Source organism: Mytilus galloprovincialis, chromosome 1 (assembly GCF_965363235.1).
Source record: "Mytilus galloprovincialis chromosome 1, xbMytGall1.hap1.1, whole genome shotgun sequence".
Lineage (NCBI taxonomy): Eukaryota > Metazoa > Mollusca > Bivalvia > Mytilida > Mytilidae > Mytilus > Mytilus galloprovincialis.
This window is the reverse complement of record NC_134838.1, coordinates 34,862,077-34,963,668: the sequence shown is the minus strand read 5'-3', so window position 1 is coordinate 34,963,668 and position 101,592 is coordinate 34,862,077. Positions and strand designations below refer to the sequence as shown.

At 33.1% G+C, this 101,592-nt stretch overlaps 6 protein-coding genes across 8 annotated transcripts in view; 5 read left to right on the top strand and 1 right to left on the bottom strand.

Annotated features, from left to right (window-relative positions):
- The first annotated feature begins 14,779 nt into the window (after positions 1 to 14,779).
- On the top strand, positions 14,780 to 24,738 carry LOC143046871 (uncharacterized). The gene is made up of 10 exons (XM_076219933.1): positions 14,780 to 15,261; positions 16,288 to 16,370; positions 17,280 to 17,375; positions 18,538 to 19,294; positions 19,692 to 19,900; positions 20,436 to 20,642; positions 21,947 to 22,510; positions 23,109 to 23,280; positions 24,036 to 24,155; positions 24,533 to 24,738. Exons 1-10 carry the CDS (start codon positions 14,904 to 14,906, stop codon positions 24,736 to 24,738), a joined length of 2,772 nt encoding a protein of 923 aa, XP_076076048.1. The 5' UTR covers positions 14,780 to 14,903.
- A 4,388-nt stretch (positions 24,739 to 29,126) lies between these two features.
- On the bottom strand, positions 29,127 to 55,083 carry LOC143072589 (ornithine decarboxylase-like). The gene is made up of 12 exons (XM_076247598.1): positions 54,909 to 55,083; positions 49,092 to 49,226; positions 47,408 to 47,562; positions 44,735 to 44,825; positions 43,831 to 43,907; positions 42,948 to 43,120; positions 41,563 to 41,700; positions 35,582 to 35,747; positions 34,863 to 35,019; positions 32,556 to 32,686; positions 31,907 to 32,118; positions 29,127 to 29,761 (listed from the first exon to the last, which is right to left on the bottom strand). The coding sequence occupies exons 3-12, from the start codon at positions 47,507 to 47,509 to the stop codon at positions 29,605 to 29,607; spliced, it is 1,404 nt and encodes a 467-aa protein (XP_076103713.1). The 5' UTR covers positions 47,510 to 47,562; positions 49,092 to 49,226; positions 54,909 to 55,083; the 3' UTR covers positions 29,127 to 29,604.
- On the top strand, positions 55,024 to 73,378 carry LOC143072595 (regucalcin-like). Of its 3 annotated transcripts, none has more exons than XM_076247612.1 (6): positions 55,024 to 55,161; positions 65,373 to 65,537; positions 66,029 to 66,208; positions 66,606 to 66,821; positions 71,939 to 72,082; positions 72,800 to 73,378. In XM_076247612.1, the coding sequence occupies exons 2-6, from the start codon at positions 65,381 to 65,383 to the stop codon at positions 73,003 to 73,005; spliced, it is 903 nt and encodes a 300-aa protein (XP_076103727.1). In that variant the 5' UTR covers positions 55,024 to 55,161; positions 65,373 to 65,380; the 3' UTR covers positions 73,006 to 73,378. The 3 variants fall into 3 exon arrangements, with proteins under 3 accessions (XP_076103727.1, XP_076103746.1, XP_076103738.1); XM_076247631.1 differs by lacking the exon at positions 55,024 to 55,161 and adding an exon at positions 55,441 to 55,660; XM_076247623.1 differs by lacking the exon at positions 55,024 to 55,161 and adding an exon at positions 64,285 to 64,382.
- Positions 73,379 to 76,516: 3,138 nt separating this feature from the next.
- Positions 76,517 to 84,661, top strand: LOC143045828 (regucalcin-like). The gene is made up of 5 exons (XM_076218617.1): positions 76,517 to 76,654; positions 81,750 to 81,924; positions 82,436 to 82,615; positions 83,137 to 83,352; positions 84,435 to 84,661. The coding sequence occupies exons 2-5, from the start codon at positions 81,768 to 81,770 to the stop codon at positions 84,659 to 84,661; spliced, it is 780 nt and encodes a 259-aa protein (XP_076074732.1). The 5' UTR covers positions 76,517 to 76,654; positions 81,750 to 81,767.
- A 2,596-nt stretch (positions 84,662 to 87,257) lies between these two features.
- Positions 87,258 to 96,206, top strand: LOC143072580 (regucalcin-like). The gene is made up of 8 exons (XM_076247590.1): positions 87,258 to 87,390; positions 88,729 to 88,903; positions 89,384 to 89,563; positions 90,140 to 90,355; positions 90,632 to 90,772; positions 91,193 to 91,382; positions 93,866 to 93,947; positions 96,012 to 96,206. The coding sequence occupies exons 2-7, from the start codon at positions 88,747 to 88,749 to the stop codon at positions 93,927 to 93,929; spliced, it is 948 nt and encodes a 315-aa protein (XP_076103705.1). The 5' UTR covers positions 87,258 to 87,390; positions 88,729 to 88,746; the 3' UTR covers positions 93,930 to 93,947; positions 96,012 to 96,206.
- Positions 96,207 to 100,139: 3,933 nt separating this feature from the next.
- Positions 100,140 to 101,592, top strand: part of LOC143072570 (E3 ubiquitin-protein ligase TRIM45-like) — a 2,205-nt gene continuing 752 nt past the window's right edge. Inside the window, exon 1 of the mRNA XM_076247580.1 lies at positions 100,140 to 101,592. This exon is cut by the window's right edge and continues 752 nt beyond it. Coding sequence (XP_076103695.1) covers positions 100,177 to 101,592 — 1,416 coding nt within the window. The 5' untranslated portion in view covers positions 100,140 to 100,176.

Below are 101,592 nucleotides of genomic sequence, written 5' to 3'. Positions count from 1 at the left end.
TGCAATAAGTCACCTATACCTGTCTATGTACATGATGTATATAAGAAGATGTGGTATGAGTGCCAATGAGACAACTCTCCATCCAAGTCACAATTTATAAAAGTAAACTATTATAAGTCAAAGTACGGTCTTCAACACAGAGCCTTGGCTCACATCGAACAGCAAGCTATAAAGGGCCCAACAAATTACAAGTGTAAAACCGTTCAAACGGGAAAATCAACGTCTAATTTATATAAAAACGAGACACAAGAAACACTTGTGAACGACAACTACTGAAGATCAGATTCCTGACATACATTGTAGGTCTTACTTAGGAAAGGTGTAAACAATTATACACTTAACGATCGCCTTATTTTTTAATTATAAAAAAAAATCACATTAACTGATCACAAATTCGTAAAAGAAAATTTAAAAAATTGTAATGCCCAATACTCTAATGACAAACTTGACACAGCATGTACACAAGTCTATAAAACCAAAGACTTTCGGAACAAGAAAATTGCACCTTTTCTAAAATCAAACTTTTTTGCCAAAATTCTCAAATAAAGAAGTTTATTAAATCATCATTCATGTTAACAAAACAAAACCACTTTTGATAGGATCTATTTTCTAGTATACAATTGAATTTATCTAGGCATTGATTGTTGTCTTTGACTTATTAGACCCCTTTTCAACGTGAAAAAGTTGATATTTGCAGTCTTTGTTAATTGAGTCCTACTTGCAATTTGTTTGTTTTATTCACACATTGTTGTCAATAATATGAAATTGTATGCGACTGTCAATAAGTGCGAGGTTAGCTAGCTATAAAAAAATGGTTTAATCCACCATTTTCTCCATAAGAAAATACCTGTACATAGGCGGATCCAGGGGGTGTCCTGCACCCCCACCCTTTCGTGGGAAAAATTTGGTTGATTATATAGCTATAGGGAATCACTGAAGCATGACTGGAGCCCCTCTTTAGGTCAGTCAGCGGGCCCCCCTTATGAAAAGTTTTGGATCCGCTACTGCTGTAGCCAGGAATATGCCAGTTGTTTTCCATTTGTTCGAACGATTTTAATGATTGTCATTTGAAAATATATTAACGACAGAAATCACAATTTTTGAATAATAACAGCATTGATATTTACATATATGGTCTCGCGTAAGGGAGTTTACATGTCATGCAGATCAAAATCTCAATTTTTGACTTTAACATTTAAATAAATGATTTCCATTCAACTTGTGTTAAACTTTCAAGTACTTGCACATTATAAATAGACAAATTACAACAAAATAAACTTATAAACAGTCGGAAATTTGGAGAAAAAAAGTTTAATGGCAAAAAATGTAGTGTTTCTGCAACAAGAGATACGTAATTTTGTAACATACTAATTAAGGTCTGGAGCTGTGGTGACAGTAACGGCTAGTAGTTCTTTGTTAATTTATGTATCATTGTCACTTTTCTTTAGTTTTTTGTTGTTGCCTGTTCTGACATCGGACTCTGACTTCTTTTAAACTTAGTTTTACTGTGCGTTTTGCTACATGTGTTTTTTTAAATCTAAATTGGTTAGAGGTAAAGGGGAGGGTTGAGATCTAAAAAAAAAATATTTAATCCCGTCGCATTTCCTGTCCCAACTCGCCTCTGGCCTTTGTTAGTCTTGTATGTTTTTGATTTTAGTTCTTTTATATGTTTTGGAGTTAAGTATGACGTCTATTTTCACTGAACTAGTACACATTTTTATTTAGGAGCCAGCTGAGAATAATTGGTGGCCTTTAGCTATTTTCTGCTCTTTGGACGGGTTGTTGTCTCTTCGACCTATTCCCCATTTCCATTCCCAATTTTATTATGTTTAAAAAGTTAGTTGAATCCTACATTCTATAAATAACAGACATGGATAAAGAATATTAAAAATATATTGGACAAGATACCGGATTTTCAAACTTATTGTATGTGCAAAATACAGACCTCACCAAACGATTACCAAAAAGTATCAAACTTAGATTAATTGACCAGTTTAAACAAATTTGGAATTCAGCTATTCAGAACACATCAAAATACATTACTGATAGGCTCTTTAAGGAAAATTTTTAATTTGAGAATTATTTCAACATCATAAATGAGATATATATACACTTTGTAAATTCCGAACATCGAATTATTCACTGCCAATAGAAATGGGGAGATGGCATAACATCGACAGAAGTGATAGAAAATGTTCAATATGTACGAAAAGAGATATCGGAGACGAATGTGACTATATTTTTGTTTGCCCGGCTTTACAAAATGAAAGAAGAAGATTTATGCCACATGAACTAATACCCAGACACAACATTATCAAATTTAACACATTGTTTAATCCAAAACAACCAAAGACACTAATATAAGAAACCTCTGCAAATTTTTTTATACGATGTATTAATAGTAGGCTCACTCCTGCTTAACAACCATAATTTATTTATCATACTTATACACAAAAAGTATTTCTTTATACAATTTTAGCTTTCCCATTTGACTGTATAAGTATATATATATATTCTTTTCATAATGATATGTTATCTTATCCGAAATTTTATGCAGTTTTAACGCATTTTTATTTTTGTTATTATGTATATTATTTTTTTAACTTCTCTGTAACCTTTGTACTTTGTACATGGTTATATGAGAATAAACTATCTGGTAACAACATTGTGAACCACAATGCAACAAGAGCTTGCTTTACTACAGAAATAGCTGATTTGCCACGACATTAATTTTGGACCTTGTTCGGGTTCCTATGCAAAAAATCCAAGAAAATCGCGCAAAAGTTCTTCTATTTAGTTGAAAATATGTCTTAAAAATTGTACATGAATATATCAAAGATCATCACTTGAAAAGGGAACCACTTTTTTCATGATAAGCTGCTGGTGTAATATATGCTTTAAAAAATTCTTGTTTAACTTTTTCATCTAGTGCGAATATAAACACATTCATGATTGGAAGATGTAGAAATAGAAGCATGTTCTTTATCCTAAAAACGGATTCCAATTATTATTAAATAACAGTTTTAATTTGTTGTCTTCTTTAAGGATGTACTTAGGTGAGGTTTAGGAATTTGTGTCAAATGTCGGACTCCTTGGTGTTTTTCCATACAATACAATGTAAAATATTTTGCCCCATAACACCCATTTATTTTTTTCATATAAGACTTAAATGAAAGGTCATTTACCAAAATTTTAGAAGATTCTTGATTTTCTTTCCTTTGTTTCGAGACCCAAATAAAACCAATGCAAATATAAGGTAAAAGTACGAGTCAGCCTTTTCTCGCCATATTTCAAATCTCAAATATCTCGAAAAGGAGGTCCATGACCTATCAATATGTTTAGCTTATCTTTATCCTTAATTGATGCTCTCCCAGTTTATAGTGTCAATTTTAATTTCTTAATTTCTTAATTTTTACCTAACCTCACCTTAACTCGAATAATTCAAGCCCTTTCCGTGTCCGACTTTCTCCCACACGTAGCCTTCGTAGATCAGCGGAATATAACGCCTGAATTATTCGGGTTAACCTCACCTAAGTACATCCTTAATACACATTTCTATTTTGTTGCAAGCTGCCAGTATCTGTTTTACAGTTATGCTTTCGTTTAAGGTTTTTTTGGTTAATCCGTTTTATTTTGTGCTGAAACATGTTTTAAGTTTTACTCTTAACCAGGTTATTGGTTGAATTCAACCTCAAACATGTTGAAAGAAAATAAAACACGCCTATATTTGACTGAGAACTATAATAAATATAGATTTTAAAGTATACCAAATGTATGAGTGTGTAATGCTAGTCATAATTTAGTAATACGTCTTGACAATTTATATAAGAAAATACAGGTTTTAATATTTGAAGTGTAATTATACCCACTTACTGTCAAATGTTTTTTTTTTTATTATACACTAATATAGTTTTAAATACATTAAATACATTTTAATACTCAATTTTTATTTCAAGGGTTTCTCTTTCTGAGTGCTTTCTGTTTCATAATTTTGACAAAGCCAGTGGCGGATCCAGGGGGGCGTAGAGGGCAGGGCGTACGCCCCCTTTTTTGCTTGGACTTTTTTTTTTTTTTTTTTGTAAATAGATTTATAAGACTAGACTTCGTGAACTTTGCCATTTCCCATGTATTTAATTTTTATGAGACAATTCTTTACATATAAAGATTTTTTTCGCCAGTATTTACTAATTATGTCAAAAGTGAAATTGCAAAATACTGAACTCCGAGGAAAATTCAAAACGGAAAGTCCCTAATCAAATGGCAAATTCAAATGATAAAACACATCAAACGAATGGACAACAACTGTCATATTCCTGACTTGGTACAGGCATTTTCAAATGTAGAAAATGATGGATTAAACCTGGTTTTATAGTGCTAAACCTCTCACTTATATGACAGTCGCATCACAGTAGAGTGATTCGGTATGGTTGAGTTAACCAGCTAGTTCGTAGAAAAAACGTCACTCAGTCATTTTTAAATTAAAGTTACAGGAACACATTTGCAGTTCTGAGCATGAAAAATCATGACACCTTCAAAGCGACAAAGGAGTAAACAAGAATGTATTATCTTCTATTTCACAATTCAACCAAACAGAAAGTTATACTCTATTATACTCTCATGAAAAAAAGTTGCACATTAATATTAGTTACCTACGAAATAATATTTAGCCCCAAACGCCCGCGCTTTTCTTAAAATAACATAGCTGAATAATTATCCCCAGTCAGTATAAGCTCTGGATAGATGTTTTGTTCGGTAAAACATATCAACCAAACATTTGTATGAAAATTGCTTGTTTGTCTTTTTTATAACTCATGTCGCTCGCATTGTAAAATTCATCGAATACCGCGGCGTGTATCTTGTTTACAACAAGAAATCTGTGAGTTTATGTTAACTTAACATACAACAAACGAGAATTTTCCATGTCTATTTTTTACTGACAAGTCCCACATCAAATATATCAGTTCATAGCTTTTGACCCATACTTTCATTTTATGATAGAGAATTTATGGGGAGAATACAACATCAAAAATGTCTAACCCTCACACTTAACAGCAACTATAAAATATACATGCCCCACGTTACGAACCGTTTAAAAAGTGCATTTTACACTTATTCTATGTTTTTTAGCCCAAAAAAGGTCCCAAAATTTTTTCGCCTCGCTCCGCTCAGCGAATTGAAAAACGCTTCGCCTCCCCCTTTGCAAAAACCTGGATCCGCCCCGGAAAGCCACTGATATGCAGAGGTTTTTAGTCTTCAATTTTATATAGCTTCAATCAATTACAAAATCTATCAATTATAAATAGCCTTGCAATTACATTATCTATATATGCCTCTCTCCTAATTTAGCCGTCAATTAGAACTGAAATATATTAACTCCCAGATTAAATGATAATCGAATCATATCAGATTTGATAAGTTAATCCCGGAAAACATCAGGGTGTGGTATGGTCACGCGTGGCTATACTATCTATGGTTCCTCTATCATCGAAATGTTACAGTGGAATAACTGTAATTTGTAGAATACTTTGGTTTTTATTAAGCTCATGTAGTCATTGATCTATTAAGTACACGGGGAGGGAGGTCTCTTCCTATATATGAAGGTATATACATATGTACCGCTGGAATTGGTCCCTTTTTTGTTACGTCAAATATATCAATAGGGTGCAATTTTACCAAGGAAATATATCAACAGATAGTGATTGACCAATTGTGACATATCAATGGGTAATCATTTTTCAGTTTATTGTACAACGATCTCCACTCACGAATTTCACAAACTCTTTGTCAAATCAGATTTCAACATCTGCAGAAACTTATTATTTACCCACTAGAGTTTAGTAAGAAAAACGGTCACATAGTCGAACCTTTTGCAAATATATGAATGGGTTATGATTTCGCTGTGAAATATATGTATAGGTAGGGATATCACAAGTTTTCAATTTATGAAGGGGAGGGTTGTATCCCAGGTGCACACCTGAACATCTGTAACCAAAATCCCATGTTGAGACTAATTGAGGCGGGAATGATTTTGTCTGTTTGTTGATTCTTCTTAAGCATTATATAAAAAAAATTAAGCCTTTTTGAATACTCTACTCTGTTTATAGGTCGCTGTGATACGCTGTGTTCCAATTTTGATGAGAGAAAGAAAAAAGCTTCCTTCAAACGATAATCAAATAAAAGATATTTCGAGCCTTCGAAAATTGCGACAAATATCACCCTGTTTTTGGCACGGCTACAGCAAACACTCACGGTGGAAGGTATCGTGTGAAGTATGAGATCAAGTATAAAGTTTAAAGTTCTTTATTTTCCAATTAAGGGCCCCTGACGGGACATAATGACAACAATACACAATATATAAAGTATATGTCTAGTCGGGTAAAATGAGGTGCCTCATAAAAGAATAATTTGCACCTTAAATTTTTATTTAAGCAGTCTGGAAAGACAGAAAAACGAATTTCAAAATAAAAGTAATACAACATACTAACAAATATAATATAGAATAAACAGATAAAGGATTAAGCAGATGAACAGATGCCAAATAGAAATAACTATCAAGATCAAAAGAGTAATTTGTGTCCGACATGTATTTGTAAATTTTGTCAAAACTGTCACAGAGAATAAATAATCAAACGAATAAGACTAAATGGAATTCGATCCTTTGTCCAAGATTATGACACTGAATCCATGCAAAACACTTATGCCTGTAGGAGTAGGTCTGGTAAGGACCGATTTTGGCCTCAAATTTCAGATTCATCTGACGAAAGATTTTGCCCACTTTTTAAACACTTAATTAAGTGTCTATTTCATTTAAATCAATTAGTTTATGTGAAAGATTTTAACTGATTTAGTCATTAAAACGATCCGATTCAAGCTCAAACATTAAAAAACTACCAATTATGCCCAAAAAGTCACATTTCAGATGGGTTTTGTCAAAAATGAAAGTCTCAGATGAAAGTGGCCGCATCCGTTTTCATCCTCAACCTTTATATATGTTATGTATTATCATCAAATACAACTTACATTTCAATATTAAGGATGAATACGAATGCGGCCACTTTCGTCAGTTTTACACGAAAACCGTCTAAAATTTAACGAAAATGCTAGAATTGTGAAGATTTCAGTAATTCAGCATGACTTAATAGTGTTATTATCCGATATATGTGCATTGTATTGACAAAACCAGCCTATATTTATGTAGCAAAAGCATTCTACTTATATAATAGTTCTTGAAAAACTGGTCATTATCGTGATATATGGACTGCCCACAGGACAGTGGTATTGACTAAGATAGTGATAATGACTGAGCCGAAGGCGAGGTCATTATCTCTGTCGCAGTCAATACCAATGCCCTACGGGCAGTCCGTGTATCACGATAATGACCAGTTTTTCAAGAACTATTATGTTTATTTCATTGAGAAACCATGTTTTGGAAAATTCTCATAAATTCAAAATGCCTACAGCGAACTCGAGTAGTTGTTCGATTTCTATGGCAAAGAGTGAAGACCAGTCGTAGTAATACTGCCATTCATTTTAGTGCAATTTTTCAGTATATAAATACTTATTAATCAAGTTATCTTAAATTTTATAATTAACGAAAACATATAAAAAACAATTCAACAACTTAAATATAATCATATATAAAAAACAGGAACATGTTTTATAAAAGGTACACCTCTCTAAAAAGAGAAACCACGCCCTACCGGTCATTAACAGAGAAATCAGACGGAAACCACGCCCCAACTGTCATTATCAGACGGAAACCACGCCCCACCGGTCATTATCATGTAAAAGTTCGTTAACGACCGGTTTTCTGGTCCGTTTTTTTCTGTTAATGACCAAGAAATTGTATATTTAAATATACAATTCCTTGTAATGACCGATGGAATTTATTACTGAAGAATAATGAATCTCATGTGACCCCTTTTAATCCAATAAGAGAATCTTATTCTCAACCGATATCAAATAAAGTCCAATAAATAACTAAAAGTTTACATTTTAACAATTTTGTAAAACTGCTATATTTTGGGCCAAGAGGGGGTCTTACTGGACCTAGTCCTGTACGACAAAGTCCAGAATAATAAAATATGAAATAAAATAAATGCAAAACATAGAAATACATTGAAACAATTAATTTATTGTTTAAAAAATAATTTTACAGTACAAATAGTCCCAGTCAGGATTCTACTTCGTCAAAATTGTCTCCCCATTAGGCCAGTTGATTTTCACAATCGTAGAAAAGGAAGCCATTGTAGGGATGACGCGTTGCCGATTTTGCTCTTGAAAACCGATAAATTTATCCGCATAGCACCATTACGATCCTTATATATGTCAGTTGTATTTTAAAAGACAAATACATCTACTGGCGAATGAGCATCAGTTAACGATCTTGTCTGCATAAAGCCATTGTATCAACTTAAAACTATTGTCTAATCGGTTGTCAGGTCGAATTTTTGAAAATTCGTAAACATTTAAAAAAAAATTCTAATTAAATATTTCGTGGAAGGGCAAACTAGATTTTTTTAGTGGTTGAAGACTATAAACCTTAGTAATCGCACACAAAAAACTATTTTTTTTTTCAAAGATATGCATTTTCATCATCCCACTTGAAAGACTGTCGTCAAAAGTTCTTTTATTAAAAAAAAAAACAAAAGATATGCATTTTCATCATCTAACTTGAAAGACTGTCGTCAAGTTCTTCTAACTTGAAAGACTGTCGTCAAGTTCTTTTGGTAAAAAAAAAACTATTCGAACACACCTACTCTGTTTTTATGATGCATTAATAGGTATTTCAATTGACCCATATATTTCATCTTTTAGTACTGTGATTTTTAGCTCACCTGGCCCAAAGGGCCAAGTGAGCTTTTCTCATCACTTTGCGTCCGGCGTCCGTCGTCGTCGTCCGTCGTCGTCGTCCTGCGTCCGGCGTTAACTTTTACAAAAATCTTCTCCTCTGAAACTACCAGGCCAAATTAAACCAAACTTGGCCACAATCATCATTGGGGTATCTAGTTTAAAAATTGTGTCCGGTGACCCGGTCAACCAACCAAGATGGCCGCCATGGCTAAAAATAGAACATAGGGGTAAAATTCAGTTTTTGGCTTATAACTCAAAAAACAAAGCATTTAGAGCAATTCTGACATGGGGTAAAATTGTTTATCAGGTCAAGATCTATCTGCCCTGAAAATTTCAGATGAATCGAACAACTTGTTGTTGGGTTGCTACCCCTTAATTGGTCATTTTAAGGAAATTTTGCTGTTTTTGGTTATTATCTTGAATAATATTATAGATAGAGATAAACTGTAAACAGCAATAATGTTCAGCAAAATAAGATTTACAAATAAGTCAACATGACCGAAATGGTCAAATGACCCCTTTAGGAGTTATTGCCCTTTATAGTCAATTTTCAACCATTTTTCATAAATCTTAGTAATCTTTTACAAAAATCTTCTCCTCTGAAACTACTGGGCCAAATTAAACCAAATTTGGCCACAATCATCATTGGGGTATCTAGTTTTAAAATTGTGTCAGGTGACCCGGTCAACCAACCAAGATGGCCGCCATGGCTAAAAATAGAACATAGGGGTAAAATGCAGTTTTTGGCTTATGACTCAAAAACAAAAGCATTAAGAGCAAAACTGGCATGGAGTTAAATTGTTTATCAGGTCAAGATCTATCTGCCCTGAAAATTTCAGACGAATTGATAGTCAATTTTTAACAATTTTCATAAAATTTGTCAATTTTTACTAACACTTTCAACTGAAACTACTGGGCCAATCATTATAGATGGGGATATATGTACGCAGCAAGAATGTTCAGTAAAGTTAGATCTACAAACACATCACCATCACCAAAACACAATTTTGTCACGAATCCATCTGCGTCCTTTGTTGAATATTCACATATACCAAGGTGAGCGACACAGGCTCTTTAGAGCCTCTAGTTTTTATATTATAAAGTCAACCTGTAGCTTTAATATATAAAATTGACAGAATCTGAAGCGAGATGATGTATCAAATATATTCTTGCTTTGTACGTTTTCAAGACAAAATATTCAACTCAAACACGCTCTAACATAAAAAGGTGCACTCGATTTTCTGTTTTCGATACAATAGTTACCCGTTTTTTAGAATTTTTTTCTTGAGTCAAATAATGGAAGGGCAGACACGAAAATTACTTAACTAATAGATCAATATAATATAATATTCTCCGTCCGTAGTAATTTTTTCAAAAAAATCGGAGGTTATGCATTTTCTACATCCAACTTGATAGATACCCATGTCGTCGACTTGATATCTAATTGTTCTATGTAATAGATAAATTGAAATCTTATGCAAATGGTGTTTTTAAAATTGAACGCTTCGTAATTGAGAAGAAAATTGTCATTTCATTTGTTTCTATTAATTTTTATTTTTTTTGTTACTATAGTAAACATTACAGTAAGCATTTGTCGCCTTCTCTAACACAGAGCTTCGTTTCTTTTGTTCTGTTTCAGCCGGGTTTGCGCCTGGTCCGGTCATACATATGTAAGGTACATTCATATATCTGATTGACAGGTAAAAAGTATCCTAACCATGCTTGAAGTGTTTGCCGCTGGATGTTTAGCAGGCGCTAAAAAATCAAGCAATATATTTGGTTTGTTGGATGAAAACTTGTCACTGAAAAGCCCGCGTACCAATATATACGATTGTAAAAAATATATTATGCAATGCAGCCGTAAATGTTCATATAGTAACATGCAGACAAAGGTCGCCATATAAAAAAAGAAGATGTGGTATGGTTGCAAATGAGACAACTCTCCACAAGAGACCAAAATGACACACAAATTAACAACTATAGGTCACCGTACGGCCTTCACTGCCATATATTACAGACCTAATAAACTTATATAAAAGAACACACTTATCTCTTTCACGTTTGTCTTAATTTATTCCAAATTTTTAACAGAGAAAATCGTGTACATGGAACAGGGTGATTAATTACATATCCTTTTTTTTGGCCGATCAATGCATTTGAATGGGGACATATAGTTGGATCCCCCTTTGTCCTGGATCCACCCACCCCCTTTTTAACTGAATGGCTGGATCCGCCTCTGGATGTCGAAATCTGCAAGTATTGTAGGAGGTGGTAACACGGGGTGCTAATTTGTGCATTTCCCGCTTATTTTTATTCTTATTTCCAACTTTTCCAAGCTCTTACGTTTTTCAACCCTTATATTCCATATCCTCAGGCACTTGTCTCAGAAAAAAAATCTTATATACTTTATATTAAGGTATATAGGATTTTTCTTTCTGAGACAAGTGTCTGTGTCCATATCCCCTCTTTTTTACACCTTAGATATCGCACTCCCATCTACCTAGAAAATCCAGTATAAACTGTATGATATCTTCCCAGAAAATCTAGTCTTCCTGAACTGTTTATCTATCCAGAAAATCTAGTATTCATAAACTGTATGATGTCTACCCAGAAAATCTAGTCTTTCTTAACTGTATGATATCTACCCAGAAAATCTAGTATTCATAAAGTGTATGATATCTACCAAGAAAAATCTAGTGTTCCTAAACTATATGATATCTACCTAGAAAATCAATTCTTTCTAAACTATGATATCTACAAGAAAATGTCGTATGCATAAACTGTATGATATCTACCAAGAAAATGTCGTCTATCTAAACTGTATATGTACCCAGAAGATCAAGTCTTCCTAAACTGTTTGATATCTCGAGAATCTAGTCTCTCTAAACTGTGATATCTTTCCAGAAAATCTGGTCTTCCTAAAATGTGATATCTTTCCAGAAAATCTCGTCTTCCTAAAACGTATAACAACCAAGAAGATCAAGTCTTTCTAAACTATGAAATCTACTCAGAAAATCTATTATTCCTAACTGTATGATATATACCCTTAGGATGTAGTCTACCTAAACTATGATTTCTTCACAGAAAATGTAATTTTTCTTACCTTATAAGATGTAATAATGTATGATACCTCTCTAGAAGATTTATTTCCGTCTGCATAAACTGTATTATACATACACAGAGGATTTTCGTCATCCTCAACTATAATATCTACTCAGTTTTCGTCTTCCTTAATTATATGATATCTATCAAGAAGATAGCATGTCTAAACTGTATGATATTACAGCCTAAATTATATGATATCTGTACTGAGGAAAAGTGTTTCCTAAACTGTATATAATTAAGTTGTATGATATTTCCCCAGAACTGTATTTTATCTACCCAGAGAATCTTGTCTTCCTAAACTGGATGGTATCTACACAAGTTTTCGTCATCCTAAATTGTATATCTAAATAGAAGATTTTGTCTTCCTAAACTGTATGGATTCTACCTAGATGTTCTATAGGATATGTAACCAGATATCGTCTTCCTAAACTTAATATCTGCCCAGAAGATTTCGTCGTCCTTAAATGTATGATTTCTACCTACATATTATTTTTATAACCTATTTATATGATGTAGCTGTACGATATCTTCCCAGAAGATCTCGTCTTTCTAAAATTCATGGTATCTATTCAGAAGATTTCCTCTTCCTCAACTGTGTGATATCTTTCCAAAAGATATTGTATTTCTCAACTGTATGATATTTACTTAGATTTCATCTTTCTTAACCAACTGTATGATTTTTATATCGAAGCCATCTTCTTTCTGAACTATCTGATCTACCTAAAACAAGTAATCTTCCTAACTGTATATGATGTAGTTCCTAGACAATAGTAACCTCATAACTGTACAATATCTACCCACAAGATGTCGTCTTCCCAACTGTGTGAGAACTACCCAGAAGATGTCATTTTCCAAAACTATATATGATGTATCTGTATATCTACCCTGAATTAAAATGACGACTTAATTCTTTGTAATAGTATAATTTTGGTATTATTTTCTGAAAACCTGAGTTTTTGTTGTCTATTATCTACAATTTGGAGGGTTAAATACCTTTTATCCGTACTAATGGTTATTCTAAATTTCTAAATTGTTCATGCAACCTTGGTTTTTCACATGGATCTAGATTTCAAGGTGTGCTGTGACCTAGAGTTGCTATTTATATATTATCAAGATGCTTGATTTCTTGATTGACAATATATCTATTATACTATGAGACGGTTTTGAAACAAACAATCAGCATTCCCAAGGGAACCAAATGGGCTCCTCTTCTTGTCAACTTGTACATTTATTCATATGAAACAAGACTTCATAGGAAGAATGAATAAAATGCTCTGCTGAGCACATCCTGATACGACTGCAGAGGTTGAACCCTGAACAGTTGGGCCAAATTTGGACACAATATTCAAGCTTGATAGTCAGATACTGTCTGAATTTGGATTGTTATCTTTTTGAGATAATATAGGTTTCTGACACACGCAAAAAATCAAGATCTTACAAATCTATTGTGCAATACTGTGCAATTAAAGATTTTTTCTTTAAACTTTATAAAAATTTTGAATACAAAAAATTGGAACCCCCCAAAACTTTTGAATCCCCCTTGGAGCAATTACCCCACACTTGATCCCTGCCTTTCCTTTGTAGTATGGAACCTTGTAGTACAATTTCAGAGAGATCCATACACTTAAACACAAGTTCTTATCTGGAAACTAGATATATGCTCGTTTTTGGCCCCTGATTCCTGCATGAATGGTGCAATAACCCCCAAACTCAATTCCAGCCTTCTTTTTGTGACATGGAACCTTGTGGTACAATGTCAGATGGATTCATACTCTAACATAAGTGATTGTCCAGAAACTACAAAAATGCTTGTTTTTGGCCCCTTTTTGAATCTAATTCCTGAACTGTTGGCACCATAACCCCTTAAATGAATCCAAACCTTCTACTTGTGGTATTAAACATTGTGGAACAATTTCAGAGCAATTGAAATACTTATACACAAGTTATTATCCTGAGTAGAAAAATGCTTGTTTTGGGCCACTAATTCCTAAACGGTTTGGACCATCATCCCCAAAATCAATATCAACTTTCCTTTTGTGGTATTGAACCTTCTTATTTACCTTTATAGAGATCCATTCATGTAAACTAAAGTTATTGTCCGGAAACCAATGTGTCTTCGAACGACGCATACGACGACATCATACCATTATACAAATCCCAAAATTTTTTTGCGGTCGTATAAAAGAAGCTAGCATTATCTTTAAACTTCATGTCATAATTCAAAGTTTCGGGACTACCATCTATCTTATACTTATTTACAGAACTATATTTACAAATAGATTAATATCAATTCTCTGTAAATATAAAAATGAGCTGGCCATGACATGATACAGAATTCCACCAAATTTCGCCTCAATACATTTAATGTCTTAATTTTCAAAGAAAAAATATTTACCACTCCATAATCATAATGTGTCACCCTGTTGTTGCCATGGAAACATGACTTTTCAGGTAAAAATAAAGGTAATTAAAATATTGTTAAATTTTTGTTTGAAGACTGCTTAATGTCATGAAAAATGTTCTCCAAGCTTATTTTAATGTTTTCAAAAGTTTTGATAGGCCAATATGCAGATTTATCAAGGTTTTCTACATTTTAAAGAATTTAGTGGTTCTACAGTGTTCTATAGATCCTTAAAATCTGTAGATGTTTTCATTCCTTTCCACACTGATTTCAAAGTACTATCTGACCTAAATATAATCTATATTATATAAATAACCAAGTAAACTTGTAAATTGAATGGGATATTCAAGCATGTCCTTAAAAAAGTATTAAGAAAATCTTCATTATTCATGATTGATAATATAGAGTTATCTCCCCTGGTAGAACTCTTCTGATCTAAAGCACACATGTACACAGGAAGTATACACAAATGGGAGAAACTTTGCAGACGATATCAGTGATCAACAGTCAGTGTTAAAACAATAGTTATGGTCTGTAAATAACCATGTCCTTCTGTAGCTTTAAAAGCTCACAGATATGTGAATGTGTAGGTGAAAATTCCCCACTGACTTCTTTGTCATCAGAATTGCAGTCCATTGTTCTTAATACTGAGGCTGGTCTACTGCCAAGTGATATTACACAGAAGTTTCAAGTGTGCAGTGAACATTTTCACAGGTTTTTGAATAAAAACAAAGCAGGTTGCAAATCAAAGATATGTGGAATACCTGATATAATTTCCTCTCACAACAAAGACAACAAAATATATGGAGGATGGTATGGGGTAAAGGCAGACAGAAATGTATCTTTGGAAAAAGTGAAAGAGATTCATGCTAGAACAGGAATCATAGTTCCAGTTGGAACTCGTAAGTAAAATAATTAAAATGATTTCTTTTTTTATAATTTAGTATCATAATTTGTTATTTATATTTATTAACCAGCATGGGGATAACATCAAAAGTTCAATGTAGGATAAAAAACTTAATTCACATAGTGTTTTTTTTCACTGACCCCCACCCCCCCTCTTAACTTGATTTGGGCAAAATTGATTGAACAATAGGGATATATATGTAAAAATTGATTTTAGATATACTAAATTTGCAGAAGTTTACCCCCCTCCACATAAAAAACCTACAAAGCAGGCGCGGATCCAGAAAAAGGGGGGGGTCCAGGGGTTGGAACCCTTTTTCTTTTGACAATCAATGCATTTGAATGGGGACATGTAATTGGAACCCCCCTTTGTCCTGGGTTTGGAACCCCCCCTTTTAAAATGGCTGGAACCGACCCTGCAAAGGGTATTTGATTTAAGTTTTTTCTAAATTATATGAAAAGGGTAGGGAAACAGAACCCCAGCGGCACCCCCTATCAATTAAGTATTGAAGTGGACCCCAACCCACCTCCCAGGCAATACTGGACCATTATAAATTAAATCAAAATGTCTTTTATTTCCAAAATAAGAGACCTATTATTAAATTTACAAGGAACAGTCAGGATATTGTATAAATAGCTGAAATCTTTCAGTTTCGAAAGTTATTAAAGAAGGAAAAACACCTTTAAATTGCATGATTTTATCCATTTCTTTCCCCTACCCAAAATATTACCGATGTTTGAAGAAAGTAAACAAGAAACAGAATTTCTCTCCAAAAACATGTAGCTTAACCTGTCAACAACAAAGGTACAGAATAAGTTCAGCAAAAACTGACAGGTTTTATTTCGAAATATTTAAATTTGTCACAATCAGTAGTGTACTATAAACTTAATAAGGAATTTATAAGAATCCATTTCTCCTAAATTCATTTTTTTTCTCTTATGGGACAAACATCTATTTAATTTGCATATACTAAAAATGTATCTTTATTTATAAAAAAAATAATTTGAACTGTATGTTTCAGCAATATGTCCAAGATGCAGAAAGACCCTTTATTGTGGGCAATCCACTTCATGTAGCGTGGCTGAAATTTGTGCAAATACAAATGTAAGTTATAATGTTAGTACATGCTATTATTTTATTCAGAGTCAATGTACATGTATGTATGGTATCTCTATCTGTTAATGGGCTTAATTGTATCAGTCCGACTGTCATACATGTCATATAAAGGGGTATATCAAACATCATGATACATTAAAATAGTTTACCCCTAGCACTGAAAGTCTGAATACCAAAATAATTTATAATGATTCTCCCAATTTATTTTTATTAAAAAGATATTAAAATATTTGTTGAATATTAAATTAAAGTTAAACAAAAATTTGGTTGGGTTAATTTTTCTATCAATTTTGAACTGAGAAAAATGACAGATACAGGCGAATTTTGTTAGAAGATCTGACAGTGAATTTTTATTCAATGCAACATACATGTACATGTAGGTGTTGTGTTTCTATTGACATTCAGTATACTTCAGCATTTTTAATATATATATTGAGAAAAAAAAAATATACTTCAAGTTTTATGTGTGTTATTTTAAAGTGCATACATGTAGTACATGTAGTATTAATTTCTTCTACAGTTCATAGTTTTATTGAAAACTTGAACTATGTACAAATTACAATCAATATTAGTGCAATAAGCAACGGCAGAATATTAACATTATTATTATTGAATATGTGGGTTCATTCAGTACTTTAAAACCTCTAGTCATATATATATTGCATATATATCATTATGCAAATTGTGTTATCCCATTTTTTCAGTACAAATAAACTCATCAAAATGTTTTGTTGAATTTGCACATGAGGGTTGAACACATACATGACATATGATGGAACAAAAACAAACGTAAAATTAACAGAGTCCTGATAGCCTGTTAATGGATAAGCTTACTGTGGTTTATGTTTTTAAAGACTCAGTTATCATCTGATATAAGTAAACATTTTATTTATGCAGTGTTTGATGAACAGTGACAACCTTGGTGATACATGTAGCTATCAATATGAAGAACAGTATAATCTCAGACCTCATCGACTTAATAGTGGATATAATGTAAGTATCATTGAAAATTTCATTTATATCAAAATTTGCAGTATTAAAGCTAGATACGATAAAGTAGGCCCACTCACAGCCTTACGCTGGTTGGGTCCACGTTAATGGAATGACATCATGTTTTCAATAAATGATGTTTGAATTGATTCTATTGAATAGGAAGTTATATAAAAAATTGTCTATATGTTGAATGTTACTCTGAATTTATTTTGCTACATAACGAGACCACAGACCGTATCTTAGCCCTATACAACAAGATGAAGCATCTCCTTTTCGTCATGACTAAAGACTAAAAGATTTCAAGAACTTTCAATGTACTAACTGCATATTTGATAATTTGGTTCATTTGAGATCACTCTGATCGTAAAGGCTGTTTATTCAATCTGACTTTTGTTCCTGGCACATTTAAGAAATGACTGTAATATTTTGTCTGTCTTTGAAGAAATAACATAAAAAATTTGGTGCACACTGAATAACACGTGTGGCAGGTTATTTAACAGTGTGCACCAAATTTTTCTGTTATTTGAATAGACAGAAAAAAATATTACAGTCATTTCTTATAATTTAATTCTAAATTCCATTCAGATTCCATTTTAAACATTGAAAACCATGAAAAAACGTTGATGACGTCACGGTCAAATGACTAAATTATGTCTATAGGCTCATAACAAAATTATGCCAGCCAATCAGAAGACACTTTACATCCAAAATTAAATTATTGTGCAATGTAGAGGATATATATGGAAATGTGGGTTCTGTTTGCCTGAATTTGTAAGCACTCAAGAATTTTTATTTCTTAACTGATTGACTTTAAACTTACAAACAAGCGTTTAAGTGAAAATCTCTTGGCCAAGTTCAAATTTGGGAAATTCCTATTTTATAGGGGTTATTGCCCTTTGATTGTTTTTTTTTAATGAATTTCATTTGTAAACATTCTAGCTTTTTTATTTGTTAATTAATTGACTTCCAATTTATATACAAGCTTCATAGTAAGAAAAGCATGCATTTGTTATTTCAGCAGTAATTTTTCAAATCCCATTAAACACATGACATGTTAAATAAATATAGCATTAAAATTATTTTGTCTGTATTAATCAAAGGCACACATTTAATAAAATTTGTGAATTTTTATTCATATTTTTAAAATAACATTTATTTTCAGTTTGCTGTACATGCTTCCACATCATCAAGTCAGGAAACAACCAGTTATGTTGAAACTGAAAGTTACTGCAATACTGATAGTCAGGGTACAGAAGCATCTGTTATCAGAATTGATAGACTTGGAAAATTCAATGAATTCTTGGAAACATGTGACATAAGCCCTGTAAAGTGTCTAACTGAATCTTTAGAGAAGTCAAGTGAGAGAACAAAAAGAAGATATTTATCAAAAGCTAATACTTGTATAACTGCTCTACTGAACACTATTTGTCCTGATGATTCTGAGTTCATCAAAAAATCTCTTTTTGGAGAGCAAGAAAATGACAAAAATAAAACCACAAGCTCTTTGTTGGATGCTATTGTCAGCTCATACATGGTTGCAAACACCTCAACGTTGAGGAGACAGTTATTATCAATAGCAACAAATGATTACAGTTTTGCAGAAGTCAGTGCCAGTATACCAGGATTATCTCACTACAAGTTTTATTCTGCTAAGAAACATGCACAAAATATTGGTTTAGGTGTTCCTGCACAAACATCAAAGATTCCTCGTTCAAAAATAAATGATGGACAGCTTGACCATTTTTTAGACTTCATTACTTCAAACCACTTGATCAAAGATTTACCAATTGGAGAAAAAACATTACAGCTTTCAACTGGAGAACTCATTCAAACACCAAATGTAATCAGAAGTATTGCCCCTGCAACAATCATCAGGCAGTATGCACAGCTCTGTGAGGATGAAAACATTCAGCGTTTAGGTATTTATTTCATTTGGATTACAATTCTGCATTAACAGTTTGAATTTTATGAATTTAGTATGTTTGCTGATGACGTCTGCCATTTCGTTAACAAAATTTAAGGTTTTCTGGCTAATCCCATTTCATTGGATTACCTTAAAATATAATGTCCAAAAACATTTTATTTTTAACCGCCCTTTTTGGTGGTAGCATGCTCGCCTTGGGGTGGCATGTCTTCCTGTAGACTGTTACCTTGTGTGGTAGCATTAAGTTAAAGATCAGGTTCAGCTTGTCCGACTAGTACAAAGCAGGCTTCATTTCATATTTATGTTCATTACATACATACACTTCATGTGAAATAATGTCAAAGATTGGTGTTCTTTTTTTTCTTCTTAAACTATTTTAATTCCATTTGCAGGCACAAGTACTATGTACAAGATTTTGACCGACTGCAGTGCTTCAGTCAGACAGTCTATGGAGGGTCTTGACTACTATATTTCTGAGGGAAGTCGAGCATTTACAGATCTCACAGAAACTGTAGAACAGTTAGATTTAACCTTGGATGAAAAGAAGAAAACACTGGATAATTTGGTGGTAGCAAAGCATTACCTAAAAACAGATTATAAGGTTTTTATTAGTTTTTATATTCCCTTTTTCATACGACTTCAAAATATTTTGTGGTTGTACATTGTTATAAGGTTATGGGTCTGTTATCCATCCATAAAAATTATGGTTTTGTGTCTAATTTGGGTAATTAATAGAGCCTTATGAAATGTTTACACATTTTATTGGCATATTACTTTGGTTATATGCCAAGGTCTGATATAGTACTTTTGTCCCCCTCCCCCTCAATACAAAGTTTTTGGGGGTGTATAGGAATATGACTTTCAAAGCAACCATTATCAGGGCCTTTTATAGCTGACTATATGCGGTATGGGCTTTGCTCATTGTTGAAGGCCGTATGGTGACCTATAATTGTTAATGTTTGTGTCATTTTGGTCTTTTGTGGATAGTTGTCTCATTGGCAATCATACCACATCTTCTTTTTTATATTATTCTTTATATTTATATATATAGAGAGAGAAAGGGTATATATATATATATATACATATATCTTTTAAGAAACCAATTCAAAGATTGAATCAACTAATTTTTTTTTCAGCTACATGTAAATACATCATCATCCATAGCAGACCATTGTTGTTCGTATGCTTTGAGTGAAGAAAAAGGACCCTTCTGCCAAAAATGTGATAACCATTCACATACTGATGAATGCCAACAGTGTAGTTTTGTTGATGAAACACTATCTTTTATTTCAAAGAGTGCAATTGAAAGACACTGGGATAATCCTGAAGCTGTGCTCTTTAAGGTATTTTTAAATTCTGGTAAAATGTTATGTCCTATAGATATATGAAGATGTGGTGTGAGTGCCAATGAGACAACTCTCCATCCAAATAACAATTTAAAAAGTAAACCATTATAGGTTAAAGTACGGCCTTCAACACGGAGCCTTGGCTCACACCGAACAACAAGCTATAAAGGGCCCCAAAATTACTAGTGTAAAACCATTCAAACGGGAAAACCAACGGTCTAATCTATATAAACAAAACGAGAAACGAGAAACACGTATATTACATAAACAAACGACAACTACTGTACATCAGATTCCTGACTTAGGACAGGTGCAAACATTTGCAGCGGGATTAAACGTTTTAATGGATCCAAACCTTCTCCCTTTTTCTGAAACAATAGCATAACATCACAACATAGGAAAACATATGATAAAATATCAACTTCTTCATTACTAAGTTACTGTGTGACTAATACAGATGTGAGACAACATCTTATCAAATTTTATTCCTCATGATAGTTTTTGGTTTTAGTGTAGATAGATCCAATCTTTTCTCAAGTACTAAATATAGAAAAAAGTTACATGTATGCGACTTGGTATAGGAGATGCAGCACCGCAAGTCTGAGACCATCCTTCCAAAACATGTAAATTTGACCTACATTACACATTTCTCTGGTTTTTAGATCACCTGGCCTAAAGGACGAAGTGAGCCTTTTTTCATTATTTGGCGTCCTGTGTCCGTGGTCCGCAAACGTTTACAAAAATCTGTTCCAAAACTACTGAGCCAAATTAAATCACACTTGGTCACAATCATCATTGGGTATCTAGTATAGAAATTGTGTCCAATGACCCAGCCCACCAACCAAGCTGACCAACTTAGCAAAAAAAAGTACATAAGGTGTAAAATGCAGTTTTTGGCTAGTATATATATCTGAGACCAAAGCATTTAGAGCAAATTTGATATTAGTAAAATTATTCATTAAGTAAAGATCTAACCGCCCTGAAATTTTTAGACAAATCAGGCAACCAGTTGAATTGGTAATTTTAAGAAAATTTTGCATTTTTTTGTTATTATCATCACCAAAACAAAATTTGATCATGAATTCTACATTTCTATTCTCCTCTATATTATGTGTCCTTTGTTTAATATGCTACTTGCACACAGGCCAAGGATGAGCGACAGGCTCTTTAGAGCCTCTACTGTAAATTCTAGATATAATTGTGAGAATGAGGTGAATATGAACTTGAACATAAGCACAAGTGTTATTGTATTTTGTTCTTATAAATTTACAAAAACAAGTTCAAAATTGTTTTTGTTTTAGGTTGAAAAAGCAATAGCTGATATCTATGAATGGAAGAGTCATATCCTTCGATCAAAAAATCAAGAAAAGGCAAGACAAGCTGTTGTGAACTGTCTTGGGGAAAATGAGGCTTTCATGGTAGCTGACTGGGCCATGAAATTTTTACCGCGAAAGTTTAGAGAGGGCCAGACAGATTGGTTTGGAAAGAGAGGCATTAATTGGCACATCACTGTTACTATGTTAAAATCAGAGGGAAGTGTGAAATTTCTTACACATGTGCATATATTTGAACAACCAACCCCTCAAGATGCAGCTACAACTGGAGCTATTCTTGTCGATGTGGTTCAAAATATTCCATCTGTCAAAAAGGTCAACATATGGTCAGATAATGCCGGTTGCTACAAAAGTACATTGACCATTGCTACTTTACATCAAGAGCTAGACAAGAAAATAAAATCCTACAATTTTTGTGAGGCTCAGGATGGGAAGGGCGCATGTGACAGGAAGGCATCCCATATCAAGTCGGCTATAAAAAGATATGTAAACGAGGGCAATAATGTGACAACTGCACACCAAATGAAACTGGTACGTTAATTATAGTAATGAGTTTAAGAATATTTGATATGCAATTAAAGTCAAAGTATAACCCTAGAAAGCTTGAATGAGGTCTGTCAGTCCAGCAAACCAGCTTTCCACACGTTTCATGCTTGAAGATATTGGTTTGATATTTGGTATATAGTATAACCATGACAAGTTACAGTCTGATGATTTTTTTTGCAGAGTTATTGTCCTTGGACTTGTAAAATTCACTCAAAATGTATTTAACCTATCAAGTGCATGCCAAATTCTAATGCAATTATTTTGTATCAATGGATCTGATTGGATGACAGTTAGCGTAAAATTCTCTATCTCCTTGTCTGTAACTTAGAAAGCCGACATTTTGAATTGCTGAATGTATTGACATGTAATTTCTGCTATAATAAGCAAAACAAAACCTCACATGTTGCACCTCAAAATCTTCTGTTTATAAAATTTTATTACATTCTGAAGCTGCACAGAAGCCAGAAAACGCCTGGTGTTTATGTTTGACGTCGGAAGCATACATATGATGTCACCTAGTGTAGGGACCAAAGAAGATAACTTCTTTTCGCGAAATTTTATTTCTTTTATTATTTTTTTTCAGGCAATTGATTCGCAACAAAGAGGCCAGTACATGGTGAAAGTGATAAGTCCTGTTATTAATGCTGATGATGATAAGGTCTCACTTAGAAGTATTCCATTGATTTCTATGCTCCATAATTTTAAGTTTACTGATAATGGATTGCAAGTTTGGAGAGCTTATGATATTGGTCAAGGTAATATAATTTTATGATTTACTTATCAGCTCAACTGTAGCTTGAAGAGCCATTTTATTCACTTTGGATATCAATGTTAACATTTCTCAAGAATATTTCATTACTCCAGAGAATGGAAGAAAGTTTCCTTCTATTATGATTTTCAACTGTATCAATTTCTGCTACCCACATAATTGTTTCTAGATAAATAGTTTAAGTGAACGACAATATGTTGCCTCTCATAATGTTATTTTGTTAATCAATAATGGTACCTCTATCTTGTTACACAATGTGATATCTCTTAACCAAATTGACAAAATCATAACTAAAATGGCTTGCATAGATAATAAAGGGAAGAAATAATGTCTATTTTTGATACTACAGGTGACCAGTTAAAAAAAAAAAACCTAGGGGTTATGTCATTTGACCTTCAGCATGTATCTGTTATAAATTCACAACTAAAGAAATTTTGCTCTATACATGAATCTTCATGTTTCATACAATATTCCGTTGTAATTGACAGTCCTAAAAATCAACCCAACAATATTAGATCTGTAAATTTGCTTTCAGAATTTTTTTGTTCTTCCCTCACTGGGATTTGAACCCATACTACTGAGATATCGTGACACCAAATCGCCTGCACTGTAGCTGTCCTGCTTGACCACACGACCACCTGAGCTATATGTACTTCAGTATATTGATATTAGCAGCAAATAAAAGATCCCTTTTGATTAATTTATATAAAATAATTTATTTGCTTATATTTTGCATTTTAGGAAAGTTGATATCATGGAACAGCATTATTGATAAGAAAATTCCTGTGATACAGCTTTTTGTTCATCATGATTGGTCGTATACCCAGTTTGCTACCGTGGGTTCAGTAGTTGTTGACAGAGGTAGTTATGTTTTATTGAAAAAACTGTGTATATGTAACAATTTGTGTTTCTTTGTGAAATTATTTCAAAAGATACAATATAAAAAAGTTTTAACATATAAATTCATGATACAGAATCCTTGTACATACATGACAAAAAAAAACAAATAAAAAGTGTTTTTATTATTGTTTTTGTAATAAAGTTAGGCCTTCAACATGGAACAAAAGCTCACACCTTCACAACCATTTAATGGCACAACACTTACAAGGTCACGTATAGACAACTTTTATGTTATATTATGATGGATTTTTTTATATATTTTGCATGATGTCTTTCCATGAAAATTATGATTTGTTTAGTATAACAAAACACTTAATTTTCTATTAATGTTTTTGTAGAGGATGATGATGGTGATGATGATGAGGAGGATGATAATGAAGATGAAGATACACAAAATGAGAGTAATGATGAAGATAAAATTACAGAGCCAGTTCCTAAGAAGAGACGGACAATATCAAAAATCTTTACTTGTCCTGAGGAAGGATGTACACGTTCTTTTAAACATTCATCTTCACTAGATCAACACATCATGGTGGGGAACTAATGTGAAGGAAGAAAAACTTAGCCTGGCAGATAGAACAAAGGTTTTATATGCTCAGAAGTTGGAAGATGGGAATTTAGGAGTGTCATTTACCAAACAATCTGACAACAACAACAATGCTGCTACTGACAAACTAAACAAAGGATGGGCATTAAAAGTGAACAAACCAAAAACCATTTTTACATTAGACCAAAAGGCTTACTTGCATGAAAAATTTATGATTGGGAAAACAACTGGAAGAAAAGAGGACCCATCAAAAGTAGCTGAGGAGATGCGATATGTCTTAAAAAATGGAGAAAACAGGTTCACTAGATCTCAATATCTAACCTCACAACAAATAGCTAGCTATTTCTCAAGACTTGTGCAAAAAGAAAAGAAGATCGATGAAACAGATTTAATAGCTGCAACTGCAGACAGTAAATGTTCTGTTTTGAAAAGGAAGGTTTTGAAAGAATGTTCTCTATAATTTAGATTAAGATGTTTATCAGTGAAATATCTGTATTTTATTAGTCTTTTTAAAATACTTGTTTGTTTTAATATTTATATTAACTGTAAATTCAAAAAGTAATGAATGTATTTATTATTGCAAATCTCTGACCAGTGACAAACTTTTTTGTATAGGAAAATCGCCACTAAAAATGTCAATGCCAATTTAGGTTATTGCAAACCTGATTCTTACATTTTTCACATTTTTCGCATTAATAAAAACATTACAATAATTTTTTAATTTTCAGTATACCTTTTATAACACCTATGCATAAAAACACAACCCTGATCATGACATTTTCCCTGATTTTTGGCAGGGAAAGGGCACTGAAAGATAAAAAAAACTATTAACCCGAAAATTTATATATTTTTTCTCCCCACTACCACAAATTTAATGGAGAGACATATTGTTTTGGCTTATTTGTCTGTCCGTCTCACAGTTTATCAGTGCAACTCCTGTTGAACTAAAGAACTGAATTTTATGATGAAACTTGGTATGTAGTTGTGCATGTTAACAGGAAATTTTGATCAGCTAAATTTGTTGAAGTTATGCCCTTTTGAACTTACTTTACCTCTGAAACTACTAAACGGAAGGAGACATGTTTTTAGACGAAGACAAACTTTAATTGAAGTTATGTTTGTCAGTCCCTGATGAATCCAGATGATAACTTGAGAACCAATCAAAAAATGTGTAACAATCTTAACACAGTGTTTTAATCCTATAAACAACAGATCAAGTTCAGTTTTCATCTAAATCCAACAAAAAGTTTTATGATTTATGCTATTTTTAAGTTTTGCATCTGACCCCCCCCCCCCCCTCCCCCTTTTTTGGAAGGGTCCAGATGACAAATTGAAAACAGATAAACCTTTAATTTAAAACTTTACACAGTGTTTCAGTACTAAAAAACAAAAGTCTCCTTCAATTTTCATTTAAATTGAACAAAAAATGTGAGAATTATGCTATTTTCAAGTTTTCAAGTTTTGCACCCCCTTCTCCCCCACCCCCACCCTTTTAAAAGTTTCTTAATGAAAACCTAAAAAAAAATAATTAACCTTTATAAAATGTGGCTGAGTATCATTATTTTTGTTGATTGTTTAGTGAAATATTTTGCCAAGAGACAATATATTGCAATTTGAAATGAACTACCATTTCCATGGAAATATGCATATTTTGCAATTTTTTGTCATTTTTTAGGATTTATGTACAGAAAGGTCTTGAAATTTCCCACAATTTTTTTGGGGGGTTTAAATCCAACTATATATCATCTACATATATTACCATTAGTTTAATTTCAAATCAGTGTGCAAAGGTAAAAAAAATCTATTCAAAATAGGCTCCCAAAGGGAATTTTCTTGATTTGGTAAAATGCCAAAATTTGTATATATAAAGTGCCGTTTTGAATTATGCAAAATTATTTTTAGGAATATTTTTTTATATGATAAGAAACTTGAAATACAGTAGTTTAAGATAAACTAGATATCATTGAGATGGGAGCCATCTCTGTGGGCCCCGCTGTCAATAACGTGGGGTAAATAAGTTGTATGGATAATCTGATATGAAGCATTATTTGAAGTTATTACATAGTCTCATGTGTGATTTTGATCTAAGATTTTAAGTTAAAACTGATAAATATTCTCATCTTACTTTCATAGTATAATAGTGATATGACTGCATGATGTGAACTCATTGTTTACTACTCTAAGGTGACTTCTGGATATATGAATTGATGTTTGAACAATATGTTTAAAGGTGCTGCCCAATTGATATTTGTCACATATTTTTAGAATTATGCCTTCAATATATTATGACCCACCAAGTATAAAGAATGAAATATTAATGGTTCTCGAGAGGTAGAGCGGACACAATTTGTTAAGAACAACGAACGGATGGACAGACCGACAGACTGATCTTAGACCTAGGATGCATACATTATGACACATTCTCTAGTGTTGGTTAATATATATGTTAAGTTGAAAATGTTTGTCAGGTATAAAGTATAAAATAATAATAGCTGTCCTCTCAAAATATAATGTGGATCAAATTTGTTAGCGATGGACAGACCAACAGACAGACAGACCTTTGACCTAGGAAGTGGTACATACATCATGACACATCCTCTGGTGTTGGTTAAAATGGATGTCAAGTATAATATTTGAAATCATAACGGTTCTCAAGATATAGAGCGGACACAATCTTCACCACAGGACACAGGGTTGTCAACTGAAACCAAAGTTTTTTGACGTTGACCTTTGACCTAGGAAGTTGTACATACATCATGACACGCCCTCTGGTGGTGGTTAAAATGTATGACAAGTATATACTTTGAAATCATAACGATTATCTAGATATGGAACGGACACGATCTTCACCATAGGACACAGGATTGTCAACTCGAAACCAAAGTTTTTGACCTTGACCTTTGACCTAGGAAGTTGTACATACATCATGACACACCCTCTGGTGGTTGTTAAAATGGATGTCAAGTATAAACTTTGAAATCATAATGGTTATCTAGATATGGAGCGGACACGATCTTCACCACAGGACACGGGGTTGTCAACTGAAACCAAAGTTTTTGACCTTGACCTTTGACCTAGGAAGTTGTACATACAACATGACACACCCTCTGGTGTTGGTTAATAATCATGTTAAGTATTAAGTATGAAATCATAACGGTTCTCTAGATATGGAGCGGACACGAAAGTGTTACGGACGGACAGACGGACGGACGGACAGACGGACGGACAGACGGACGGACAGACTGATCACTATAGGGCGACCCGCCGTCGGCGGGGCCCTAATAAAGCATATTCCACTGTATTGTAAATATTATACTATATTATGTCAATTAAATTGGTCAGAATTGCAGTTTTTGTGTTTTTTCTCAGGAGGCCATTGTATGAAAAATAGGTAACACCGTTTCCATAGCAACCCATCATTTTGGTAATTTTTTTTTATTGAAAACATTAATGGTAATGTAGTGTGACTACACACAATAAGTTTAAAGAAATTTGAAAAGGTAGTGTGGCCAGCCAGTATTGACATTGTTTGATAATTACAGAGAATTGATATTAAACATCAATTACTTCATGGTATTTTGCAAAACTTCAGCTGCTTTTTAATTGAGATTATGTTTGTAGTAGGATTTAAAAAAATATTATTTTTTTTTCATTTTCATTTTTTTTTTTGTCATGGATTTTTATGAAACTTGGCGAGATGCTTATCTTCACAATCGAGGAAATTGCATCTGAAGAAGTGTGTTCCTTTTTTAATTCTGCATTTTAGTGATAAAATGACTCACTTTCAAACGTCCAATACCAATCGCAGGAAAGACAACAGGTTCTGTGAAACTCTTTCTGAATTTTTAGTTTTGTCAGCTCCAACATTTGCATACGGTTTTAGACTTTAACTATTTTTACCTTGAATATCACTGCAGAGATATTATATTGTCAAAATATGCATCTTTTGCAGTAAAATTGGTACCATTTATGTTATTGCTTTTTAACATTAAAAGTTATGAATTTATTGCATCAAATTTTGTAGAAAAATACATTTGCTAAAGTTTTACAGTGCAGGCGAATGGATCATCATTTTTTGAATTTTGAGCAATAAACAAAATTAACAAGAATGTGTCCATAGTACAGGGATATCCCACCAGCACTATCATTTTCTATTTTCAGTGGACTGTAAAACTGGGGTAAAAACTCTTAATTTGGCATGAAAATTAGAAAGATCATACCATAGGGAACATGTGTACTAAGTTTTAAGTTGATTGGACTTTAACTACATCAAAAAGCTACCTTGACCAAAAATTTAATCTGAAGCAGGACAGACGAATGAACGGACACACAGACCAAAAACATAATGCCCCTTAAGTGAGGTATATAAAAAAATAAAAAGAAACTTTTTTTTTAACAAAACATTTTATTGTATGATGTCTGGCCAATCTGGTGATCTGAGGCAGGTGATCCTACAGTCTGTACAGCCTGATAATTATATAGTTATATTGTAACGTTATCAGTCATTTCAAATTCTAATTCATTTAGCCCAAGTTAAAGGAATATTTTTTGTTATCTGGTATTGTATAAATAAAATAAGACAAAAAAAATATATGATTAGTACATATAAAAAGTAAAAATATGAAATAAAATAATGCTGAGCCCATGAAAAATGTTCGAAAGCAATAGTCATTCCTAATGTTTATACAATTTCAATAAGTATGCCCAAAAAACATGTTTTATATCAGTAAATAAATTAGAATATGAAAGTCTTGGTTACTGGACAAGAGTACAATGGATAATCAACAGAAACATTCAAATATAGTTTTAAAATGAAAGCAACATAAAACAATATACTGTTCCACAGAAAACAATATATGGTGTTTACATATCAACATCGTAATCTCCAACAGTAATCCCTTCTGGAAGAACATTCTGGTTAAACTTCAGGGTTTCAAATGGATAATGTCCAGATTTCATGACGGGTATCATCTTTTCTACTGGTTCCTCGTCCATCTCAGAATTGGGGTATACTTCTTCCCTGAATAAAACAAAAAAAACTATATTTTAAACAGTTTGGGGTATTTGGATAAGTTAGTTAACATGGTAAATGAAAAGGAGAAATTATATGGATGTGGCAACAGGACTGGAAATAAAGAGCTGTGGCATAAATGCATTATTTACCAAACACTACTTACTTATTTATTAAAGTCCCAAAACTCCAGTTCAGAGTACACAATTGAAAACATATGTCTTTTTTTTATTATAAGACTGATATATCTAACGGAATTATTAGGAAGAAATCTGGACTTTGTGCTGAAAACTCATGAAAACTTGTAATTACCAAACTCTGTAATAATGACTATTCGGTAAATCATTAAATTTAATAAACTAAAGGCTCTTAAGAGCCTGTGTCGCTCACCTTGGTCTATGTGCATATTAAACAATGGACACAGATAAATTCATGACATAATTGTGTTTTGGTGATGGTGATGTGTTTGTAGATCTTACTTTACTGAACATTCTTGTTGCTACAATTATCTCTATCTATAATGAACTTGGCCCAGTAATTACAGTGGAAAATATTTTCTAAAAATTTACAAAAATTTATGAAAAATGCTAAAAATTACCTATAAAGGGCAATAACTCCTTAAGAGGTCAATTGACAATTTTGGTCATTTGACTTATTTGTAGATCTTACTTTGCTGAACATTATTGCTGTTTACAGTTTATCTCTATCTATGATAATATTCAAGATAATAACCAAAAACAGCAAAAATTCCCTAAAATTAACAATTCAGGGGCAGCAACCCAACAACGGTTTGTCGGATTCATCTGATAATTCGAGGGCAGAAAGATCATGACCTGATAAACAATTTTCCCCCCCCATGTCAGATTTGCTCTAAATGCTTTGGTTTTTGAGTTATAAGCCAAAAACTGCATTTTACCCCTATGTTCTATTTTTAGCCATGGCGGCCATCTTGGTTGGTTGGTCGGGTCACGTCACACATTTTTAAAACTAAATACCCCAAAGATGATTGTGGCCAAGTTTGGATTAATTTGGCCCAGTAGTTTCAGAGGAGAAGATTTTTGTAAAAGATTTCTAAGATTTACGAAAAATGGTTAAAAATTGACTATAAAGGTCAATAACTCCTAAAGGGGTCAACTGACCATTTTGGTCCTGTTGACTTATTTGTAAATCTAACTTTGATGAACATTATTGCTGTTTACAGTTTATCTCTATCTATAATAATATTCAAGATAATAACCAAAAACAGCAAAAATTCCCTAAAATTACCAATTCAGGGGCAGCAACCCAACAACGGGTTGTCGGATTCATCTGAAAATTTGAGGGCAGAAAGATCTTGACCTGATTAACAATTTTACCCCCACGTCATATTTGCTGTAAATGCTTTGGTTTTTGAGTTATAAGCCAAAAACTGCATTTTACCCCTATGATCTATTTTTAGCCATGGCGGCCATCTTGGTTGGTTGGCCGGGTCACGCCACACATTTTTTAAACTAGATACCCCAATGATGATTGTGGCCAAGTTTGGTTTAATTTGGCCCAGTAGTTTCAGAGGAGAAGATTTTTGTAAAAGTTAACGACGCCGGACGCCAAGTGATGGGAAAAGCTCACTTGGCCCTTTGGGCCAGGTGAGCTAAAAAGCTAGCTTCAAGGATAACTTCTAACTTTTTGAAACAGCATGTATAAATCAAAATTGGAATGTTGTGGTGTCAAATGGATGCCCAGTTTTCATGTCTGGTTTATTTCTACTTTATTTTATGTAAGCAAAATTTGTATATAGTGACAAGTAGCTGCTCACATTCACGTTATTTGTACTCTGGCATTAGAAATCATACCATATCTTCTAATATTGTCAAACAAACTTAGGTTGTGTAAAAAAAAAATATCTGAGTTTTCATTCTTAATTTCATTATGGTACCTAAATTGTGTAAAGTTACAGGACGTTACAAGTGGACAGACAAACACCATTACAGCGGCCTCCCTTTAAGTAAAGACAAATCACATTGCATGCCTCTTAATATTTAAACTTCTGCAAATTATAACTCATTCTTAGATTCAAAATTTTCTTAGTTATACTAACTTATACATCTTTTTACTTGTTTTTTTTAAGAAGCTAAATTACTGGTATTGGATTAATTGAGTATATAACCAACTTACCATAGATCCATTTGACAGACAAAGTACTGATTTGGTGCTGGCATGCCATTAAATGTTGAGGCTGAGGCAAGTGTGTAGGCTCCCATGTCTCTGAAGTATATCCAGTCCCCACTCCTAAGCTCAGGAAGTTTACATTCTGGTATGATACAGTCGAGTCCGTCACATGTTGGTCCCCATATACTACTGGTATACAGCATGTCATCATCATAGTTCTGAAAATAAAAATAAAACTTAGAAAAAAATGCTATAATTATCCTGTATTGGTATTTAATTATTCTGTATTGGTAAGATTTTAAAGATTTCCATTCCTTAAATCTTAATATTGCATTAGAAAAAAATGTTTACAGAATATGCTTGTGCAGAACACTTTAACTTTTAGTTTGCAGTTATTTATATACATGTCTATTAATGTATAGAAGGTTATTTTCACAGGTGTCAAATTTCTCGATTTTCATTGAATAAGGTATACGAAATATTTTTGCAGTTATTATTTTGACGGATTTAAAACTTTTATCAATACCTTTGCATGTACACTTATAATTTGGTGGAAAATATTTTGGCGATTTTGTTCTATCTGCGAAAATAAGTGAAAATTTACACCCAGAGAAAATAACCAGCTATACGGTATTATAAATCGAAGTGTTTATACCTTCAGCAGTGATGGTACAACAGCAGCATGGTCATACAAGAGACAATTGAAGGATCCATACACACCATCATTAACATAATACATCATGGCAGGTTCCTCATCGGCTGTAGGGAAATCTACAGGTTCGGCATCTGAAACAAAAATTGTAATCAAATAGTTTCATGGAGATTTTTTTCGAAACAAAAATCTATTTTATATTTGCACTGCAAACAGTTTTGTTAAATTCAGGTTTATTCCTAATATCACTACCTATTACATTTTCAAGTTGTTCAAATGTATAAATCTGGCATATTTTTAAGTACAATGTATTCATCTATACATTGTTTATTCTTAACTCAATTCAGACAAACTTTCTTTTTCCTGATATTTTTTCTCTGAATATTGGAATAACCACACCATTCATTTTTGTTTGGTGAACATGAAGATATAGCAGCCTATTCGATAACTGAGCAGCCTCAGTGCAAAAGGACCCACGACAAGTAACTATATTATACTTTAGGATCCTGTAACACTGACAGTGATTCCAGCATAACTTATTTAACCAATGATTTTTCAGATTATTCTAATTTTCTATCACATTTTAGGGTTAATTTTTCTGTCATTCATAATTTTGAAAGCAAAGTTTATTCCACATGATGATGATTTTTCAGACATCCTTTGATTGAATTGTTTGATAAATGACTTCTATAACAATGCTAGCCTGGTGTTTTTTAATGCTAAATAACTGATTTAACTACATCTCATATAACAAATTTGTTTGTCCAGAGATTTATAATAGGTGAGAAATTCACATGGGAAACAAATAATAGTTTTTTTAAACAGTAGTTGAAAGGTGAAAATGAGGCCAAACACACTGGAAATATGCATGATAAGGCATCTACATATAAATTATCAACCATTCAGGTATTCTCCCTTCTGAAATATAAAAATTTTCATAACAATTTAAAGATACAGTACATTCCGGTTATTTGCATAGCCTATTTGTCAGATGAAATTATGCAATAAAGCGGAGTATGCTTATATCCGAAATGCCAAAATACGGAGACAAATAACATCGATAGTGCAGATCAGTAAAGGAAATCCTGAAGAAAGATGAACGTCCATAATCCACTTACAACACGAATCATTATTTATTCTAATAAAAGTTATTTGTCTAGTGTCATGCATTTTATTTCATTGTTTATTCTTTCAATAAAGTTTATGAACACATTTAGTTTTAGTTTATTTATGTACCGACTTTTCCTTTACCTGAGATACGAAAATAAAATTGTTCTAAAAATAGATTTGTTTCTATGACCCGGATGTACAAATTATATTGTTACGCTTTGATTAAAACAAACTGTTGAACAATGCTACACAGTTTATAATCATTTGATACAATAAATGTGTAATGAACTGCCTTTAATATGCAGTATTTACTGATTGCACAGTGATGTAACACTGTTACTTTAACCTCGTTAGTTTCGTATATATGCAAAGTAGTTAACAGGTAATGGGGCCCTATACGGGTTATTTGCTGGACACGAGTGTTGAAAGTGAGAAAATATAATAATTTTAAGTTAATGTTCTTTTCAAAAAATATTAAAAATGAAAGACTGATGTATGAAATTCTTCAACCATATATAAATGCCCTGTAATATTTAACATAAATGTAGATCACCCCTAGCCAAATTACGAGATTGCACATTGGATAATGATCGATAATTAGCAGGCGTTAATGTTTTAAAAATACACCCAAAATGTAATCTATGAACAATGTTTGAAATGCAATCAATAATTAACACCTTTTGAGATAGAAGATCATAGAATGGTTGTGTTTTTACAACAATCAGCTGATTGACATTTTTATGACCTCGAGGCTTAAAATAGAATATGGGAAACTTTACCTGTGTACACATCGAGGCTTTTTTATAATCATATAAACACGAAAGAAACTGTTTTAAAACTTTATTCAAATAACACATAAGTAAATGTGAAATAATATCAAAAATTATGATGCATTCAAGAAAAATATGCTTACCAAATTGCTGTTTCCAGTCAAAAATCTCGTTAGTTTTAACTAAGCATATCTAGCTGGCGATTATTTTCTATGCAATTAACCTAAATGCCACTTGTGGGGCTATGCATATTACCGTACAATTTAACATTAGATGAATGGGAAATGGTTTTGTGCAGGAGAAAAGTATGCAATTAACCGAATTATGCTATTAAGCGGTATGCAATTAAGTGGAATCGACTGTAATTGCATCCCTTTTTCTTACATTTTGCAACTTTTAACATGGTGAGACAAAAATGATATATGCTTACTTTTTCCACGTTGGTCCCTAGCCACAATTCTCTTGGCAATGATGTTAGTAGATATGGTGAAGGCTGAAGCAACATAGAAACGTCCAGGTTCAGCAATGAATCTGACATCATCTCCAGGGAAGTATTTGTCTAGTGCTACGTTGACCACTTCAGCAATCTTTAAAGGAAAAAAAATTAACAAAATGACTCATACAATACTACATGTACATGTAATAATTTTACTAAATGAAAAGAAGTGTTCATGATGGCCTATTTTAAAAAAAAAACTTTGTACGATCTGACTAGGACATCTTGTTGATAAACAGATAATTTCTATATAACATATGTTCTTCAAATGAATGGAGAATGTGTCTATCTGCTACAGACCCCCATCCCACCTTGTTTTTAATATGCATGACTATGTTTTTGTGGTAATTCAGCATTGTGTACAAGTCTTATAACATTTAGTTTTGGCAAAATAAAGTAAGAAAACAGAAACAAAAAATTCTGCAATTTTCAGGTTTTTTAAAGGGATATAACTCATAAATCTTAAAAGTGATGCCACTAAATTTCAACCTTGATCTGTGTTTTGTGGTAATACATTTGTATATTTCATAACATTAGGTTGAGGATAACTGAAGTTGGAGAATGGAATCCAATTTGGGGATGTACCTGAAGGGCAAGGACAACACCAACTGTATAAATTTATTTGGGTAAATATTTATTGTTTCAATTCATACCTCTTCAAACGAAACTCCTTCACATTCATGTCCTGGAAAGCCCCCTCCAATGTCCAATAAGTCCATGTCAAATCCCATACTTAGTCCCATGTCAAACACATCACGTGCCTGCTGAATGGCAGCATCATAGGCCTCAGCTTCCTGACAGCCACTTCCTACATGGAAACTGCAATAACAGAATATCATATAAGAACAATTAAAATCTATTTTCAATTTTTCTTTGTAGTGTATTGAGGCATAAAATGGTTTGACTGAAGCCATGCATATTTAAAATGTGTGCACTGGCAATGCATCAATTTTATTTTGTTTACTCTTATTACTTTTATTTCCATCTAATTAAGGAAAATAATGTGTACATATGAGGGGGGATAGGACCTTTATCGGGACTCCGGGATCAGGTGTTTTTAAGCTTGGGATTTCGGGATTGACCCTTTCGGGATCCGGGAATCCTTTTTTCGGATTTCGGGACGTCGGGATTTACTTATTTAAATTCGGGACCTCGGGATTTCGTTTTTTTAAGTCCGGGATTTCGGGATCAGGACCCCTCCTATCCTCCCTCACATATGGTAGCTGTGTGGCATACGGCTATCCTAAAGATGGCAAAGCTTTATAAATTGGTGTCTAAAAGCGACTTGAATGCACCTTTTACAGATATGCATTGTTTGCAATTAGGTTTCTAACAAAGTTTCTCTATATAGTTTGGACCAGTAAGTGACAATGGAAATGTGTTATAAATTCCATGGTAAATATGAACCTTTGATTTTGGACTAGATGAAGTGCGAGTAATTAACTTTCCCTGAATGAAAATTTTGATTAAAGAGGACATTAAATGCCTAAAGCTTTGTATGATTATATTTATAACTAATGTTTAAGCTTTGTTTAAATAAATAAATGCAGTGAACAAGTACCTGAATAACCAGGGCTCACACTACTTCAGAATTATAGGGAGAAGTGACTTCTCTTTTTGAAACTGATAGGGAGAAGTGGTGAGATTTGAAAGAGAAGTGCTCATTCGCGCGATGCACTAGTACAATGTTTGGATTTTACTACATGTATAGTATAAGGGTCATATGTAAATAATGTTCTTTTTATATTATTCAATTCATATCTGAGTATACAATTGAAGTAACATTTCAAATTAAAAGTTGTTTAAGTTTTACTAAAGTTCTTGTGAGAAACTATCAACTAAATATTTAATACCTAGCACCTGAGACTACTATAACACGTGTGTTATAGTAGTCTCAGCTACCACTAAAAAAAATATTTTTTTATTTTAAAAAATGTAAAGAAATTATAATATATCCAGTGTTCCAGCTAGGCCGTTTTCAGAGGGCGCGGCGCCCGCCCTTTTCCGAGTGGCGCCCTGTGCCCTTTTTACAGTTTCCAGGGCGCCCTGCCTTTTTTGAAGATCGATTGCATATTAATTTGCGTATTGATATGATACGCTAATTACTAAATTTTACCTGGGGAAAAGATTATGACTTTGTTTACCACCCCAAGCTAATCAATGGTTACAACTGGTGTCATAATCTGTTGTTATAGGTAATCCGTTTATCGGATGGGTCATTAATGATCATCAACATTAATTCGTTCAAATAGAATCGGTCAGTCGGCAATTATCTTTGAAGAAATGTGCATACCATACAACAACTTGGCCACAATTTGCGATGTTTACCGTAGTTTCATGGAAGAAACGTAATGACAGAAAGTTGGAAAACCATTATAAACTCGTTGAAGACATTGTTTTACTTGTTTTCTGTAAAATAAACAGAAAATTCAGACGTATTTGTCATTGACTGCCTTCATTTTTGATACGAAAATAACAAAATCGGCCGCCATATTGTGATCATATTTACATCATATTTACGTACAGTTTATAATCCTCCAAAGAAGGAGCACACCCGAATAAAGAAAGATAACTCAATCTGATTTTTTTCCTAGCATTGAGTAACCCATTTACATATTCTAAATTGTGTCTCCATACTTCTTGCTTAAGAATATATATGTTTAGGTATTTATTTTGAGTTATGGGAAAAGTTAAAGAGGGTCTTAGTAGCAGTGTTGGTAGGGTGCCTTGGTCATCTTTTTCTGTATTCTTTATTTTTGACACTATTTTTCACTGTTGCTTTATATCCTAAAATTGTGAATTTACTGAGCACAGCTGTTTTGTGCTGTATTGCCATCAAGCACAGCAGGGGTAGAAAGGTGAAACTGGTAAAATGTGGTAGACCATAGAAACAGTATGAAACAGATCTCCTTTCAAAACATACTGCATATAAAGTTCAACTGTGCCAAGCAATGATAAAAAAACTTGTGTGACAAGCTGCTTGACAAGTTTTTCAGCCTTAAAAGTAGAAAGATAGAGTTCTATATGGGCTAAAGATGTTGTTCTTGTATATCCTGTGATTCAACGAATAAACACAAATGTTTGATTAACATCTTTTATTAAAATATGCCCTTTTCATATTATCATATCGCGCGTTAAATGCCCTTTTTCAGGATTGGCACCCTGCCCTTTTGAAAACCTAGCTGGAACACTGATATCAATTACAATTCTAATCAAAAAATATAAAAGTTATTAAGCTGGGCCATAATATAATTAATAGTCTCAGAGTTAAGCAACTTTGAAACAATCCATAACAAGTGAAACTGCGAGCTACTGCTCACTGATGATACCCCCGCCGCAAGTGGATAATATTAATAGTGTAAAAATATGCAAGTGTTCGGTAAACAGGAAGTTGTCGAGTGATGAATCTGAAAACGCATCACACGGTATAGCTGACTTATAAAAATCCTGAAACCAAATTTCAGAAATCCTTGTATTGTAGTTCCTGAGAAAAATGTGACGAAAATTTTTAACTTGGTTATCATGTGTAAAATCATACAAGTGTTCGGTAAACAGGAAGTTGTCGAGTGATGAATCTGAAAACGCATCACACGGTATAGCTGACTTATATAAATCCTGAAACCAAATTTCAGAAATCCTTGTATTGTAGTTCCTGAGAAAAATGTGACGAAAATTTTTAACTTGGTTATCATGTGTAAAATCATACAAGTGTTCGGTAAACAGGAAGTTGTCGAGTGATGAATCTGAAAACGCATCACACGGTATAGCTGACTTATATAAATCCTGAAACCAAATTTCAGAAATCCTTGTATTGTAGTTCCTGAGAAAAATGTGACGAAAATTTTCAACTTGGCTATCATGTGTAAAATCAGACAAGTGTTCGGTAAACAGGAAGTTGTCAAGTGATGAATCTGAAAACGCATCACACGGTATAGCTGACTTATATAAATCCTGAAACCAAATTTCAGAAATCCTTGTATTGTAGTTCCTGAGAAAAATGTGACGAAAATTTTCAATTTGGCTATCATGTGTAAAATCAGACAAGTGTTCGGTAAACAGGAAGTTGTCAAGTGATGAATCTGAAAACGCATCACACGGTATGGCTGACATATATAAATGTTGATACCAAATTACAGAAAGGGTGGATGTGTAGTTCCTGAGAAAAATGTGACGAAAGTTTCATGGGACGGACTGACTGACGGACGGACTGACGGACTGACGGACTGATGGACGGACGGACGGACAGACAGAGGTAAAACAGTATACCCCCCCTTTTTTAAAGCGGGGGTATAAAAAGTATAGGGAATTATATACACCAATCAATTAGATGTAACCAAAAGTCTCTTAATGCGTGTGGAATACATAATTTTTCCCTTTGGGATCAATATTCTTCTGTCAGCTGTTCCATACGTGCGTCCGTAGTAATTATTGTGAACGTACGGATTTCGTTCATAGCTGGTCCGATTCAGATCCGTAGTTTAGAAATCGGTCAATGGCGGACGAATGCAAGAAAATTTACAAAAATAAACGATGTTTGACAAGTTATTTGGAAAGGAACATGACGTTTTTAATGCAATAAATGGATTAAACATATACTGGAGGCAACTTTTATCATGTCTAAATGAAGTAACAAACTTATTTTGCCGCCGAAATTTAGGTTGATGTACGTTTTCGAGTAACAAGCACCGGAACTTGCGGAAATGCACGAAGTGATAAAAAGTTGTATTTTTATCAAATAACCTGCTACATACTGCAAAGGCAATGCTTCAATCTCTTTTCTTAAGATAATGAATCGCTTATGTCTAAAATTCTTTAATTATCAATAAAAAATTGATGTTTCATCAACTTGGAAAAAATTGAAAAATTATGTCCGATGACGGAAGCGACTGAAAGCGAGTATCGTCAAGAACAGGGCGACTTGTTTTCGCTTTTGGGGGTCGGGGAATGCGAAGTGACGGTCGGGAAAGCGACTTCTTCGCCCAAGTCACTTGGTAGCGTGAGCCCTGATAACAATCAAATACTTCTTAACTGTTGGTGGTGGTAGTCCTAACTAAAAACAATAGAATCAGTTCAGGAATTGTTCATTTTTTGGAGGGGCATAACTCAAGAAAGGCTTAAGTGATACAACCTAAATGCAAAGTTGATTTGTGTTTTGAGGAAATAAGCATGGTGTATAAGTTGCATAGCATTTGGCTGAGGTTAACTAAAGTTAGAAAATGGAAAACAATTTTGGGACACATGGACAAGGGTAAAACTTATGCCCCCTCACAAAAATATATAGGTTCCTCTAATCTGAATAATTCAGTCCCTTAGTGTAGTTTATCTCTGCTACTTGTTAAGGCCTGAATTTCTAACATGATAAAAACTCTTCACAAATCCAGGATTGTGATTGGTGCCCTGTAGAAAAGATGAACAATCAGTAATTATCTCAATTTTATAGAGATAGGTAAATTCTGAGCCGATTCTGAATGATTAACCGAAGATTTTTCATCGTCTATGCATTTAGGCGTTAATGAAGTTATCGTTGATTAGCAGGGCTTACAAAAAATATTTGAGCCAGCCGTACATTTTATATCTGATCCCGATTTTAATCCCTTCAGACTTACCGGTAGTCACAAAAGGCAGTTATGGTTATCAGATGGCCATTCCAATAATTGACATTAGATTAAAAAAAAAACTATTTAAACTTTACCTTGATATGAATTTGATGTTCGGATGTAAACTGTTAAATTGGCAGTGCATCATTCAAAGTGTGCACATCAGCGTGCTCATATCTGCCTTAGACTTTTTATTGCAAAATGACATTGTCAAAAACTTTACTTTCGTTTTTAAAATCACATTTTTCTAAAACCGGATGTTGACTTGACAATGGTAAAACATGAACCATAAACGGATACGTGAAATCCGTGTATGTTACAAAGCATGACTGAGTGAAGAAGCTCTTTCCACGTTATTTTTTTCAACAAAATTCCTGAAATGAACGTTAGATACAGGTATCAATGATAATTTTAGCATTTTTTAAGAAATGTAGGATGCATAATTAAATTTCCCACCTGTGCACATGGGCACACATGTTCTAGTTCATACAACGTAGTTCTGACGATTTTTCATTTAACACCTTTTTAAATTTTTCATCAAATCATGTTGATAAACGTATTTCTTATAAATTTAATCTTTTGGACTAAATCAATTAGATACAAACCGCTGAAATGTAAGAAAATAATTGTGAATAGACCGATTAATTTATAAGATGTCCGGTACTGAAAACAGTTCACCTGTCACCTGAACAGGTAGATTTCAGATGTCCAACAACTTATTAGCCTTGATTAAAATTAGACAGTATTGAAGTAGGGGTTTGTTTTGATAGTAATTAATTATCATGTCACTTTTATGACCGGAAATGTATGGATGTTAACAGCAAAAGGTTGGGTCAAAAAGATCGCGAATTATGTTAAAATGACCAAAAAAAGCCTTAAAAACTAAAAAGTATATGACCATTTCATGCTTTGCCCAGCCGGACTTTTACTGGACATTATACAAATGTCCGGAATATATGACCGTTTGGAAGCCCTGTTGATCAGTTTCGTATAAGGACGGACTTATCAGGTTAAAGTTCAGCTTAAATTGTTCTTACCTTACACCGACAACATTTAAGTCCAGCTTCCTAGCTGCTTCTAATAGATGGTAAGCTTTACCAGGGAAACATCCAAACTTTATGCCAAGATCACACTGAACTTTGAAATTAGATGGTGGTAGTATACGAAGAACTAACCTAATAAAAGAAAATTTAATAGGTCAAAAATATTCTTTCAAGGGCAATAACTCCTTTAAAGAGTCAATTAATGTTAAAACAAGTCCAAAATAGTCCTTTAAGGACAAGAACTCATAAAATGTAAACTATACATAATAAAATCAGATCGACAATGGATGCCACATCTTGCAAAAGAAATAAGAAAACATTTCCTTTGTAATATTTTTCTTCCAAAAATTATTTTCATTTAAGGATGTACTTAGGTGAGGTTAGATGAAAATTAATAAATTAAGAATATAAAAATGATACTTTAAGTTGGTAGAGCATTCTTTAAGGATGAAAATAAGCTAAAAATATTGATAGGTCATGAACCTCCTTTTCCAGATATTTGAGATTTAAAATATGGCGGGAAAAGTCTGACACGGACTTTTACCTTACATTTGCATTTATATTCTTTGGGTCTCAAAACAAAAGAAAGAAAATCAAGAATCTTCTTAAATTTTGGAAAATGACCATTCATGAGCTATAAAGTCTTATATGAAAAAATAAATGGGTGTTATAGGGCAAAATATTTTACCTTGTATTGTATGGAAAAACACCAAGGAGTCCGAACATTTGACACAAATTCCTAAACCTCACCTTAGTACATCCTTAAAATCACTTCAATGTACATTTTTTCCAGCTTGCAATAAAATCAGAAATCAAATTTAGTAATGATAAGTTCCTTTCTGAATGTTAAATTTCTTCAAGATGAACTTTAAAGTTTTAGACTTAAAAACATGCATCTCAAGACTAAGATTATAATATTAAAACAGTTCTTAATATTTAATTATGTTACTAGAATGGTCACTTTTATCATTTTGCTACATTTGCAATACAATGATCATAATGATGGTGAAGGAATGTTTGTGTCATATTGAACTTCAACCAGCCAATGAGGAAAAAATCAGAAAACCAGAGGTTTTTGTGCTCCTCTTAAATAAATGTATTATTTGGAAACAATGTTTTAACATTGACAAGTACTGTAAATTCAGAAATCATTGTGTGCATTTTTTATTGCGAATTTGTCATTTTAGACTTAAATGCGATTTTGAGAAACATCCAACTTAATTCATATAAAATATTTCAAAATACCAGTTTAAATTATTGTGTTTTGCAACTCTGTCGCATTTTTCGCAATAATTTCTGAATTTACAGTATCATTTCTTTCATCATATTAGGAATGATGGTCAATGTTGTAGATTACAACTCTGTGAATGAGACTATACCTAGCACCAGGATAAACTGCTTTGATCTTTACAAGTTCATCCTCATTGTCAAAGGTCATCAATGACACGTCATTCTTGGCAGCATATCTTATGAATGATGTCTGCTTACAGGGATTAGCATACACAATTCTTGATGGGTCTACTCCAAGTTTGAGAACTTTTTGGATCTCAGCCTACAAAACAAGATACTTTTATTAGTCAGAGATATAGACCTACCGAATTAGACTATTTTCTGGATTTGTAATAACATGAGCAACACGTCGGGTGCCACATGTGGAGCAGGATCTGCTTACCCTTTCAAAGCACTTGAGATCACCCCCAGTTTTTGGTAGGGTCTGTGTTGCTTAGTCTTTAGTTTTCTATGTTCTGTCATCTGTACTATTATTTGTCTGGTTTTTTTTATTTTTAGCCATGGCGTTGTCAGATTATTTTCAATCTATGAGTTTGACTATCCCTCTGGTATCTTTCGTCAGTCTCTTATATAGAACACTACTTTTAAAAGACTGATTAGGTGAAAAAACTTAAATAACATTCATAGATGTAGAAGGTTTTTTTTGCTAAATAATGTTAATATATTTTTTTCTTAAGTGTACCAACAAAAACAAATGAATTTACATTATCAGAAATGAATTGATGTTTCTAGGATTTGAGCATTTATTAAATATTGCATAAAAATAGGAATAATAGTACTGTGTTTGAAGGATTTGTCATCATCAATTGAATTTGACAGTCAATGCCTTGCATTTTCACTAAAAAGTACATTTTAGACCGTTATATCAATTAATAACAGTCACAACTCTTCAAACAGTACTGTTATTTTTTTAAATCATAGCTCTCAAACAAGGCCAAACATCATTAAAGTAATCACGTCCATAATAAATACCTTGCTTGCACAGTCAAATGAGAGGCCCATATCAGCCAGCAATTTGAGAACTGCATAATGGTCATTACACTTCACAGCTGTAAGAAATTCAAAAGCACTTTTTTAATAATAAATTATTAAAGTCTGTGGCATAATGAAGTCAATTATGTGATGTTAAGGAACTCCCAAATGTGTTGTATCTGTATTGCTTCACTTTGTTGTCATGTTTGTAGCTGCCGCACTGCATTTCATTATCTAAAATATGCAAGCTTTGTAGTATTTTCCACATGTTTGATAAATCATTATGATGTTTAACAAAAGTAAAATAAAATTGTGTTATATTCAACACAAATTAAGATTTCTATTGGTATGGTAGGATGTAAATGGATTGTAGGGTAATCTGATAATACACCTGTAATTGAATTTCTGGTCATAGACAACTGTATGGATTTACAGGACGTCATCTTAGATAACCATTGTAATTAATTAGAGAAACATCGTTTTAGATTATGCTTATGTAATCAACATGCTTCATTGTCAATTAAGAGTAATAATACATAAATGAGCTTGGTTGTGATTCTTGTAAACAAGCTATGATTTAGAGAGCAGATCAAAACTACTTAATCCGTGTCTTAACTTTTGCAGTTTAAAAAAAATATTTAGATTGAAGTAAACAATCAAACTCATTTGCTGCCAGATTTATTTAGCCTTTTCATAAGTAAAGTAGGAGTTATGTATTTTGATATGTCAAACAAACTGCAGTAGTTTCAGTCAAACCACTGGTTTATATATTGAAACATTTCTATTGTTCAGACAATTTTGAGATAACAAGAGTTGACTGTATTTATAGAAATGTATCATGACAACTGAATTTGGTAAAGTGTCATTATATAAACTATCTAAATTCAGGTATGAGATTAATTACCATAGAATGATTCAACTCGTGGAAGACATTCCTGCCATAACTTCTGTTTCTTAATGATGTCACCCAAGTCACCAATAAAGAATGCATCTTCCTATAAACATATAAAACAATGTCATTGTGAAGACAAAAACATGCATGAACTATATAAATGTCAAATATAGATATTTTACAATTCTTAAAAGACATCATTGTCATTAATTAATAAATTCTTTGTTATGACACTATTTATCAATTGTAACTCTAAATTCCATAAAAATAGAGTGATGTAGTGGGATTACCAATGAAACAACTACGTGCACTTTTCAGCTTTATTATTTTAACATTAACATACAAGTGAATTTATGACATAACCATGACCATTAACTTCGTCAAATTTTAGATGTGGTAGGATAACTAATGAAACAACTACGTGCACTTTTCATCTTTATCATTTTAAAGGTTAATATATATATATAACGAGGCTACCGGTAAATTTATGACCTAATCATGAGCTTAAAACTAAGTCAAATTAAGGATTATGAACACACACCTACCTACAGGTTAAATGATGGCATATACTCATGACCATAAAACTAGGGTTTTGGTGGTACAAATGTACAAGCCTAGCATACAAATTTTAAAAGAATAAAGTTTTTATAGTCTTGTATGATGAGTTAAGCCTTTTTCAACTGGTTTTTATAGTTCGTTCTGATGTTGTACTGTTATACCACTTTCCCAGGTTAGGGGGAGTGTTGGTATCCCACCACATTATGCATGTAAGTACCTGTCCCAAGTCAGGAGCCTGTAATTCAGTGGTTGTCCTTTGTTTATGTGTTACATATTTGTTTTTTGTTCATTTTTTGTACATAAATAAGGCCGTTAGTTTTCTCGTTTGAATTGTTTTACATTGTTATTTCAGGGCCTTTTATAGCTGACTATGCGGTATGGGCTTTGCTCATTGTTGAAGGCTGTATGACCTACAGTTGCTGATTTCTGTGTCATTTTAGTCTCTTGTGGAAAGTTGTTTCATTGGCAATCACACAACATCTTTTTTTATAATTGATCTTAATTGTACATTCTTATTGTAAATTTCAGTTTAAAAATTATGCAATTATGCTTTAACCATTTAATTCTCTTTAGAAAATTAGATTTATGATTCTGTAAAGGCATTTTTTGGTTTAAATGCTCTTAAATTTTCTGCATACTTGGTTTACCAAACCCAAACATGGTTTTTAATGTTATTCTATTATGTACCTAATGCTATGCTACATAACAAATTACTTGTTATTGCATTAAAAAGGCTTCATGTGTGCTAATGGTATTAGGGGATTAACATGATGAGAGTATAGAAGCAGAAAATCAGGAGAAGAATGTGGAAAAGATTGATTGATTGATGGTTGCTAAAGTTCCAGTGGCAAGTATAACATACATATATGCAGGAAGTTAATGAGATATGAAGACTCTGTTTATTACACACACTATTTTGACTCAAGCTGTCTTATTCTATGCTCTTATTCCTGAATGATGTATGCTTAGCAGAGCAACACATACAAATTTAAAATAGTTTGGATTGATCAAAACGTGAATCAAACTCATGACATATTCAGTGTTCTAGCTACAACGTTTGAACAGGGCGCAGCACCCCCCTTTTTTATTGACGCCCGTGCCTTTTTTCTGTTGTTCCTCGGGCGCCCGGCTGTTTAAATCACCAAAAAATCAGCATTTTTCTGCCTTAAAATACTGGTAAAATCGTAATTGTTCCATGAACAGGAAGTTCAGCTACCTGTGCAAGCTATCAAATTTAGTGACCCATTAAGTGTATGGCTTTATATGACGGCTTTGGTGTAAAACACATTGTTAATTAACACCAATTACCTTAGCTTTAGGTCATAAATAATTTGTGAATTCCAAAAAAGTTTGACAAACAATTTGATTACTTCCCCTTATTTATCACCTGTTCACATTACATTTGTATATTACTTAAATATAATACAAATTGAAAGTAGATGCATATTAGAATATTAATTTTAATTATTTTCACTTGAATACACTTCCAAAATAAATATTTTGAAAATTATATTTTGCATCTGTACTTCCATTTATAGATTATCAAAAGCAATGAAGAATTCCCAATATTATAACATGTTTATGATTACTGACTGTACAAGGGCTGTATAGCCAGTCAAGGTCGTTAAAAAAACTTCCATTTGTTTGTCATGTCTATGGTCAGCTGGTAGACATGAAAGTCATGCAAATGCTAGAATATATATCTATCGTGACAGCAAATACAAGACAGCTTAATGTACAATTTTAGACAAATGTTTCCAATAGAGGGTATCAGCATCATGATCATAGATTTTTTAAAGTCAACTATAAAGAAAATTGTGCCGAAAGTCATAAATAACACAACTCTATTTTAACTGAAACTTGATGTTTCAATAATGCATGCTAAAAATTATGTGATAATTAATTATGAGGCTAAAATAAATTTACATGTAAAATTGCCCTTTTTTCAATGACATTCACGCGTAAAATTGCCCTTTGTCTGACTAGCACCCTGCCCTCTTCAAATCCTGGCTAGAACACTGATTGGTATTGCAGTGAAAGTAAGCATGTTATCACAGGACCATTTAGGTGTTGTCAAAAGGAGAATGTGAAGGGGGAGGGGTGTGGTATCTGTTTTTAAATAAATACCTCAATTTGATGATTATCAACTGTCTTCTGAATAAGAGTACTGATGGATTTCTGATGTGATGTTATATCAACAATGGTATTATTACCAAAATAATGTTTCATGGTTGGTTATGTGAGTCGTAGTCCAGTAATAGTTATCAGGTTGTACAAACAGTCTAAAAAACAAAACCACTGTAAACTAGACATTGAAAGCATACTCAGTTTTTATCTTGATCTTCATCAGATTTATTTCATACATTATATATGTTCCTTCACATTTATGCAATTTATTCATTTTTTTTAAAAGCTTGAAATAATGTATATTGGCTCCCGTCTACAATGTATTGTTGCCTTCCAGATGTTTCTTGATTATTTTTGTCTTTGGGTTGCTGTTTCATTGAAGTGTCCCTCATTTTCATATACATGTACATGGTAACATGGTATACCGCATGAAGTTGCATGAAGTTAAGTACATTGTATCCATAATTTTTCTCATTTCAGTTTATATTTTATATTCTTGTTTTGTATAATTAAACTAAATTAAAGTTTGAAGCAGATTAATCTATATTTCATGATGATGTTGTGTCGATTTAAGTTCCCTCAAAGTGTGTGTTTGGGTAAATTTGAACCCCTTGTTCTATTTATAGCCATTAGGTTGTCAATATGTCAAACATTGAAGTATGTGTTGTAAAAACATGACCTTCTAAAAGTGTTGATTTATCATTTAATTTCATACATTATCAATAGATAATTACTTTCTGGAGAAAAAAATCTATAACAAATGTTGCAATGACTCTTTATATAAATTAACTTGCAAAGGCCATCTATGATGTAAATTTGTAAACCTCAAAATATAGCTTGGAGGTGATTTGTTTTCTTTTTTGATACGACAGGAGATTAAAATACCACTTAAGAATATTATAAAAGACAAATTCTAAGTTAAAACTGTTATAACCACACTTTTGGTATTACTGCAGGAATTTAATGAGATTGACATGTTTAGGTGCAAAGGACACTGTCATTACATGTTGATTAAAAAATATACAGAAAATGGCCCTGAAGTTAAAAAATATTAATTTTAGTTTGGTGATTGATGACAAACATGCATGGCCGATTGGCCGTAAGTTTTCTCGTTTGAATTGTTTTACATTGTCATATCGGGGCCTTTTATAGCTGACTATGCGGTATGGGCTTTGCTCATTATTAAAGGCCGTACGGTGACCTATAGTTGTTAATGTCTTTTTCATTTTGGTCTCTTGGACAGTTGTCTCATTGGCAATCATACCACATCTTCTTTTTTATATGTTCAGTGTGAGTCAAGGTGCTGTGTTGAAGGCTGTACTTTGATCTATAATTATTAACTTTTTATACATGTGTGGTACATGTAAGCAGTAAATATTGCATATGAAAGACACACACATTAATAATATTATTAATTTGTTTTATCCAACTTTTATCACTAAAAATGTTCCATTGTGGTGTATTTTCTGGAATTTGCAGAATGACTTCGAATTGCAACGGGATAACCTTACAAAAAGGCATGCGATAATAACTGGAAGCAGTTGATAACGAAAGTCATTTCACATGGCTAAGACATTTTTTTCAAATTTAATGAATAAACTAGTTTAAGGCAAGGGATACAATTATTTCTATAAGCATATGATAAATATATATATTAATATACATAAACTGCTGCAAAATTTACCTGGCCAGAAGGAACACCTGCACTTAGCAAATATTAGCTGGGATCCCACGGTGGTTCGTCGTTGAAGTTAAACTTTTCTCCTCGACGAAGCAGCCCCTCTGGACTTTCTATGTAGTAGACCCCTGTAAAACCTCCCTGAAAGAAAGGAATGTTGGCATTTAGTAATAAAATAAAACAAAATTATATTCAAAGTAAGATAATCTGTTTGCAAATTTTCAGAAGACAATAAATTTTAAACTGTAGCACTGTCTGACTGTTATAATTACATGTATTCATACTGTTATGTTACAAATGCATTATATAAAGTGTATGCAATCTGAAATTACTCAATTGATTTAAACATTGTCCTGATTGTAGTACAATGCATTCCTCTGAATTGCAGAAACATAATGTGCAATCAACAGAAATATATATAGACTCCATGACAAATAAGATTTTTCTTCCCTTTTCAAAAACTGGAATTCTTTCATGGACAGAGTTCTGATTTCTTATTACTAATTAGTATACATGCAAAAATATGTGCATTTTTTAATGAAAGTTTTAAATTGATATCATTTTCATCTTTTTTCAATTTACAAGAAAAGTTGTTTTGACCTAAATGTATGCAATTAATAGAACTTTTACCTTCAATCTATCAACCTCTATGCAAATGAATAATGTTTGAAAATAGTTTGATGAAATTTTTACAGTATTGCATCATGTTTAAAAATAGATTTATTTAATAAGCTGCCATTTTACTTTAAAAAAGACATATATAAAATGGGTTTGGCAAATGGAACAAGCATGTGTAAAACAGCTTTACACATAATTTGTAAATTTACTAATGTAGTGTAGGAGAGCTGTTTGGTTTTTTTATCTAAATAAAATTATACACATATTTAATCACACAAACTACTGCAATATTTTTAAATACATGTACAAATTACTGGTAGTATCTTTTTTTCTAGTGATGTCAATTTAATCTACATTGAGAATGCGCTGATATAATATTTCAAAAATAATGTCAAAGGTCAACTAAGGGTCAGTGATAATGTACAAAATGTATGTCATTAATTATGTCTGTGTGTCATTTTAAAGATCTAAAGCTGAATCTTTGCTTGATGTCTACATAGTTGCTGTCAATTAAGTCATGAGTTCATTTAGGACTTCTAAGTTTAATTCAAATGTCCAAAATAAGAAATCAATCTTCTTGCACTTATTTATACATAGTTTCATAATTGTTGCATGAATTTAACACCTGTGACAAAATTGTTTAGTAACAACTAGAGATTGAAACAAGTTTTGGTGTTCATTTTGGTGTTCATTTTGATGGTAAACAGACACAATTCTGATACCATCTTTGAATGAACAGCTGCGCCATGAGGGCATGATACGCCCATCATGTTTTCTAAGAATAAAGTTAACATAACTTCTCAATGTCATACATGTATCAGAAATTTAAGAAAAACTAAAGGGAGGTTATCTTAATAGACATAAATTAAACTAGACACCAAAGTTTAATGAAAACTATTCAAAGCACTTAAATATTGTTGGAAAACTGGAAAATACCATTTTTTTAATGAACAAAACCTTACATATAACTTGGATAACTGGGAAACGTCAAACCTAAAATTTATGAAAATCAAAAGGAATTTACATCAATAGATATAAACAATTAACCAAAGTTTCATGAGAACTGCTGAAAGAATTTTTGAGTTATTGTCCGAAAACTGGAAAATCCCCCTTTTATTAATGAATAAAATGCCATAACTTGGAAACATTAAATCTAATATGAATAAAAATTGAAAGGGAGGACATGGCAATACTAGATATAATTAATTTACTTAAGTTTCTTGCAAATTGGAGAAAGCATTTTTGAGTTATTGTTCAAAAACTGGAAAATCACCCTTTATTAATTAAAAAAAATAATCGGAAACTAACATCTAAATTTATGAAAAACGAAACGGAGCTCACATCAAAAGATATAAATAATTCACCAAATTTTCATGCAAATTGATTCAAGCAATTTGAGTTATTGTCCAACATGTTGATGACGGACGGACAGATAGGCAACATTATACTGTAACCAGGTGCTCCGCAGGGCGCAGATTTATACGACCGCAGAGGTCGAACCCTGAACAGTTGGGGCAAGTATGGACAAAACATTCAAGCTTGATTCAGCTCTAAATTTGGATTGTGATCAAATTTTTGACATTATATGGGTTTTTCACACAAAAAAATGTCAAGATCTTACAAATCAATTAAAGATTTCTTCTTCAAACTTATTTAAATTTAAAATTAAATAGTTGACACAGCATAGGTTTCTGATACAGAATGAATGTGGTCTAATGAACTTAAAAAAAATTTTTTTGTCTTTGAGCAATTCACTATGCTGTTGAATATTAATCCTCTCAAAAAAATGTTTGAAGAAATTTTCTTTTTATTTATGAATTCTGAAATGAGAAAAATTTAACCCCCCCCCTAATTTTTTTTTCACCCCCCTCTTTCCCTTATTCCAAAACTGATCTCAATTCAAATTTCTAATGGAGTTTGCAACAATAACTACTCATTTAAATACATCATAAAATATTAAAATGTAAAAAAGTGCTTGTTATCACTGAATGGTAAAGATTGTTTAAATTTATCAGTTGGTAGTAAAAGTGAATATACATTGTATAATGAATAAAACAATGATTTAAGTTGATTCAACTACTATTCTGGACAAAGAAAGATAACTCCAATTGAAAATTTCTTGCTATTGCACAATATTGTGAAATTAGATATTTCTTGCTATTGCACAATACTGTGTAATTGAAAATACTTGCTATTGCACAATACAGTGCAATCGAAGATTTCTTGCTATTGTGCAATACTGTGCAATTGAAAATTTCTTGAAGATTTCTTGTTATTGCTGAATACTGTGCAATTGAAAATTCAATACTTAATATAATAATTTTGGATCCTGATTTGGACCAACTTGAAAACTGGGCCCATAATCAAAAATCTAAGTACATGTTTTGATTCAGCATATCAAAAAAGCCCAAGAATTCAATTTTTGTTAAAATCAAACTTAGTTTAATTTTGGACCTTTTGGACTTAATGTAGACCAATTTGAAAACGGGACCAAAAATTAAGAATCTACATACACAGTTAGATTTGGCATATCAAAGAACCCCAATTATTCAATTTTTGATGAAATCAAACAAAGTTTAATTTTGGACAATCTAAGTCCATTTTTAGATTCAGCATATCAAAGAACCCCAAGAATTCATTTTTTGTTAAAATCAAACTAAGTTTAATTTTGGACCCTTTGGACCTTAATGTAGACCAATTTGAAAACGGGACCAAAAATTAAGAATCTACATACACAGTTAGATTCAGCATATCAAAGAACCCCAATTATTCAATTTTTGATGAAATCAAACAAAGTTCAATTTTGGACCCTTTGGGCCCCTTATTCCTAAACTGTTGGGGACCAAAACTCCCAAAATCAAACCCAACCTTCCTTTTATGGTCATAAACCTTGTGTTTAAATTTCATAGATTTCTATTTACTTATACTAAAGTTATGGTGCGAAAACCAAAAATAATGCTTATTTGGGCCCCTTTTTGGCCCCTTATTCCTAAACTGTTGGGACCAAAACTCCCAAAATCAATCCCAACATTCCTTTTGTGGTCATAAACCTTGTGTTTAAATTTCATTGATTTCTATTTACTTATACTAAAGTTATTGTGCAAAAACCAAGAATAATGCTTATTTGGGCCCTTTTTTGGCCCCTAATTCCTAAACAGTTGGAACCAAAACACCCAAAATCAATCCCAACCTTCCTTTTGTGGTCATAAACTTTGTGTCAAAATATCATTGATTTCTATTTACTTAAACTAAAGTTATAGTGCGAAAACCAAGAAAATGCTTATTTGGGCCCTCTTTGGTCCCTAATTCCTAAAATGTTGGGACCAAAACTCCCAAAATCAATCCCAACCTTCCTTTTGTGGTCATAAACCTTGTGTTAAAATTTCATAGATTTCTATTCACTTTTACTAAAGTTAGAGTGCGAAAACTAAAAGTATTCGGACGACGACGCAGACGCCAACATCATACCAATATACGACCAAAAAATTTTCAATTTTTGCGGTCATATAATTAGTCCTTTAAACGGGTATGTAAAAACTCAGGACAGGGCATAATTACATGTACATATGGCTAACAGATGCCAGAAGCTTAATTACAAAATGTACGATAACAACTACCCCCTAATAAATGTCGGCATAACAACTTCCCCCAATTAAATGCTTGCATGCATACATGTATGTTCTTAAACATAAATTTGTCATTTTGCTTACAATGTAGCTTCTCCTGTTAACTATTCTGACATTAGAACTTTTTTAAACTGAGTTTTACTGTGTGTATTGCTGTGTGTTTGTTTATTCTTAATTGGCTAATGGCTAGAGGTAAAAGGGAGGGTTGAGACCTCACTCAACATGTTTAATCCTGCTACATTTTTGCACCTGTCCCAAGTCGGGATCAAGCCTCTGGCCTTTGTTAGTCTTGTATTTTTTTTTGAATTTTAGTTGGTGGCCTTCGTCTATTTTCATCAAGTTGTTGTCTCCTTTAACACATTCCCAGTTTCCATTCTGAATTTGAGTTGAAATTCAATCATCTTATCTAGTTCATGTCATGCCTTAAAACTTAACCAGAGGCACAACCAGCTAATTTCTTCGTTAAGTTTAAACCGTTCAAAATAAAGGTTGTCCCTAGCACTCAATTACCAATGAAAATACATGCATACATGTATGTCACTCCTAAAGGGAGACAAAAAGAAAATGAATCCAATAACAGGATCAATTACAGGAATCGGCAAATGGGACTATTCACACCATGTACAGTGTATGTCAAATTTTTCCCAATTGCCTAAGACCAAGGCGCCATTCAAAAAAAGGTAAAAAAATAGGGCTCTTCATGATTAATTCAGCCATATTGGAAAGGGGGCAGATTTTCATAATGGAGGTAAAAATGGTGTGAAAAATATTGGAAAACATCATTAAAACAGAGTAGTTGCTTGGAAACATGCATAGGATTTCCCACTTTCGTACTTTTTCCACATCTTTCAAAAAAATCTGCCCCCTATCCAATTTGGCCGAACTAACTGTGAAGAGCCTAATTAAATCACTGCATCTGATTTCAAACCAACATTTTAAAGTGCTCAAAGGCTATGGTGGCACTGGCTTGGAAATTGTATAGGGTGGTAAGCCATACACCTTATTGATATTCCAATTTCCTGGCTGACCAAGCCCTTTGAACTTTTGACCTCATACATCAATTACTCTTCCATTGTGCATCAGATATTTAGTTTTATGACATCAAAATTTTAAGGGAACCTGAGTGATATCCAGTAATGGCGGACACATAGTGATAAGGTGCATTATTTAGCTCTGTATCTGTAGAGACACCTACATTGGCGGTGTTGGAGACCAGCCTTGAAGCGAGTTGTGGAAAATCAAAGGAGCATTCTTATATCTTATCTTATATAAGTTTTGTTTGGGTATTTTCCTGGTATTGTCATTACCAGTATCACATTACTCATTGGTGAGGAAATCTGTGAGTGTGACGTCTCATAATTTCTTCACTTCTTTATCTGTTTATATATAAATACATGTCTTAGTTGAGTGTGCCTTGTAAACCACTTTTATTTTTTTTATATTTCAAGTAAAGGCTGAGTTCGTACGAGGAATGTTAAAACTGACATCTAACGTGTATAAAGTTGATCATGCAAATGTCACATGTTTAAGAAATAAAGTGTCAGATTATCAGCTCTTATTTTTAAGATTAATTTTTTACCTGGACTGACGGCTCACAACCAACTGAAACCTTTTTCGGCGTAATTTTGTCTACTGTATGTAGACCTTAGTGAAAAATTCAATCCCTACAAGATATTCCCACACAACCCTGTTTGACGTTGGTCGTTTCTGTTCTTGCACACCATCCAATGTTCACGCAATGTTCAGCGGAAATGAAACTTTGTACTTTCTGACGGAAGTGCTTATTTTAGCAACAAGCGGATGAATATACACATAATATATCTCCAAATTAAGTAAGTTTATTTTGAATATTTCACTTAACCTATTATTTCATACTCTTGATAATATAAATGTTTAAGATGTTTTGCAAAAAAATACAAAAAAAAATAATCCAATATTTCGAATATGCGAAAGCTAATAGCATGGGGGTCAGTACGGGGATTACGATAAAACGGTCCAGGCGGAACTTTTTTTTATCTGACCATGTATTGATAATTGAAAATAAGTAATGACTCTCCCATTAGGACCTCTGATAAATTATCGTTGTCAAACTTATTGCAATGGTACGAATTTATATTCGTGTTATAATAAAAATACAAAACACACTACTGTTGTCGTGGCAGGGTGAAAATAGTTCACAATCAATCAATCAATCAATCAATCAATTCTAAATTTGTACGTTAAATTCGATGCATCGTGTATTGAGAATGAGACGCTTAGCCTGACATCATGACCAAATTTAATACTTCGTCTACTGTAGACTGGCAGTGATCCAGGATCAAAGGCTAGCTAGTAAGAAACACTCTTTAGAATTAACTTGCTACCCACTAGCTATGTTGTTCACTGCATTTATCCATATGAATGGAAAATAGCAAATGTAATACCAGTTTTCAAGAGTGGTTCTCAAGAAATTTTATCAAACTATAGATCAATCTCTATGTTATCTATCATTGGTAAAACCGTATGGAAAAATGTATTTTTAAATATTTATCTAATTTTCTTTCTTGTTATAAAATAATTACAAACTTGCAATCAGGTTTTATGCCTGGATATCGATAGTACTGTTAATCAACTTATGTATATTACAAACGCTCTTGCTAAAGCCCTTGATTTTGGAAAGGAAATAAAAGTTGTATTTTGTGATATCAGTAAAGCATTTGACCGGGTCTGGCATGAAGGCCTCCTTCATAAACTAGAAAAATATGGAATAAAAGGGGACTTACCAAAATGGTTTAAAAGTTATTTATCCGAGAGAAGACAAAGAGTTGTCATAGGAGGACAGACCTCTGATGTGTATAGCATTAAAGCAGGTGTCCCACAAGGCTCAATTTTAGGCCCTGTATTATTTTTATTATTCATAAACGATATATATATTGTATGTGACATATCATGCAACATCAGACTTTGTGCTGACGATACATCATTATATATAGTTGTTGAAGACGAGTATGCTACAGCTGAATTAATGAACTCTGATATAGAAAAAAATTACCTATGGTCTCAACAATGGCTTGTAAATTTTAATCCAAGAAAAACTGAAACCATGAACATATCTAGAAAAAGAGCAAAACCCCATAATCCAACAATATATATGAATGATACACTGATACAAGAGGTTAAATAGCATAAACATTTAGGGTTGATTTTTCAAGACAACGGTTGTTGGGAAAGTCATGTAAACTATATTATTGATAAAACTACGCCTCCTTTAAATCTAATGAGGAGTTTAAAGTTTAAGCTATCGCGTAATAATCTACAAGTTATCATATATCAGCTTCATCAGGCCTATTCTCGAATATGCGGATACTGTGTGGGATAACATACCAATTTATTTAAAGGACAAACTAGGGAGCATTCAAATAGAAACGGCTCGTACATTGTATAGTCACAGGTGCCACTAAGCTTTGCTCTAAATCTAATCTTTATAATGATACTGGTTGGATATCTCTGAATGAAAGAATATCCAGACATAAAATTATTAAATTTCACGAAATGTTTCATGATCAACCTCCTAATTATCTTTGTAGTCTCGTACCTCAACAACTATATCAAGTCTATAACTATAATACTAGAAGTGCATTTAATGTTCAAAATATGAACTGTAGAACTACCTTTTATCAAAATTCTTTCCTACCATCTGTCATTCGTGATTGGAACAGGCTTCCACAAGATGTTAGATGTAATTCTTCAAAATTTACACTTAAAAATTATATAAATCGAGATACTAAGAAACATATTATAATGCTGGTTGTAGACTGGCCAAATACTTCACGCCAGACTCCGGTTGAACTGCAGTGGCTTAAATGTACACCTTTTCCAGAAAAATATTGTTCTTTCCAGCCTCTGTATTTGTGGGCAAGTTGAGAGCAGCAAACACTATTTGCTTGAATGTCAAAATTATAGACTCATCAGGACACAAACCATTTCTACACTTCCAATATATAATATACAAACATTATTATCAGGTAGTGCACTTATCAGTGATGAGGAAAACGAAAATATTTTTAAAGTTGTTCAAAGATTTATTTTAGAAACACGGAGATTTGTTCCATAACAATTATTTTTATGTCGATGTCGATTAAGATGTTGAAACTTTTTTTGATGTAACCTGATTTTCGGAACATTTACATAAGTTCTCAGCTACATGGACTATAATTATGAAAAACGAGTTGATCACATTTTTCGATCAAACTGACTTCCGAGTAACGGGCAAACCACAGAATAAACATGTTAAATAAGAATTAAAAATTATATTATACGAGTTTCTTGTACTATATTCCTAATTTTGTCATTTTTTGTTTAAAGGGAGACATATTTATATAAGTTTTTCTTGTTTCCGAATCCCTGTATTTAAATTGTATTATTATATTTTGTGCACTTTTTGAAAATAAGATATTGTTTATTGTTTAAACTAAGAATCACTCTGCACGCTATGAATTTATCATCCCGCTGAACATGCATGTAATATGTTCCACTGGACTGTACGAAGCCACTACTCAATCAATCTTTGGACAATTTTTCGATTTTTCTTATATTTCCTGACAAATTTAACCTAAGATACAAGTTTAGCTGAAATCGTCACAAGACTGAAGAGTCAACAGATTCCTTTAAATGACTTAGTTGTAAGGCCTATCAGTTTGTGTTTTGAGCTAAGATTTAGGTAGGCATGCAGAGTGATACTGTATAAATCAGAAAAAGTATATCAGCAATTATACATGGTCAACAAAAATGAGGTTTTTGTCGTGAATTTTGCCGCCTATATAGTTCATAATTATATTAGAGAGTGTTCGGCATTGGAGTCTTACAGTATACACATCCTTGGTGAAGATGCGACACAGGCCCTGTAGAGCCTCTAGCCCTTATTAATGGGACTTTACGTTGTTAGGCGACATTGAATTTTTGTATTCTTTTGCGATTTTGAACTGTATCTGAATGTCGAGAGAGAAAAAATATATCACTAGGACATGCTTTTTCAGACTGCTCTAATTGGAGGTAAACTAATTTATTATTTAGTTTTATCATTAGGTTAAGTACGGATTTCAAATAGCTTTCCGAAAAAAATGTGAGTACTCTGAGGATTTAAAGACTGGGCAACCCGAACAAAACTGGTGTGATCTCGGATGCTCTTTAATTGTTCTTATGTTGTGCTGTTGCACCATTGTTATAGATAATGGGAAGGCTTGAACCTGCTCTCACGAACTTTTAAGCACGTTCGTCCCATTACGATATAGGTTTTTCCAGTTCGGAATTGCTCTGTCGTCTGACGGACATTTATGAATCGCTGTGGTACCCTGATTAAGCAAGTGCTAAAAGAGGTTGCCAGATGTCAGAGCAAGTTTGACAATGTTTTTCTCACTGTTGAAGGTTTACTTATGTTGGGATCTAGTGGAAGGTTTGATATCCTTGGTCTAATTGACAATTTATATGAATACCACATGTTCTTATTTGTTTGTATCAAGCATTTATTTTTCCAGAGATACAATAAAAAAAACTGACAGTGAAATAGAGGAATATATTGAAAATCAAATGTATAGAACGCGCCTAAAAGGACACTAGCTGTCACATTCATGTTAACCGATTATACTTAAATTCTCATCTTAGATTTAAAACAATCTAAAACATTTATCTAAACTATTAAAAGTATGAAATAAACAATTTACAGGCCATGGGGCTCGATAATATGTAGCTTCGTTTGCGGTTTCGTGTATGTTTTAGACTAGACGCCATCTAATCAGTTATCGAGTTGACCTTCGATGTCCTCCGTTTACCATATAAGCGATGTAAAAAAACTATAGATTTAAATAGATTAAGCGAACTCGTGCAATTGACTTTATTAAGTCTGTTTAATTTCATATTATAGATTAATAATATATGTTTATCATCGTTTTACCTATATAAGAATGATTTTTTTGTGGATCGAATCAGTCAATCAAATGATTAACCTTTGTGTCACTTTAAATTTTCACGCTCTTTTCTTTAAATAACTTTACACGCACGATTCATGCGTTGTCCATCTCCAGCTATGTGGTTAAATTGAAGTTCACATGAATACAGATTTAATGAGGTCGAATTATTCACTTGCAAGTGAATAATTTATCATCAATGTTTCTTTTGCTTAACAAAATTGAACTATACTGGCGGCTAAAAGCGAATAATTATTTCACTATTTCACTTTCATTAATGATAGTACCAAAAAATATTATATTCTATATTTTTTATATATTTCGTTGGTAGTGTCCCTTGAAATTATGATCTCTCAAAAACCTGTCTTATAAATACGACATGCCTTAATTTACTATGAAGATTTATTGTGTGATAATTGGATTCATTTTATTTCCATTTATATATACTTTGCTGTACGGAGAGGTTTAGGCTGTGCGTATCAACAATGTCTTGCCTGCTAGGGCCATTGAATTAATTTTGTTTGTAGTGTCCATTTGGGTTTGCAGGATGTATACAGAAACAGTAAAGTCCGATTGGGGACATAGACTCCAAGATTGATTAATATGCTAACACGTGAAAGAATTGGCGCGCAGTAAAGTACAATTTTAGTCCACATGATTTGCTATTTCTGACTTAGACATTTTGTATTAGCGTAAGATCTCTGATCGGCAAGGTTGAATTCAACAGAATATTCCCAAACCAGATCCGCGACAGATTAAACTACCTGTTTCATATAAATTAATGTGTCCGGCTGGGTGTTTTTCGAGTGATTTGAACGGGTCAATTGTGACCACGTTTTTTTTTCTCGGGTGAATTTCAGTGATAAAGATTAAACGTAAAGTTATTAGGATATTTTTAAATACGCCAGATGCGCTTTTTGTCTACAAACGACTCATCAATGACTCTCGAATCATAAGATTTTTTTTTTAAATCATATTCACGGACGGGAGACCGAATGACGTGTTTAGTTTAAAGATATGATCTACAATCTGAGGAAAACGTGACGATGTGCATGAAATTTGTCTTATTGGCAATCATATCACATGTTCTTATCTTTATACGCGTAAGAATCTTGAAAAACAAGCACATATACGTGACACCAACTTTGGATTTCACAGACCATTGGTAAAACAGCCGACGGCCACCAATGTGTCTTCAACACAGCGAGAAAATCCCACATCCGAAGGTAGTCTTCAGCTGGCCCTTTCTTCATATAGTGTGACTTTTATCTAAAATCAATGTACATAAAACCGGCAATGTCACAGGTTTTTCTCAAAATTTTCCATACGATTTTGACTCTTAGAATTATTTAACTGAAAATCGAAAAAATTAATTAATTTATCTATCTTATTTTCTGAAAAGAAATACCAAATTAATTCTGTCAAAATATTATATGCTAATTCGTATATAAAGTTCATAAAATCAACAAAACATGTCTTAGGATTAGCATATATACATTTGCATTTTCTCCTCTTTGCAGTACTATTACCGGCAATACTTGTTGTTTTGTTACACCACTGTCCCATGTGTTCAATCCCGCCACATTTTATATATGTGGCCAATGGCGGGTATAAGGGAGGGGTCCCGGGGTTGGAAGCACCCCCTTATTTGACGATGAATGCTTTTGAATGGAGACATATGGTTAGAACCCCTTTTATCCAGGATTGGAATCCCTTTTTGAAAATGGCTGATTCTTAGCCTACAATTTTTTGCTTTTACTCCTTAAGGCCGCGTGCTTAGCGGAAAAGCAACAAAAATCAATTTATCAGCATTTGATTTGACCCGGCTAGGTTTCGAACTCATGACTTCAGTACTCGCGCCGAATATCCGACCACGAGTTCAATGAGGCGGTCTACTACAGTATTTATTGAGAAGGGAGAAACACACACCGATATACTGAAAGCAGTGTTCATCGTTCTTCACATGAACGGAGGTGATCATTCGTTCAGCCAGATGTCCCTTTCTTCTTCTCCCTCTTTCTTCTGTTTATTTTATGGGTTTCCCATGCATAGCAATTCATATTAACTATACCATTATTTCATCTGCAATACCTATTTTTTTTAACGTAACTCCTCCTAAACGTCTCATTAAACTTATTAAAATTTTCTGAAGATCTGAAACTTTTAATACCATTGACATTGTGCGCCGAAAATTTATTTTAATTTTTTTTTAGGTTTCACCAAGGATTTAAATATTATATAAATCCCTCGTTTCCCCATAACAAATATTAGTCTTTTTTTGTTATTGCTTTATTTTGAAGGCGCTGGTATTATTTTTGGAAACTTTACTAACAGAACCAATGGCTAACTTAGTTGATTTCTAGCATGTATCATATTCCTCCTTATTCATAGTATTCAACATATAGAAGGGAACACATTGAAACTTGACGTTCAATCCGTATTATTGTTCACGGTTGCCAAGATCTACTTTCAGAGTTTTTCTGGTCCGTCGTACACGAAAGTAAACCATGTTGATTGACCAAAATCTGTATATAGCAGTTTATAACAACAGAAATGTTGAAGGATACACACAACATGCCTATATTTTCGAAACTTTAAAAGTGGCGATCCATTGATTTATAAACAATTGCAACGCTATTTTTTGAAAACGCGATTGCACGACGTTTGTCATCGGTATTTCACACCTGACGCATTGGCGGATCCAAGGGGGGGGGTCCGGGGGTTTGAACACCCCTTTTTTGGACGATCAATGCATTTGAATGGGAGCATATAGTTGAAACATCCCCCCCCCCCTTTTAAAACGACTGGATCCGCCCCTGTGACGGTCTCATAGCCGATTGCATTAAAAATGCGCGAAATAAGAAAAGATATTACCATAGAAGCACTGTAAGCATAAGTATTTTTTTATAAACTTACCTATCTGTCATGCCGAAAAAACATCCAATAGATCTGTGATACCGATTGCATCTGAAGTACCCACAATATGTAATAATATTCTAGTTTAAAGATGGGGTGCTATAGAGTACAACCTTGCTTTCACAATATAATGTGGTGGTGGTATATTGAAATTCTTTTGTTATGTGTCATTATGCATGAAACGACAAAAGAGGTATAATGACAAAAAAAAAATGAATTCCTAAACAGACTATATTTATGAAAGACAAGGTTGTCAGATGTCTAGGTGCTTATAGTTCATGGTGTAAATAAAAGCACAACATTCTTTTATAACAGTTTATAGTACATAAAAACGCACAACATTCTTATATATATATATATATATTCGTTGGAAGCAATTTATAACGTCCTTATTAATGGTTATCAAAATATAATAAACAGGGGCAATATATAACAAAATATTATACTTTTCTGTCAGTATGAGTATTAAATGATGTATTTTCTTCAAAGTACTGGCTACCCTCCAGAGACAAAATACCAATTTTGAAAAAAATATCCCCTGAAACGGCAAGGCAAAATGTTTCATCAAATATGACCTTTTTTGGGGAAAAAAAATACTGTCATGTTTGCCTAACAGTGATTATTTAACTATTTAAAACTTGCGTCACTGTTAGGCAAACATGACAGTAATTTTTTTCCCAAAAAAATATAAGTAATTAAAGCGAATAATCATAAGAATATGCTTAGCCATAATGGAATGTATTCCCTATTTATCATTATTAAAACTACATGTTGTATGTTCTTTTAGGTACTGGCTACACTCCATAGAAAACCTTGACACCTTAATAATTTGAAAATATTCTCCCCTGAAACGGCAAGGCGAAATGTTTAGGACTTTAGTTGGTAGATCTTGTACACTTGGTCATTTTTAAGCTTACATTTGTAATTAGGTTGCAAACATTACAGCATTTGGACGCACTGTTCCTTTTGGAACCACTGTATGGTAAATCATAGCTTTTCTACAATTTTGTCTTAAACTTCTTTGAAATTTTAATTAAAAATTCAAGGGAAGATAGGCATGGATGATCGTATACCAATGATCCTTATTTGGTGCCGATCAGATGAAAAGTATGACCCAAAGAGTAAATCTTTGATTCTGATTAGCAAATTAAATAATGGTTCCCTTGGCACTGAAGAACAAAATATAGAGGATTTGGGAAAACAAACCGTTCTAAGCACTTGGGGAAGATTCATGCTTATTTTCAATATTGTTTCTTAAGCAATGAGGGTTTTAAGTTCCTATTCGTGATTGGTGTACAGAATAAGATAAGTTCAACACATTTTTATTACAGGGGACACAACTTAGCGTATGTAATTTTTACAAAGTAGTGCACAAAACCAATTCGAAAAATATGGAGTTTACGTTAATTTAATGTTATATTATCATACAGTAAAACTCATATGTATTTAGTCTAAGTATATGATAACACCTTGTTATCGCGACTTCTCTGAGACCGTTTGACAGAAAAGTCTTATCCTTGGAACTATTATTTTCCATTATTTGTAGTTGACCATACTTTACCACAATTATGTGTGTTATGATGATATAATTAATGATACAAACAACTGAAACAAGTATATAAAGAACACTCCGTGAATTGTTTTTGGATGCAAGACAAAAACAATGGTCATTTCCCGTAACCACCTGAGTAACACGAGCAGGATCTACTTAACCTTCCTGAGATCATCCCTGTTTTTTATGTTGTTTATTCTGTCTAGTCTTTAAGTTTTCTATGTTGTCTTTTGTATACTGTTTTTTGTCATTTTGGTAATTTTCATATCTCAGTTTGCCACGGCTTTGTCATTTCGTTTTCGACTTATGAGTTTGAATGTCCATTTTATATTATTCACCTCTCTTTTTTTACACTACCATCTTTCTACAAGACCTATGACAAACTATCTAAAAGGAGGTCGTTTTGTCATATTAAACTTTAAAGGTTAAACGTAATCCTTAAAATTAATAGAGAAAATCATACGACTTCTCCAATATCACAATCGTAACAACCCGAGACAACAATATAATTTCATATACACTTTATTATTTACCTCAAAAAGTTGTTTTAACGTTTATAGATCGTAGTCTGACTCAATACTGATAAGGTGTTTGATAAACTTTTGCGTGACTGATAACGATGACATGACGTAATACAGTTTAGGTAAGTGGGGTTAAAATATGGGTAGATACAATTAAAATAACTGCAATCATATTTGCCTAAAGTGTAGAGTCATCAAATATGACTGTCGCTGTCAATGTTATTGGTTGCGCAATTTGAGTCATGCTTTTGTTTTAAAACTTTTTGAACATATGCTGTTGTCGGGCAAACAAGACAGTATTTTTTACCAAAAAATATAAGTAATTTAAGACAACAAATGTAAGAATATAGCAAGCGATTATGGAATGTATACCCTATTTATCATATAAACTGTATGTATGTTATGATTCAATAAACGATGCTATACCACCAATTGAACAAAGAAACAAAGAAAAGAAAAAATGTTCTTTTATTTTATTGTGCTGAGTGCCTTCGTGAACATTGGGTTGCCTTTGTTCTTTTATTTTCATTTTTGAGATCTTAATATATTAGCATCTCATTTTTTATGACGAATGGAGAGAAGTAAATGCAAATTACTGCTTCCTGATACGACAAAAACAACAATTAAAAGACATCTAATGCTTTTACAGCCGATTTCAATGAGTATATAGCTAAAGGTAATATCTTTGGTTAGCTTGCTTGAAAGCTGAAATGTGAAGTCATTGTTGGGTTAGGTAAACTACCTCCTCTAAGAGTAGACTAGTCCGACAGATAACCAATCTATCTGTCTGCAGGACTAGGCTACTTCGAAAGGGGTAGTATACCTCACCTAACAATGACTTCACGGTTCAGCTAACAGGCAAGCTAACCAAATATATTACTTTTAGCTACATACTCATTGAAATCGGCTGTAACATAAAACCAAATAGATATATTGATTGGTTTGTTGTAGATTTGCTTAACGTCCAGTGGAAAATATGTCATGTATATTCAGGACGAAGGGACAAATAGTATGAATTTCAAAAGCAATTTAATGTAACTTTTACCATGTGCAGAAATATGCAGAATATTTTTGAGGTCTACCGTTTATTATATTTTTTTATTTAACTACAGAGAAAAAAATGCCCGTAGAAATTGTCGTTAAAGATGCCTGTGTCACAGTAGGAGAAGGTCCTCACTGGGACGAAGCTTCCAAAACTCTGTATTATGTAGACATATATGCCAACAGTGTTTTTCGATGTAACTCCGTTACAAAGGAAGTGCAGAAGATCACATTAGGTATGCCATGAAATGCTGAGTGTCCAAGTACTGTAAGTCAAAATGATGAAAATTTTACCTATTGCGCACTTGCTGCGGATTTAATTTTTTACTTCGAATTCGAGGATATTGATTAAGCGATCTTTTCTTGTGCCAATAAACCAAAATTTAATTAGGATGTTTTGTTGTTGTTGTTCTTTTTATATTATCAAAATAGTTTGTGAAAAAAGCCAGATTATTTTCTTCTTTTAAGGATGCAAACCCTGTACAAATAATCTAAAGATTAGAAATAGCTTCTCAAGGATGGACTACTTTTAAAAATAAGAACGAGAGGTGATATATAGTATATTCACCAATGAGACGGCAATTCTTAGACCAAAAGCCTGTTTTATTTAATTATGAGAATTCATTTTAAAGAAAATTCTGCTTCAGTATTTCAGACTTTAAATGTCCCATCGCGAAAAATTAATGTATATTATATTATATCATGGTTTTTATAATTATATTTACAGACAACACAATAGGATTTGTAATACCTTCAAAAAAGGGTGGTGTTATAATTGGTTTGGGACAAACAATCTCTCATCTGGATTGGGACACCAAGAAAGTCACTGTTTTACATGAAGTGGATCAGGATAAACCGACCAGATTTAATGATGGAAAATGTGATGCCCGTGGTCGGTTATGGGCAGGTAAGTAATTTATTGGGTTAACCATAAGATACTGGAGGCAAAAGCAGGTACTTACATCGCAGCGTAATTTGTAAATCTAACAAAGTGAATCTTGCGCATGTTTACAAAACATTACTATTTCCGATATCGGGAATACCGGTAAAAAATATCATATTTTGAATTACCATATTATTGGCCTCAGATAATCAAAACTTGCTTCTATGGAGAATGTCAAAACGGGCAACATTCCAAATTGCCTCAGTTTATATCTTTCATTAATACTCAGATATAAGCAAATTTGTTCAGATTCTATTAGTCTACCTCTCATCGCGGGTGTATACTTAGTACTATAACACAATGGTTTATCATATATAATATAGGGTTGAAGAACACTTTTTAACACAATAATTCTTTACAGGTACAGTGGGCATGGAAAATCCACCAGGTATTATAGAGAAAGGTCAAGGTTCTTTGTATTCATTCGACACGGACGGATCTGTCAAGAAGCATTTAGAAAAGCTGGACTGCGCTAACGGGTTAGCGTGGTCAGCTGACAACAAGTCCATGTACTTCATCGATTCCATCCCACGATGTATTTATGTGTTCGACTATGACTTAAACAGTGGAACTATTAGTAAGTACATTTGACAACGGGTTTATCAGTCATGCTTTTTGGAAAAATACTACTTGAATGTCCTTCATTTACTGTTTAAAAACTAGAGGCTCTAAAGAGCCTGTGTCGCTCACCTTGGTCTATGTGAATATTAAACAATGGACACAGATGGATTCATGACAAAATTGTGTTTTGGTGATGGTGATGTGTTTGTAGATCTTACTTTACTAAACATTCTTGCTGCTTACAATTATCTCTATCTATAACAGTACTTTCTGTGGAAAATGTTATTGAAAATCTTCAAATTTTAAGAAAATTGTTAAAAATTGACTATGAAGGGCAATAACTCCTTAGGGGGTCAATTGACTATTTTGGTCATACTGACTTATTTTTAGTTCTTACTTTGCTGTACATTATTGCTATTTACAGTTTATCTCTATCTATAATAATATTCAAGATAATAACAAAAAAACAGCAAAATTTCCTTAAAATTACCAATTCAGGGGCAGCAACCTAACAACCGATTATCTGATTCATCTGAAAATTCCAGGGCAGATAGATCGTGACCTGATCAACAATTTTACTTCCTGTCAGATTTGCTCTTAATGCTTTGGTTTTTGAGTTATAAGCCAAAAACTGCATTTTACCCCCATGTTCTATTTTTAGCCATGGCGGCCATCTTGGTTTGTTGGCCGAGTTACCGGACACATTTTTTTAACTAGATACCCCAATGATGATTATGGCTAAGTTTGGTTAAATTTGGCCCAGTAGTTTCAGAGGAGAAGATTTTTCTAAAAGATTACTAAGATTTACGAAAAATGGTTAAAAATTGACTATAAAGGGCAATAACTCCTAAAGTGGTCAACTGACCATTTTGGTCATGTTGACTTATTTGTAGATCTTACTTTGCTGAACATTATTGCTGTTTACAGTTTATCTCTATCTATAATAATATTCAAGATAATAACCAAAAACAGCAAAATTTCCTTAAAATTACCATTTCAGGGGCAGCAACCCAACAACGGAATGTCCGGTTCATCTGCAATTTCAGGGCAGATAGATCTTGACCTGATGAACAATTTTACCCCATGTCAGATTTGCTCTAAATGCTTTGGTTTTTGAGTTATAAGCCAAAAACTGCATTTTACCCCCATGTTCTATTTTTAGCCATGGCGGCCATCTTGGTTGGTTGGGCGGGTCACCGGACACATTTTAAGCTCACCTGGCCGAAAGGCCAAGTGAGCTTTTCTCATCACTTGGCGTCCGGCGTCCGTCGTCGTCCTGCGTTAACTTTTACAAAAATCTTCTCCTCTGAAACTACTGGGCCAAATTTAACCAAACTTGGCCATAATCATCATTGGGGTATCTAGTTTAAAAAATGTGTCCGGTGACCCGGCCAACAAACCAAGATGGCCGCCATGGCTAAAAATAGAACATAGGGGTAAAATGCAGTTTTTGGCTTATAACTCAAAAACCAAAGCATTTAGAGCAAATCTGACAGGGGTAAAATTGTTCATCAGGTCAAGATCTATCTGCCCTGAAATTTTCAGATGAATCGGACATTCCGTTGTTGGGTTGCTGCCCCTGAAATGGTAATTTTAAGGAAATTTTGCTGTTTTTGGTTATTATCTTGAATATTATTATAGATAGAGATAAACTGTTAACAGCAATAATGTTCAGCAAAGTAAGATCTACAAATAAGTCAACATGACCAAAATGGTCAGTTGACCACTTTAGGAGTTATTGCCCTTTATAGTCAATTTTTAACCATTTTTCGTAAATCTTAGTTATCTTTTAGAAAAATCTTCTCCTCTGAAACTACTGGGCCAAATTTTACCAAACTTAGCCATAATCATCATTGGGGTATCTAGTTAAAAAAATGTGTCCGGTAACTCGGCCAACAAACCAAGATGGCCGCCATGGCTAAAAATAGAACATGGGGGTAAAATGCAGTTTTTGGCTTATAACTCAAAAACCAAAGCATTAAGAGCAAATCTGACAGGAAGTAAAATTGTTGATCAGGTCACGATCTATCTGCCCTGGAATTTTCAGATGAATCAGATAATCGGTTGTTAGGTTGCTGCCCCTGAACTGGTAATTTTGAGGAAATTTTGCTGTTTTTTTGTTATTATCTTGAATATTATTATAGATAGAGATAAACTGTAAACAGCAATAATGTACAGCAAAGTAAGAACTAAAAATAAGTCAGTATGACCAAAATAGTCAATTGACCCCCTAAGGAGTTATTGCCCTTTCAGGGCAGATAGATCTTGACCTGATGAACAATACTACCCCCATGTCAGATTTGCCCTAAATGCTTTGGTTTTTGAGTTATAAGCCAAAAACTGCATTTTACCCCTATGTTCTATTTTTAGGCATGGCGGCCATCTTGGTTGGTTGGCCGGGTCACCGGACACATTTTTGAAACTAGATACCCCAATGATGATTGTGGCCAAGTTTGGTTAAATTTGGCCCAGTAGTTTCAGAGGAGAAGATTTTTGTAAAAGTTAACGCAGGACGACGACGACGACGACGGACGACGACGGACGCCGGACGCCAAGTGATGAGAAAAGCTTACTTGGCCTTTCGGCCAGGTGAGCTAAAAACTTGATATTGGATGTTTATTTGCAGTTCCTTTAAAGTCTTGTTAAATATGTAAACAGATAACCAAATAAGTGCCCTTTACATGTACGCAATGCCATATGTTTGTAAGTTTGTAAGTTTCTATAGATATACCAAATAAAGGAGGTACAAATTGTCGTCGCCGCATTTTTGTATACACATACCCGTCTATGTACTGTCTCCTAAACCGTTGTTTGTTTTTCATTCTTTTGAGTTTTCTCGGCTATATGTCCTTCTCATTGTGGTTTTGATTTAAACTTCGGAATCAGAGGCGGATTTATGGGGGGGGGGGGCAGGGTCCCCCTTTTTTGGGAAAAAATTTGGTTGCTTATATAGGGAATCACTGAAGTGTGACTGGAGCGGGCCCCCCGCTTAGGTCAGTCAGTGGGCCCCCAAATTTCTGGATCCGCCACTGGCCGAATGTTATTTCTTTTATTAGACCCACGGCACACCAAATGATTATTTTGAAAAGGAAACGAAGACATTTTAATTGGCTTTTAAATAAATTTAGTTCTAAAATGTTTAATTAAGTAGATTTGATTATTATAGGTATCATAAACTTTCTAAATAAAGACATGCTTCATTTTTCAACTATTATCATAAACATCTTCAGCTGAAAGTAAAGCCTGATCCTTTCAGTCTTTTAACATATAAACAAATGTTGGAATATATTGCTTTAAACAATGCACTTCACCTACTAAGATTTATATCTAGAAAGATATAAAGTGTATGTTTTATGAGAAATTTTGTTGTAAACTTGCATTTTATGAATTTTTCAGTGCGTTTACGCCCAAGAAGTTCAAAATAATATAGGCTACACACAGATTATGCATGCGTGTTAAAAACGGATGACATGTAGCAGTATGAATGTCGTTTTAGGTTTAAATGGTTTGACACGTTTGCTAGATTAATGTGTTGTTGTTAATAGATATAAGAAGATGTGGTGTGAGTACCAATGAGACGACTATCAATCCAAGTCTAAATGTGTAAAAAAGTATCAGAGGCAAAAGAATGGCCTTCAATACGGAGCCTTGGCTCACTCCGAACAACAAGCTATAAAGGGCCCCAAACATGACTCTAGTATAAAACCATTAAACCAGGAAAACCAAAGTCCTAATCTATAAGAGATAAGATAAAATATATTTTATTTCAAATAGTGGACCCATTACGGGCATAATCAGTACATTGATTTTTTTTTATCACACAATTGCAATAGACAATAAACAAAAATAAAAAATAAAAAATACGTTTGACAAAAAACATGAAATATAAATTGAGTAAATAATACATGTAGTGACTCACATATCAAAACCTGTATGTTTAGTGATTATTGACCATGCACCAGAAGCAGCATCACATCCATAATAGAAAAAAAACAACTTTGAGTTAATTCCTTCGTCGTGGCTGATGCATATGAGCAAATAGTATTGTTGTTCATAAGCAGGAGTCACCAAGGGCAGGTGCTTAAAGGACACTCAAGCCTCTTCACAGAAATCTGAAAAATTTAAACATATTACAACACAAACATAAACTAATACTTAAAAAAGAATTACTATATTATAGTCCTCCTTGTGGCGGAAGCACATAAATAAGATTGATATGTAGTTATCCAAATGCAGGAGCCACCAAGGGAATAAAAAACGAGGCCTAATCTATATAAAAAATGAGAAACATTTATGAACCACACCAACAAACGACATCCACTGAATAACAGGTTCCTAACTTAGAAAAAAGCAGTTAGTTTGTATACAAAGAGTAACGCGATATTATTTCGTTTGCATTTCATATACCCTTACAATTCGATTGCACATGCTTGAGCAAAGTACTGCAACTATTGCACATTTTGAAGGCGTTTTTGTTGTTCAGATGACAGAAGACTACATCCTTATATATGTATTAACGAACTCGTCTGCTCTAGGTTAAGACGAACCAGTTAAATTGACCATGACATTACTCACCAACTCCAGAGGGCGAATTAAAATTTGGTACTCTGAGAATTTTGCCAAAGTTAAAACCCCCAAAGGCTTCTTAAATGTAACTCATTTACTCACATTAATAATAATATTCAACCATATGATGGTTTACATGTGAATCGTTGTTTTAACGTTAGATCTGACCTAAGATAATAGATCATTATTAATGATGCAGATATCCTAGGCTCCCCAGAATAAAACAAATAGTTGTCCCCTAAAATACTCCCAGAAAATTGGGCATATGTTTCTTTGCTTATGATACATTTTGTAAGGCACACTTTCTGTGTCGGTAATAGCCAGATAATGATTTGCAATCCAGTAATAATTCAAATTAAGTAAACGTCGATATGGATAAAAACGTGTTTAATTAAGACATATAACAGCTAGAAACTATACGATTATTGTAACACACCCACCCTGACCACCCATGTGACATACACACCCACCCTGGCCACCCATGTGACATTTTCGAAGTATGGAACCATTGTAAAGAATGGTATTAACGTATTATAACAAGTAGTCATATATCTAGATATGTTACAGAAAACCAACAGACACTGATAAAATTTGAACCAGAAACAGAGAGTATACTAGGAGTCCCTGATGGTATGACTATTGACACCAATGGAAAATTATGGGTTGCTTTTTTCTTTGGTGGACGAGTTGTTCAATTCGATCCTGACACAGGTTTGTAGAAAAATTATGAAATAAGGGATGCAACAATTATGTTACAAGGGAAATCAAAATAACAAGCAGACTTGAGAACAATACTAATCAAGAAACATCCAAGAGTCGATAACTAGCACACAACGAAAAGATATCCACAGATCATGTAAACAATTTACAAAATGAAAACTAAAACTACAAAAGGATATTAATTGAATCTTGATTAAAACTGTTAATTATCGCATTGATAACATATATGACCGTTTCAGCAGTAAAGTTGATTGACGTCTTGTATGTTTTCTGCTATGTGCACCAAGTGCACCCCTTTTATAGCCGAACTCATTAGAAATCCATCCAATTATTTTTTTGGGGGGCGGGGTGTGTTTTTTTTTTTTTTTTTAGAGGGCATTGTTTTATTTTGTTTGCTTTTAGATGTTAGTTTGATTCGTTCGGGGTATGCACGGGGATAATTTGTGTTGTTCTTTATATAGTTATTTGTCAATGACTAAGCTCGATAATTCAAAGTTACACACCTTTGTAAAATTTCAGATAACTGTAACCGTTTTTATAAAAAAAAAAAAAAACCAAACAAAAAAAACGTCATCAATTAAAAATACGCCAGTTATGATTATAAGTGATACTGGTCAATTGTATTGAATTTAAAAAGACAGTGTAAACAAGGAATATTTCTGCTTGTATAGTGTATGATGCATCAATTTGCCTTTCTGTTCTCTACAGGTAAAACTATGAGTGTAATCCACATGCCAGCACACAGAACGTCATCTTGCTGTTTTGGAGGTACAGATTACGACGAGATGTTCGTCACATGCAGTCGATATGGATGCCCTGACGAAGAGTTATCAAAGTATCCATTGTCTGGATCTGTGTTTAAAGTAACTGATCTTGAAGCAAAAGGAAATCCTGCAGTTCAGTTTGAAGGATAGTTGAAAACATTATGTTGACCATATATTAACAAGTCAATTTCAATAATTCGTATCATTATAGTCATTATAATTACATATTTGTATTCTTGCGGGGTACTGCTTTGTGTGAAACTCAAGATATCGCATAACCGTTTGGATCATAACAGTTTGAATGGGCATTATATTTTTGATATGGGTTTTTTTATAACCTCAATTGTTTCAAGCATCGAAATCAGTGATGTTATTATTGCTTACGAAAAATGTATATTTGGTGTAATGGTACACTGAAGATAGACAGAGACGCATGTTCAGAAAACATAAATGTTCATTTGAAAACATTTCCCCAAAGACTAAAAAATGCTCATAATTCAACAAAAACTATACACAAATTGAACCTAGGTATTCTTTGGAAAACACTCAGAAAAGGTTTTAAGCAATACATATTATAGAACTTAGAATGGACACGGGCAGTGTGTAAAAGAGAGAACAACCCGACCAAAGATCAGAAAACAGCCCAATGCCACCATTTGGTCTTTAACGCAGCTAGAAAAAATCCCGCATCCGGACGTGGTCTTTAAATTTAGCTGTCCCCTTAACAATAATGTATACTAGTTCAGCGGAATAGATGCCACACCTGACTCCTAACAATATAAATAACCCATAATATAAAATAAAATTCACAAGACTAACAAAGACCAGAGGTTCATGACTTTGGACAGGCGAAAATATGCGGCAGGGTTAAACATGTCTTGTGAGGCCTCAATCATCTCACTATACCTCTAGCCAACCGGTGGAATAAACTAACATCCCAACTATGTACTGGCTTCCGAAGCTGCACAAAAAACCTTACAAATATAGATTTATTTCATCTTCCAGCCATTGTTCAACTACTAAATTGTCTGTTTTACTTACTAGTACACTTGGTACAATAAAAAACCTGATAATAAATTGTTCAAATAAGGCCTTTGAAAATAGTGGAATTAATTACTTTTGGAGTGTCAAAAACTCGTTGGAAGTACTTGATAAATTGCATGCATATATTGGTGATTTTGAATCTGTTCAAAGTTTTGATTTTTCTACCCTATATACCACTTTGCCTCATATTCTTATTAAGAAAAAATTCACATCCCTAATTAACTGGGCATTTAAAAAGTCGGAATGCGAGTACATATGTTCAAACTCTTTTAGATCATTTTTTAGTAGCAATAAACAAAAGAACTATGTCAATTGGACATGCTTTGATACTATTTATGCACTTGAATTTTTACTTGATAACATTTTTGTTCGCTTTGGAGATTCCGTATATCGTCAAGTTATTGGAATTCCAATGGGGACAAACTGTGCACCACTTATTGCGGACCTGTTTTTGTATTGTTATGAGTTACAATTTATGACTAAAATTAGCAAAGACCCATCAAAACAACATTTGATACAAAAATTTAACAATACTTTTAGATATTTGGATGATATATTGGCTCTAAATAATGACGACTTCAGTATGTATACTAAAGAAATTTATCCTGTAGAACTTACTTTAAATAAAGCTAATGATAACAATGACCACTGCCCTTTCCTCGATCTTGATATCTATATCATAAACGGGAAGCTTAATACAAAAATTTATGATAAAAGAGATGATTTTTCATTTCCTATTGTTAATTATCCATTTTTAGATGGTGACGTTCCCTTGTCACCATCTTATGGTGTTTATATATCCCAACTTGTACGATTCGCTCGTGTATGTAACAATGTATTAGATTTTAGCGAGAGAAATTTATGTATTACTGAAAAATTATTACACCAGGGTTTTCGATATCACAAACTGGTCAAAACATTTACTAAATTTTATCACCGGTATAAGGAAATAATTCGTAAATATAACTCAACATGCAGACATCTTATACGTTCAGGTATTTCACATCCAAAATTTTATGGAAATATTCTTTATAAAGCACAAAAATGTCAGTATTCTCCTCAGAAACTAACAAAACCTTTAAATAGACTTATTAAAAGGGGATATAGTTACGATACTGTTGTCAGGTCATTAAAGATTGCATATTTTGGCTTTAACATTGATTCACTGATAGGGTCTTTGCATCGGAACTAAACACATTTATTTCTAAAAAAAACAGTTGTTGGCATGACACGGGTTATGTTCTTCTCATATATTTTATGATAGTATGATACTAAACCCCTAACGGGAGGGATTGTACCTGATATTCATATGATAAAGACATAATCTTTCAATCAGTTTAATTGAGGTCTGGAGCTGGCATGTCAGTTAACTGCTAGTAGTCTGTTGTTATTTATGTATTATTGTCATTTTATTTATTTTCTTTTGTTACATCTTTTGACATCAGACTCGGACTTCTCTTGAACTGAATTTTAATGTGCGTATTGTTATTGTTTTACTTTTCTACATTGGCTAGAGGTATAGGGGGAGGGTTGAGATCTCATAAACATGTTTAACCCCGCCGCAATTTTGCGCCTGTCCCAAGTCAGGAGCCTCTGGCCTTTGTTAGTCTTGTATGATTTTAAATTTTAGTTTCTTGTGTATAATTCGGAGTTTAGTATGACGTCCATTATCACTGTACTATTATGCATATTTTAGGGGCCAGCTGAAGGACACCTACGGGTGCGGGAATTCTCGCTACATTGAAGACCCATTGGTTGCCTTCGGCTGTTGTTTGCTCTATGGTCGGGTGGTTGTCGCTTTGACATATTCACCATTTCCTTTCTCAATTTTAACACACACCAATACTCACAGTTAAACTCAGATAAAAAGATGTCCGAGTCCGATGTTGGAATAGGTGGCAGAAGAAAGATAGCATAGCATAAACAGAATAACTAAAATGAGGGTAACTGACAATTTAGACTAAAAGTAAAGCTGTGTCTGTTGTATTACACGAGGCCATAAAAATCACCCCAGCTGTTTATTTCTTGATACTTACTATATGAATTGTTGCAAGTTGGCTATTGCAATCACTGAGAGTCTGTCGTCATCGTACGCCGTACTTTAGCAAAATTCTAAAAACATCGAACCATACAAGTTTACCATTTATTTACGGATTCAAATTGTCAGACGTCTTAAAGATATGAAACTGTAAACCACCAAAATAATCAGTATAAGAAAATCTACAAATAGTTGGGTGCAGTTATGAGTTATTGTCTTAAGAGACGATTGTTATTACTTTTATATGGTTTTAACAATTATGCTGAAAACGACTATAATAGATGGACAAAAGGTGTGGCGGTCGAACAAAACTACTGCCACGGCTAGCTTTTCCCCGTTGACAGTTTACAGTGGACGTCACGGAAACCAAATTGAAAGGTAAAAATTAAAAAGGCTGGAACAAGACGGTCGGACGGGAAAGGGAAAATTAACACAAAGGGATAGACGACATGCGTTTTTAAGCAGAGAAAAACACTTCTGGTGATATCGTTTTATGTATACACGAGTTTCAACGCAGCAATCACATTATCTTTTATTTTGTCTTCACTGTAGATAGCCAAAAACAACGAATTTAGGTATAAAGACTCTCGAACACCAAGATTCTTTATCTGTTGACATAACGATATTGTGGATAATGGTTATCTAGGTCATTTCAAAATCAGTTTATATGATAATATTGTATATTCGTACTATTAAGGTACACGAGAGAAGAAGATAGTAAGTACTATGTAGTTTTGCACTTTGTTCAATTGCTTTTAACATGGCGTAATGCATAAATGGCTCCTAGAGCCGGTTTGGGCGGAATTAAATATCTAAAATTAACATAATGTTACTCTTATTCTTTCAAAGCTGTTATTGCAAATTAAATATCCGGAAATAGAAGTACAAAATGTATGTCCATAAGTTGTAGATGTGGCGACATGTAGTCAGGAGTTTTGAACCACCTAGGCTCCAAAGCAGAACATTAAGTCAGTTTGATAGGCACTAATTGTGAGAGATCAACTATGCTATTTATGCAATTATGCTATTTTGTTTATCGTTTCAAACTACCAATACATATACGTTTGACGAATATTTGTAGGCCCTGTATACTAAATAATCTAAATGGTCCAGGGATTGAATTTATAAGCCATATTGTTGTCTTTTTTTGAATTTTGCGCGGTTTTCTTTACTTTTTCATAATTTCCACAATCAATATCCAAGTTGTTTCCTGATGAGCTTGTCCAAAGTCAGTCACGTTAATATGTTGTAATTAAGAAGTTGTCTTTAGCTGCAATATGTGTTTTACATTTTCATTTGCTTACATCAACGTCATTCAAAGTAAAATTGATAGTTGGTAAACAAACCACATCTCGAAAACAGCAAAACTAATAAACAAACACATTGAGAACAATAACTTATATCGGTGATAACTATTTGCGCACATACAAGGGAGAACCATTTTGTTAAGTTTCGGGGAGGGGCTATGAAACATGTACATTAAGAATTGTTTATGGCTTTTTACTTTGATAAAAAAATATATATATATACAGTGAGATCACTTCTAACCTCTCAACAAAACTGTCAGGAGAACTGTTCCAGGACAGTATCTATCTACTGTCATCCTGACAACTTTTAGACAGTTTTAGACAGGCAGAACTATTTTAGGACAGTTTAGAACAGTTCTATGACAAATTATTCTGACAGTTTTAAGATCTGCACTCGTTTAATTTGAGTAGTCAAAATGCGTTGACTGTATATTTCTATCTATACTGCACTCGTTACATTTGAGAAGTCAAAATGCGTTGACTATATATTTCTATGTTATATACAGTCACTGACTCGATATCACTTTTCCTCAAGAATATTTAGACAGTAAAGCCGTGACTATATTTAAATATTCATGACAACCTCTCCAACCTGTCCTTGTTGCCAATGTATACATTTTTTTTTTATGTTTCATTTTAGTTTATAACAATGTTTTTCTGTTACAAATCATGATGTATTGTGTTATGTGTACATGTTATGATGCCCATCAAGGGCCCTTGATTGGAATAATAAAATATTCTTCTTATTCTTATTCTTATTATTATTATTATTATTATACAACGAAGCGTGGAACGACTCAAACTTATTTCTTTTACAACCGTTGGAAAATATTTTTTATTTTTTGTTTAAAACCTATAAATCATTATGTTTTACTTGAACACACCCGCGAAATCGCGGGCATATACAGCTTGTTAACTGTTGTAGGATGAATATGTGTAAAAAATATTATGACTGGAGAATTTCATATAAGGTATCAAAAGCCCTCTCCCTTTTTCCAAAGTCCGTTATGTGTTTCCTTTCTGTTAAATTCAATTATTTTTCGTGTTGCTGGCCTTATACCACAATCATTCTTCCCGTTTGCTACAATGCATTTTTTTTTGGTAAAAGTCAAATTAAATTAAAAACTTCAAACATGAAATAAATTAAACTGCTTATAGACCATTATTGTTCTAATAAAATGTGCTTCTAGGACAATCCATCAGTGATTTTCCTTTTGAGAGCCCTATTGACATGCCAATCTCGTATAAATGACTAAGGCTCATTTGAGGGTCCTGATCCCGAAATCCCGGGCTTAAAAACATGAAATCCCGAGCTTATTGCGTATTTTAACGAAACATCATATCCCGATATCCCAAAATTAAAAAAAAATATTCCGCACCCCGTAAATATCAATCCTGAAATCCCGAGCTTAAAAACACTCGATTCCCGACGTCCCGAATAAGTCCTGTCTCCCTCTAATCTCTACCCTACTTTCATTTTGGCCAAATCACTACTTTCACTTTCAACAATTATGTCCCATTTATGGAAATTATATCGTCCGTCTGTGTCGCTTTAGGTTAAAGTTTTTGTCGAAGTAGTTTTTGATGAAGTTGAAGTCCAACCATCTTGAAACTTAGTAAATATGTTCTCTATTTTAATGCCAAATTAGAGATTTTACCCCATTTCACGGTCCACTAAACATAAAATGATAGTGCCGATGTGGCATCTGTATACTATGGACACATATTTGTTTCCATATGTTTTACTTATTTCAATATAAATAAATTTGGTGTATTTACTGTCTTCTGATTGGTTAAAAGAATTAGCTTTATTTTCAATGTTATCAATTTTTATGAAGACACGCCCACTCTAACGTTGTGTATTCATACGCAAACATCTGTGTACGTTGTTATTCGTATCTCTGAGATTCGTATCAATATATATCTTTGAGCCTAATTTTTGATAGAAATTTATTTATAATGAATGGCAATAATTTATTTTGAATTTATTGAACCATAAAATTAATTTTTGACTCTTCACATTTAACATAATCCGCTTCGCGGATTATTCAATGTGAAGAGTCAAAAATTAATTTTATGGTTCAATAAATTCAAAATAAATAACAGCCATTCATTAAATATATGCAACTCGTATGACCCCTTAGATGTATACTATGGACACATTCTTGTTTCCACATGTTTTACTTTTTTTAATATATATGTTACTGGTATGACACCTTATATAGTAAATATTTCAGAAAAAAGCTGATTGGCTTATTTATTTTTCATTTTTGTAATCTATCATACGATTGGTTGTTCATGTACTTAATGAATGGCTATTATTTATTTTGAATTTATTGAACCATAAAACTAATTTTTGACTCTTCACATTGAATAATCCGCGAAGCGGATTATGTAAAATGTGAAGAGTCAAAAATTAGTTTTATGGTTCAATAAAATCAAAATAAATTATTGCCATTCATTATAAATAAATTTCTATCAAAAATAAGGCTCAAAGAACTTTTTATATTATATATATTAACAATAACAACGTACACACATGTTGGCGTATGAATACACAACGTCAGAGTGGGCGTGTCGCCATAAAAATTGACAACATTGAAAATAAAACTAATAATTTTAACCAATCAGAAGACAGTAAATACACCAAATTTATTTATATGTGCATGTTAAAAACCGGAAGTCTTATCTATGACTAAATGTCAGTCTGATAACGGAAACCATATTCGGACACCTATTTTGTCGTTTTTCTCCCAAAATAACTCAATCTGAATAATCATAAGAACGGATGGCAAATGCGACTATGCATGTTATAGGTGCGGGAATTCTCGCTGCATTGAAGACCCATTGGTTGCCTTCGGCTGTTGTTTGCTCTATGGTCGGGTGGTTGTCGCTTTGACATATTCACCATTTCCTTTCTCAATTTTATTTTTACCTAAAGAACGTACACAGAGGCATGATGATTAATTTATTGAAGAAGGAGGAGAAGCGACACACAAAATGAGGTTTTCTCGTTTAATAGTATAGATGCTAATTGTTGATATTTTAGTCCATACTCAAACGAATTCACTCCCCATCGATTGATTTCAACAGGGTTGAGTTCAATATCGTAGCAGCTACGTAGCGGCTACGTAGCTGCTATCAATATCTATGTAACAACTAGTCTAGCTATACGTGCAATAGTCAAAATCTACGTAGCACTACGTAGCTGCTACTATATTGAACTCAACCCTGGTAATGTTAATTTCATTGTGTTGTATATTTCTCCGTGTTGTATATTTCTTCGTGCTGTATATTTCTCCGCCGGATATGAAGCCTTTTTAAAGAGGGTTTTTTCCTCACATTTAAATCAAATAAATAACAAGAACACAATCAACAACAATAGAACATGGGTTTTTCTAGATTGCAGAATAAAGACAATAATAGTGTGTTGACTTGACATATCAATTAACGATATAAGGATTCGGCCCGAAACGGGGAAATAGCTCGGCTCCCAAAAATGTCATTTCTACAGTAATGAACAGGGTTGAGTTCAATATCGAAGCAGCTACGTAGCTGCTATCAATATCTATGTAACAACTAGTCTATAGCTACACGTTCAATAGTCAAATCTACGTAGAACTTTTTGCTCATGAATATTCAAATAGTAGAGGCGGAACTATAATTAAATATTCATGATGACCACTTCAACCTGTAGAGGGGAACAACTCAAACTTATTTCTTTTACAATTGTTTGGAAAAACATATTTCTCTTGTTAATATTTTTTGTTTAAAATCTATAAATCATAATGTTTTATGCTTATTGTTCATATTTTAGCCCATACTCAAACGATTCTACGAAATCATTCACCATCGATTGATAATGTACATATTGTGTTGTATATTTCTCCGCCAGATGTTACGCCTTGTTAGAGGGGGATTTTACCCAATATTTAAATCAAATAAATAACAATAAAGCAATAAACAACAGTTGAAAATGTTTTTTTCTAGAATTACTGTATGAAGACAATAATAGTATATTGACTTGACGTATCAACGATAATATAAGGATTCGACCCGAAACGGGAGAAAGCTAGACAGAGCCTCGCATTTCCCCGTTTCTAAGCCTCATCCTTATTAACTTTGTTAAGTCAGTACACTATTATTGTCTATGTAAATATGTAGGTATTTTTATTTTGATGCATTTTATAAACTATTATGCATGTTTGTTTTGCTTTCAAATGGTTGTCAATATAATGAAATTCTTTGCTACTGTCATACAACATACAAGTGAGAGGTAAGCTAGCTATGAAACCAGGTGTATCCACCATTTTCTACATAAGGAAATGCCCATACCAGTTTAGGAATATGACAGCTGTTTCCCATTCGTTTAATGTGCTTTTGCCATTTGAAAAGGGACTTTTTGTTTTGAATTTTCCTTGGAGTTCGGTATTTGTATTAATCTACTTTTGACCAATATAAAAATGTTACTGAAGTATTACGTTTTTCAAATTTGTTTACACTAGGAAACAGGTTAGTTAAAAATGCCGTTAGAAGTAGCAGTTAGGGATGCATGTAGTACAATTGGTGAAGGACCTCATTGGGACGAAGCTTCACAGACACTATACTATGTTGATATAGAAGATAAAAGTGTATCTCGATGGAACTCTGCTACAGGGGGAGTTAAAAAAATTAAATTAGGTAATGATTATTATGTTAATGTATTCAACATGGTACACATTTCCATAGAATTCAATGCAAAAGATGCATAATGAGTATAGGGATACATAACGACACTAGATGAGATCAAGCGTTTTACATCCAAATCGATATTCGTCAAATTAAAATCTAGTTAGAGTTTTCTTGATAGGGTCCGTTGCATTGTTGTTATGGTTGCACCAACATTCCATTTCGTTATATAAATCCAAAAGTAGTATAAGGCGGTTACGTCCCCCGGTCATTGTCCAGTTCTACATGAATATTTCAATCTAAATAATCGAGATATTATTTTTTGAAAAAAAAACAGTCAACCAATAATAAAACATATCAATATTTTTACACAAAGCAGTAAAGCATTATTTAAAGATAATATGTTTACACAAAGCAGTAAACCATTATGAAAAGATGTCAGTTTTTGTTACATGTACAAGGTTGTAAAGCATTATTAAAAGATTTCCTTATTTTCCATAACTTCCTTTTTTTTACAATCTAGAAAAGACTATCGGATTTGTCATACCGTCAAAGAAAGGGGATGTAATTATTGGTTTGGGACAGACAATCGCTCGTCTTGAGTGGGATACCAAAACAGTTACTGTTTTACACGAAGTTGACCAGGATAAAAGCACCAGGTTTAACGATGCAAAATGTGATCCACGGGGTAGAATATGGGCAGGTATGCAAATTTGTTGAATTGTAAAGTTGAAATATACAATTGAAAATGTTGACATCTTTATTGAAATGTGACATTTATCATATATTATTGAAAAATTTGAAGTTGCTATCTTCTATTAACATACAAGTTATTTCCGTTGAAATATATTGATGGCGAGACTTTGTTATTATTCATATTTTAATGTGAAGATTCTGTTATGTTTTGCATTTCAACTTCTTAATTTTATTTTGTAGTTTCAGAAGATTTTAAATACATTTTGTAATTAATTCTGTAAAATAGATAATTCCCAGTAATTGCCATTATTTATTTTATTTTGCTGTCGATAAATAAATCTTTTGTTATGTGGTTATGGCCTCTATATAATTTTGACATTTTATTAAGCAAGGTTATTCTTTACTCAGACTCTGTATGACGTCTTTGTACTGAATCCGTTGGATGTGCACTGACCCCTTTCAATAGCGATCGAATAATTGCGGTATTCTTATCATACATACTTAATAAAATCTAATTTTTGATTAAAGGTACAATGGGACTTGAGAAACAGGTAGCTGTTGTTGAAAAGGAACAAGGCTCATTATATTGTATCGATACTGATGGTACTATAAAGAAACATCTTGACAAAGTGAGCATTTCAAATGGTTTGGCCTGGTCAGCTGACAACAAGACTATGTATTACATTGATTCTATACCAAGATGTGTTTATGCCTTTGACTATGATATCGAAACTGGTACCCCAAGTAAGTAGAAAACACAATGAACGTATTTACAGGTTTTCTTGATATGTTTTTTTAAAACTTACATAAATTGTATTTCATATCGTTGCTGTTAGTTTTTGTTGGTGGAGGAAGTCGGGATGCCAAGAGAGATCCACCGACCTTCGATAGGAAAATAACTCTAGAACCGTATGATTTTTTTTTTCAGCAGTTTAAATACTATTGATTATAAAAAAAGAAGACGTGGTATGATTGCCAATGAGACAACTTTTCACAATGGACCAAATGACACAGAAATTAACAACTATGGTTCACCGTACGGTCTTCAACAATGAAAAAACCCATAACGCATAGTCAGCTATAAAAGGCCCCGAAATGAAAAATGTTAAAGAAATGAAACGAGAAAACTAAACTGAATTCGTTACCAGTGTTGCCGCTGTTACGACTTTAATGGAAATTACTTACGGTCTTTTTTGACTAATATTTATATAGCTCTTTCCAATGAGGTATCTGTGTCAGGAAATACAACAGATAAGTTCCATGTGTCATAAAGAGAAGACACGTCCGTCTTTTCTACTTCAATGTACTCTCTACGAAAACTACAAAGGAACATGCACCACTGTTCATTCTGCTTGAGAGCAACAGTTTATACACGTGGTTTTTGATTGGGTTTTTGTCTCTAAAGCTCTTGTTTTCTGCGTAACGATTGTGAAGTATCGTCTTTAGCACTTCTGGCCCTTTAGTCAATTTGGGCCTTTCTTATCACATGACATCAACCGTCTGTCACCGTCGTCTATTTACTTCGTCTCTGAAACTACTTAGTGCAATTTAACCAAACATGATCACAATCATCATTTGGGTATGTGTGTCCAATGACCCCGCGCATCAACCAACATGGCCGACATGGCTAGACGTTTAACATTAGATCAAATGCAAGTTTTGTCTATTTTCCCTGAAACCACTATAAACGTCTGGCATGAAAAATGACGGATTGACTGAGCGGGACGAAGGAAAGGAAGATAAACTGCATTTTCTTAGCATGTCTGGAAAAAGGTATGCAATATTTATGTGATAATATATGCTTAATTATGCCATTTTATTATCAGGTAACCAACGAGTCATTGTGCAATTACCACCAGACACCGAAAAAACTTTAGGATATCCAGACGGTATGGCCATTGATAGTGAAGGGAAATTATGGGTGGCATGTTTCTATGGCGGAAGAGTTACACGATTCGATCCTGAGACAGGTTTGTGTTTAATATCAGAAATTATTTGTCGAAATTTGGGCAGAAATTGCAAAACAACGAGGGCTATTAATAATGATCACTGATTTCCATCTGATATTTTTAAGTAATGGTTTAAAAAAAAATGAAACATAATACTGCGCAGATAAGTGAAATATTTGAAGATCTGAAAGGTGCGTGCAATGCTTGGTGTGTTATTAAAAGTTATCTTATATACTGGCTATTCGGACAGTAGCAAGTTTATTGTTACCCTCGAATTTCCCTGAGCGAGATAGGTGTTTTATAATATAAAAACTTACGGGAAAATGTTTTTTGAAGCCTGTAAATAGCCTCTTTACAGGGAATATTTGCCTCCATCAAATATTTGAGAACGGCAAGCTGATTTTGTGTTTATAAAGTATCGAGTTCTCGCAGACTAAAGTATCAATCAGTACGCATTCTTCACGTGTTGTATGCAGTGTTTAACCCTTTTTTTGTTGCATGACTTTTTTCTGAAAACAGATAACACTTAGAAATTCTTGTGATTTCACTGTTATATTAGTTGTTTTTCTTCGAAAATTCTGACCTCAGTGTGAATTTGAATATAGAAAGATTAGAAACATACTGAAATTTATGATACTGTTGATTATTTTATTTTCAAGGTAAACAAATTCAGACAGTCGAGGTACCTGGCCTAAGGACAACATCACTTTGTTTTGGCGGTAAAGATTATGACGACATGTTCGTAACATGTAGCCGACATGGGTGCACATTGGACGAATTGTCCAAGTATCCTTTGTCTGGCTCGATATTCAGAGTAACTGGGCTAGGCATTAAAGGCTGCCCTGCAGTGATGTACGAGGGATAAATTATCAAGAAAACATCGCATGGAACTCAATATCAGACAGCTTTACATTATTTCGTTTTATTCATACTAAATTATAATTTATGACAAGAAGGAGTTAACTTTTATTATGTCTGGCCTTTGATGTGTTTAATTCCTATAGTTTACTATTTACCGGATTTGTAATAACATGAGCAACACGACGGGTGCCACATGTGGAGCAGAATCTGCTTACCCTTCCGAAGCACCTGAGATCACCCCTAGTTTTTTGTGGGGTTTGTGTTGCTTATTCTTAAGTTTTCTATGTTGTGTCATGGGTACTATTGTTTGTCTGTTTGTCTTTTTCATTTTTAGCCATGGCGTTGTCAGATTATTTTCGATTTATGAGTTTGACTGTCCCTCTGGTATCTTTCGTCCCTCTTTTACTTGCAGTACATTTTAATTTTAAATGTTTTCAAGTTTCTTTTGATATCATGCCCGTTTCTATGTCAAACGTGACGACCCTGAAAAGTATAAACAGATTGTATGGTCATCTTTTGTGGATCCTTTAATTCCAAAAACAAACATAGTTTCAGGTGAGGGTGAATGTTGGCGCCTGTTAAAATGTTTGAACCCGCTGTATTTGTTTGCACTGTCACAATTAAAAAACCTGTTGTTCAGTGTTGGTTTGTTGATGTGGTTCGAGCATGGTGAATATACAATAGCCACTCATTCCCATTATAATACAACTGAATTGTTGATTTATGGACTCTCTATTGCTCAGCATAGTGGATGATGCGTACATTGCAGATTTAAAGGTGTCAGACCACCAATTAGAAATTCCTATATGTTCAACCAAATTTTGCAATTTTGACAGCTTTTTAAATGTTTTACATTAAGTTTAACTTCATTGTAACCAGGTACATCCTGAATTATACATGTATCAGCTTTCTACATGCCAATTTTCAACACACCTTTAAAATCATATAAGAAAGAAGAGGTCTCCCGAATAGAGGTACCACTAAATATACCCCCTGGTTATCTGGAAATCTTAAATTGTTATACTATGCAGTGCATTAATCCTTTATGTTGAATGCAAACTCATAGACAAGTAAATTTTGGCTCAAAATGGTCTTAATATATTTCTCTTTCACCAAAAGTTTCATTTCTGCCAAATTGTTGGTTAGTTTAAGTAAACAATGACACCGAATGCACTATTTTTTTTATCCGAGTAGGCCTACTTTCACATAGGGAGTAATTGGTGGTCTGACACCTTAAATATGCGCATCCAGTCCACGAACACTGATTTGCTTCGTTTAAAAGTTCATGCGAATACATTAAAAGATTTTTCTCTTTATTTGCATAATATATATTCAACATGTTCAAAATGGATTTTCAAATTTTCGACATTGTTCGAGCAACTCCTTATTTCAATCACAAGTCACTGGAATATTTTTCAAGTAGATTTAATTAACTTAATGCCATGCGCATAGGGATTAAAAGTAAACTAACTTCATAATTAAAGTATTGAGCAATATAACATTAAGGTGTACAAAGAAGTAAAAGATTTTTTTTGTCACGTATTGTTCTCGTTATTTTGTAGACCTTGAAAATAACATAAGAAGTCTTTCTTCTTTAGTTGCAATATCAACAGCCGTTTTTTTCTCGTTCGGACTTATAGCGAATCTAATTCATAAGAAATAATGCAACTAATTTAAATCGGACGATTTTAAAGTTTATTTATTTATTTAAAACTTGATAAAGTGTTTGAACAAATAGAAATTTCCGTTTAAAAATCATTATGCATTTTATAGGAAATATAATGGGGAATTGATTGAATGTCCCAGTTATTTAAAAAAAAAAATAAAAAGAGGTAAATACTCTGTATCACTCAATATTTACATTGAAAAGAAACTAGAGACATGATTTTAATTTAAAATATCCCTAGACATCACATTCTGTATTTACAAAACGATATCTATTTGGTGATAACATCATCCACGTAGAGTGACCGTGAGTATACTGATAAATTTAACGTTATCTTTAAATTCTAAATCCAATATCAATTTTAAAGATAGAGAAAAAACATTGGTCAGTTTTGCTCGAGAACGTAAGCTTGATAGGCCAGGTCAGAAATTCAAAAGACAGTTGTGAGCATCAAAGCAAAAGAGGTCTTACCAGAAGAGCATAACATCATAACACCCTAAATTTTACGGGAATGTTGTTTACCGAGTCCGAAAACTTATCAAGCCTTTAAATAAACTTATTCTAAAACCTGCTGCTCACAAGGAAGATACTAAGCCAAGAGTTAAGCCACATCGATGTCAGTTCATTTTCGACTTTTGAGTTTGAATATCCCTTTTGGTTCTCTTTTTGTCAATTCAACACTGTAAATAGATCTTTGAATATTGTTTTTATTTGTATTTATATTGTTTTTGTTATCATTATACCAGAGGGACATTCAAACTCATTAGTCGAAAATAGACTGACAACGCCATGGCTAAAAAACCAAACAAAGTACATACAACACAACATAGAAACTATAGACTACGCAAGACGAACCCCACCAAAAACTCAGGTGTTCCGGAAGGATAAGCAGATCCTGCTTTCAATGTGGCACCTGTCGTGTTGCTCATGTTAGTATAAACCTAATAATAAGTATAAATTATGTAGGTTGCAATCGCGAAAAAGGGGACGGGATTGGAGTAACGACATTAGGAGAATATCCGCTAACATCTGTGATATCTCCTGATCTGATGAGGTGAGGAGCTGTTTTCACTCGATTCTTATAGTTTGTTATTAGGTTGTTTTGTTACATCACTGTCCCAAGTTAGGGGGGATTTGACGCCATATCTAAAAATCTCAATCTTGATGGTAAACGTTAAGTTAAAGATTTGTGACAGGTTCTGTCCTTCTTCCTTAAAAATCTGATTTTAATTATACAGATGTAGTCAAAATGGTACAGAACGAAGAGAACCATTGGTTCCCCTAGGAATACCGAAAACAACTCGTCCAGAAAAGATAGGCAATATTTTAAATACAAAAATCGAGTATTTTAGTAATTTACAAAGTAAGATTTGTGTAAAACTGAAATGTTAGATATTTTAGCTATAAAGTTTTTAAACGAGGACCAATTATTCAAACTTAATAAATAATAGCTAAACACATACTTCGTATATATTATGTCAAAAACAACAATTGAAAACAGAAAAGATGTAAGAAACGGGACCATTAGAACGCACGACAGTTATTAATTTTCAAATAACGCCCATGTTATGGGTCTGATTCCATTAAAATAGAGGTTTCATTCTTGTTTGGTATGTATACTGAATCTTCAATATCTTTTTAAAGTTGTAAAAGTTGAGGACCATGCCGATTGAAGTAGTTAGAAAAAATGCATGTAGTACAATAGGTGAAGCACCTCATTGGGACGAAGATTCACAATGCTTATTTTTTGTTGACATCTGCGCTAATAGTGTACATAGATGGAACGCTGTCACTGGTGTTGAACAGAACATTGTTTTAGGTACTATTTAACTTATTTCTTTGATAGTTTAACTACTTACCTTACATTATGCAAATTAAGATTTATATACTAGTACACTGTAAGGAAAATTCATGTAATGTTTCAATTTAGAAATACATGTGCAGTATCCAATTGTATGTAATTGATATGTCATAATTTCAAGATTACAAGTCCGGGTTTGGCTTAACTTTTGCTTTGTTTTTTTTTTTCGTTTGTTTATTAGCTCTTTTGTATTAGGTTTCACATGATTAAGCATCCAGCATCACTGAAGAGTTGTCAAAATGTGCATCTGTTGCAGTAAAATTGGTACCGTTAATGTCATTATAAGGAAGTATTTTCTGTGAATTTGTCGGAATCTTATTTTTCCTTCTCTAAACGAGCGGATCAAACGTATTATTGCATAATTTTTCCACATGTGTTTGAAATCCACGAAGCTCTATGATTAATTTCTCGCTATAAATTTTATTCATTATATTTGAGATAACACCGTCGGATTCGTTGTTCCATGGGCGAAAGGGGGTGTTATTGTTGGTCTTGGAAAGACTCTTACACATTTGGATTGGAACATTGAGAAGACTACACTATTGCATGAAGTTGATGATGGACTTGACAACAGATTCAATGATGGCAAATGCGATCCGCGCGGTAGGATATGGGCAGGTTGGTAAAGAGTACTGTTTACAATATAATATGCTTTTATAACATGAAATAGTCTGCTGTTTTGAAAACTTTGGAAACATTTTAAATAAGTGTCTTCTTGGTTAAAAGATCTGATCTTTCTTTTTATCGTTTTTGGCAATGCATTTTTTTTGTTATATATTAGTTTTTCAGCGTTTAATTTTGTATTTTGAAATAGTCTTACCTCGATCACCAATGGAGAGACATATAATACAGTTAGCATTAACACAGAATGCTGTGTAAAAAGACAGAAGTCCATTATATCTTATACTACTATATAGTGGGCTTCTGCTGTAAACATTTATCCTCGACATAATTGTATTCGATTGAAATCAACATTTTAATGTAACAACATTCTCTTTAAATATGATACTGTAAATTCAAAAATTATTCCGATTTTTTTTTAATGCAATAACAAGAACTCGCATATTGTATACATATAACTGTATTAAGTTTTCTTGGCTTTGCAAAAAATAATCCTTCTTCAAAACACGCAATAAATAAAGCACGCAATTATTTCTTAATTGACAGAATTTATTTTGAAGATTTCTGTTTTAGGCACAATGGGTAACGGTAAAGATCTGGCTCTAATACCAAAGGAAAAGGGATCTCTGTATTCTCTAGACACGGATGGGACAATAAAAAAGCACGTTGAAAATATCACTATTTCTAACGGAATAGCATGGTCACCTGACAACAAGACTATGTACTATATTGACTCTGTACCAGGAGTTGTATATGCATTTGACTATGATATTGATAACGGGACAATCTGTACGTATCTATGATTCACAAATGTCATAATTTTGAGGGAACTTTAATAATGTTGTGGTCGCAAATAAAATAATTGCAAATTAGAATGTTTGAAAAAGCAAACAAAAAAATCTTGCATAATATATCATCATAAGACCACCATTAATACTCTGATTGGTGTGGGAGTCCTTATGTGATACAAAGTTGAAACCCTGGTATTAAAAACGACGAGTAATAAGTTGTTTATATTCCTATTTTAAAAGTATGTGTAAAACATTATTCTATTTCAAAATGTAGGTAGGCAAAGAACTATAGCTGAATTTGAAAAAGGTCCATTCGGATCACCATTTCCAGACGGTATGACAATCGACACTGATGGCATGTTATGGATAGCATGTTTCTTTGGTGGAAGGGTGATGAGAATGGATCCTGAAACAGGTTTGATATTTTTGATGACTTGTTTTAAGATTAAAATGATCTTTTCAGCACATAGACTAACTCCTTTCAATATAGAAAGAGAAAATCCAAGGTCAGAAATGACTAATTATACAAGAAATTGAGGATAGCATGGAGCATTCTGATCGGGTCAAAATCAAATATGAGAATTACTTATATGTTTAAATAGCAAAAGGGGTGGATAATTTTGACTCAAAAAAAAAAAAAATGTTGTGAAGAGTAAAATTAAACACTATCTGACAAAGTTGATTTCTTACACGGTTAGTTCAGTTCACATTGATTTACAGATTTCGGTAGTTTTTATTTAATTATCATATGAACTAGTGTTTTGAGCAGAATGTATGAACGTATAACAGTCACAGATGTATCATGCAACATTTAAGTATACATTTCTTTCTTCAGGAAAACAAATAAGAACAGTTGAAATGCCTGCAAAGCGAATTACATCTTGTTGTTTCGGTGGTACAAAGAATGATGAGTTATACGTTACATGTTGTGTTGAAGAAGATGCTGAAAAGTTTCCACTAACAGGATCTGTATTCAAAGTGACTGGGCTGGGAGTAAAAGGTTTTCCTTGCTACAAATACAGAGGGTAGGGAACATATTTATATAAGAAAATAACACTGCAACCATTAAACACAATGAATGTCGTTATGGTCTTTAACATCATAGTAACACAACATTATTATTCTATAATAGTTGTGTACTATTGATTGAAATTGATAAATATTTTACAGCAATAAACTATGATTTTAAATCTCGATCTTTTTCTGAAAATGTTCTATCAAAACTTTTGGTTTTTTTTCAAACCACCATTCCCTATGTGAAATTGAAAAATCGTCCCAAAGAAATAATCCACAATGCTTTTCAACATAAAGTTGCTAGCATACGCTTTAGATTTATTACTTGAGGATACCATACAACATATTTTGTTTATAGTGAACAAAAAGATAAAACATGCCACACAGAGGAACAGGTGACTGGTATGCATTTCTTATTGATAATGTATTTGTGGAATTTGGAGGTAGACATTTTCAACAAATTGTCGGCATTCCTATGGGAACGAACCCTGCACCTCTCCTTGTCGACCTCTTCTTATTTACATTAAGTCGGAGTTCCTGCAGACACTTGTCAAACACTAGAAGATCAAAGAAGCCAGGTTGTTTAATTTCACATTCAGATATATATTGATGATGTTCCTTCCATTAATAATCCAAAATGTTCTGATTGGATTCCGTTTAAATATCCCCCAAAACTAGAAATTAAAGAAACAACAGACACGGCTTTTCCACTCATTTTTAAACTTATGCCTCGAATTTGACATACGCATTCATCTCAATACCAGAAACAATGACAAACGAGACGTTTTTTTCATTTTGAAATTATCAATTTCCCCCACTTTAGTAGCAACATACCATTTGGGATATGTGTTTCCCAACTTATTAGGTCTTCAAAGTTGCACTGCTGATGTGCTGTTGATGAACCAGGGGTATATTAATGAACGTCTAGTCCTTTTTCTAAAAGTGTTTATCGGAAGGTACCGATACCTTGTTGGTAAATATTCCGTATCAACAAATAATATACGATGGTCTTGAAGTATATTGATACTGGGTACCATCGTTGTTTATCATCTTAATAATATGTTATAGTATTCTTTTCTTTGTCTTCATAAATATTACTTTTACTTTTTAGTCTGATTTTGGTGATATTCATTTCACGTGACTCTGTACATGTAGTACATCCCGTCATAGTGTTACTGTGTTATGTTAAATGTTGTATTCTTGTCTTTCATTTTTGCTAATGGCTTTTTTCTGTTCTTTCTTTAGATAATTATGACGTGGCTCTGTACTTAACATTCCGTCATTGTGTTATTGCGCTATGGTAAATTTTTGTATTCTAGTCTTTCATTTTTGCTATGTGCTTTGTCTTTATGCCTTTTTGTGTTTCTTTGTGACATATTTCAAGTTGGTTGTTTTTATAGTGGTTAAGATTGTGACACAATGTTGACTGTTGTACCCCTATTTTTGATATTTTTATCTTTTATACCCGTTTGTTTTATTCACACATTGTTGTCAATATAATGTAATTTTACGCGACTGTCAGGTTAAATCCACCATTTTCTACCAAAAAAAAAGAATGCCCATACAAAGTCACGAATATGAAAGCTGTTATTAATCGTTGTTTGAACATTTAATTTTTCCATTTGATTACGACCGTTTTGAAATTTCCTCGGAGTTCGATATTTTATTTTCAGATTCAAATTAGAATGATGCACATCTATTTCGAAAAATTGTAAATGTAAGAATTGAATGCTTTAGTATTGTTTTTTTTTAGTTCTGCAAATGAAGGCAAGGGACCATCAAACTTTAAGTAAGACACGTGGAATTAGAATACACCTTTCATAGTACGAACAATGTAAACCAAAAAAAGCTTTTGAATACATAAATAAACACATTATGTGGATGTATAAAAAAGATGTGGTATGATTGCCAATGAGACAACTGTCCACAAGGGACCAAAATGACACAGAAATCAACAACTATAGGTCACCGTACGGCCTTCAACAATGAGCAAAGCCCATACCGCATAGTCAGCTATAAAAGGCCTCGATATTACAATGTAAAACAATTCAAACCAGAAAACTAACGGCCTTATTTATATAAAAAAAATGAACGAAAAACAAATATGTAACACACAAACGACAACCACTGAATTACAGGCTCCTAACTTGGGACAGGCACATACTTAAATAATGTGGCGGGGTTAAACATGTTAGCGGGATCCCAACCCTCCCATAACCTGGGACAGTGGTATAACAGTACAACATAAGAACGAACTATACAAATAAGTTGAAAAAGGCTTAACTCATCAGATGGACAAAAATACAAGTGGTATATATGAACTGTTTATCAGCAATGATATCGCCAAACTTGCCCAAACAGTTGTACATGTGTATCAAAGGTATTACCAAAAACATTTCCCCATCGCTTTCCCCCCTTAAATTAGGTTTGAGACGTTATGTTACAATATTCACGTTTGTATTTCATTTAATATTGTAGTTTATTGTATTTTCAGTAAATGTATTACCACTGAAACAGAAACCATTACCGCGGAAACAGAAACTCAAAGCAATCTTTAATTACGTTGTTTTATCCATGTAAGTCGTACTGACAAGGTCGATGTTTTAAAAGTTTTAATCAAAAATATATCACCTTTTTAGAAAGACTTCCATTCGAAGGGGGTTAACAAAACACAGGTAAGGATGGTTCTAATGGAAGTATTGCCTTTTTAGTCCACGGAACACAAAGGGCGTCACCTGTCATAGATGTATAGAAAGATAAAATTGTATGAAAAATAAGTAGTAAAAATCTGAAAATATGTCAACATGACTCAAATTGTGAGTTAACTCGTTGTAGAGGCATTGCCTGTTAATGAGGGTAATACCTTAAAAATTGGCAAATGTTGAAGACGAGGTGAGATATTGCTTATTATAAAAAAGAGAATTTAAATGGGGAATGTGTCAAAGAGATAACAATCCAACAAAAAAGCAGAAGGCCACCAAAGTGTCTTCAACACAGCTTGAAAACTCCGTACCCGGAGGCGGGCTTCAGCTGGCCCTTAAACAAAAAATGTATACTAGTTAAGGTAGCACAATACAAAGATTTTTTCACTCCCAATCAGATAACTTTAAACTGATGTAATTCATTTCATCCTTCTTTATATTCTATAAATGAGGTACCAAAAGAAAAAAGAAAAATTAATCTTTCAAATTGGGATTATTTCATTATGACATAATTATTACATAATTAATTGTTATGTAATTAGTTGCTATATTGTGATGTCCACACTTGAATGAATTTAGCGTCTTTGTTCTTCATAGCATCCCAAAATATTTTATAGATTCTTGTACAACACAGCTTGACCTCCAAAACTGTGTCTCAGATTTCCAAAAACATCAATAGAACAAATTTTATACCCAATTGAATTTAGTGATCTCTTATGAATTGATGTTGCAAACTTCATTGAAGATTTATGAGTTAATGAAATACAATAGGAAAAATCTGAGATACTGTTTTGGAGGTCAAACTGTGTTGTGCAAGAATCTATAAAATATTTTGGGATGCTATGAACAACAAAGAAGCTAAATTCATTCAAGTATGGACATCACAATATAGCAACTAATTACATAACAATTAATTATGTAATAATTATGTCATAATGAAATTATCACAATTTGAAAGATTAATCTTTCTTCTTTCTTTTGGTTCCACATTTATAAAATTTAAAAAGGATGAGTGGAATTACATCAGTTTAAAGATGTCTGCTTGGGATGAAAAATCTTTGTATTGTGCTACCTTAAGTAAAAATGGACGTCATACCTTACTCCAAAACATAAAATGAACTCAAATAAAAAACCATTAAACTTACAAGACTAACAAAGGACATAATCTAATGACTTGGGACAGGCGCAAAAATGCGGCGGGCTTTAACATGTTTAGTAAGAACTCATCCCTCCCCTATACCTCTAGCGAATGTAGAAAAACAAACACACAACAATACGCACAGTAACATCAGTTGTAAAAAGTCTACAAGTCCGATGTGAGAATAGGTTACAGAAGAAACTAAGCAAAATGACAATGATACATAAATTAACAAAGAACTACTAGCAGTTATGCATGTTATGCCTGACATGCAAGTTGTCAAGGTTATTGTACACGACCTGTGCCACTCTTGGTACCGGATCTGTCACTCTTCCCGGGTCATAAATGATCACCTTCGCTAGATAAGGCCTACGATCCGTTTCAATCCTCTCAAGGCTAGATAGGATCGTTACTCTTGGCTAGCGAAGATGGGGTCATATCAGATCACACCCAATTTATGGTGGGCTTCGTGTTGCTCTGTCATTCATTTTTTATGAATACATTATCATTTATCAATAATAAACATAAAATTGATTGTGTAAAAAGGTTGTAATGGGTACAACCAGAAATTACTTCGCACAACAGATCCATAACTGACTAATCAAACAGGTTTTACTTCTGATTTGTAAAAAAAAATATAAATGTAGTGATATAACTTAAAACACGTGATTAAAAAAACAACCAAAATCCGGCATGCATCATACAAATAAGCGATGCACGCAGATCAAATTTATTGTGGTATATAATACAGATTGGGACAACTTTTTACAAAAGTTATTTAATACTACTTATATTTGCAGGTTGAAAGTGTACATAAGTGGTTTATATAACATGGAGAAAATTTCATGGAAATTACAAACTACGAATTCAATTGTTGACAATTTTTGTAGACGAAGAACAATCATTTTATCCATTCACTGTATATTTGAAAAGATATATTGTACCATCAGTCGACTTTTTATTTAACCCTAACTGCACTGAAATTCTTAGCTTATGGTTATGAGGAAGATGATATTTTTTTCTCTAATGTTAAAAATGTTAAAAATGTTTAATCAAAAAGCGTATTTGGTAAGTTGAGATTTTCAATTTTCAATAAATAAACTCATCATAGATACCAGGACTAAATTTTGTATATACGCCAGACACGCGTTTCGTCTACAAAAGATAAGTATCTAATATTTTTTCAAATGAAGATGAAATATAGATGGACTTCAAATAACGTCTTCATCAGGTTAAATATTGAATTCTGATGCTTAGCACAAACATAATTTATATGAAATATATTTACCATAGATCCAAAAATAGTTCATTAATTCAGGTATTTTCCTTAATATGAATGCTTGAGTATTTATTTAAGAAAAAACTACACAAAAATTATTCAGCAGCTTTAAATATAAAGATAAAATTTAATTCCGAGTTCTTATGCAAACACGTGACTATAAATATATAGACCAGTCCAGTCTCTTATAAGACCATTTGATTTTAAAGGTAAAATAACAAAATATCCGAACTCCAAGGAACATTCAAATCGGAAAGTCCCTTATCAAATGGCAAATTCAAAAGCTTAAACACATTAGACGAATGAAAAACAATAGTCATATTTCTGACTTGGTGCAGGATTTTATAGCTACCTCTCACTTAAATGATAGTCGCATACAATTCTATTATATTAACAAATATGTGAAGAAAGCAAAAAAGTTAAAAATGTTAAAAATATGGGAACAGCAGTCAATATTCTATTACTATTGTAATCACTATACAAAATAAACAAATATGTCAACTAAGAAAAACAAAATGGCACATAAACAAAACGCATCATTAAAAATGAAAGAAAAGAATACAAAAATTGAACAAAGCACAATAATACAATTGCAGGATGGATAAGTATCTTGCCCAAAGGATCTCACCCAATATGGACTAAACAGTATAAAGACTAGTAATTTACCACAAAAATAAATAAATAAACACTGACTTTAACAGTTAACCTGATAAACAACATCAGTATTGTGAATCTATACTTTAAGACCATCGTGCATTGTTTGTGAAGTTCATACGGAATATATGTCAATAAGATATTGGTGTCTTCCAATGAACTTTTAAGAAAAAGGACGAGACGTTTTTTGTCATATCAAGGTGTGTCAACATTCTGCTCAGACACTGGTTACGTTTAACAATGTTTAACAAAGTCGGGCCAGCAGCTGAATATCGTATGAATTGGGAAATGTGTATCATATATGGATGTATATCCTATATGTAAGGGGCGCCGAATGCGACTCTTGTGGTTTTGTAATCGAAATTCAATTTTGTACGGACAAAAGTGAGTTTTGTTCAACAAAAATGAGTTCAGTTTAACAAAATTTGTAGCATACTACAAATTTAAAATTTTGTCATACAAAATTATCTTTCAGTGGACAAAAGTTACTTTTGTCATGAAAAAAATCATTTTTTGTAACACAGACTTAACATTTGTTACCTAATTTGAAAATTGGGCGACAAAAGCCAATTTTGTAGGCAAATTAGTTTAGTTTTGATTCTGTGAACTAATTTGCATACAAAATCGACTTTTGTGACACAAAATTGACTTTCGTGAGAGTGAGACAAAATTGACTTTTGTGAGACAAAATTGACAAAATTGAATTTTGTCTCACAAAATTGAGTTTTGTTTCACAAAAGACAATTTTGTCTCACAAAAGACAATTTTGTCTCACAAAAGTCAATTTTGTCTCACAAAAGTTAATTCACAAAATTCAATTTTGTCTCACACAATTGACTTTTGTGTTTTAATTTCCATATCAGGTAACAAAAGTCAATTTTGTATGCAAATAAGTTTATATTTGCATACCTTTTTGACAAAATTGACTTTTGTCATGACAAAAATGAATTTTGTCTACAAAAATGAATTTTGTTATCACAAAATTGAAGTTCTCATAAAACAAGTCTGTATCGCATAGTTTTGTAAGACAAAAATGATTTTGTTATGACAGAATTGATTTTTTTTACAAAACAAGAAGAGTAACATTCGGCGCCCCGTAATATGCAGTTAAAGTTGGTATATTCCCACTAATGTTGAGGAAATGGTAATTTCAAATCAATAAAATAACGAATAAAGATAAAAAGACAGATAAATGTGTTTACTAATGATTGGAACAATCTTCCCGCGAATTCGGATAAACTGCAACTTAAAATAAATTTTCATCACAATTCCTTCCTTAAACGCTCTATACTAAATTGTGAATAAAAATTGAAAGGTTACAGAATAAAGGATCCAGACTATCTCAGTATCTGGATTTGCACATCTATAATAAAGATGTTCCATTTGTTAGCCGGTCATCTTCGCTAGCCAAGGGTTACGATCCACTCCCGCTCTCTCCACCCTTGGCGGACTAGCGAAGATGTTAGCCGGTATGACATAGAAACGACGAATCAACAAATTTAACTTTATATATAACTAATATAGGACAGTAGTTTTGATAAAAAAAAAAAAGTACACCATTACAGACCCTTTTTATTTTCCACATATATTAATATTACTTTTAGGTAGCACGAAATCACATTAACATTTGTAATGCAAGAGAATGAGGTCGAGGTAAGATAAACTGAGCGAGAAATATAAACCTTTGTTACAATCATTCCATACACAGAATATATATGATCTACTGCTTAGAGTTAAAAAAGAAAACGAATCAAAAACACAAAAACTTAACAATTATCGAGAAAAGAACAATGTTAATGTTGTCAATGTCAAATGAAAAATGCCAGACTTACACAAACATCGTAAAATAATCCCATACACCAAATAAAGTTGACCTGTTACACAATATTAGAAAAACATACAAAATACGAAAATTTAACATTGAGTAATGAACCTTGAAAATAAGTTTAAGGTCCAATTAAACGGATATGTGCATTGTAAAATATTTTCATACACCAAATATGATTGACCTTTTGCATACAGCATTAAGCAGACACAAAACACAAAAAAAAAATAACATTGAGCAATGAACCGTGAAAATGAGGTCAAGTTCAAACAAAACTTGTCAAACTGACATTGATTTTCATATGCTGCAGATATGATCTTTCAATAAGTTTAAATGAAATCTGGAGCTGGCATGTCAGTACCAACTAGTAGAGCTTTGTTAATGTATGCATCGTTGTTCTTTTGTGACCTATTCTTATTTTTACCACAGAACCATGAAAATGAGGGCAAGTTCAGATGACACCTGCCAGTTGGACATGTACATCTAACAATCATTACATACATCAAATATAGTAGACCTATTGGTTATATTATCTGAGATATGGACTCGATCGCGAAAACTTAACCTTGATCGCTGATACATAAAATTAGACGAGGTTAAATGAAAAAAAAACGGTCCGACGGGCATGGGCGTCTTGCAAGGTACACACATACTAAATATACTCATCCTTTAATCATGATAAAAGAGAAACTAACATTTCAAAAAATCTAAACTTTTTTTTAAGAGTCACTGAACCAAGGACAATGGACATATGACAGACGGGAACGTCGTATCTTAAGGCATATATGTACATCGTAAGAATCATCCAGGCCTACCTTCTAAAATATAAAACTTTTAAGAAGGTAGCTAACGCCGCCGCCGCTGCTGCTTGATCACTATCCATATGTCCAACTTTCAGCGACAGAAGTCGCAGGCTCGACAAAAATACAAGAAGTTTTCTGTTCTATAGTAAAAAAAAACTAGGACGGGTTCAAGCAAAAAGATTTAGAAAAAAACTATGCACCTTATAATTAATATGACTGTTCCAGATGACAATACAAATACTAAAAACCAGGCTAAAAATAAACTGTGTGTATTTAAATTCAGTCACGAATCCGCGATGTCACGGGTGAGTTCTAGTTTATTTCAACAAGCTTTTGAAAAGCCAATACTTGGATATATCAAAACTTCCTTGTTTGGTTATGTTGTCAAGCTACAGCGATTCAGCATGGCGCACGGACACTATTCTGATATTGAATCAAAATGTGGGATTTGTTTGTCTCCGTACACAGAACCGCGGCTCTTGGACTGTTTCCACTCATTTTGCACACCGTGTCTCGAAAAACTGGATGTTCATGATAACTACTTGACTTGTCCGTTATGTAGGACAAACATTTCTATACCAGAAAAAGGGGTAAGTGGCTTAAAATCTTATCCTTTCAACGTTGAACCATCTAACAGTGGCAATGAAATAACGGACATATGCGAATTATGTTCGGAAGAGAATTTTGTGGTAGCTAAATGTCTAGACTGTAGGATAAACTTATGCTTGAACTGTCGCGACTACCACAAAAAACTGAAAACGTCTCAGAATCACTCGATTGAGAACTTGAAGAAAGATCGATTGAACGAACACGAGAAAGATTCATTAAACGAATGCGAGGAACATAGAAAAGAGTTGACCGTATTTTGTAAACCATGTAATTTATTGTTGTGTAGCGAGTGTTCAGAAAAGGCACATGGGTTGCACGATATCCAGAACCTGACGCTGTTGATTGAGACTAGGAAGAAAACTCTTCTGGCTAGAACAACAAGCTTGAAATCGAGAATATCGGTTCTTGGAACCACTACAGAGTTAGTTAAACAAGAAGAAAATAACTATTACAAACACCTTAACATAGTGAAAAGGGATATTATAGCACATACTTCAAGCATGAAGGAAGTATTTTGTAATACCGTTGATGTATTGACGAACAAAAGTTTGACTATAATCGACAAGATAAAAAAGAAAGATGTTAAAGTAATGGACACGTATTTGGATGAGATAGAAAGAGAGCAATTGTCATTAGCTGGTGTCGTCAAGACATCAGAGGATTTCATCACCAGATCTCCAGATCAACAGTTCATGGAGGATTTTTTTGCCGTCGGTAGTCAACTCGACAAAGTCCTGAAAAAAGCTGTGAATCCTTTGACTTTGCATAAGTTACAATACGACTGTGAGGCATTCACTGAAGCTACCGTAGAAAAATTGCTTGGAAAGGTTAATACTTCTTCGGAGGTAAATGTTATAAAACCTGTATATACACCATTGCCTATTCCTGAACTGTTCACAAAAGTAGAAATGGTACATAGCTTCCAACTTCAACAAAATATCAAAGATATTGTTGCCGCTAGTAACGACAATATGTGGATACTCTTTGAAGATTCAGTTCGCCTCTATAATCGTGATGGGACTGTGCGTTCTACTTATAAACCACCAGCCGAAGGCAGCAGAATGCTGAGAAAGTCTGCAGATGAATTATGGTTCTGGACTGGACATTCTGCACAGAAGAGGGTTGACAAGAAATATGAAGAAGGGTTCAAAGTTCCATTTCAAAACGGATTGGTTGGTTGTTTCATGCAAAATGGGAATTTGCTTGTGTAT

Bases quoted from the DNA above. Each gene is read 5' to 3' on its own strand.
- LOC143072589 (XM_076247598.1), bottom strand. From the start codon at position 47,509: ATGAAACATTATTTTGGTAATAATACCATTGTTGATATAACATCACAT. The intron at 35,748-41,562 runs GTAAGAACAATT...CTGTTATTGCAG, and splicing joins TTAAATGTTGTCGGTGTAAG to TTTCCATGTAGGAAGTGGCT. The intron at 32,119-32,555 runs GTATAAACACTT...TTTTATTTTCAG, and splicing joins TTGTACCATCACTGCTGAAG to AACTATGATGATGACATGCT.
- LOC143046871 (XM_076219933.1), top strand. From the start codon at position 14,904: ATGTCCTTCTGTAGCTTTAAAAGCTCACAGATATGTGAATGTGTAGGT. The intron at 19,295-19,691 runs GTATTTATTTCA...TTCCATTTGCAG, and splicing joins TGAAAACATTCAGCGTTTAG to GCACAAGTACTATGTACAAG. The intron at 22,511-23,108 runs GTACGTTAATTA...ATTTTTTTTCAG, and splicing joins CTGCACACCAAATGAAACTG to GCAATTGATTCGCAACAAAG.
- LOC143072580 (XM_076247590.1), top strand. From the start codon at position 88,747: ATGCCGATTGAAGTAGTTAGAAAAAATGCATGTAGTACAATAGGTGAA. The intron at 90,356-90,631 runs GTACGTATCTAT...TTCAAAATGTAG, and splicing joins TATTGATAACGGGACAATCT to GTAGGCAAAGAACTATAGCT. The intron at 90,773-91,192 runs GTTTGATATTTT...TTCTTTCTTCAG, and splicing joins GAGAATGGATCCTGAAACAG to GAAAACAAATAAGAACAGTT.
- LOC143072595 (XM_076247612.1), top strand. From the start codon at position 65,381: ATGCCCGTAGAAATTGTCGTTAAAGATGCCTGTGTCACAGTAGGAGAA. The intron at 66,822-71,938 runs GTAAGTACATTT...GATATGTTACAG, and splicing joins CTTAAACAGTGGAACTATTA to AAAACCAACAGACACTGATA. The intron at 72,083-72,799 runs GTTTGTAGAAAA...TGTTCTCTACAG, and splicing joins TCAATTCGATCCTGACACAG to GTAAAACTATGAGTGTAATC.
- LOC143045828 (XM_076218617.1), top strand. From the start codon at position 81,768: ATGCCGTTAGAAGTAGCAGTTAGGGATGCATGTAGTACAATTGGTGAA. The intron at 81,925-82,435 runs GTAATGATTATT...TTTACAATCTAG, and splicing joins AGTTAAAAAAATTAAATTAG to AAAAGACTATCGGATTTGTC. The intron at 82,616-83,136 runs GTATGCAAATTT...TTTTGATTAAAG, and splicing joins ACGGGGTAGAATATGGGCAG to GTACAATGGGACTTGAGAAA.